Source organism: Chiloscyllium punctatum, chromosome 33, assembly GCF_047496795.1.
Source record: "Chiloscyllium punctatum isolate Juve2018m chromosome 33, sChiPun1.3, whole genome shotgun sequence".
In the NCBI taxonomy this organism is placed as follows: Eukaryota; Metazoa; Chordata; class Chondrichthyes; order Orectolobiformes; family Hemiscylliidae; genus Chiloscyllium; species Chiloscyllium punctatum.
Window position 1 is genome coordinate 19856713 of NC_092771.1, and position 144179 is coordinate 20000891.

General features: G+C 45.1%; 2 protein-coding genes and 1 long non-coding RNA gene across 7 annotated transcripts; 2 read left to right on the forward strand and 1 right to left on the reverse strand.

Moving 5' to 3' along the window:
• The first annotated feature begins 2733 nt into the window (after positions 1-2733).
• commd4 (COMM domain containing 4) lies at positions 2734-20870 on the forward strand. The gene is made up of 8 exons (XM_072553092.1): positions 2734-2804; positions 6331-6402; positions 8429-8494; positions 12795-12834; positions 14527-14646; positions 17043-17123; positions 17638-17814; positions 18695-20870. The coding sequence occupies exons 1-8, from the start codon at positions 2802-2804 to the stop codon at positions 18733-18735; spliced, it is 600 nt and encodes a 199-aa protein (XP_072409193.1). The 5' UTR covers positions 2734-2801; the 3' UTR covers positions 18736-20870.
• Positions 20871-25499: 4629 nt separating this feature from the next.
• Positions 25500-65437, forward strand: neil1 (nei-like DNA glycosylase 1). 4 transcript variants are annotated; one of them, XM_072553093.1, is made up of 10 exons: positions 25500-25566; positions 30175-30660; positions 34344-34463; positions 35512-35575; positions 42126-42231; positions 42800-42924; positions 48689-48716; positions 56329-56405; positions 63961-64165; positions 65034-65437. In XM_072553093.1, exons 1-10 carry the CDS (start codon positions 25520-25522, stop codon positions 65129-65131), a joined length of 1356 nt encoding a protein of 451 aa, XP_072409194.1. In that variant the 5' UTR covers positions 25500-25519; the 3' UTR covers positions 65132-65437. The 4 variants fall into 4 exon arrangements, with proteins under 4 accessions (XP_072409194.1, XP_072409195.1, XP_072409197.1 ...); XM_072553094.1 differs by having other exon boundaries at positions 65037-65437; XM_072553095.1 differs by having other exon boundaries at positions 25544-25642.
• On the reverse strand, positions 41872-58233 carry LOC140458470 (uncharacterized). 2 transcript variants are annotated; one of them, XR_011953498.1, is made up of 3 exons: positions 58170-58233; positions 57977-58080; positions 41872-42144 (listed from the first exon to the last, which is right to left on the reverse strand). It is a non-coding gene; the product is annotated as an uncharacterized lncRNA (long non-coding RNA). The 2 variants fall into 2 exon arrangements; XR_011953497.1 differs by lacking the exon at positions 41872-42144 and adding an exon at positions 51901-52921.
• Positions 65438-144179: the final 78742 nt, after the last annotated feature.

The window sequence follows — 144179 nt, forward strand, 5'->3', positions numbered from 1 at the left end:
AAGTACTTTAATGTGTATTGTGATTGTGATAAGTGCTTTATAAATGCAAATAGTTGTTCAAATTAGGTTGTCATGTGCACTCAAGTTACAAAAGAACAGGAGTTCCGTGAAAACTACATAAAGTCACCAACACACGGTGCCATCCTAGATGCAAAGTGCCTAGGTACAAAAAGTAGAGAAAATTTAAAAAAAGAGTTCCACTACATTACAGACATACATGGTGTAAGTTAGGACACTAAGAAATGAAGCTAAAAAGATTGACATTACAGTCTTTCTAATAAGGGCTTCCACATGGTCTGACCAGGCTACACTGGTTCCCCAACCAGTAGCCATCTTCACTGCCTTCCTAATGCTTGCTCTGATGTCTTACTTGACTATCCATGGCCTGATGGTTGTGTTGCTGGGCTAGTGACCCCAAAGCCCAGGCTAAACCTTGGGGACCTGGGTTCAAATCCCACCATGGGCAGCTGATGGAATTTGAATGTGATTGTTTGGAACTGAAAGCTAGCCTCAGTCATGGTTCCATGACAAAAATTGTCATTTAAAAAAAATCTGTCTGATTCACTGGTGCCCTTTAGCAGAGAGTATCTGAATTGTATGTTACTCCAGTCCCATAGCAATGCAGTTGACTCTTAATTACTCTCTGAAATGGCCCCATCAAGCTATTCAGCAATTCGAGATTGAGCAACAAATGCTGCCTTTGCCAGTGATGCCCACATCCCATAGAAGGATAAAGAAAATTGTTGAGGTGGGAAACCTCACGATGTTTAATAAGGCAACTCACCCCCACTATCTTAAGGGAACTGAGGATGGGCAATAAATGCTGACCCAACCAGCAACACCCAGTTTGTAGATTCAGATTAGTTGGTGCAGACTTGACGGGCCGAATAGCCTGATCTGTGTTATATGAGTGTAAGGTTCAATGAAAGTAAACAGACCATTGGACATAGTAGCAGACATTAGGCCATTCGGCCCATTTAGTCTGCTCCGCCATTCGATCATGGATGATAGGAATTCTTGCACAATCTGGGGTCAGGATATGGGACAGGAGTGGTCTTTACATCAGAAAGTTGAATTTGCAATCTGTGGTGGTCCTTTTCACATCGGAAACTCCCTCCCCTGCTTATAGCAGGAGGACAAGCTTGGGACACGCACAAACACACACACACACGTGACACTGCATTGTCAGATCGTGTGCCGGCAGACTCACTAAATAAATTCAAAAACAGAAACAGAAATTGCTGGAAAAGCTCATGTCTTTTAAAATCTCTCTCCTCTCACCTTAAAAATGAGAAGAGGTGGAAGTGCTGGTGTTGGACTGGGATGGACTTGATGAAGGAGCAGTACCCTGAAAGCTTGTGATTTCAAATAAACCCAACTGGACTATAGGCTGGTGTCGCGTGACTTCTGGCCTTAAAAATGTGCCCCCTCATCTTGAAATCTCCCACCCTAGGGAAAAGGTTCATAACATCAGAACTAGGAGCAGGAGTGGGTCATCTGTCCCATCAAGCCTGCTCCGCCATTCAATATGATCATGGTTGATCTTTTTGTGACCTCAACTCCACTTACCCATCCTCTCACCGTATTTCTTAATTCCTTTATTGTTAAAAAAAACTCTTAAGCTTTAAAAACGCTTACTGAAGTAGCGTCATTGGGCAAGGGTTTCCATAGAATTACAACCCTGCCTTCTCAGTTCAATCCTAACAGTTAAAAATATCACACAACACCAGGTTATAGTCCAACAGGTTTATTTGGAAGCACTAGCTTTTGAAGTTCTGCTCCTTCTTCAGGTGGTTGTGCACAGAACGGGGTGTGGGGAGTGAGGGTGGGGAATGGGGATTGAGGGTGGGGAGTGGGGAGTGAGGGGGGAAATGGGGAGTAAGAGGGGAGCAGGCAGTGGAGAGTAAGGGGAGAATGGGCAGTGGGAGGGAACATGGAGTGAGGGGGGAACAGAGAGTGAGGGGGGGAACGGGAAGTGAGGGGGGAATGGGGAGTGGGGGGATGAGTGGAGAGGGCAAGGGGGAATGGGGAGTAAGGGAGGAACGGGCAGTGGAGAGTGGGGGTAGGGGGTAGGGGGTAGGGGGTGGGGAATGAGGAGTGAGGTGAGAATGGGCAGTGGGAGGGAACATGAAGTGAGGGCGGAACAGGGTGTGAGGGGGAAACGGGAAGTGGGGGGGGAATGGGGAGTGGGGGGGTGAGGAGTGGGGAGAGGGAGGGGGAATGGGGAGTAAGGGAGGAACGGGCAGTGGAGAGTGGGGATGGGGAATGAGGAGTGAGGGGGGGAACAGGGAGTGAGGTGATGGGGAGCAGCACTCCGAAAGCTAGTGTGCTTCCAATTAAACCCGTTGGACTATAACCTGGTGTTGTGTGATTTTTTTTTAAACATTGTCCACCCCAGTCCATCACCTCCACATCCACATCATCCCTGACAAGGCGACCCTTCCTCAGAGCTGAACAAAATCAGCTCTTTTATTGTGTTTCTGACTGCCAGGTCTTTGGAGGGGGAGGAAGGGGGCGTCTATTTTGTTCGGTGGGTGCTGCTGTTGTGGGTGAACCTTGACATTCGAGTGGTGGGTTTTTAAAAACATTTTTTTTAAAAATGTAGTTTTTTGTGCTGCCAGGAGGAGCAGATTGAAACACCAGGGAAAGCTCCTGGTCGGCCAGTGGGGTGGGTGTGTGAGTGGGAGTGGGAGAGAGGGCCTTTCCCAGGGAAAGCCGCTGGTCGGCCCACAGCCTGTGCTCAGCTGATTGAGACAGAAGGTGCCCCGAGGGTGGGGAAGGGAGTGCGGCCTGGAGTCACCATGGTGAGTGTGACCCAGCTCAGGGCAGACACAGAGGGGAGGGGGAGGAAGGAGGGAGCCTGACCCCCTTAGACCCACTCGCTGCTAAAGGCCGCTCAGCCCATCTGAGGGATAGCAGGGAGGGGTGGGGCTGGGCTTCTTACCCCCCCCCCTCCTCCTCCCCCCCAAATAACAACCAGAGTGAGTACAGTACAGGGACAGGCCCTTCGGCCCACTCAGCCCCCTTCTCTAAACTAGCAACCCTTTACAAGGGAGGGAGGGGCTATAGCTGGGCTGGGATAGACTGGTTGGATTGATGGCCCGAAGGGCTGAATGGCCCACCCCCTGCCCCCTTTTCTCCATTTGCCCCCGCGCTGTCCCATCTGTTTCACACCCCCCCACTCTGACCAGCTGCTCCTTGAACGTTGCTCCCCACCTTTCTTTCTCTGTTTCCCCCTTACCCCATCCTCCCTTCACCCCCTCATTCCTCTCCCCCTCCCCCTCACCATCTCCTCCCCTCTCCCCCCGAGTGTGTGTGTGCGTGCGCGCGCACCTGGATCTGTGTGTGTCTGCGTGTGCCCAGGTTTTGTGTTTCGGGCACTGTGTGTGTGCGTGTGTGCGCCTGGGTATGTGTGTTGGCACTGTGTGTGCGTGCGCGCGCCTGGCACTGTGTGTGTGTGTGTGTGTGCACGTGCTTGCGTGAGCCCAGGTTTGTGTGTTGGGCACTGTGTGTGTGCGCGTGCGCACCTGGGTTTGTGTGTCAGGCACTGTGTGTGCGCGCGCGCGAGCACCTGGGTTTGTGTGTCGGCACTATGTGTGCGCGCGTGCACCTGGGTTTGTGTGTCGGCACTGTGTGTGCGCGCGCATGCACCTGGGTTTGTGTGTCGGCACTGTGTGCGCGCGCATGCACCTGGGTTTGTGTGTCAGTACTGTGTGTGCGCGCACACCTGGGTTTGTGTGTCAGCACTGTGTGTGCGCGCGCGCGCGCACCTGGGTTTGTGTGTCAGGCACTGTGTGTGCGCGTGTGCACCTGGGTTTGTGCGTCAGGCACTGTGTGTGCGCGTGTGCACCTGGGTTTGTGTGTCAGGCACTGTGTGTGCGCGTATGCACCTGGGTTTGTGTGTCAGGTACAGTGTGCACGCACACGCGCATGTGCCCAGGTTTGTATTTTGGGCAGTGTGTGTGTGTCGGGCACTGTGTGTGTGTGTGCGCGCGCGCACCTGGGTTTGTGTGTCAGGCACTGTGTGTGCGCGCGCGCACCTGGGTTTGTGTGTCGGGCACTGTGTGTGTTCGCACGTGCCCAGGTTTGTATGTCGGGCATTGTGTGCATCTGCACACACCCGGGTTTATGTGTCGGGCACTGTTTGTGTGTGTGTGCGCCCGTGCGCGCCGGGCTTCGTATGTCGGGCAGGTGTGTGTCTGGTGGGCTGTGTACCTTAGTTTTGTTATAAATAAATGGTCATCTGCCCTTGAGTTTGAATGTTCACGGTGATCATGTTTTGTCTGTGTATATAGATTGTTTTTGTGTTGAAAGTGCTGTACAGTCATCTAGAATCTAGCTTTTATGGCACTAAAATGTATGCATTTTGTCAGTTTTCCTGTTAACAGAAGTCAGTTTTGTTTTTCATCAGCTAAGTTGTCATTTTGTGCAACTTTGAAAAATTATGGTAGGTGGGACGTCTGAAATGCAAATGTGCTATTGCAGCTTATTTTAAAGAAATATTGCCTCTGTTGTTTAGTTTTTTTTGTGTGGCTAATTTAGTTCCTAACAGGACATGCACCAAAATATTTAGAATAAAGTTCTGGGCAGGTTCAATGACTTCAGTTTGTCTGACAGACAATTTTGGGTGTTGTCATGATATGTGATCTAGTAGTAATTTTCAAAATGGAATTGGATGTACACCAAAGGTGGAAATTGCTGGGAAAACCAGAGCAGAGCAGAATGTGACTCAATGGATAATCGCTTTAGATAGGTTGAATGGCCTTCTGTGCTTGTAGATATTTTTAATGCACCTCTCCAAGCATGTTATGATAAACCTCCTGAAGTAGGTGGGAGCTGTGCCAGGGGCCTTCTGACCTTGAGGTAGGGACACTACCACTATACTAGAAGATCTGCTCCTCCTATACTCTTATGGCTGTGAGCTCCCTAGCTCTTCTGTAATGTCTTTCACTTACTTCAACTCCCATTGCTGCATTTGCGGTTACTTTAGTGGACCCTTAATACATGATCGATAACAATGCATTTTCGGAACCACAGTTAAAAACTTTAGAGCACAGACCCCTGTAACATGCTTAAATTATTCCTTACACTTTGAGCCTTGGGTTACACAATCAGTAGTGTGCAGACACAATAACCATTAGATTCTCTTTTTTTTACCCCCTGCCTCTGGCTTTGTATTTTCAGTCTGTTCTCAATTCCATTCAGCCTTTCTGAATTATTCCAGCTTCCCAAACTGTCGAGATTCCTGCAAAATGTTATTCCTTATGCCTAACCCCATCAATGTAAACAGTTCCGTAAATGCCAACAGTAAAGCCTCAACTTACCAACAACAGAAACATTTATGAAGTAGGGTACCTAAAATTCACAATATCAGGAACAATATACACAAATCCATTTATCTGATCGGGCTAGATGAAGTAACACAATCAACAACTTTCTGATCCAGCTCCCCCTTAAGTACATTTACATTATTGACTATGAGATTTCGAGTGTCCATCTAAATAGTTCCTAAATGTCTTAAGAGTTTCCATCTGTACCACCCTTTTAGACATAGAGTTCCAGATACTGACCCTCTCACTATAGAAGAAATCCTAAAATCCCCTCCTCACTGTAGAACTGGGCTCCTGGATATTAAACCCTCAAGTTTACAAAATTGAGGGGCATGGATAGGGTAAATAGGCAAAGCCTTTTCCCTGGGATTGGGGAGTCCAGAAGTAGAGGGCATAGGGTGAGAGGGGAAAGATATAAAAGAGACCTATGGGGCAACTTTTTCACGTAGAGGGTGGTATGTGTATGGAATGAGCTGCCAGAGGAAGTGTTGGAGGCTGGTACAATTACAACATTTAAGAGCCATTTGGACGGGTATATGAACAGGAAGCGTATGCAGGGATATGGGCTGGGTGCTGGCAGGTGGGACTAGATTGGATTGGGATAACTGGTCGGCATGGACGGGTTGGACCGAAGGGTCTGTTTCCATGCTGTCCATCTCTATGACTCTACTAAAGGAAGTGTTTCTCTTTGTCTATCCTGTCCATGCCCCTCAGAACTTGTACACCTCAATCAGGTTTCCCCGAGCCTTCTCTGCTGTAAGGAAACAATAGGTCACCCCTCATCCTTCCAGAGAAGATAGGCCTCAGCCTCTCCATTCCTGACAGTCAGACGCTATAATGTATTTTTCTGTTGTTTTCTTGCTGCCTATTCAAAATATCTTCAAATTGTTCAAGTGATCTATTGCAAAGTAAATGTTTGCATTTAAGTTTGGTGTTTTGTCATCTGACATGTGTATGATGTAGACAGAGAGAGACACTAACGTCATCTTTTATTTTGCAGAGGTTCCGTTTCTGTGGTGACCTGGACTGTCCTGACTGGGTTCTGGCAGAGATCAGCACCTTGGCAAAACTAGTTGAGTGTCAAACCTTACCCATGTCCGAATGCTGTTATGCTTCAGGCACTGTCCCATCAATTGCACGAGGGGAATAGTCTTTACTGTGGCTACTTACAGCTAATGCCAACATTTTGCGGAGTTCTTCCCATCAGATTGATACACCAAGTAGTTGACCATTGACAGAGCCATACTGCACAGAAACAGACTCTTCAATTCAACCAGTCCGTGCTGACCATGATCCCAAACTAAACTAGTCCCACCTGCCTGCTCCTGGCCCATATCCCTCCAAACCTTTCCTATTCATGTACTTATCCAAATGTTTTTTAAACATTGTAATTGTATCCACATCTACCGTTTCCTCAGGAAGTTCACACATGAACCACCCCCTGTGTAAAAAAAATTTGCCCCTCATGTCTTTTTAAAATCTGTCTCGTCTCACCTTAAAAATGTGCCCCTGAGTCTTGAAATCTCCCACCTGAGGGAAAGACAACCACCATTAACTCTAACTGTACACCTCACAGTTTTATAAACTTCTATCAGGTCGCCTGTCAAACTCCAGTGAAAAAATGTTCCGGCCTTTTATTATAACTCAAACCCTCCATTCCTGTCAACACCCTGATAAATCTCTTCTGAGCCCTCTCCAGCTTAATAATGTCCTTCCATCTTCTATGATGTTTTGTTGCAGATGATCAGTTTCAAAGTAGTTTGTTTCCATGTGGTAATGTTTGGAGCAGGGCTACTATTTGGGAAGGTGACCTTCCTGATTTCACTGCGGGATGGCTCCAACATGAAAATTTGTGCAGATTCCTTAATCAGAAGAAAGATTTTCTCTGACTTTCAGCTTATCATTTTAAACGTATCAATTAGATCATTCCTCAGCTTTCTAAACTTAAGCCGATGCAATCTCAATTTGTACAGCCCCTCCTTGTCATTCTACCCTTTAGACCTGGTGCCAGTCCCAGAACTGAGAACATTATGTCTCTGTCTTTGAGCAAGGTCTCTGTATAACTGACGCTTCACTTGCTCCCCTTTGTTTCCCAAATCTTATTCAAGCTGAAAAGTGACACATGAATTAAAATACTAAAATCACACATACTCTAACTGTGCAGATGCACACTTTGGTAAATGATAATATTGACAAATTCATACTTGGAAATGGGGAGGTGGTAATAGTAATGTCACTGGACTAATAATCTAGACTGGATTAGTGGTGCTGGAAGAGCACAGCAGTTCAGGCAGCATCCAACGAGCAGCAAAATCAACGTTTCGGGCAAAAGCCCTTCCCGAAACGTTGATTTCGCTGCTCGTTGGATGCTGCCTGAACTGCTGTGCTCTTCCAGCACCACTAATCCAGTATTTGATTTTCAGCATCTGCAGTCATTGTTTTTACCTTAATAATCCAGACTCCCAGGCTAATGTTCTGAGGCTGTGGGTTCACCTCGCACCCTGACAGATGGTGAAATTTGAATTCAATTTAAAAAAAGGAATTAAAAGCAAAAGCCTAATGGCAATTACTGTTAAAATCCAAAAAAGAACTGCAGATGCTGTAAATCAGAAGCAAAAACAGAAGTTGCTGGAACTCAGAACAGAAGGGTCACTGGATCTGAAATGTTAACTCTGATTTCTCTGCACAGACGCTGCCAGACTTGCTGAGCTTTTCCAGCAACTTCTGTTTTTGTTTCTTGCATCTACTGTTGATTGTTATTTTATGAAAAACCCATCTGGTTTACTAATGTCCTTCAGGGAAGGAAGCTGCCATCCTTACCTGGTCTGGCCTACATGTGACTCCAGACCCACAGCAATGTGGTTGACTTTCAACTGCCCTTTGGGCAATTAGGGATGGGCAATAAATGCTGGCCTAGCCCGCGACACCATCGCATGCATGAGTTTTAAAAGAAATGTCACAACCTCACTTATTTCAGTCTGTCATTTCTGCATCCAGCAATTTCTTACTCATGGGAGAATGCATAATCAAGCATGATTTAAGAGTTACCTTTTTGCTTGTACACCTCTTCTTAAAAAAGTCTTTGATTTCTCTTCTAGTCTTCAGTGAAAGTGAAATTGCTCTGTGTCCAGGTACTGAAAGACCTGCTGGGAGATGGAATTGATGTAAGTTTAAAAAGCATTATAATAGATTTGCTATGGTCTTATAAGGACCGCATTAATATCAGCACAGCCGGTCAGGCAGCTTCCCAGAAGCAGGAGAGTCGACGTTTCGAGCATAAGCCCTTCATCAGGAATTCTCTTCATCACCCAGCGTCTGCAGTCCTCACTTTCTCCTCATCTGTATCACACAGGAGAATACGTTTATGGGTTTTTTATGCTATGATTTTAAACACCTTTTTTCTCCCCCTTCTCACCATCTCCCACTTTAGTGGTTACAAAGGGACAGAGAGTTTGTCTTGCAAGGAGAGGTTGAGCAGGTTGGGTTTATACACATTGGCGTTCAGAAAACATGAGAGGTGACCTTTTGAGACATAAGATTCCAAGGGACCTTGACAGGACAGACTCTTGAGTTTTCCTTTATTGAAAAATCTAGGGCATAGTTTCAGAATAAGGTATCTCTGATTTAAGACACAAATGAGGATTTTAAAAAAAAAATCTCTGAGGATTGTGAGGGTTTGGAATTCTTTCTCCAGACAGTGGTGCAATGAATAAATTCAGGCCTGAATTAAACAGATTTTTGATTGACAAGGGAGTTAAGGGTTACGGAAAGTAGGAAGGAAGGTCACATCAGATCAGCTACAATCTTATTCCATGGTGAAGCAAGCTTGAGGGGCCTATGGTAGTCATGATTTGGAGATGGCGGTGTTGGACTGGGGTGTGCAAAGTTAAAAATCACACAACACCAGGTTGTAGTCTGACAGGTTTAATTGGAAGCACTAGGTTGTGCCACCTAATGAAGGAGCGGTGCTCCGAAAGCTAATGCTTCCAAATAAACCTATTGGACTATAACCTGATGTGTGATTTTTGACTTTGAAGGGCTTAGTTCTTCTCCTGTTTGTTTTTATGTAAAACCTGCCATAGGTCAACATAGCCTCCTAACCTTTCACAGCCTCTACTATTCGAGTTTCACCCAACTCCGAGTGTATTTCGCTGAGGAACTCTCGGCAAACAGGAGGAAGCAGGGGACATTTGCCAGGTTTTGTCTCACCCTGGAGGAGACCACTTGCTGTGAATCTCCAGGTTAGCAAAGGAAACGTGGAGGATGTCTGATCAGAAAGTGTAACAGCAATAGGTAAAGCGACTGCTCAAGCTCAGTACTGTCGGCTCAGCTATAACGTGGTAATTCCGTTCTCGTGCAACCCCCGTGTTATAAGAAAATTGCGTAATAGCAGCTCCATTTGAACTAATGGGGCTGGCATCACATTATACCCAATACTTTAAAAGTTTGTGCTGTAAAAATAGTGTGCCCAATTCATCAATTGTGTGACAGTGAGTTTGCATTAACAAAACACGTGTTATAGCAGATATAGCGTTCAAGACAGACACCGATCGAAAACCGGACATTAAAGGATATGGGAATACCGTGGGAAAATGGCGTTGAGGTGGATCGGCCATAATATGGAATGCCATATGGCCCCTGCTCCTATATTCATAATAACAATTCAGTGCTTTGTAATCACTTTCCTGCCGATTGTAAATTCTTTTAAATAACCGTTCAGACATACACCTTGGGAGCAGATGGAGCTTGAACCTGGGCATTCTGGCCCACGGGTGGGGACGTTACCACTGTACCACAAGAGCGCTTCAGTAGTAAGTTCAGCCAATGGTTCACCACTGGACTGCCATTGTAAAGGCAGGAATGTACATGATGTGCAACAAAATACGTAGGTGAACGAGTGGAGAGTGCCATGCTCCTGGGAGTGGTCATTCACAACAATTGGACTCTTCATGTGGACCCACTGGTCACAAAGGCCCAACAATGTCTCTTCTAACTCAGGCAGCTGAGGAAATTTGGCATGATGGGGAATACCTTTGCCAACTTTTATAGGTGGACCATCGAGAGCATTCTGTCTGGATGTATCACTTCCTGGCATAGGAGAATGTGAGGTCTGCAGATGCTGGAGATCAGAGTCGAGAGTTTGTTGCTGGAAACGCACACCAGATCAGGCAGCATCCGAGGAGCAGGTGAGTTGACATTTCACCCTTCGGCCCGAAACGTTGATTTTCCTGCTCCTCGGATGCTGCCTGACCTGGTGTGCATTTCCAGCAATACAGAATCGACTTACTACCTGGTATGGCAACTGTACCATTCAAGATCGGAGACGGTTACAGAGATTGGTGAACTCAGCCCAGACAATCACAAAGGCCAACCTCCCATCTATAGAATCCATCTACTAGGCCCGTTGTCAAGGAAAGGCCGCCAGCATTCTCAAAGATCCATCCCACCCTGGCAATGCTTTTCTACAACCTCTACCATCGGGGAGAAGGTACAGAAGCCTGAACACACGCACCAGCCGGTTTTGTAACAGTTTCTACTCTACTGTTGTTAGAATACTGAATGCGCTCACAAACTCTTACCATTTGCCTGTACAGATGTGCAGGTCAGGTGAATTGGCCACGCTAAATTGCCTGTAGTGTTAGGTAAGGGGTAAATGTAGGGGTATGGGTGGGTTGCGCTTCGGCGGGGCGGTGTGCACTTGTTGGGCCGAAGGGCCTGCTTCCACACTGTAAGTAATCTAATCTAATCTACAGTGTACCTGTGTTTTTGTTTTTGTCGCTGTTTACCTATTATTTACTTATCTATACTATTTAACTCTGATCTGCTTGTATTGCTCACAAGACAAAGCTTTTCACTGTGCCTCGGTACATGTGACAATAAATTCAATTCAATACAAGTTTTGCAAGCTTGGGCCTTGACTCAGATCTTGTACATGTTCCTGTAAGCGAGAAAGGATCAAGGCAAAAGATGGAAAATTATAGGCCAATCAGCTTAACCTCGGTTGTTGGTAAAATTCTAGAATCCATCATTAAGGATGAGGTTTCTAAATTCTTGGAAGAGCAGAGTCTGATTAGAACAAGTCAACATGGATTTAGTAAAGGGAGGTCATGCCTGACAAACCTGTTGGAATTTTTTGAAGAGGTAACAAGTAGGTTAGACCAGGGGAACCCAGTGGATGTGGTCTATCTGGACTTTCAAAAGGCCTTTGATAAGGTGCCACACGGGAGACTGCTGAGCAAGGTGAGGGCCCATGGTGTTCGAGGTGAGCTGCTGGGATGGATTGAGGATTGGCTATCTAACAGAAGGCAGAGAGTTGGGATAAAAGGTTCTTTTTCAGAATGGCAGCCGGTGACGAGCGGTGTCCCGCAGGGTTCAGTGCTGGGGCCACAGCTGTTCGCATTATATATTAATGATTTGGATGAGGGAACCGGGGGCATTCTAGCGAAGTTTGCCGATGATACAAAGTTAGGTAGACAGGCAGGTAGTACTGAGGAAGTGGGGAGGCTACAGAAGGATCTAGACAGGTTGGGAGAGTGGTCCAGGAAATGGCTGATGGAATTTAACGTGAGCAAGTGCGAGGTCTTGCACTTTGGCAAAAAGAATATAGGAATGGACTACTTTCTAAATGGTGAGAAACTTAATAAAGCCAAAGCACAAAGGGATCTGGGAGTGCTAGTCGAGGATTCTCTAAAGGTAAACATGCAGGTTGAGTCTGTGATTAAGAAAGCGAATGCAATGTTGTCTCTTATCTCAAGAGGGTTGGAATATAAAAGCAGAGATGTACTACTAAGACTTTATAAAGCTCTGGTTAGGCCCCATTTGGAGTACTGTGTCCAGTTTTGGTCCCCACACCTCAGGAAGGACATACTGGCACTGGAACGTGTCCAGCGGAGATTCACACGGATGATCCCTGGAATGACAGGTCTAGCATATGAGGAACGGCTGAGGATACTGGGATTGTATTCGTTGGAGTTTAGAAGATTAAGGGGAGATCTAATAGAGACGTACAAAATAATACATGGCTTTGAAAAGGTGGATGCTAGAAAATTGTTTCTGTTAGGCGAGGAGACTAGGACCCGTGGACACAGCCTTAGAATTAGAGGGGGTCATTTCAGAACGGAAATGCGGAGACATTTCTTCAGCCAGAGAGTGGTGGGCCTGTGGAATTCATTGCCACGGAGTGCAGTGGAAGCCGGGACGCTAAATGTCTTCAAGGCCGAGATTGATAGGTTCTTGTTGTCTAGAGGAATTAAGGGCTACGGGGAGAATGCTGGCAAGTGGAGCTGAAATGCGCATCAGCCATGATTGAATGGCGGAGTGGACTCGATGGGCCGAATGGCCTTACTTCCACTCCTATGTCTTATGGTCTTATGGTCTTAAATATTTTGTGAATTTATTTTGCATTAACAATAAATCCCACATTGTATTAACAATCATGTGTTATCTGTTGTCTCTCCCCTTTAGTATGAGAAAGTTGCAAAGCTCACTTCAGATGCTAAGTTTGGTAAGTCTGTGTAAATTTCTGTGCATATTGTCCACTCCAATTTTGCAATGCTTAAAAATGTGCTTTGAAAATATGCTGCACTTGCAAACATAATGCTGCATCACATTATATTGTTAAACAGTAAATGCATTAGGTGAAAAAATGTTACTCAATGTCTGGTTGATGTGACAATGCAAAAGGAAAAGGAGAGTTACACAAAAATGTAACATTGTGCATGATCTGAAGGCAGTTTACAGCAATGAAGTAGTTTTGAACGGTAGTCACTGTTGTAAAGCATGAAACACTGCAAACGCCCCCAAAACAAAGAGTGATAATGATTAGATAAGTTCTTTTTGTGATTGTAAGTAAGGAATAAATATTGGCTAGAACATTGGGGATATAACTCTCCTATTTTTTGAATTGGTGCCAGTTACATTAAAAATAAATGTTCTTAATTCATTCATGAGATTGAGGGCATTGCTGGCTATGTCTGCATTTACTGCCCATTGCTAACTGCCCCCCAGAGGGTGGTAAGAGTCAACCACATTACTGTGGGTCTGGAGTCCCATGTAGGCCAGATCAGGTAAGGATAGTGGATTCCTTCCCTGAATGATATTAGTGAACCAGATGGATTCCTTCCTGATAGTTGACAGTGGATTTACAGTCGTCATTAGACTCTTAATTCCAGATTTTCATTGAATACAAATTCAATGTTGCTGGATTCACACCCAGGTCCCCAGAATGTTACCTGGGTCTCTGAATTAACAGTCCAGCAATAATGCCACTAGGCTAATGCCCCCCCCCACCATGAATATTTCTATCCTCCCAGACAGACAAAAGGGGTGTCCGTCTTATGCCTCATCTGAAAGATGGCACTTCTGACAATGCATCAAACCTTCAATGCTACTGTACAACGTCACCCTTGATATTTGCGCTCAACCCTGAAGTGGAATTTGAACCTGGAATCCTGACAGTCCAAGTGCAATTGGGCTGCCAGCTGACTTAGTGACAAACTCTAAATTGTCAGCAGAGTCTAACAGGCCCACACCTAGCCCATCCAACTGTCACATGCATCATTGATTTAACGAACCAATATGTGCATTGAATCGTGGATTTTTGCAGCCCAGTCCGCCCATTGATTCCATGCTAGCTTTTTGACTTCCCCTTTCTCTCTTTAAACATTTCAGACATTTTATCATTGATTCACTTGCTGATCATCCAATCTCTGCACCAGTAATGAGATTTGCAATTAGCACGTGCGTAAAGAAACTGTCACAAACACCAGGTTATAGTCCAACATTTAAAATTAGTGATATCACCTGACAAAGGAGCAGTTTTCTGATTTTAAATAAACCTATTGGACTATAACCTGGTTTTGTGTGATTCTGACTTTGCCCACCCCAGTCCAGCACTGACATCTCCACAGCATAAAGGAACTGATGTACTTGGCTAGAGAAAAGCTGATGCATATCTCCACGTTAATGTGGGAGAGTCTGTATTGAATGAGGATATCGCAAGTGTTGCTTTCTGTTGAGTTTTAAAAACTCCATTTCATAAGTCTCCAATTTTCCTTTCACAATGTGAATTCGCAAAGTCATTTTTATCCCCCGGATTTTCTGTTGCAGAATGAGTACCTATGTAAAGCTGCACACAAGACAGTCAACATTCCTGGAACTAAAGATCAAAGGCTTATTTTTGTATTTCTAATTCCAGAAACCAGTGATATAAAGGCAACCATTGCAGTGCTGAACTTTGTTCTGTCAAGTGCTGCCAAATATGGTGTTGATGGTGAATCGCTATCAAGTGAATTACAACAACTTGGTCTGCCAAAAGGTATTGTTGGTCTACCTGAAGCAATAATAACAATGTTTTGTCATTGTTTAAAACCTGACTTAGCAATTGCCGACAAAAAAATCCTAGAGGAAGTTCATGGTAACCCTCTTGTGAAGAGTGATTATAACGCAGAATGTACTGATCAAGGTGAATAATGCAGGTGCCAATAACAAGGAAGCTCAATAAACGCATGAGGAAGAGAAAAGATGGAGTGAAATAAACAAGGGATGGGTGAAGGCTTGTGTGTTGCCTGGATGAGTTTGGCTGAATAGCCTGTCTCTATGTGTGTTTAATTCATGTAACACCACATATGTACACTTCTCAACTTACAGGATTGATTAGCTGAATTGTCTGGATGGCTGGTTTGAGATGAAGAGTGACATCAATAGCGTGGTTTCAATTCCCACAGCTGCTGAGGTTACCATGAAGTGCTCTCCTCCTCTTCTCTCCTTTCCTGAGGACATAGTGACCCTCAGGTTAAACCACCACCTATCATCCTCTCTAGGGCTATAGTGGCTTTACCTTTGATACTTCACATCTCTTGTCCAAAATGAACTATCACTTGGTGATAAAGCTGCCCTTTTGTTTGTAGAATCCCTAGTCAGTGGAAGCAGGCCATTTGGCCTGTCGAGTCCACACCCACCCACCAAAGAGCTCCCACCCAGACCCACGCCATCCCCCTTATTCTGCATGTCCCATGGCCAATCGAATTAACCTGTGCATCTTTGCATTGTGGGAAAAAAATTGTGCAAACACTGGGAGAATGTGAAAACTCCACACAGACGGTCACCTGAGGTGAAATTGAACCCAGCTCCTTGGTACTGTGAGGCAGCAGTATTAACACTGAGCCACCTTGCTGCCCTAAATGGACCCTAATCATTCCAAGAAATTACTTTGGACCGCTGCTTACTTTTTCCGTCAAGGTGTGCAACTTGTGCTCCTTGAGCTTTCAGTCTGACCAAAGCAATTTTTATAATTGAAAGGTAAAAGTCAAGTCACCATAGACCAGACTGCTGTTTGGAGAGAGACGACTGGTGGTGGTTTAATCTGAGGGTCAGCACGCCTCGGGAAGGAGAGGTTGAGAAGTAGAGTCCTTCATGGTAACTACAGCCGGTGTTTTATCTCGCACGACTATCTTTCTAATTGTTTTGTCTTTAGTGTTGCTGTATGGACTTGTTCTGTTATTTTCACCTTTTTCTTGTTGTACGTTTCCCTACATGTCTTTTTGCCTCCATTATTTGTATAAAAGACAAGGTTTTTTATGTAGGTCTATTGCGTAACACTGATGTTACTTGATTTGATTTAACGTTATTTGATAATTGTACGATTATTTAACCTTATATTGATTATGTCCTTTGATTCTCCCACTTCCAAGTCTTTTTTTGAATGCCTCTAGAACAGTCAGTAAGTTGCCTTTGTCTATACTATACAAATCCATTGTAAGGTGTATTAGAGGCATCAGACAACTTTAATCCAAAGCACGGAGCCATTAGAGAGGAGAACCAAAAGATTGTTGCCTTTTAAAGGGAAACTTCAAGCAGAAGAGGGAGGTGTGGAGAGATAGAGAGGGTATGAAATACAGCTCTTGGAGTTAAACTGTTAAAGGTGTTTTTACCAGCGATGGGACTGAGGAATGACATGGTGGATCCATAGTTAGCGTTGCTGCCTCTCAGCACCAGGGACCTGGGTTCGATTCCAACCTCGGGTGACTGTCCGTGTGGCGTTTGCAAGTTCTCCCCGTCTCTGTGTGTTTCCTCCAGCTGCTCCATTTCAACCCACAGTCCAAAGATGTGCACATTAAGTGCATGGGCAATTGCCCATAGTGTCCAGGGATGTGTAGGCTAGGTGGGTTAGCCATGGGAAATGAAGGGTTACAGGGTTAGGATGGTGGGTCTGGGTGGGATGCTCCTTGGAGGGGCTGAATGGCCTGGATCCACACTGTAGGGCTTCTTTTGATTGAGGGAGAGTAGGTGATGAACAGGAAGACTACAGTCAGAAAAGCCAAGAGTGTAATTGTAAAACTGGAGGAGATTATAGTATTAAAGTGCAGGGATGAGGCCCTTGAAGAGATTTGCACACGAAGTTAAAAACATGAAATATTATAACCTGTCTTTCCATTTGCAAGCTGACCTGTTAATAACTTCCAACTATTTTTTTCTTTCCACTTCACAGCAATGATCAGCCATTAGTTAACAGCAGTTTCAAACCTGGCCTTGCAAAAATGTTTTTTTTTGTGATAAGGTTTTCATGAACGTAATATGTTTTGATTTTTTTTCTTGCCTGTGCACTTTGAAAAGAATGTTCTCAATGTGAAAATTACACCATCCTCTCTAAATAACCTTTGATATTGATTCTTAACTTACCTCCTTAACTGCATCTCATGCTTAACCTTTCAGAACACACCTCTGCACTCTGTAAATCTTATGAAGACAAACAGACTGCCCTTCAGGACAGATTAAAGGAGAGTAGCCTCAGATGTAAGTAGCATCATCCTTTTTTGAGGTTTAATGATAACTTATAGGGACTCACTCCAGTTTAATGCAATGTGAATAAGGTGTTGCCAAACACAACAAAACTTGAGGGAGTGTGTAGAGCACCAAAGTGGCTCAGTGGTTAGCACTGCTGCCTTACAGGGATCCGGGTTCAATTCCACCCTCTGGCATCTGTCTGTTGTAGGGTTTGCACATTTCCCCCCATGTCTGTGTGGGTTTCCTCCGAGTGCTCTGGTTTCTTCCCACAGTCCTAAGATGTGCAGGTTAGGTGGATTGACCATGCTAAATTGCCCACAGTATCCAGGGATGTATAGGTTTGGTGGGTTAGCCTTGGGAAATGCAAGGTTACAGAGATAGGCTGCTGTTTGGGGAGGGGGAGGTCAGTGTGGACTTGATGGGCCGAAAGGCCTGCTTCCACACTATAGGGTTTCAATGATTTTAATTTTCCTTCCCTGTTTTAAACTGTGTGACCCTGACTAGCCTTGTGCTCTGTGTATAGTGAACAAACTAGACTCGGTGTCATGGAGAGTGGACTACACGCTGAGTTCCAGTGAGCTGAAGGAAGTAAATGAACCTGTCGTTCAGCTGAAGATTAATGTTCGGAATGTAGACACGGGCGCTGTGGAGCCCACAGTCATTTCCGTTTCAGCAAACAAGTTTCGAGTCTTACTCACTGGTAGGCCAAGCCTAAGACACATTGTTGGTGGAGGGGGTGGAGTGTGATTTACAAATGTAACTAAACCCATTTTCAAGTTGTGTAAAATCTTTACTTGCTTTGACTGATTACACAGTGTCTCACAAATGCATCCGCTTTGCATCTCTACTCTGACAAATGTGTTGCTGGAAAAGCGCAGCAGGTCAGGCAGCATCCAAGGAGCAGGAGAATCGACGTTTTCTTCAGGAATGAAGAAGGGCTGATGCCCGAAACGTCGATTCTCCTGCTCCTTGGATGCTGCCTGACCTGCTGCGCTTTTCCAGCAACACATTTTTCAGCTCTGATCTCCAGCAGCTGCAGTCCTCGCTTTCTCCTCGTTGATCTTCTACTCTGCACAATACCAATCAAATGGTCAGATATTTAATGTCTGCCTTTAACGTTCTAATTCTCTCTTTTCTCAAATCCCTCCAATGGCCTCCCTCCCTCCCTCACTATCTCTGTAACCTGCGGGTACACTTTTTTTTTGAGATTAGGTCCCACCAAAACCGTCGTCTTGTGCATCCACAGACTAGTTGAACCGAAGGGCTGTATCTATGTTCTATAGAGCTATGATTTCCTTTGGCACACAGCTGGCTGTATGCCTTGAGCCACCGGGTTCCTAAGCTCTGAAATTACTCCCACGATTGTCCTTGCCTTTCCGTCTCTCTCATCTCCAACATGATTCTCCTTAAAACCTACCTCTTCCAACAAGCTTTAGGTCAGCTATGTTTAGGCTTCGATGTCAATCTCTGATTACATCTTGTGGGGTAGCTTAGAATCTGTGATAGGCAATATATAAATGCACGTTGTTAGTAGATTTGATTATGGCTGATGGTTTCTTTTGTTCTTCTTTCCTGCTCAGAACTCAAACAAGCACAAGTACTGATGAATTCTTTGAATTAAACAATGTTATACATTGATCAACTTCTGTAGTAGCTTTGGGCTTGCTGGATTTACAGGAAACTGGAGAGACAGAGGTGGATAAGCTGATATATTTAAACAAAATGAACAATGACTCTTGTTTGCGCTCTGTTGAGAAGGTTCGTCAGGTTGTGGATCACGTGGTTTTTAAACGTTTGATTTAGTAATTCCTGCAAACATCGCCAGAAAGGTGGTTGTGTTCGGAGCCTGAATTCAAGTCTTGATGAAGCACTTTCTAGAGAATGAGTCTGTTTGTAATGGTTTAGCTTCTTCAGCACGACAATATCTTGAGACTATCAATGACACAAACTGAACTATCACTGAGAAACATCAATGAGAAATTAATGGCTGTTCACAGCCAATTGAGTCGCTTTGTTGGGCCGCATTCGTTGGATGATCTGACTGAGGTTTGTGTGAGATTGACCAATTAAGGTGCAGTGGATTGAAACATTTTCGCCTCCATTTTCTGTGGATCTTGACTCAAACCCAACTAAAACAACACCGGTGAACGTCTCCTCTCAGCAAGATTGCTGGGGATATTAAGTTGCACATCTTCACACAGCTGGTAGATTCTGTTTATTTATGATGTTGAGAATTGAACAGTTCTGATTTGTGTCTTATCAGGCTGCAGGCCCTGGTACAGGCAATGGAAAAGTCAGTTCATTTCATGAACGTGTGGGGAAATGGAACAGTGGAAGTGGCCTCTTTGTCCGCTGACGAGTATTATTCTTGAGATTTTGAAACTAATCAAGAGCACCGATCATTTTCGTGATGCCAGATTCTTCTCTTTGTAGTTAATAAAAGGTGGAGGTTTGTGTACGTGTCTCTGTCCACTAAGTCCATTTTGACATTCACGTGAAGCTGGATCTAACTGGATCATAAAACCAGGTCACTTCAGTCACAAATCACTTTGGGACATGCAGATACTTGGACAAATGAGGGACCGGATCTGACCTCCAGTTGAAGCGTTTGAGAAAGAAATAAGACCAAGCAAACTGAAGAAAACAGTAAACTTGAAGCCGGTGTACTCTCGAAGGATCAAGGTGTTTGATTCTGGCTGTTTGACATTATGCCTCTGGTTTGTGAATTAGCTTGGAAGTAGATTCCAAGTCCCATGCTTCTGTCTAACCATTGTGGTAACTCGGAGTAAGTTAGCCCAGGGGACAAAAAAACAAGCATAAACTGTGGGAAGAACCATATTTAGAAAAGCTAGTGACTGTTTCCATTTGTCGCGACACATTAGCTGACCACGTTGATTTTCCGAAGCAGCTAAGGCTGGTCAAGACAGTGTGTAAATTGCTCTCTACCCTTTTCCCATATTGTATGGCTGAGTCTAACGAGTTTGCAGGAGTGTTGAAACATCACCCACTTATGGAAGAAATCGCTGCACCAGCTGATGATAACAGAACATCCCAGTTCTCACTCCCACATTGATGAGCAGAAAGATTCATCCGAATTATTTGAGGAGGATTCTCTCCAAAGTAAAATCAGATCCAGCTGGCGTCACAGAGTTGGGTTTGGAAGAATGTTGCGTCTTCTTCACGACAGAGCATCGGTTTTCCAGTACTCTTGGTGTTTCTCTTTGCTGACTTCGACTTTATGACACCAGAGGGCAGAGTCTACATTTTACATCGCAAATAAATAAAGAAAAAGCATCATTTTCCACCACACTTGGAGATCAGCTTGGAATCAGTGGGGCAACCACGTCAAATCTTGAAAGGCAGTCTGATGCAGGGACAATCAGAAGGAGAGACTTGCCAGTGAATTTCAGGGAAAATGTACCTGATAACTTGGAGAATTGTTGCATTGAGTTTTCTGTACCTCCAAGATATTGTGCTGTTTATAACCTTAACTTAGCTCTCAACATCAGAAATGATAATGAGCGTGTCCATTCCACCCACAACATATAGGTGTTGTGAGTCATTGTTTACATGTATATGCCTAATAAAGTTACAAAAGAAACATTTGGGGGATAAATAGTTAAATTTGAAAGTATATGATTTAATTTCAGTTTGTAATATTATATTCTGCTTCCTGAAGAAACCCATGTGACAATATAGCAAAATGACATTGTACCTTTACTTAAATCAGGGACAATAAACAATTCATTATTGAGACTGGTTTGTGTTGCTGTCCAGTTTATGTAACGAGTGTATATACCTTTCATCACAGTCGCAGACCTTTCCAAACACTCATTTTCTCATTGGTTTCTATATGATGTAGAGATTTGTTTTGGGTTGAAGCACTGAGATTAAAGTTTCTTTCAGGTTTTGACATGCAATCTGGGGCCTGAAATAAGTACTGTCCAGCTTAACTAATTGCATAATGTAAACTTAAAAATTGTGAAGATAAAATCTAAAGTTTATCTGAACTGAAGTGTACCTTCGTTCATAATTTTGTGGGTTAATGGCCGAAGGCAAACAGTCATTCGATATGGAAACGGTGGAAGTATTTGTACCTAATTTTCACATAAAAGGAGGTCCCTCAAGCCTGCTTCATTATTTACAGAGGAGCCTCGATTATCCAGCATTCGTTTATCCGAATTTCAGATTATCCGGCAAGATAGCAAGGTCCCGATGCTTGGCTAAACTGTTATCGGACATTTGATTATCCAAACAAAATAGTCCCCGCCCATATCGTTCAGATAATCAAGGCTCCTCTGTAATTAGATCCTGGTTGATCTTAATCTCAAACTGCATTGTCTTACCCTATCTCCTCATCGGTCAGTACTTTTAGTGTCCGCAAATCTAATCATAGAATCCCAACGGTGTGGGTGTAGAGGGGGCAGTCAGTCAGTCACTATGACTCCCTCCACAGCCTGTTGCCTGGACCTGCCTTCTTATTTTGCCAAACTGAGGACATTTTGGATCCCTTGTTTATATCTATTGTTATCTGTGTCTGTGTCTGTGCAGTGACTCAGTAAAGACTTTATTCAATATTTCCACCAGCAGGAAAGCATCCATCTGGCCAGTGAACCAGTAACAAGCAGAAGTCAGAGATAATACTTCTGTCTCTTTTGGGACGTGGTGCTAGACTGCTTCTCCTGCCCCCAAAGGCATCATCAGGTTTGATGCAGCTGCAACATGAGGAACCATAATCTGAAATAACAATGATCACTTTGCTTGCAAATTGGCTGCTGCATCTTCTACATTGCAATAGTGTATTCACGTGGTGATTAATCTTCAATCTTATCCTTTGCAACCCCAATCACTGTTTAAACAGCAACCCCTTTTCTCCACATCCCTAGATAACCTTGCCTAAGCTAAAATACTTTTATTGTGATCACTCCAATTGACAAATTGTCCACCAAGGGAGTGAGAATTCCAGATTCCTTATTTACTAATATGCTACCCTTCTATATTTGTAAAAATACACAAGTTCACGTCTTCCTATATTACACTCACTCACTATAGGTAAGGGAGGCAACGGCCTAGTGCTAATCTTGCAGGTCAGCTAATCTAGATAATGTTCCATGGACCCTGGGTTCAACTCTCACCATGGCTGATTGTGGAATTTGGATTTAATTAAAACAAATCTGATGATCACTATGAATCCATCACTGGTTATCAGAAAAACCCATCTGGTTCACTAATGTTCTTTAGAGAAGGAAACTGCTGTCCTTACCTGGTCTGGCCTACATGTGACTTGAGACCCACAGCGATGTGATTGACTCTTAACTGCAGGCTGGGGCAATTAGGGATGGACATTAAATGCTGTCTTAGCCAGTGAGTAAAGAAAATAAAAGTTTGCCCACACAGTAAACTTTTGTTCCCATCAATTCAAAATAATCACACATTTAGGCTTAAAATTCTGGGGTGTCATGGACTGTCTTTCTGGGGCTTCCTCTGCTCCAACCCTAATCTCACCATCAAACCAGTGGACAAGGGGGTGCTGTGGTAGTTTGGCGCACCAACCTCAACACCGCTGAAGCCAGGCACCAACTCACCGACAACTCCTCCTACTGCCCCCTCGACCACAACCACGGCCTCACCTCCATCACCAAACCATCATCTCCCAGACCATCCACAACCTCCTCACCTCAGGCAATCTCCCATCCACAGCCTCCAGCATCATCGTCCGTGAACCTCAAACCGCCCGATTCTATTTCCTACCCGAGATTCATAAACCTGACTTCCCCAGTCGACCCATTGTCTCAGCCTACTCCTGTCCCATTGAACTCATCTCTGCCCAAGCATCATTCCTGATGGAGGGCTTATGCCCGAAACATTGATTCTCTTGCTCCTCGGATGCTGCCTGACCTGAGCTTTTCCAGCAACACACTCTCGACTCTGATCTCCAGCATCTGCAGTCCTCACTTTCTCCTGTCTGTCTTGTTGGCTGGTGAACTTTTTCATTGTTGCTCAGCACCTAAATACAGTATAGCAATAAATGGGCCAATCTGGATATAGATATTTTCTAACCAACTTGTTCATAAATGTTATTAAACCTGGGCCTCTTAGTTCAGAGGTAGAGACACTACCACTGTGCCATAAGAAGTTCTCTGTCTGGACATATGTACCCATTACAATAAGCTATTTAAGAATAACACAATAATGTCATGAGGGAGCCTTGTGACACAGTTCCCATGGCCCTGGGTTTGACCCCTATCCTCATTCTGGCTGGGTAAGTAAGGTAAGCTCATAAACTAACCAAAAGGTTAAGCGTTACTGTTAACATGCCCCTTACCACCGCACCCAACCCCCCAGCATTAAGAGCTGGAGAGATTCCTGGTCAGCTGTGTTCATATTACAGATCCAGACTAACACATGTATAAAAGAACACATATTGCCATTGCAACTCAACAGTGCATGGTATGGTCTAAGGGTTCTTGTGGAGCAGTGGTAGTGTCCCTATCTTTGAGCTATGTGGCCTGGATTCAAGTCCTTGCTCCAGCTGTCATAGAGCTATACAGTATGGAAACAGACCCTTTGGTCCAACATGTACATGCTGACCAGATATCCTAAATGAATCTCATCCCATTTGACTACATTTGGCCCATATCCCTCTAAACCTTTCCTATTCATATACCCATCCAGATGCCGTTTAAATGTAGTCATCGTACCAGCCTCCACCACTTCCTCTGGTAATTCATTCCATACACACACTACACTCTGCATGAAAAGGTTGCCCCTTAAGTCCTTTTTAAGTCTTTCCCCTCTCACCTTAAACCTATGCCCTCTAACTTTGGACTCCCTTACCCTGCGGAAAAGATCTTGCCTATTCACCCGATCTGTGCCACTCATGATTTTATGAATCTCTATAACGTGACGTCTCAGCCTCAACACTCCAGGGAAAATAGTCCCAGTCTACTCAACTTCTCCCTCTAGCTCAAACCCTCCAACCCTAGCACCATCATTGTAAATCTTTTCTGAACCCTTTCAAATTTCACAACATCCTTCCTAAAGCAGGGAGACCAGAATTGCACACCATTTTCCACAAATGGCCGAACCAATGTCCTGCACAGCTGCAACATGACCTCCCAACTCCTATACTCAATGTACTGACCAATAAAGGCAAGTGTACCAAATGCCACATTCACTATAAAAACTGAGGACGCTGTAAATCAGAAACAAGAACAGAAATTGCTGGAGAAGCTCAGCAGGTCTAGCAGCATCTGTGGAGAGAAATCAGAGTTAATGTTTTGGGTCCAGTGACCTTTCCTCAGAACTGCCTTCACTATACTGTCTACCTGAGAGGTGTGTAATAACATCTCTGAATGAGTTGATTAGAAAAATATTTTTCTTTTACTTATTTGAACAAAAACGTAGATATTGGAAGGGCATTGTGAAACTTGAAAGGGTTCAGGAAAGATTTAGAAAGATGTTGCCAGGGTTGGAGGATTTGATCTCTCGGGAGAGGGTGGATAGGCTGGGACTGTTTTCCCAGAAGTGTCAGAGGTTGAGGGGTGACCTTATAGAGGTTTATTAAATCATGAGGGACATGGATAGGATAAATCGACAAAGTCTTTTCCATTGGGTGGGAGGGTCCAGAACTAGAGGGCATAGGTTTAAGGTGAAAGGTGAAAATGTTTAAATGGATCTAATGGGTACGCAGAGTTTGATGTGTGTATGCAATAAGCTGCCAGAGGCTGGTACAATTGCAACATTTAAAAGGCATTAGGATGGGTATGTGAATAGGCAGGGTTTAGAGGGATTTGGCAGAGGTGGGTACTGCAGATGCTGGAGATTAGAGTCAAGGTTAGAGTGGTGCTGGAAAAGCGTAGCAGGTCAGGCAGCATCCGAGGAGCAGGAAAATCGACGTTTCAGGCATCAGGATTCCTGATGAAGGGCTTTTGCCCGAAACGTTGATTTTCCTGCTTCTCGGATGCTGCCTGACCTGCTGTGCTTTTCCAGCACCATTCTAATCTTGATTTAGAGAGAAATGGGCCAAGTGCTGGGAAATGGGATTAGGTTAGGATATCTGGTCGGCATGGACAAGTTGGACCGAAGGGTCTGTTTCTGTGCTGTACATCTCTATGACTCTATGTACCTTGTTAAAAATCACACAACTCCAGGTTATCGTCCAACAGGTTAATTTGAAACCACAAGCTTCCGGAGCGCTGCCCCTTTGTCAGACTTCACCAGATAAAGGAGCAGCGTTTTGAAAGCTAGTGCTCCCAAACAAACCTGTTGAACTATAACCTGGTGTTGTGTGATTTTTAACTTTGCCCACCCCAGTCCAACACAGACTCCTCCAAATCTATGTACCTTGCCCCTTTAAGACTGACGTCAGTGCAGTGTGGGGACTACAGGACCCAAGTTACTTCATGAGAGGAAGTGAAATACGCCGTGAACAGGGAAGGAATTGTCTGGGGTTTGTGCATCTTAAATCCTTCGCATTGCAAACTCTGCATTGAATGCAATTGTGTCAGTTTGCTTCCCCCTTCTCGGTGCGTGCGTTGTTCCTTCCGTTCATGCTTAGGAATTTTGCAACCCCATCTGAGTGAGCACTCCGCATTCAGGAGCTGGCGAAATACTGGGGGGTTTTCCAAGTGCAGAGGAAACTCCGGAATGCCTGTCCTTCAGGCGTTAGTTCTCAACCCAACTCAACCCTTGTCGTGTAGACATTGTATCCGGCCCGCTTCCAGATGGAGTGCATCCTGCGTTGAGCTGTTTTGTATCAATGAGATTGATACAAAAACCCATTTGTGAATGAACTCGGCAGACTGCAGTCTGTCTGTGTTTCTGGATTAGTGGTGCTGGAAGAGCACAGCAGTTCAGGCAGCATCCAAGGGGCAGCGAAATCGACGTTTCGGGCAAAAGCCCTTCATCAGGAATAAAGGCAGTGAGCCTGAAGCATGGAGAGATAAGCTAGAGGAGGGTGGGGGTGGGGAGAAAGTAGCATAGAGTACAATGGGTGAGTGGGGGAGGAGATGAAGGTGATAGGTCAGGGAGGAGAGGGTGGAGTGGATAGGTGGAAAAGGAGATAGGCAGGTAGGACAAGTCAAGGAGACAGTAACTGAGCTGGAAGTTTGGAACTAGGGTGAGGTGGGGGAAGGGGAAATGAGGAAACTGTTGAAGTCCACATTGATGCCCTGGGGTTGAAGTGTTCCGAGGCGGAAGATGAGGCGTTCTTCCTCCAGGCGTCTGGTGGTGAGGGAGCGGCGGTGAAGGAGGCCCAGGACCTCCACGTCCTCGGCAGAGTGGGAGGGGGAGTTGAAATGTTGGGCCATGGGGCGGTTTGGTTGATTGGTGCGGGTGTCCCGGAGATGTTCCCTAAAGCGCTCTGCTAGGAGGCGCCCAGTCTCCCCAACGTAGAGGAGACCGCATCGGGAGCAACGGATACAATAAATGATATTAGTGGATGTGCAAGTAAAACTTTGGATGTGGAAGGCTCCTTTAGGGCCTTGGATAGAGGTGAGGGAGGAGGTGTGGGTGCAGGTTTTACAGTTCCTGCGGTGGCAGGGGAAAGTGCCAGGATTGGAGGGTGGGTTGTAGGGGGGCGTGGACCTGACCAGGTAGTCGCGGAGGGAACGGTCTTTGCAGAAGGCGGAAAGGGGCGGGAAGGGAAATATATCCCTGGTGGTGGGGTCTGTTTGGAGGTGGAGGAAATGTCGGCGGATGATTTGGTTTATGTGAAGGTTGGTAGGGTGGAAGGTGAGCACCAGGGGCGTTCTGTGCTTGTTACGGTTGGAGGGGTGGGGTCTGAGGGCTGAGGTGCGGGATGTGAACAAGATGCGTTGGAGGGCATCTTCAACCACGTGGGAAGGGAAATTGCGGTCTCTAAAGAAGGAGGCCATCTGGTGTGTTCTGTGGTGGAAGTGGTCCTCCTTCCAGAAGTCACACAGATTATAGTCCAACAGGTTTATTTGAAATCACAAACTTTCAGAGTGCTCCTCCTTCGTCACACTTCACCTGATGAAGCAGCAGCACTCCTAAAGCTTGCAGTTTCAAATAAAGCTGTTGGACTATAACTTGACGTCTTGTGACTTCTGGCCATGTTAGTTGAGATAATTAAACAAATGGGCATGATTCATCTCAAAGCATTGTTCGAAGAATAGCGCTTTTGCCTAAGTTAGTATTGGTCTCACGTTCGTAAAGGAAAGACACTCTGTCGATCTACTGTTTTTCTCTGAACAGGTGTAATCTGGTCATTTGTCATGTTGCTGGTTGTAGGATCTTGCTGTTTGCAAATGTGTTGCCATACTCCCATCATTCCAACATCAGTGACTGTACTTTATTAGCTGTAGAACATTTTTGGGCCATCCAGAAGTCATGAATGGTGCTATATAAATGCAAGTGTTTGTTTATTGATGTTTATAGAGTCATAGTGCGGTACAGCATGGAAACAGACCCTTCATTCCAACTCATCCATACTGACCAGGTATCCTAAACTGACCAAATCCCACTTGCCAGCACTTGGACCATATCCCTTCGGTTCGACTTGCTCATGCCGACCAGATATCCTGAATTAATCGAATCCCATTTGCCCACATTTGGCCCATATCCCTCTAAACCCTTCCTATTCATGTACGCATCCAAATGCCTTTTAAATGTTGTAATTGTACCAGCCTCTACCACTTCCTCTGGCAGCTCATTCCATACACGTACCACCCTCTCCTTGAAAACGTTGGCCCTTGGGTCCCTTTTTAAAATATTCCTCTCTCACCTTAAACCTATGCCCTCTAATTTTGGACTCCATACACTGGGAAAAAGACCTTGCCTATTCACCCTATCTATGCCCCTTATGATTTTATAAACCTCTATTCAGTCACCTCTCAATCTTGGGCGCTCCAGGGGAAACATTCGCAACCTATTTGGCCTCTCCCTATAGCTCAAACGTTCCAACCTCAGCAACATCCTTGTAAATCTTTTCTGTGCCCTTTCAAGTTTCACATCTTTTCTATAACAGGGAGACCAGAACGCAGTATTCCAAAAGTGGCCTAACCAATGTCCTGCACAGCAGCAACCCAACTTTCACACTCCATGCACTGACCAATAAAGGCAAGCATACCAAACACCTTCACTAATAAACATAAGGTCTGGCAGCAAGAGAAATCTGAGTGAATGTTTTGAGTCCAGTGACCCTTCCTCAGAACCTTCACTCCCCTGTCTATCTGTGACTCCATTTTCAAGGAACTGTGTAGCTGCATTCTTAAACGTGAAACTTTGGGGGTAATCGACCTCATTTTAAAAAGGATGTAGCTGTGAGTTAAACATTAAACTAAAGCAAAGAACTGCAGATGCTGGAAGAATGAAACAAATATGTAACTTCTCGAGAAACCCAGCAGATCTGGCTGCATCTGGGGAGAGAAAGCAGAGTTACAGCTTTGAGTCCAGTGACTGGTCAGAATTTCTATTGAATGTGAAATGCTGCCTGATCTTTACATTTTGATCACGGAAACACCTTTTCAAAGAATCGATGGAGTCAGCTCCACAATCTCGGAGGATTGGTAACTGTTTGGGTTTCCTGACGTTGAGTGGCAGTACGTTCCCCAACTGTTTCTTTTGACCCCATGAACTGCGAGGTGCTGGGGTAGGGAAAGGGGACCTGTGAGAACACCGTGGGGATCGATGGTCCTGTGTAGTTGCGGTTGGTGCGGGTAACAGTTGTTGTAACTCAGGGGTGGTTTAGAGGACACGGTCACAAATTTACAGCTTGTGGACCCACTAGCAGGCCTCAACATTCGCCCCTCCCCCCCCCCCCCCCCCCACCAATCACTTTTGAGTGGGGCCTATGGCCTTTGCAGTTGCTTTGTTATATTGTGACAGTAGGTAGACCATGTTTTATGTGTCCTGACTAAATAGTCACAAAAGGATGCCAAATATATGGGCAGTATTTGAAATGCAGCAAACTTTGTTTTAACCTGCGCTTTTAATAAACGGGCAGAGATTATGTACTATATCTCAAATACTGTGATGATGTCTGAGTATTTATATTGTAAATAAAATATAACACTAATACGTATAGAGATTTTAAAATGACACAAGGTGCAAGTGTTTTACACAGCGGGTGCTTCGCGTGTGGAATGAACTTCATGTTCTGGGAAGGATATTATTAAGCTGGAGAGGGTTCAGAAGAGATTTACCAGGACATTGCCGGGAATGTCAGGTTTGAGTTATGAGGAGAGGCTGGATAGGCTGGGACCTCTTTCACTGGAGCATGGGAGCTTTATAAGATGCTGAGGGCTGTAGATAAGGTGAATTGCAGATGTATTTTCCCTAAGGTGGGGGATTTCAAGACTACAAGGTGTTTTTTTTTTAGGTGAGAGGGGCTATTTTCCCTGGAGCATTGGAGAGTAAGGGGTGACCTTATAGAGGTTTATAAAATCATGAGGGGTATGGATAGGATAAATAGACAAAGTCTCTTCCCTGGGGTGGGGGAGTCGAGAACTAGAGGACATAGGTTTAGGGAGAGGGGGGAAAGATATAAAAGAGACCTAAAAGGCAACTTTTTCATGCACAGGGTGGTGTTTGTATGGAATGAGCTGCCAGAGGAAGTGGTGGAGGTTAGTACAATTATAACATTTAAAAGGCATCTGGATGGGTATATGAATAGGAAGGGTTTGGAGGGATATGGGCCGGGTGCTGGCAGGAGGGACTAGATTGGGTTGGGATATCTGGTTGGCATGGACAGGTTGGACCGAAGGGTCTGTTTCCATGCTGTACATCTCTATGACTCTATGAGGACATGAGGGGCAACCTTTTCGCACAGAGTGGTTTGTGTGTGGAATGAACTTCCAGAGGAAGTGGTTGATGCGGGTACTGTTACAACGTTTAAAAGACATTTGGATAAACACATGAATAAGAAATGTTTGGAGGGATATGGGTCAAGCGCGGGTAAGTGAGGCTAGTTTAGTTTGGAATTATGGTTGGCATGGACTGCTTGGACCAAAGGGCCTGTATCCGTGCTGTATGACTCTAATTCTTCTCAACCTGCCTGCATCTGGCCTGATCATTTGTGTTTTCATTGTCGTTCTAGATCGTCTTCTAAAATGCCTGAAGGACCCGAACTCCACCTGGCTGCCAGGTTTGTTAACCAGGTCTGCTGCAGCACTGTGTTCTCAGGGCAAGTAGAAAAGTCTACGGTGAGCAAAAACTGTGACGTGCCTTTCAGCTGTGACGCCTACCTGATCTCCGCCGTGTCGAGAGGGAAGGAGGTCAAGCTGACCCTTACCCCCATCAAAGAGGAGGATGGGAAAGAGGGTGTCACATCAGATGGGATGGAAGGCAATGATGGGCTGTTGGCGCCGATGGACATTGTCTTCCGCTTTGGCATGTCTGGGTCCTTCAAGCTGACGACTGAGGAGGACATCCCCAAACACGCCCACCTCAAGTTCTTCACCAAACGGAAGCCTAGGCAGGTTCTGTGCTTTGTTGACCCCAGAAGGTTTGGCAGTTGGGAAGTCAATGGGACCTGGCAGCCGGACAGGGGACCGTGCGTGATGCTTGAATACGAGAGGTTCAGGTACCAAACAAAAAAGTGCTCCCCCTCCCTCCCTTTGTTTCCCTCATCTATTTTTGTCATTTTTTTTTCCGGGAGAGCTGACAGAGGAGAGGGTGATCTTGTCCATCTTGGTCCATCCTAACCGAACAGCCATACTGACCTGAGCTGGAGTGACACTCTGGCACTGATCGTATCTGTGGCTGAGGTAGAACAGACGCTTGTCTCTCTAGGGATGTGGAGAGTGGGGATGAATAAGGAGTCAACAGCTAAAATCAGCATGCATGGACATTTTGGTTGGCATGGACCAGTTTGGGCTGAAGGGCCTGTTTCCTTGCTGTAGGATTCTATCATATTGGATAGTGGAATCGCCTCGATGGGCCAAATGGCCTCATCCCACTCCTGTTTCTTACGTTCTCAACCTCTCCACCTCAGTTGAGGTCAGTCTGCTTTGAGGGCGAATGCTTCGCTATTTTGATTTGGACAGCATCTCCTGCTGTGCAGACTGTGTTCAACGAAAGCCAAATGGTTGGATTAGTCTGAGTGCGGCACAGAGGAGGCCATTCAGCCCATTGTCTAGGCTGCCTCTCTGTAACTCTGCTCGTCCCACTTTACGGCCTTTTCCCTGTAACTCTGCGAGTCTTTTCAGATAATTGCCCAGTTTCGTTTTGAAAGTGTGATTGAGCCAGCCCCCACTGCACTGTGAGGCAGTGCATGCCAGGCCCTAACCACATGCTGTGTAAAAAAAAGGTTTCCACTCCTGTCACTTCTGATTCTTCCGTCAATCACCTTCATTCATTTTGTTCTAGTTCTTGACCTCCAGCTAATGCTTTTTCCCAATCTCCACGGTCTGGACCTCTCATGATTACGGGAGCCTTTATTAAATCCCCTCTTAGTCTTCTAAAAGCAGCACAGTGCCAGGTCTTGTCAAGCTAACCACCTCGCTGAACTCTCTCAACCCTGGAACTCAATGGAGAAGGAGACAATGCAAAACACTGGCCTGAGGCAATCTGTAAGAGACAAGACATCCATACATTGCAAACACGATTTGCAGGTGATGGTGTTGGACTGGGAGGTACAAAGTTAAAAATCACACAACACCAGCACTCTGAAAGCTTGTGCTTCCAAATAAACCTGTTGGACTCTAACCTGGTGTTGTGTGACTTTTAACTTTGCAGACAGGCTGTTTGTACACAGCTTAGAAACTTCAGGATAATAGTCTGTGGGAGGGGGTCACAGGTTTTTGCCAGAGGCACGGGGAAGCCAATGAGACCCACCCACACTTCTGTTCTAAGGGACTGACTGATTTCCTTTCATTAGGAGCTGAATACTCATATTTAAATTACTTAAGCCAGTGCTTTAAGTGAAAGACATAGCCAACGTCATTAACTATATTCTCGCTGATATTCTGTTTCATATTGCCTGGCCCTCAGAGAAGTCATAGTCATAGTCATAGAGATGTACAGCATGGAAACAGACCCTTTGGTCTAACGCGTCCATGCCAACCAGATAAACCCAATCTAGTCCCACCTGCCAGGATCCTGCCCATATCCCTCCAAATGTCTCTTAAATGTTGTAATTGTACCAGCCTCCACCACATCCTCTGGCAGCTCATTCCATACACGTACCACCCTCTGTGTGAAAAGGTTGCCCCTTAGGTCTCTTTTATATCTTTCCCCTCTCACCCTAAACCTATGCCCTCTAGTTCGGGACTCCCTGACCCCAGGGAAGAGACTTTGTCTATTTGTCCTATCCAGGCCCCTCATAATTTTGTAAACCTCTATAAGCTCACCCCTCAGCCTCCAATGCTCCAGGGAAAACAGCCCCAGCCTATTCAGCCTCTCCCTGTAGCTCAGATCCTCCAACCCTGGCAGCATCCTTGTAAATCTTTTCTGAACCCTTTCAAGTTTCACAACATCTTTCCGATAGGAAGGAGACCAGAATTGCACGCAATATTCCAACAGTGACCTAACCAATGTCCTGTACAGCCGCAACATGACCTCCCAACTCAGCACAGGAAGTGATCCTTCAGCCCATCGGATATGTGCTGGTCAAAAAGAAGCACATAACTATTATGGTCCCATTTTCCAGCACTTGGCCCACAGCCCTTTACACTTTGGCATTGCAACAGTACATCTAAATGTTTTTTCAGTGTGCTGAGAGTTTCTGCCTCTCCCAACCTGACAGGCAGCGAATTCCAGATTCCCCACCACCCTTTGGTGAAAGTGTTTTGCTCCAATCCTCACTAAACCTCCTGTTCCCTAATTAAAAGATGATAATGTAGTTGGGTGTGCAATAGAATGACTACCTAGCATGCAGTTTAGATTAGAGTGGTGCTGGAAAAGCACAGCAGGTCAGGCAGCATCCAGGGATGTTGGCTGACCTGCTGTGCTTCTCCAGGACCACTCTAATCTAAACTCTGGTTTCCAGCATCTGCGGTCCTCACTTTTGCCTACTTAGCATGCAGTGTCAACCAGAGCTCAGCTCGTTGCTGTTATGCCTCTGTGTCTGAATGTTGTGACTCCAAACTGTTTCTGTTATAAATGTGAACACAAAAGCATAACAGCCTACAGCGCGGTGCTCAGGGAGTGTTGCACTGTTGGGAGTGCTGTCTTTTGAATGAGACATGAAACCAAAGTAGTCGTGCAGATACTATGGTCCTACTTTGAAGGCGAGCAAAGGAGCTCTCTCTGCCGTAAACCAAATTGTTGGATCATTCACTGGTTGTGGGAGTGTCATGTGCTCCATTGGCTGCTCTGCTTCCTGCATCACAATAGTGACTACAATTTCAACTATACTTTTATTGCCCGTACATTGCTTTGGGATAGACTGTGGTTGTGAAAAGTCCAATAGAAATGCAAACCTTTCTTGGTCAATTCCTCTCTCTCCCTTCTTTATTAGAGAGTTTACTCTTTACTGGCTCATATAGGTTCTTTTCTGTTTCAGTCTGATTGCCCTTTAGCAACACAATATATTAGAGAAGTGTGGTCATTACTGATGTACGTCATTGGCATGTGGTCATTACAGACATGTGGTTATTACTAATGTATATTACTGACGTGTGGTCATTGCTGATATACATCACTGACGTGTGGTCATTACTGACGGTGGTCATTACTAACGTGCGGTTATTACTGATGTACATCACTGACGTGTGGTCATTACTAACGTGCAGTTATTACTGATGTACATTACAGACGTATGGTCATTATTGGCATACCGTCATAACTATCACATGGTCATCACTGGAGTGTGGTCATTATTAGTATATGTTTATTATTGGCATATGGTCATTACTGACAAAACAGTCATTAGTTGTATGATCGTTACTGTTCTATGGTCGTTATTGACGTATGTTAGAGACATATGGTCATTATTGGTGTATAGTCATTACTGATGCATGGAACATCACTGACGTGTGGTCACTATGGATTTATGGTCATCCCTGACATATGGTCAATAGTGACACACGGACGTTATTGATGCTGCCCATTAATGGCACATGGCCATTACTGATATATAGTCATTATTGAAGTATGGCCTGAATAACCCCGTTGGCAACTTTCAGTCACTGTTCTCCGTTGTTATTTGTTGCTAAATTTTTTCTTTATTGTTTCCATTGTGTTTTATTTTTCTCTCGCAATCCATTTTTTTTTCTGCAGCATGAGTTTAATATCTATGTTTGCTTCTCCTGCCATCTATCCCAGATCAAATGTGCTGACAAACCTATCAGAAAGAGCCTTTGACAAGCCAATCTGTGAGGTGCTGTTGAATCAGAAATACTTCAGTGGTATTGGCAATTACCTGCGAGCAGAGATTCTCTTCAGGTGAGGTCGGGGAAGGCTTCTTCATCGGCGGGGGGGGGGAGGGGGGGGGGGGGGGGGGGAAATGGGCTAGGCCTGTAGGTCCCTCCTATAGTCACTGGACAAACATAATCAGGGCCCCACCTCCTACACTGGGAGCAGGGTTAAAGTTCGACTGGCAAGTCCTTGGGCAGTGTTTGTTCGAGGCTTGAGGTTGGGGTTGCTGATTTCCACCATTCAGGATTCAGTTTTCATATCCTGCATCTGTTGGAGGGTCATAGAATCATAGGGTACAGCCCAGAAACAGACCCTTCGGTCCAACTCGTCCATGCCGACCAGATATCCTAAACTGATCTAGTCCCATTTGCCAGCACTTGGCCCATGTCGGTTTGAACTCTTCCTATTCATATACCAATCCAGATGCCTTTTAACTGTTGTGATTGTACCACCCTCCACCATTTCTTCTGGCAGCTCATTCCATACACGCACCTCCCTCTGTGTGAAAATGTTGCCCCTTAGGCCCCTTTTAAATCTTTCCCCTCTCATCTTAAACCTATGCCCCCTAGTTTTGGTTTCCCTACCCTGGGGAAAAGTCCTTCTCTATTCACCTTATCCACAATTTTATAAACTGCTATAAGGTCATTCCTCAGCCTCCGACGCTCCAGGGAAAACAGCCCCAGCCTGTTCAGCCTCTCCCTTTCGCTCAAACCTTCCAACCCCGGCAACATCCTTGTAAAGCTTTTCTGCACCCTTTCAGGTTTCGAGGGTGATTGTGTTTTATTTTCGATTGGAAATATGTTTGCGGAGTTGTTACTCCTTTAGTTTGGATCTGTGCAAGTTGAGCACAAACATCATCAGTTACCTCTGCCCTTGCAGTGCCGACAGGTCTCGGTGTGGTCACCTGATGCAGGAATGGTGTGGAGAGGTGAACACTGGGATGTTGCCAGTATTTCTCATACTCGGAGGAGTTGGCTGTAATCGGGGAGACTAGCTTCAGAGCAAGTTGGTTCTGTGACTTGGAACTGACCAGAAAATGCCCGATTGATTCACCTCTCTTTGTCGCTCGCTTTAGGTCAAAAGTCCCCCCTTTTGAAAAAGCCAGGACTGTGCTGGAACCTTTGCTACACAAAGAAACGGTTAGTTTTCTGAGGAAGGGTCACCGGACCCGAAACGTTAACTCTGATTTCTCTCCACAGATGCTGCCAGACCTGCTGAGCTTTTCCAGCAACTTCTGCTTTTGTTTCTGGTTTACAGCATCCACAGTTCTTTCAGTTTAATTTGCTTAGTTTTCCTCCTTCTGTTTGGGGGTTAAAAAAAATACTCTAGGAGAAAGTGAGGACTGCAGATGCTGGAGAACAGAGCTGAAAATGTGTTGCTGGAAAAGTGCAGCAGGTCAGGCAGCATCCAAGGAGCAGGAGAATCGATGTTTCGGGTATGAGTCCTTCTTCCTGAAGAAGGGCTCATGCCCGAAACGTTGATTCTCCTGCTCCTTGGATGCTGCCTGACCTGCTGCGCTTTTCCAGCAACACATTTTCAGCGGTTAAAAAAATACACCTGCTTCGGGTGTGTCCAAGGTGACCAAGCTCTGGGTCTGGAGTCACATGTAGGCCAGACGCTGTAAGGATGGCAGATTTCCTTCTCTCAAGGCCACTGGTGAATCAGATGGGATTTTACAACATTCAGGGAGAAGTTGTCATGGTCACACTTACTGAGACTGACTTTATACTACATACTTTATCATTGAAGTTAAATTGTGCCAGCTCTCATTGGGGTGGGGGGTGGTTGGGGATGGAGAGTTGAACCCATGTCCTCAAAGCATTAGCCAGAACCTCTGGACTCTAAGTCAAGCAACATTACTGCAATGTCAGTGTTTCCTCAGAGAGGTAATTCCAGCAATTTGACCCAGCATTCATGAAGAAATGGTGGGTGATTTAAATCCATGTCCTGATTCATTTTTTTTTAAGTTTAAAAAAATGTTATGGTGGCTCAGTGGTTAGCGACTGTGCACAGTCCGCACAGACATCCTCCCCGTGTCTGCATGGGTTTCTCCCACATCCCAAAGATGTGCAGGTCAGGTGGATTAGAGACATAGAGGACTAAAGCATGGAAAAAGACGGTCCAATTTGCCAATGCTGCCCAGTTTTCATAACCAAACTTGTTCCATTTGCCTGCGTTTGGTCCAAGCCCATCCGTGTACCTGTCCAAATGTTTTTTAAGTGATGAAATCATACTCACCCCCCACACCTACCTCTGTCAGCTTGTTCCAGACACTCACCACCCCTATGTGAAAATATTGTCCCTTCACCTTATCTCTCCCCTCTCACCTTAAACCTATGCCCTCTAGTTTTAGACTCTCCTACCATGGAGAAAAGCTGTTGGATATCTACCTTATCTGAGGCCTCTCATGATTTTACACCCCTCAGTCTCTTACACTCCAGTGAAAAAAGCCCCAGCCTGTCTTTGCAACACAGCCATGCTAAAGTGTCCATAGTGTCCAGGGATATGCAGACTAGGTGGGTTAGCCATGGGAAATGCAGGGTTACATGGATAGAGTAGGAGGATGACTCTGGGTAGGATGCCCTTTGAAGGGTTGGTGCAGACACAGTGGGCCGAACGGCCTTTTTCTAGGGATTCTATTCCAAGACTTGGCAGGGAATCCGGCTGCTGCGGTATTTCCATTAGAGTGCTGTTGGAGTGCTGATTAAAGTGCTGTATGTCCAGTCTCTGTTGCCACAAACAAACAAAAAGCAACTACAGGGTGAAACTAGACTGAGAAGCAAGGATCGAGTAAAGCACACACTCAGCAAGCCATCGTCCGGCATTTCATAATACAGACAGTCTCCGAGTAGGGGACGGGTTTTGTTCAGGAGTCCAGTCAGAAGTCAATTTGTATGCATGTCAGAGTACAAAGCAGGACAATATAAAGCAACTGTGCAGGAAATGTTCATATGTTGGACCTGTATGGGATCCCGTTTGTAAGTATCAATGATCGTAAGTCAGACTTTCATAAATTGGGGACTATCTGCAAATTAAATTTATACAAAGCACGTTTCTACAGTCAGCAACTTAGAGTCATACAGCACAGAAACACACTCTTCAGTCCAACTAGTCCATAATGAACATAATCCTAAACTGAACTAGTCCCACCTGCCTGCTCCTGTTCCATATTCCTCCAAACCTTTCCGATTCACACACTTATCCAAATGTCTTTGTAACTGTACTTGCACCCATCACTTTCTCTGGCGGCTCATTCCACACACGCTCCATTGTCTGTGTAAAAACGTTGCGCTCATGTTTTTTTAAAATCTTCCTCCTCTCACCTTAAAAATACGCCACCAATCCCCCACCTGAGAGAAAAGACACCTGCCATTCATCTTATCTATACTCCCTCGTGATTTTGTGAACTTCTGTAAGGCCAATATTTACTTCTCTGTCAACGAGAGTGGGTGGAGCATTCATTTCAGTAGAATATGAGATATTCAAATTGATCTCCCTGGGAGGTTCTGAAGATAAAGTATAATTCTGATATCTAGACAGCTTGGTGGATGTAATCTTATGGGATTTTTGTTTGGTTTTAATCTAACTCAAACCAGTTTCTAGTGGACCAGTAAAAGTGAGTGACCACTTTTTAACAGATCAGTTCATGTTAGGTTAGAGTCATAAAAAGGAATTTGACTTTGTTGTGAAATCACCTGCACCAAGTGGATTGCAAAAAAATAAAATGTAAAGGCACTTCATGATGTTTCTATTGTGGGGAAACTGAGTGTCGAGGAAATTGCTTAGTCCGAGACTTTTGAGTCTTGTTTCAAGAAGTTTTATATTTTGTGAATTCACGGAGAGGCAGAGACAGTCTCCACTGTCTAACAGCACTCGCTCGAGCTGAATAGTTAGGCTATACTTATACAATGATAGAAACAACATTGCTTACATTCCACAGTTTACAATAATTCAAGATAAAGATAAGCAGCTATCGCCTTGTTGCTCAAGGACAGAAAAGCTAATGAGCTCAGGAAGCAGCCCCACTAATGAGCCTATGATAGACTCCCCATATTTTGTCAAATTATAATTACACAAACTCAGTCTTTATCTCCAGCAGTATTTTTCTACTAAAGTGAGAGGGTGAGAGCCAAGATAGCTTTTACCTTTGTCAAGTATCCCATCATGCAGCAGTATGTCAATTTCTTACTACTTCACAGAGCATGGTTTTAACAAGAACAGATCGCTCAGCAGCAAAGCCAGTGTGTCCAAGTGTTAATGCTGGATCTTGCTATTTAGTCTCAGTGGCAGTTCGTTTATATTATAATCCTCCAACCCTGGCAACATCCTTGTAAATCTTTTCTGAACCCTTTCAAGTTTCACAACATCTTTCCGATAGGAAGGAGACCAGAATTGCACGCAATATTCCAACAGTGGCCTAACCAATGTACTGTACAGCCACAACATGACCTCCCAACTCCTGTACTCAATACTCTGACCAATGAAGGAAAGCATACCAAACGCCTTCTTCACTATCCTATCTACCTGTGACTCCACTTTCAAGGAGCTATGAACCTGCACTCCAAGGTCTCTTTGTTCAGCAACACTCCCTAGAACCTTACCATTAAGTGTATAAGTCCTGCTAAGATTTGCTTTCCTAAAATGCAGCACCTCACATTTATCTGAATTAAACTCCATCTGCCATTTCTCAGCCCATTGGCCCATCTGCTCCAGACCCTGTTGTAATCTGAGGTAACCCTCTTCGCTGTCCACTGCATCTCCAATTTTGGTGTCATCTGCAAACTTACTAACTGTACCTCTTATGCTCACATCCAAATCATTTATGTAAATGACAAAAAGTAGAGTGCCCAGCACTGATCCTTGTGGCACTCCACTGGTCACAGGCCTCCAGTCTGAAAAACAACCCTCCAACAAAACCCTCTGTCTTCTACCTTTGAGCCAGTTCTGTATTCAAATGGCTAGTTCTCCCTGTATTCCATGAGATCTAACCTTGCTAATCAGTCTCCCATGGGGAACCTTGTCAAATGCCTTACTGAAGTCCATATAGGTCACATCTACTGCTCTGCCCTCATCAATCTTCTTTGTTACTTCTTCAAAAAACTCAATCAAGTTTGTGAGACATGATTTCCCATGTTGCCATGTTGACTATCCCAAGTCAGTCCTTGCCTTTCCAAATGCATGTACATCCTGTCCCTCAGGATTCCCTCGAACAACTTGCCCACCACCGAGATCAGGCTCACTGGTCTATAGTTCCCTGGCTTGTCTTTACCACCCTTCTTAAACAGTGGCACCACGTTTGCCAACCTCCAGTCTTCCAGCATCTCACCTGTGACTATCGATGATACAAATATCTCAGCAGGAGGCCCAGCAATCACTTCTCTAGCTTCGCACAGAGTTCTCGGGTACACCTGATCAGGTCCTGGGGATTTATTCACCTTTAACCGTTTCAAGTCATCCAGCACTTCCTCCTCTGTAATCTGAACATTTTGCAAGCTGTCACCATCTATTTCCCTACAGTCTATATCTTCCATATCCTTTTCCACAGTAAATACTGATGCAAAATATTCATTTAGTATCTCCCCCATTTTCTGTGGCTCCACACAAAGGCCGTCTTGCAGATCTTTGAGGGGCCCTATTCTCTCCCTAGTTACCTTTTTGTCCTTAATGTATTTGTAAAAACCCTTTGGATTCTCCTTAATTCTATTTGCCAAAGCTATCTCATGTCCCCGTTTTGCCCTCCTGATTTCCCTCTTAAGTATACTCCTACTTTCTTTATACTCTTCTAAGGATTCACTCGATCTATCCTGACTGTACCTGACATATGCTTCCTTCTTTTTCTTAATCAAACCCTCAATTTCTTTAGTCATCCAGCATTTCCTATACCTACCAGCCTTCCCTTTAATCCTGACAGGAATATACTTTCTCTGGATTCTTGTTATCTCATTTCTGAAGGCTTCCCATTTTCCAGCCGTCCCTTTACCTGCGAACATCTGCCTCCAATCAGCTTTCGAAAGTTCTTGCTAATACCGTCAAAATTGGCCTTTTTCCAATTTAGAACTTCAACTTTTAGATCTGGTCTACTCTTTTCCATCACTATTTTAAAACAAATAGAATTATGGTCGCTGGCCCCAAATGCTCCCCCACTGACACCTCAGTCACCTGCCCTGTCTTATTTCCCAAGAGTAGGTCAAGTTTTGCACCTTCTCTAGTAGGTACATCCACATACTGAATCAGAAATTGTCTTGTACACATTTAAGAAATTCCTCTGCATCTAAACCTTTAACACTATGGCAGTCCCAGTCGATGTTTGGAAAGTTAAAATCCCCTACCATAACTACCCTATTATTCTTACAGATAGCTGAGATCTCCTTACAAGTTTGTTTCTCAATTTCCCTCTGACTATTAGGGTGTCTATAATACAATCCCAATAAGGTGATCATCCCTTTCTTATGTCTCAGTTCCACCCAAATAACTTCCCTGGATGTATTTCCAGGAATATCCAGCAAGCTGTAATGCTATCCCTTATCAAAAATGCCACTCCCCCTTCTCTCTTGCCTTCCTTTCTATCCTTCCTGTAGCATTTGTATCCTGGAACTTTCAGCTGCCAGTCCTGCCCATCCCTGAGCCATGTTTCTGTAATTGCTATGATATCCCAGTCCCATGTTCCTAACCATGCCCGGAGTTCCTCTGCCTTCCCTGTTAGGCCCGTTGCATTGTTGTGAGATTTTAAACTTCATCATTAGACTCATAACTCCAGATTTTTATTGAATGCAAATTCTGTCATGGCGGGATTCAAAATCAGGTCCCCAGAACATTACCTGGGTCTCTGGATAAACAGTTGAGCAATATTACCTCTCGGCCATTGCTTGCCCAAGCCAGCCTGGGCCATATGTAACTCCAGCCTCTCAGAAATGTAGGTAACTCCTAACTGCCTCTGGAATGCCCTTACAAGCTAATTGGTTCAATTCTAGAGAACATCTCAACACCTTGTTTAATTTGGGGCGGGAAATAAACGCTGGCTTCAGGAGTGATTCCAAGAAAAACGTTTCTGGTGGTGAAAAATAGTGTAGCTGCAATGTCCCCTTCCTCCCTGTATTTTGGGAATAATACATGGATAATCGAAAAGATTTCAGTGATGCTCTGTAATCCAGGAACTGTGATCGATATGTCTCATGCAGAGGATGCTCTGCACTAATTTGTAGTCAATCTCTCTCTCTCTCTCTCTCTCTCTCTCTCTCTCTCTCTCTGTCTCGAATCTTTCTGAACTGTCCAACCCGGCATCTCTATGAGGCGGCACTCTTTTAGTACTGCGTTGGAACATCTGCCTTTTGCTTGTGCCGACAGTTCTAGAGTGGGGTTCGATCCCTGCAGCACGTAATTGACAGTTGCCAAACGGGCTAATCTTACACATTGTGCAGGATAAGTTAGTGCTCGCGTTACAACCTGCCCCGTTCAGAATCTGTGTCTTCAAGAGCCGCTTATGAGAGCGGGCTAAAGGAGCCAATAAGTCCGAGGGTACATGAATTACATCTGTGCAACATGCCGCCCGAGAAAACCGTTCAAAATAAAATGGCAATGCAAATGGAGATAGTCTTTCTCAACTAAGTAATTCTGTTGTAAGTTGGTGGATTGCTTACCTTTGGAGCTTTCATGGCTGGTGCAGCTCTTAACGTCTCACCCATCTTTCAGTCTCAGGCGAATGAGGTATCTTTGAGTAAGAAGATAAAGATAAAGATGGAGAATCCTGATCTTCTGGAACTTTGTCACATGCTTCCGATGGAGGTTGTTAATTTGGGTGAGTTGCTTCCAGGTTTACATTCCAATATGTAAAACGTGAACTCCGCTGTCTCATCGGCACAAATCAGGAGTAAGCCATTCAGCTCCTGGGCTGTAGCCAACAAATCGATCAGATTCCAGCTGATCTGACTATAGCTTCCACTCTCCTGGGTTACGATGCGGGGTAAACCCCTTTGCTAATTTAAACCCGATACAGTACACATCTACACCTTCATAACACCTGTCTCGTCCCAATCTGCTTTAACTCCCCTATCAGGCATGAATCTCGCTCACTCAGTCATAGCGCCTCCCTGTGGCTGTGTGGGAAAGAGGACCAAGCAGCTGCAAGGTCCTCACTTCCAACTTTAATTGGGGGGAGGCTGGGGTGGGGGAAGAGAGGGTCTCCTTCTGGTTAGACCGTGTCTCATCAATTGACTCTCTCCGACAAAGGTGAACTGGCTGTCAGTGTCCGAGGTGTCTTCTGACCACCATTTTTGGTCTTTGAAAGAGGACGAGGATCTTCTTAATAAGGCAAGTAAGAAACAGCAGTCAACCCTCATTTTAATCCTCACTCTTCCCAACTGCAGGTGGCAAGGGTTATGATCCCGAGCATGTGGGTGAATCCTCTGCCTTTGAAGGCTGGCTCCGTTGCTACAATGTCGATGGAATGCAGTCGCTACGTGACAGTAATGGAAGAACCATTTGGTTCCAGGTAATCAGAGCAGCTTTACAGTGGTTTGATCTGATTTAATATTGTCACATGTACCAAGACACAGTGAAAAGTATTGTTCTACGGCTTTCCAGACAAATTATACCTTACATGAGTCCATCAGGGTAATAGAACAGAATGCAGAATATAGTGTTACAGCTACAGAGAAGATGCTAGAAAAAAGATCAAGTCTAATGTATGAGAGATCCATTTTAAGTCTGATAACAGCAGGGAATAGCTGCTCTTAAATCTGTTGATGTCTGTTTCCAAACTCCCTTATGAAAGAAGGTGGAAGACAGTTTAACTGGAGTGGGAGAGGTCTTTGATGATGTTGGCTACCTTCCTGAGGCAGTGGGAAGTGTAGATGGGGTCAATGGATGGAAGGTTGGTTTGCGTGATGGACTGGGATGTGTTCACAATTCTCTGTCGTTTCTTCTGGTCTTGTGAAGAGCAGTTGCCAAACCAAGCTGTGATGCATCCAGATAGGATGCTTTTTATGGTGCATCTATGAAAATTGGTCAGAGTCATTGTGGACATGCTGAATTTCCTTAGCCTCCTGAGGAAGTAGAGGCATTGGTGTGCATTCTTGACTGCGGCATTGACATGGATGGACCAGGACAGATTGTTGATGGTGCTTACTACCAGGAACTTGAAGCTTTCAACCACCAGTTTAATAAAGTGCTTTTATATAGCGCCTGCCACAATCTCAGGATGTTCCATAGAGGCATAGAGTCATACAGCATGGAAACAGACCCTTTGGTCCAACCAGTGCATGCTGAACATAATCCCAAACTAGTCCCATCTGCCTGCTCCTGGTCCATATCCCTCCAAACCTTTCCACTTCATGAACTTATCTAAATGTCTTTTAAATGTTGTAACTGTACCCACATCCAACACTTCCTCAGCAAGTTCATTTTACACTTGAACCAGCATCTGTGTTAAAAAAAAAGCCTCACATGTCTTTGTTAAATCTCTCTCCTCTCACCTTAAAAATGTACCCCCAAGCCTTGGAATTCCCCATGTTAGGGAAAAGACAACTACTATCAAATTCCTAGATGGGGCATGGGCATCACTGACTGGGCCAGTTTTTATTGCCCATGCCCAGTGCCCTTTTGAGGGTGGGCGGTGAGTTGGCTTCTGCAGCTGCTGTGCTGTAGGTAGGCCCACAATGAGTCCCACAATGAGGGAAGGAGTTCCAGGATTTTGACCCAGTGACAGTGAAGGGAAGCGGGATATTTCAAAGTCAGGGAGTTAACGTTTTGAGTCCAGCGACCCTTCATCAGAACTATTTCCAAGTCAGGCCTGTGAGTGGCTTGGAGGGGAACTTGCAATTGGTGGTGTTCCCGTGTATCTGCTGCCCTTGTCCTTCTAGATGGAAGATTTCAAAGATATCGAAGGTATAACAGTTTTTATACAGGTGCAAAGAGATTCAAGAGCAGCTTCTTCACTGCTGTTATCAAACCTTTGAGTGGATCTCTTTAACGTTAATGTAGATCTCTCTCTGCAACTTCTCAGCAGCTGTAACATGGTGTCTTGCACTCTGTACCTTTACCCTGAAGCACTTGTTTAGTACAATCTGCCTGTAAAGCATGTAAGACAACATTCTTCACCATACCTCGGTGACTGTAGTAAATCAAGTCAAAATGATCTTGGGTTTGGAAGGTGCTGTCTGAGGGATCTTTGGTGAATTTCTGCAGTTCATCTTGTAGATAGTGCACACATTGGTGATGGAGGGGGTGGATGTGATGCAAATCAAGCAGCAACTACTAGCATAGCAAGCAATTAAATACTTCTTTGAGGTGTAATCACTTGAATAATCTCGGAAACACAGCAGCCAGTTTGTGCACAGCAAGATCCAACAAACAGCGTGGTGACAACTGGGTGGACCTCCTGCTATGGAGCTGAGCGAAGGATGATTGTGACCTTGGCACTGGGCGATTTAACCTCAATTGCCTTCAAAATATCATCCTATGGCCTTTCTTAAAAAAACTCATCTGAAAGCAGTTGGCTTGGTCTCGGTTTAATGTGGGCTTCTGAAAGATGGCACCTCCAACAGTGCAGTGCTCCCTCGGCACTGCACCCGGCCTCTGTCACGGACCAACATTCCTGGACAAGGTCTCGGAGACATGACCCGCAGGCTGGGAGTGCCAACCACTGAGCGACAGAAGTAGCTCCCCCTTCAGGTGGGTGCCCACTTGGTGGAGAGGCATCAGAACCAGAGAGAGCTACTAGATCCAGTCATCTTGTGTGGCCCAGATACCTCTGTACCGAAGAAGTCAGTCACACGAGGGCCAAGACATGACTCGCTCTTTCTAATTTGATTAGAAGACAAAGGGTGGCCATTCAAGCCATCATGTCTGTAGTGGTCCTCTGCAAGAGCAGTGCATTTAGCCCCATTTGCCCACACCTTTGCTGTGGCCATGCAATTAGTTTCCTTATCCAGTTAATTCTCATGCGGGAGTGATTATAGAAGCTACTTCCACTGTGTAAACTCAGTGTTTGTGTTGCAGTTGTTGTGGTTGTGGGTGGTGCGGTGGGTCAGTGCTGCCTCACAGTGCCAGGATTGATTCCAGCCTCTGTGTGGCGTTTGCACATTCTCCCCGTGTCTGCGTGGGTTTCCTCCAGATGCTCCAGTTTCCTCCCACAGTCCAAGGATGTACAGGTTAGGGTGGATTGGCCATGCTGATTTGCCCCATAGTGTAGGTTAGGTGGGAATGTGTAGGTTACATGGGATAGGGTAGGGTGTGACTGGGATATTCTTCAGCGGGTTGGAGTGGATGCGACGGGCCGAATTATCTGCTTCCACATTGTAAGTACTCTACTGGCTACGTTTTTAAAAAAATTAAATGTTCTTCCTCATGTCACCTTTTGCTAATCACTTTAACGCTTCTGCCATTGGAGACAATTCCATCACCTGTGTTGTGTTCAGACCCCCTTCTCTTGGTTTGACATAGACACTAACGATGTTGCTTGAGAGGTATATTGGCTGTTCAGGGAGCCTGCTCAGTATTGTCTTCATAGGGAATGAACTGGGCCACTTGGAAAGATGGACATCCAATAGGATAAGGGACAGAGGCAAACGAGTGGGATGAGTCGCTAATAGGGGAGATGGTGGTAATATCACTGAACTGGTAAACCAGAGACAGAAGTGAATACTCTGGAGGCAGGGATTCAAATCCCACTACAGCAGCTGGCGGAAATTGCTTTCAATTAATTGGGGTAACTATTACCCCACAGCAGAGTTTTGACAAGCCCTATGTTAGTATCTGTCAGAAGTCAGGGGCTTTTGAGATGCAGTCATAGCGTCCATATCTCTGGGCTGGTAGACCTGGGTTCAGATTCCACTTGCTCCCAAGGTGTGCAGCTACATAATCATAAAGGTACACAGGACAGAAACAGGCCCTTCGGCCCAACTTGTCAATGCTGACCAAGCTTCCTAAACTGAACTAATCCCATTTGCCTGTGTTTGGTCCATATCCCTCTAAACCTTTCCTATCCATGTACCTGTCCAAATGTCTTTTAAATGTTGTAATTATACTCTCCTCTCTCACTTCCTCTGGCAGTGTGTTTCATACATGCTCCACTCTCTGCGTGAAAAAGTTGCCCCTCAGGTCAGTTTGAAATCTCAAAGTTTGTGAGAAGATTTGTAGCTCGGGTGCTCGTTGTTGTGGTTCTGTTCGCCGAGCTGGGAATTTGTGTTGTAAACGTTTCGTCCCCTGTCTAGGTGACATCCTCAGTGCTTGGGAGCCTCCTGTGAAGCACTTCTGTGATCTTTCCTCCGCCATTTGTAGTGGTTTGAATCTGCCGCTTCCGGTTGTCAGTTTCAGCTGTCCGCTGCGGTGGTCGGTATATTGGGTCCAGCTCGATGTGCTTATTGATTGAATCTGGGGATAAATGCCATGCCTCTAGGCACTTGGCGAACAGAACCACAACAATTTTAAATCTTTCCCCTCCCACTTTAAACCTATGCCCCCTAGTTTTGGACTCCCTTACCCTCGGGAAAAGACCATCCACTTATCCATGACCGTCGATTGTATAACGTTACCCTGCAACTTCCTACATGGTAGGATAAAAAATTCCCAGCCGCTCCTTATAACTCAAATCCTCCATTCTCGGTAACACCCTTGTGAATCTTTTTTTGCACTCTTTCCAATTTAATAACGTTTTAAAAAAATCATGCAACACCAGGGATATAGTCCAACAGTTTATTTGGAAGCATCAGCTATAGTTGAACTATAACCGTGGTGTTTAAAAATGTGTTGCTGGAAAAGTGCAGCAGGTCAGGCCGCATCAAAGGAACAGGAGAATCGACGTTTCAGGCATAAGCCCTTCTTCAGGAATATGCCCGAATCGTCGATTTTCCTGCTCCTTTGATGCTGCCTGACCTGCTGCAATTTTCCAGCAACACGTTTAAGCTCTGATCTCCAGCATCTGCAGTCCTCACTTTCTCCTATAACCATGGTGTTGTGTGATTTTTTAACTTTGTACACCCCAGTCCAACACTGACACCTCCAAATCAGTTTAATAACATACTTCTTCAAGCAGGGCAATCCAAGATGTATGCAGTACTCCAAATGTGCCCTTACCAATGTCTTGTACGGCTGTAATGTGACATCCTGACTCCTATACTCAGTGCCCTTACTGATGAAGGCAAGCGTGCTAAATACCTTCTTCACCACCTTGTTTACCTGTGATGCCACTTTCAAGGAACTATGTACCTGCATCTCTGGGTCTCTCTGTTGGATAACACTCCCCAGGGCCCTACCATTAACTGTATAAGTCCTGCTCGGGTTTGTCTTACCAAAATGCGACAACTCGCATTTATCTGTATTAAACTCCATCTGCCGTTACTCAGCCCGCTAGCCCAGTTGACCACATTCCTATTGTACTTCTTTACTGACCACCGTACCACCAATTTTGGTGTCATCCGCAAACTTACTATGCCTCCTATATTTCTCATCCAAAATTATTTATATAAATGAGAGACAACAGTGAACCCAGCACCAATTTTTACAGCACACTACTGTCTCTGAACATAGACGGTGAATAGAAAATATCTCGAAGGTGAGCAGAAATTGCCGATAAGATCAATCTGCTAGTGTGTGGGACTGTAGGAATGCCCATTCTATATTGACCATTAAACATAGGCTTCCAGTTGATATTAGTAGAGAATCCAGTCATGGATTTTTCAACCAATACATTGAGCTGAAAGAGCTTGCTTGCTCACTTGATTTTGAGTTCAATTAATTAATCTGAAGTTCAAAGCTAGATTTCAGTTTCAAGATCATCATAACTATCATCAAATGTTGTAAAACCCATCTGGTTCAGTGATGCCCAGTAGCAAGGGAAATCTGCCATTCTTACCTGGTCTGGCCTACATACGACTTCAGATCTGCAGCAACGTGGGTAACTCTTAACTGAAGTGGCTGAACAAACCATCCCTTCAGGATCATGAGGCTTGGCCGTGGATGGTAACCTTGCCAGAGACACCTTAAGACGGAGGTAGCTAGATTACCAAGGGGATCAAGGGTCACGGGGAGAAAGCGGGAGAATGAGGTCAAGAAACTCCTCAGCCATGATTGAATGCCGGAGCAGACTCGATGGGCTGAATGGCCTAATTTCTGCACGTATACCTTGTGGTCTTATGATACCCCATCCGGTGAAAGAATCTGAACTAAATGACTCGTGTGGAGTAGTAGGGATTTGATGGGCTGAATAACCTGTCAGTATTTTAACAAACTTCAACATCTTTGTCTATTGATTTTAGGGAAACCCAGGACCTATGGCACCGAAAGGTGAGTATGACATTTTTTGGAGGGTTCATCTCAGTTTTAGACCCTTTTATTTAAAGAAAAATGTTAATGATTCATGTCATCTGAACTGGACTTTGCTGCTATTGCTGTTGTTACCCTTTGCTTGTTGTATTGTCTAAGCATCTGCTCTCTGACCTGGCCATCCAGTGTCACTGCTCTCATACAGGGTCTGACTGCCAGGGTCTTGCTTGCCTGGTTTACTGAGGGCATTTGTAGGTTTCGCTTTAAGTCATTCAAAATCCTGTGAGTCGATGGGGAAGTAAAGAGGTCAAAAAGCTGACTTTGTTTCTGCGAGGCCTTGAAGGTTAAGGTGAGATTTGATGGAGACATCATAGAGATATACAGCACAGAAATGTTCTAACTCGTCCATGCCGATCAGATACCCGAAATTAATCTATTCCAATTTGCCAGCACTTGGCCCATTTCCTTCTAAATCCCTCCTATTCATACACCCATTCAGATGCCTTTTAAATGTTATAGTTGTGCCAGCCTCTACCACTTCCTCTGGCAGCTCATTCCATACCTGTATCCCCCTCTGCGTGAAAAAGTTGCCCCTTAGGTCCCTTTTAAATCTTTCCCCTCTCACTTCAAATCTATGCCCTCTAGTTTGGGACTCCCTTATCCCAAGGAAAAGACCTTGTCTATTTACTCTATCCATGCCCCTCATGATTGTATAAACCTTTATGAGGTCACCCCACAGCCTCTAGTGCTCCAGGGAAAACAGCCCCAGCCTATTCAGCTTCTCTCTGTAGCTCAAATCCTCCAACCATGGCAACATCGTTGTAAGTCTTTTGTGAGCCCTTTCAGGTTTAACGACATCCTTCCTGTAGCAAGTTAAAAATCACACTACACCAGGTTATAGTCCAACAGGTTTAATTGGAAGTGATAGTCTTGGAGCGCTGCTGTGGTGATGTGGCCTTGGGTTACTCTCCATCCTTCGTTGCTATGGCAGCCATATTTTTGGCAGCCATGGTTTCAGCTGCCTGAGCCCTAGTCACTACAGTTCCTTCCACCTTCGTTTAACAATTAGTGCTTCCACCAGGTCACGTGTCCTTCCAAAACTATATTTTGTTTGGTAACGCTCCTGTGAAGCATAACACCAGAAGAAATAGGGACAGGAGTTGGCCATTCAGTCCCTCAAGCCTGATCCACCATTCAATAGGGGCATGGCTGATGGGACATCTCACATCTTGCCCTTCCCTTCTAACCCTAAATCCCAGACTGATCAAGAATTTACCTAAGCCTTAAACATACAGAAGGGCTCTGCCCTCAAGGCTGTCCATTGGTAAGGATTTCCAAAGACTCTCAAACCTCTGAGAGAAGAAATTTCTTCATATCTCAGTTTTAAATTGGCACCCCTTTATTCTGAGACCTTGTCCTTTGGTCCTAGACTCTCCCATTAGGAGAAACATCCTCTCAGTATTGACCATGCCAAGCCCCTTAAGAATCTTATATGTTTCAATGAGATCACATCTTATCCTTCTAAACCCCAGTGAGCAGAGTTCCAAGGAGACATTTCATTAAGACATTCCCACCATCCTAGTGTATCTTCTCTGAACTGCTTCCAACAAAATGATATATTTTCTCAAATAAGGGGACCAAAACTGCTGACAGTACCCCAGATGTGGTCTCATCAGCACCTTGTGCAGTTGCAGTCAGACTTCCCTACTCTGTACTCCAACCCCTTTGAAATAAGGGCCAGCATTCCATTTACCTTCCTTGATTACCTGCTGCACTGTGTGTGTTATCTCTGTGATTCATGCAGTTTAGGATTTCTCGATATGCAATACAGGTGTAACATTGGGGAAACGTAGACTGGGTGACCGCCTCGCAGACCGCCAATGTTCTGCCCTCAAAAAAGATCCTGACCTTCCAGCTGCTTACCACGTTAACACCCCATCCTGTTCCTTGGCCATCATCCCTGCCTCAGGCTTGCTGCAGTGCTCCAGCGAACTCAGCGTAAGCTGGAAGAACAGCACTTCATTTTCCACTTTGGAGACCCTGCAGCCTTCAGGTTTCAATATCGAGTTCAACAGCCTTAGGGCTTGAACTCTCCCATGTTCTTATCCCAACCCCACACACCAGGCCTTGTTACCACACAGTCTGCCATTACACACAACCCGCTGTTAGCCACTAACTGTCTCCATTAGCAGCTATTTACCCTCCCAGACAGATCCATTCCTTTTTCTGTAGAACTGTTCTTCTCCCTCTTTGGGCTCTATCTCAACCATCATTTACTCCTTACCCTCTCCTCTCCACCTTACCGTTTGCATATAAACCGACATTTTCCTACCTTCCGTCATTTCTGAGGAAGGGTCACTCAACCCGAAACGTTAACTCTGATTTCTCTTCGCAGATGAGCTTTTCCAGCAATTTCTGTTTCTGTATCAGATTTCGAGCGTCCACAGTTCTTTCACTTTTTACATATTTGTAAGTTATCATTGTTCTCAATTCAGAAGTACTCATTAAGACAAAAAAAGTAACTTGATGGAAGCAGGTAAAAGGAAGAGCTGCTTCCTTAGTCCCTATGAAAGTGATAGTTGTGTCTCAATAGATGGTGTTCTTGCCTCTTTACCCTCTCCACCCTCTCACCTTCTGCTCCATCGATGTAGATAGGGCCTTCTTTCTTTCTGAAGTCAATGATCAGTAATTTCGTTTTGCCAACATTGAGCGAGAGGAAATTTTTCTCTAGGTGAGGGGAGTCCAAAACTAGAGGGCATAATTTTAAGGTGAGAGGAGAAAGATTTAAAAGGGACCTGAGGGGTAATGTTCTCACACAGTGGTTTGTGTGTGGAATGAGCTGCCAGAGGAAGTGGTAGATACAGGTACAGTTTACAATATTTAAAAGACATTTGGGTAAGTATACGAATAGGAAAGGTTTGAAGGGATGTGGGACAAATGCAGACAATTGGGACGAGTTTAGTTTGGGAAACTTGGCATGGACGAGTTGGTCTATTGCTGTGCTGTGTGTGACTCTAAGACTTTTTAAACTGCTGTGCTGTCTTCTCTCTCTGGCCAGGATGTAAGGGATACAGCATGTGACAATAAACTTGTGCATTCACCACTGTATTATCATCTTCATAGTTATAAATGAATCTGGAATGAAGAATCGAATGATGACCATGAAACTATTGCTGATTGTTGGAAAAAGCTCCATCTGGTTCAGTAATGTCATTCAGGGAAGGAAGCTGCCATCCTTAACTGGTCTGGCCTACATGTAACTCCAGACCCACAGCAAGGTTGACTCTTAACTTGTGGTTAGCACTGCAGCCTCAAAGCGCCAGGGCCCTGGGTTCGATTCCAGCCTCGGGCGACTGTCTGTGTGGAGTTTGCACATTCTCCCCGTGTTTGTGTGGGTTTCCTCCCACAGTCCAAAGGTGTGCAGGTCAGGTGAATTGGCCATGCTAAATTGCCCGTAGTGTTAGGCGCATTAGTCAGAGGGAGATGTAGGGTAGGGGAATGGGTCTAGGTGGGTTACTCTTAGGACGGTCAGTGTGGACTTGTTGGGCCAAAGGGCCTGTTTCCACACTGTAGGGAATCTAATCTAATCCTAACTGCGCTCAGGACAATTAGGGGATGGGCAATAAATGTTAGTCTTGCTAGCAATGCCCACATGCCATGAACAAATAAAAAATATAATGTTTTGAGATGATGGCGTAATGTCATTGGCCCAGTAATTCATGAGTGGGCATGAACTTAAATCCCACCACCACACGATGGGTGTTTAACTCCAGCGAACAAAATCTGGAATTGAAAGGCAATCTCTGGTTACAGTGTCCATTAAACGGTAAATCATAAATACCCTCTAGGGAGGTAAATTCCATATATTCTTGAATAGTAGTTGATCTCATGTAAAATTCGAGCCCCTATTTTTGGCCAAATAGCCTGGGATTTCCCATATATCTCGTGTAAAAGTCCGACCCTAGTTCTTCACAGATAACACATCGACGTTTATGAGTCAGTGTGCCGGCCATCACATCCCGCTCCACATTTCCTGTCTGCCGGTTGTTCCACTGTTCTCCCAGTCTTCCAGTCCGATGGCTGTTGTGTTCTGCTCTGGGTTTTCAGAATTACCCTAATTGCGATCAGTTGGGCTTCTGCTAATGCTATGGTATGAATTATGATGGGTGTGAATTTCAGCCCCTCAAAACTAGTTTCCATGTAATAGTCGACCCCATACATTTAACCTTAAAAAGCAGAGAAAAAAAATCAACTATTTCTTGAGTATTTACGGTATGCTGCCCCTAGCACATTGCATCGTGGGTAAGTCTTAAGCGCCCTCTGAAACGGCCGAACAAGCTGCTCAGTTCAAGAGCAATTAGGGATAGATAACACACACTGGCTTTGCTAATACTATTCACGTGCATCCCCCTCAAATACCTAAAATAAGGACTCCACTTTGGATTCCCTGAATGACATTGTTCTGCAGTGAACTTCTCACTGACTCCAGTTCAATTGTTCAGCAGCATTCTCTGAAGACGAAACCTCAAAATAAATTTTAAAATTGCAGCCTTTTATTTGTAGTGTTGCACTAGCCTTGAATAAAAAGTTTTTTGCCTTCTCCAGAGCTCAACCTAAGCAAGACCTCCTCTTTTGACTTGACCCATTGTAACATTTGGGACTTGACGCTGTGTTCAGGCATTTTAATGTGGAGGTGTTGGTGTTGGACTGTTGAAGTCTCGCAACACCAGGTTATAGTTCAACGGGTTTATTTAAAATCACAAGGTTTCAGGTTTCCTGATTTCCCCACCTCCCCCTAAACCTTATCCCAGATCCAACCCTCCAACTCGGCACTGCCCTCATCATCTGTCCTACCTGTCCATCTTCCTTCCCACCTATCCAGTCCACCCTCTGGTTCAACCTATCACAATTACCCCCACCTCCATCTGCCCATCGTATTCTCAGCTACCCTCCACTCCACCCCACCCTCCTATTTATCTCTCCACTTGCCCCACATTTCTGAAGAAGGGCTTATGCCCGAAGTGTCGACTCTCCTGCTCCTCGGATGCTGCCTGACCTGCTGTGCTTTTCCAGTACCATAAGTTTCGACTCTGACTCTCCAGCACCTGCAGTCCTCACTTTCTCCTATAACTTGGTGTCGTGTGACGTCAGACTTTGTCAATAGTTTTACACCTTAACCCCCCGCCCCTTTAGTTTACTGTTTCATTTTCTTGTTCTCTCACTTAAATTCAGAACAGCTTTTAACTATTTCATCCCTCCTGCCAGCTGCCCTATTGCAGACCCTCCCCTTTGTTCATGTTCTGAGGGCAACTCAGTGGCTCAATTGTTAGCACTGCTGCTTCATAGCATCAGGGACCTGGGTTCGATTCCAGCCTTGGGCGACTGTCTGTGGGGAGTTTGCGCATTCCCCCCGTGTTTGCGTGCGTTTCCTCTGGGTGTTCTAGTTTCCGCCCACAGTTCAAACATGCGCAGGTTAGGTGAATTGGCCATGCTTAATTTGCTCGTAGTGTTCAGGGATGTGTAAGTTAGGTGCATTAGTCAGGGGTAAATGTAGAGTAATAGGGTAGGGGGAAATGGGTTTGGGTGGGATACTCTTTGGACATATTGGGCTTTTTGGGCTGAAGGTGTGGACTTGTTGGGCTGAAGGGCCTGTTTCCACACTGTAGGGATTCTAGGATTCCAACAGTCTGCGTTTTGTGTCATAATCTTGCCCGGATCGTGACAGAAGGTCTCTCCCTCTCGCTCTCTGTCTCGTTCTCTCTCCCGCTCCATTGCACGTGCTCTCTCTCTCTCACATGCTGTCTCTCGCCCCCCCTCTCCACCTCACTCGCTCGCTCGCTGTCCTCGGAGGCAGGCTGACCTTTCTCCTGCGTGTTCCACTTTCATACGAGCAAAATACTGTGGGTGCTGGGAATCTTGAAACGCAGGCAGAGAATGCTGGAGAAACTCAGCTGGTCTGACGTCATTGGTGGAGAGAGAAGGAAAGTCAGCATTTCAGGGCTTTCATTGGAATTAATGTAGGAGTATCATGAGGGACGACTTGATTATCCACTAACTTCTCTTCGTGAGAAGGTTCACTCGGTCAATCCCAGGTCTAGAGGGATTCTGTTCAGAGGAGAGGTCAAATAGGTTGGGCCTTAACTCATTGGAGCTTAGAAGAAGGAGAGGTGACCTTATTGGAAGATTCTTAGGCGTTTTGACAGAGGTAGATGTGGAGAGACTAGAGTCTTAGAGATGTACAGCACAAAAACAGACCCTTCAGTCCAACTTGTCCGTGCTGACCAGATATCCTGAATGAATCTCATCCTGTTTGCCTATATTTAGCCCATATCCCTCTAAACCCTTGCTATTCATATACCCATCCAGATGTCTTTTAAATGCTGTAATTGTACCAGCCTCCACCACTTCCTCTGGCAGCTCATTCCATACACTTACCACCCTCTGCGTGAAAAAGTTGCCTCTTAAGTCCCCTCTCACCCTAAACCAATTCCCTCTAGTTCTGGATTCCCCCACCCCAGGGAAAAGACTATTTACCCTACCCATGCCCCTCATGATTTTATAAACCTCTATAAGCTCATCCCTCCGCCTCCAACGCTCCGGGGAAAACAGCCCCAGCCTATTCAGCCTTTCTGAAGAGCTCAAACCCTCCAAACCCCTCTCCCCCTGCCTTTGGGAGAGTCTGGCACAAGAGCGTGTAAGCTCAGAATGACGGGTTGCACCATTCAGGCGGAGATGGGGAGGAATTTCTCAGTGTAGTGACTGTGAGGAATTCCATGTCGCAGAGGACTGTCGAGGCTGGGTCATCAGTATATTCAAGGCTGCGTTAGATTTCTAATCAGTCAGGGGAAATCGAGGGTTTGGGGGAAAGGGCAGGAAAGTGGAGATGAGAATTATCAGATCAGTCGCGATCTCTTTGAATAGTGGAGGAGACTTGATCGTAGAATCCCCTACAGTGTGGGAGCAGGCCATTCGGTCCATCGAGTCCACACCGACCTTCTGAAGAGCATCCCACCCACAACCCACCCCCTACCCCTGTAACCCTGCGTTTCCTATGGCTAACCCACCTAACCTGCACATCTCTGTGACAATTAACCATGGCTAATCCACCATAACCTGCACACCTTTGGACTGGGGGAGGAAACCCATGCAGACATGGGAAGAATGTGCAAACTCCGCACAGACAGTCGCCCGAGGGTGGAGTCGAACCAGTGTCACTGGCGCAGTGAGGCAGCAGTGCTAACCATTGAGCCACGGTGCAGCCCAATTGATGTGGGCTGAGTGGCCTCCCTCTGCTCCAGCTTGGTGTGAGCATCAGTGCAGTGGGTGACTGTGTAAGGCAAGTATCTTGGGAGGAAGTGAGGACTGCAGATGCTGGAGAATCAGAGTGGAAAAGCTTGGTGCTGGAAAAGCGCAGCGGGTCAGGCAGCATCCGAGGAGCAGGAAGGGCTCCTCCCTGAAACGTCGGCTCTCCTGCTCCTTGGATGCTGCCTGACCTGCTGTGCCTTTTCCAGTGCCAGCCTTTGTCAAGGTAAGTATTTTATCAAAGATTGTGGGGCTCTGCAGTTTTTAATTTTTTGCCATTGCAGTTCTTTTCTCTTGAAACCAAATCATCCCCAATCACTGTCTCTTGAAGGATCCAAGACTCCCAAGCCCAAATCCCGGGGCAGAAAGACAACGGATGGAGATGGGAAGAAGACATCCATATCTGAGGTGAGGTTCCCTCAGCGACCAGAGAACGACGGGCTGAGCCCAGCCGTGTGAATGTGCTGAGTGTTTGCACAAAAGTTACTGAATAATCGGTGAGAGGTTAGAGGAGAGGCTGAATAGGCTGGGGCTGTTTTCCCTGGAGCCTTAGAGGCCGAGAGGTGACCTTATAGCAGTTTATAGAATCACGAGGGGCCTGGGTGAAAGGGTCTGAGGAAGGGTCACTGCACCTGAAACGTGCTTTCTCTCCAGGGATGCTGCTGACCTGCTGAGTTTTTCCAGCAATTTCTGGTTTTGTTTCTCGTTTGTTTGTTGTACCTTGCTGTGCATTCCCAGAATTTCCCCCTTTTTTGCTGTTCGTCGTGTGTCCGAGGTTTGCGCTACCCTTTTGGCATTTGCAGTTTAAAGAGGAACTGGTTTACTGATCAGTCCACATCTGGCCCTGATTTACCTCCAGATGCCCTATAATTGTGTCTGTGGTGGTGCATTTGCCTGTGACCCAGAGGTTTGTGCATCCGAGCCCCAGTAAAAAGCACTCAATCTAGACTAAACATTCCTTTGTAATACTGGGGGAGTGCAGCATTGCCAGAGATACTGTCCATGCCGTTAGATGTTAAACTTGCTATCCCCTCAGGTGGATGTTAAAGACCCCCATATGGTGCTGGTCTGGATTAAAAACAGAACTTTCCTGTTTCATATTTATCCCCCCGACCCAGCCCTGGTCATCTTTGTCATTATTCTCTGTGGGAACTTGCTTTTTGCAAAGCAAATGTTGCATTTTCCACATTACAACCATCGCCATACATTTAGAAAGGAATTAATTGTTTGGAAGGCATTCGGGATGTGGGAAGTCCACATGAAAGTGAAAAGTCACACCACACCAGGTTATAATCCAACAGGTTTATTTGGAATAACTAGCTTTCGGAGTGCTGCCCCTTCATCAGGTTGTTGTCAGAGCTCCGAAAGCTAGTACTTCCAAATAAACCTATTGGATATAACCTGGCGTTGTGTGATTTTTTTTTTAACTTTGTCCACCCCAGTCCAACACCAGCATCTCCAAATCAGAAATGAAAGTTTTTTTTTAAAAAGGTCGTTAAAGTTGGGCATCGGAATTAAGGATTGACTTTGGGATTTTAGGGAAATGAAACTTGTTGGCGAGGTTCTGAGATTGAACTGGTTTTCAGAGTCAAACTCTACTTCCCACTTTTGTGGAAAAGTCAAGATTTTAAAAACCTGTTTGTTTTAAACGTGGTGTCACGGGTTAGGGCTCTTTGAATGTTGAGTGTGTCAGATGCCCTCTGGTGGCAGGGAGGCTTTGTGAATTTAAACACTTTTATACCTAATTATTAGAGGGAATCACGTATTGTAAAACAGAACCCATTGTTTGTTCAATGTTCTGAACCATGTGGTGGTGCAATGAAATCTAGCAGGGTGTGGGCCATGATATCTAGATTGGAGTTTCTAAAAGAAATTCTTCTTTAGCTGCACGTTTGAGTGAGGTGTCAACAAGTTTAAGTTACTGTGATACTACGCAAAGTTCGAACAATATTTTCTTTTTAAGAAAAGGAAAAACTCACCAGTGTTTACAATCCCGGTCAGCAATTTCTCCCTCTCTGCATCTCGAGATACACAAGGCAGCTGAACCACATCCTTGCAGTCTGTTTTCCAGAGCTAATTTTCCCTGGAATGGGTCACAAATTGAGAGTGAGATGGAACACACTTCACCTTTCTGAATGAATTGAATTGAAATAGCTAAATTGTCATGAGTACCATGAAAGGTTTTCAAGTTACCACTGTCAGCTCTATCCCAAGTTCAAAATCTAGGGATGGAATCTGGCTGCAAGGCAGAAAAATAAGGAAAACTAAGTTTAAAAAGTTAAACATTACAGTCCTTCTTACTAAAAAGTAGAAAAACAAAGAAACTCAGTGAACAGTTCAACACCACACAGTAGCTCAGTGGTTAGCACTGCTGCCTCACAGTGCCAGGGACCTGGATGCGATTCCACCCTCGGGTGACTGTGTGGATTTTGCACATTCTCCCTGTTTCTGTGTGGGTTTCCCCCAGGTGCTCTGGTTTCTTCCCACAGTCCAAAGATGTGCAGGTTTGGTGGATTGGCCATGCTAAATTGCCCTATCGTATCGTGTCCAGGGATGTGTAGATTAGGTACATCAGTCAGGAGAAATGTAAAGTGATAGGGTAAGGAAATGGGTCTGGGGGGGGTTACCCTTCAGAGGGTCAGTGTGGACTTGATAGGCCAAATGACCTGTTTCCACACTTTAGGGATTCCATGATTCAACCACAGTCCCTAAGCGCTTGGCCACGCTGGGCTCTACTTCCCCTATTCTGGGCTTAAACTCACTCCCAACCCAGCAGCAGCTACCTGCTTTGTCGTTTGACTGGGAAATAGGTGCCAATTCCATTTGAATTCCAGCCAATCCAGGGGGACTGGCTGACATATCTCGGAGGACTGTCGAGTTGGGGGGTGGAGGGGGAAGAGCGGAGATCATAGAAAACGTGGAGCAAAGCCATGGTGGGCATAAGGGTGAGACTGTCTTTAAATTCGTTCAGAGGCTGAGGATGTCACCAGCATTTATTGCCCATCCCTAATTGCCCAGAGGGCAGTTAAGAGTCAACCACATTGCTGTAGTTCTGGAATCACATGTAGGCCAGACCAGGTAAGGATGGCAGTTTCCTTCCCGAAAGGACATTAGTGACCCAGATGGGTTTTTCCCAACAACCGATTCCCGGTCACCATTTGACTCTTATTCCCAGATTTTACTGGGTTCAAATTCCACCATGTGCCGTGACGGGATTCGAACCCAGGTTCGCCAGAATGTTACCTGGGGCTCTAGGTCAACAGCTGAGCGATAATGCCACTTGGCCATTGCCTCCCATGAAAATTTTAAAATGGTGCAGCTCCAAGCTTGAGAAGCTTGGCACCATCCAGGCGAAAGCAGCCGTTTCATTGGCCCCTTGAACATCCTCTCCCTCCGCCACTAATGTTCAGTGCGTGCCATCTACGAGATGCCCTGCAGCAGCTCCCTAAGCCTCATTCGACAACCCCTTCCAAACCTACAGTCTCCACCACCAAGAAAGACAAGGACATCAGATGCAAATGGACCACTGCCAACTGCAGGTTCTACTCTAAGTCACACACTGTGCTGACATGGAAATATTTCGCTGTTCCTCAGTGTCACTAGATCAGAATCCTGGAATTTCTTCCCTAACAGCACTTTGGGTGGACCTACAGCACATGGACTGCAGCGGTTCGAGTAAATACCTCACCATGGCGGTAACAGAGTAACTGCTACTGGGATGTGGTCACAAAAGGAGGTTGCCAAGAATCCTTCTTTCTCCTGTTTTAAATAAACCAAATATCTAATTTCAGGCATGTTAGGATTGACAGTCTCCTAAGGGTCTCCGTCACAGAAAATCAAAATTTGGAAGGGAATATAGAGGAACCTCAATTATCCAGCATTCGATCATCCGAATGTTGGATTATCCAGCAAGACCGCAAGGTCCCGATGTATGGTTAACCTGTGCTATCCGGCATTCGATTATCCAGAATTCGATTAACCGAAACAAATACTTCCCCGCCAGTGTCCTTCAGATAATCGAGGTTCCTCTGTAAGTCAATTTATATTAAAATATCATGGTGAGGATTGACCCAGTTCACGCCCCCGCCCCCCCACCCCCAATGGTTCCCACTGATGGTGGGTGGTCCGAAGCCTTAAATTAATCTTTCACCAAAGACTTTAGCTTTCACAAGCCCCAGTCCAAAGCAAATGTAGCTGTCTAGGAAACTGTCCCACTCTTACTACCTGCCATGGCCATATGTCGGAAGGATTTACAGCTTAAAAATCAACTCATTTAGCTCCATTATGAAAGCAGTTTCTTCAGCTTTTAAGTACTGGAGAGTCATAGAGTCATGCATCATAGAAACAGACCCTTCAGTCCAACCGGTCCATGCCGACATTAATACCAAATCAAACTAGTCCCAACTGCCTGCACTTGTCCCATATCCCTCCAAACATTTCTTATTGATGTACTTTTCCAAATGTTGTTTAAATGTTGTAATTGTCCCTGTACCTGCCACTACTTCTGGCAGTTCATTCCACACATGAACCACTCTTTGTGTAAAACAAAAATGCCCCTCGTGTCTTTTTTTAAATCTCTCTCCTCTTGCCTTGAAAATGTGCCCCCCGATCTTGAAACCCCCCACCCTAGGGAAAAGACATTAACCCTGTCTATCCCCCTCATGCTTTTATAAATCTCTATATGGTCACCTCTCAACCTCCGATGCTCCGGTGAAAACGTTCCAACCTTTCTTTGTAACTCCAACCTTCCATACCCAGCAACATCCTGGTAAATTTGCCTGAACCCTCTCCAGCTTAATAATATCCTTCCTATAACTGGGAGACCAGAAGAGGCCTCACCAATGTCCTGTACAACGTCAACATGACTTCCCAATTCAAACTCAGCTCTTCTGGAATAGAGACATTGACACTACCCCCTGCACTTTGGTGACTGAGACATGATGGCTTTGCAACCTCTCCAACAATGGGGCTTTACTGTTTTGCTACTATTACCCATGTTAGAAAATATTTAATTGGTTTGCTCCTTGCCATTTCAATTACAACCATACAAAAAATAAGGCCAGCTGCCTCTTCAAGTCTGCTTTGCCATTCAATAAAATCGTGGCTCATCTGATTGTAATCCTAGCTCTACATTCCTGTAGACCCCCAATAATCTTTCAACCCCTCCGTCGTCAGGAATCTATCTACCTCTGCCTTAAAAACATTGCAAAGATTCTTCCTCCGCTTCCCTTTTGAGGAAGGGAATTTCAAAATGGAGGCTACGGCCTAGTGCTATTATTGCTACACTATTAATCCAGAATCTCAGGTAATGTCCTGGGTTTAAATCCTGCCGTGATAGAATTAAAACATAGTTTTTAAAAATCTGGAATTACGAACCTAATGGTGATCATGAAAGTATTATCAATTGTCAGGGAAAATCCATCTAGTTCACTAATGTCCTTTAGGGAAGGAAGCTGCCAACTTTACCTAGTCTGGCCTATGTGTGACCCCAGACCCACAGCAATGTGGTTGATTTTTATCTGCCTTCTGGGCAATTAGGGATGGGCAATAAATGACGGTCTGGCCAGGCATACCCTCATCCTGTGAATAAAAAGAAGCTTTGCAACCCTCAGAGAAACAATTCCCTCATCTCTCTCTTAAATGGGCGACCCCTTACTTTTAACTCCTAGTCAACATAGAATCACCATAGAACCCCTACAGCGTTGAAACCGGCCATTCGGCCCAACAAGTCCACACCGACCCGCTGAAGAGTATCCCCACCCAGACCCATTCCCTTACCCTATTATTCTACATTTCCCCTGACTAATGCACCTAACCTACACATGCCTGGACACCATGGGCAAATTAGCATGGCCAATTCACCTGACCTGCACATCTTTGGACTGTGGGAGGGAACCCGAGCACCCGGAGGAAACCCACGCAGACACTGGGAGAACGTGCAAACTCCACACAGACAATCACCTGAGGCTGTTCTAGATCCCACTAACAATTGTAACACAAGATTTAAAAAGATGGCTTCTGTCTTCCCAACTCCCCACAGCCCTTGGTTCTGAAAATGGTTAGGGCGACTTTGTACAAGATGTATGAAAAAGTGCTTTTTCTTTTAAAACAAAAGCAAATCAAAACCTGAATGGTGTTGATATTTGAGTGATTGACTCTTGCTTGAAAGTTTATGCAGTATTCCAGTTTCTCAATCCTGGCCTGTCTGCTCGGGGGGATCCTGTATGTGTGGGGAATGAGTGACTCCATCTTTTACTTGTGGTTTCTGCTTTGGATGCTACAAATACTGCTCATATTGCTAATGGCTCTCAGATATGCTGCAGGTGGAGCCAGGTTCATTAACAAAACATGTTTGTAAATATGTTTTAGCCCCCCAAAATAGTCTCAGTGGCTAGTGAAAGTTTATTTAACTCTCTTTTGTGCTGTTGAAAATTTAATGCAGTCTTCTTAACACATTTTTAAAATGCGTTCCTGGGCCACAGCTATCATTTGCAAGGCTGGTGTTTGTTGCCTGGTTCCTTAGCATAATTAACACGGTTGGAATTATGGGATAGGGCAGTGTGGATTGGAATCAACTAGGTAAAAACAAGGACTGCAGATGCCGGAAACCAGAGTCTAGATTAGAGTGGTGCTGGAAAAGCGCAGCAGGTCAGGCAGCATCCGAGGAGCAGGAAAATCGACGTTTCGGGCAAAAGCCTTTTTCCAGCACCACTCTAACCTAGGCAGTGTGGATTGGAAACAGAGTCTAGTGTTTCATGGTTGCTTTTCCAAGGGCAGAGAGTCACCCTAACGTTATTGTACAGCACAGAAACAGACCCTTCACTCCAACTCATCCATGCCGACCAGATATCCTAAATTAATCTAGCCCCATTTGCCAGCACTTGGCCCGTAGTCCTCTTAAAGCCCTTCCTATTCATATACTCATCCAGATGCCTTTTAAATGTTGTAATTGTACCAGCCTCCACCACTTTCTGTTTCCATTCACGTACCACCCCCTGCGTGAAAAGATTGCCCCTTAGGTCCCTTTTAAATCTTTCCCCTCTCACCTTAAATCTATGTCCTCTAGTTTTGGACTCCCTTCCCTTGAAAAAAGACTGTGGGTTATTTTTAAAAATCTCTACCTATACCCCTCATGATTTTATAAACCTCTATAAGGTCACCCCTCAGCCTCTGAGGTTCCAGAGAAAATAGCCTCAGCCTATTCAGCCTCTCCCTGTAGCCCTCCAACCCTGGCAGCAACCTTGTGAACACTTGCTGCACATGTTCGACTTTAACAACATCGTTTCTGTAGCGGGGAGACCAGAATTGAATGCAGTATTCCAAACAATGTTTTTGTAGTGATATTTGTATCAGCACTGGTCTTTTGGAGCACCATAATATCCTGGACCTGAACTTGAATATACAACGTATAGATATTATGAGTCATGGAGTCATACTGCAGGGAAACAGACCCTTCGGTCCAACCTGTCCATGGCAAATTTCCCAAACTAAACTAGTCCCATTTGCCTCCCATATCTCCGTAAACCTTTCCTATTCACATACCTGTCCAAACGTCTCTTAAACGTTGGAACTGTACTCACATCAAATTTGCAGATGACACAAAACACACATTTAATGAAAAATGAGGAGCTCTTAACAATCTTTCGAAGGACATTGACAAACTGGGGAACTGGGCTCCAAACTAAAACATAACAATCTGAAACAAATGCAGAAAAGTGCTGGAGAAACTCAGCAGGTCTGGCAGCGTCTGTGGAGAGAGAAATAGAGTTAATATTTCGAGTCCAGCGGCGAAATTCCAAACAGGTCACTGGATTTGAAACGTTAACTCGGTTTCTCTCTCCACAGATGCTGCCAGACCCTGCTGAGTTTCTCCAGCAATTCCTGATCCAGTTCAGATTTCCGGCAACTGCGGCATTTTTTGTTTCGGTTCACCGTTCAGCGCCGTTTATGTTTCGTCACCTAGGATTCCGAATCGAGCAAAGGGAGGGTGAAATCGGAGCAGCGGAGAACCTGCAGAGTCCCCGCGGATCCTTCCCGGAAGAGGGGCCGGAGTCGCAAGGCGGATAGAGGGCAGACTGCCGAGACAGTACAGGCTGGGGAGGGAACCAGGAAAACAGCCGCTCGACGTGGGAAGAGTTCGGAAGCCAAATCCCCAGAGGCTCCGGCAGGTAACGAGGCAAACTGTCAGCTGTCCGACAGAAAAGCAGGCTGGGAAATTCCGGAAGAATAGCCAGGAACAGTGGGCGACTAGCTTCTCCGGGAAATCTCTCAAATGCAAGAGATTAAACTCAAACTTTTTTGAGTGCCTAGGCCAGCCTTTATTGCTGATCCCTAGAGGGACCTGGGTTTGATTTCAGCCTCGGGCAACTGTGGTGCTCCTGTTTCTTCCCACAGTCCAAAGATGTACAGGTCAGGTGAATTGGCTGTGCTAAATTGCCCATAGTGTTCAGGGATGTGTAGGTTAGGTGAGTTAGTCAGGGATAAATGTAGACTAATAGGGTAGAGGAAGGGTCTGAGTGGGATAGTTTTTGGAGGGTCGGTGTGGACTTTTTGGGCCAAATGGCCAGCTTGCTGTAAGAATTCTATAAATCCACTATCAATTGTCAGGAAAAACCCATCTGGGTCACTAATGCCTTTTAGGGAAGGAATCTGCCATCCTTACCTGGTCTGGCCTTACATGTGACTCCAGTCCCACAGCAATATGGTTGACTCTTAATAAATGCTGGCCTAGCCAGCAATGTCCTCATCCCATAAAAGAATGAATTTTAAAATATCCCTTTAAGGCAGTTGATGATGGTATTTAAATTTAATTAATAAAACCTGGAATGGTGAGTACTAGGGAGCATAGATCTGTTAGGGTGAAGGGCTGGTTCGAAGACTGTGGTGCTGGAAAAGCACAGCAGGTCAGGCAGCATCCGAGGAGCAAGGGAGGCGATGTTTCGGGCATAAGCCCTTCATCAGGAATGGCTGTTTCCATGGTGTAGCCCTCTATGACTCTGTTGTGCGAATTCATTGTTCTCCCTCTCTCTCTGTCAGCAGAATCTGAAAACCTAAACAAACGACCAAGGAAAACTAGGACCAAATCGAGAAAGCAGGCCTCAGGCTCTCTTGTAAAATCGGAATCTTTGGATTAGAGTGGTTTTATTAAGCCACAGATATATATAAGATTGAATAAGGATGTGCAGAGAAAGCAGATCATATCAGCAAGCAGTGCAGAAGTTAATTTGCACCGTTGTATCTGTGGGGATATGTTCCCCAGGAGATGACAATTCCTGATATTTCTGGTTTCCAGGCAACCTGTCCTACCATTCACTGCTCCCTGCACCCTCTTTGGAATACATCGAGTGAACCTTGTTAAACAATAAGTGATTTTTAAAAAAATTCATTTCTATTTTTTAAATGAAGGTCTAGTTTTATTTTTAACTGGAATAAATTCTCATCCGTGTTTTAATGAAAAAGTGTGGTCATGTTTCTAACGTGAATATGCAAAACATTTGTTACTGACCACTTCAGGAGTTTGTCAGAACTTAGCCACATCTGAGAAAAGCGAAGATGGTTTATTGTAAGGGGAACAGAATATAAAATGCAGAAGGATTACTACAGAAGTAGAGAAAAAGAAATAGGAGCAAGAGTAGTCCATTTGGCCCCTCAAGGCTGCCCTATGATTCTATAGGATCGTTGCTGGCCTGCCCTGGGCCTGAACTCTCTTATACCACCATCACGGTGGCTCAGTGGTTAGCACTGTTGCCTCGCAGCGCCAGGAATCCAGGTTCAATTCCAGCCTCGGGTGACTATCTGTGTGGAGTTTGCACATTCTCCCCGTGTCTGTGTGGGTTTCCTCCGGGTGCTCCGGTTTCCTCCCACAGTCCAAAGATGTGGGTGGCCATGCTAAATTGCCCATAGTGTTCAGGGATGTGTACTTAGGTGCATTAGTCTGGGGAAAATGCAGAGAATGGGTCTGGGTGGGTTACTCTTCAGAGGGTCGGTGTGGACTTGTTGGGCCGAAGGGCCAGTTTCCACACTGTAGGGAATCTATATCTCCCCGATATTTCCAAAATCTGTCTAGCTCCTTTAAAATTCTTTCGGTGATGTAGTTGCTAAAACTCATTGGGAAGAAAATTCCAGATAATCACTGAGAGAATAAATTCCTTCGCAGCTCGGTTATAAGACATGGGAGTAGGCCATTCAGCCCATCGAGTCTGATCCACCAATCAATAAGGTCATGGCTGAACTGATCACCTTTAACTCCACTTTCCTGCCTTTTTGCTGTAGCTCTTAATGATGACAAACCTGTCTGTCTCAGTGGTGGATATACTTAGTTAGCCTCCCTCAACAGCCCTCTGCAGCAAAGAATTCCACAGATTCATGAATTTCTGCGTGAAGAAATTCCTCCTCATTCTGTATTAAATGGGTCACTCCTTACTCAGATTATTCCCTGTGGACCAAGGAGGAGCCACAAGGAGAAATAATCTCTCCACATCTACGCTAAGAGTCCTGTCTGTTTCAATAAGTTCACTTCTCATTCCAAACTCCAATGAGTACAAGACCGACCTACTCGAGCTTTCTTCATAAGACAGTCCTTCCTTACCTGGTGTCAGTCCAGTGGACTTTGTGTTCTGCCTTCAATGCCAGTATATATCCTCCCTTAGATAATGAGCCCAAAAACTGTTCACAGTAATCCAGCTGTGATTTAACTAGTTGAAAAGGGTGGCACTGGAAAAGCACAGCAGGTCAGGCAGCATCCGAGGAGCAGGAGAGTCATTGAAGGACTTTTTGCCCGAAACATTGTCCTGTTCCTCGGATCTTACTGTGCTTTTCCAGGACCATACTCTTGACTCTAATCTGCAGTGCTTACTTTCGCCCACTCTCCTTGAATACCCCATTCCCTTTGAAATGAAGGCCTTGCCTATTACCCTAATTTTCAATCCAAGGACCCCGGTGAGACCAGACAGAGGATGTTGTTTGCAATTTTAGTCTCCTTATTTGTGAAAGGATATAATTGTAGAATGTTCACTCAACTCATTCCTGAGCTGAAGGACTTTTGAGCAAAGGTTGAATAGGTTAGGCCGAGATTCTTTGCAGCTCAGTCACTCTTACTGCAACATTAAGGATCTTGAGGGATTTTTACAGGGTGGGTGCTGACAGGAGGTTTGCTTGTTGGGATATCTAGAATCATGGCGGGGGTTAAAGACAATAGATTTGTAAGGCAGTGATGAGGATAACTTAGCAATCCAGTTAGCACTAGTCAGACCACAGTTGGATTATTGTGAACAGTTTTGGGCCCCTTTTTGAAGGAGGGATATATTGGCATTGAAGGCAGACCAGAGGAAGTTCATAGGACTGATACCAGGTTTGGAGGGACTGTCTTACAAGGAGAAAGTGGCAAATTGTGGTGGGGGCAGGCAGGAAAGTGGAGCTCAGGATGGGAGGGGGGGGGTGGTAGAGGACATCAGACTCCATTAACTGAGGTCCAGGCTGAAATAACTCCTCAGAGGCTAGAAACCTGCTGCTGACTCTCCCTTTATTTACACACAAACAGTCATAGAGTCATTGAGATGTACAGCACGGAAACAGACCCTTCGGTGCAACTCGTCCATGCAGATCAGGTATCCTAAATTAATCTGGTCCCATTTGCCAGCATTCCGCCCATATCCCTCCAAACCCTTCCTATTCCTATACCCATCCAGATGCTTTTTAAATGTTGTGATTGTACCAGCCTCCACCACTTCCTCTGGCAGCTCATTCCATACACGCACCACCCTCTGTGAAAAAGCTGTCCCTTAGGTCCCTTTTAAATCTTTCCTCTCTCATCCTAAACCTACGCCCTCTAGTTTTGGACTCCCCCACTCCGCGGAATAGATCTTCTCTATTTATCCTGTCCGTGCCCCTCGTGATTTTGTAAACCTCTGTAAGGTCACCCCAAAGCCTCAAACTCTCCGGGGAAACAGCCCCAGCCTATTCGGCCTCTCCCTATAGCTCAAATCCTCTAACGCTGGCAACATTCTTGCAAATCCTTTCTGACCCTTTTCAAGTTTAACAACATCTTTTCTACAACTTAGAGACCAGAACTGCACACAATATCCCAATAGTGGCATAACCAATGTCCTGTACAACTGCAACATGACCTCCCTACTTCTCTACTCAATACACTGACCAATAAAGGCAAGGATACCAAACACCATCTTCACTATCCTATCTACCTGCAAATCCACTTTCAAGGAACTATGAATCTGCACTCCAAGGTCTCTTTGTTCAGCAACACTCCGCAGGATCTTACCATTAAGTGTGTAAGTCCTGCTAAGACTTGCCTTTTCAAAATACAGACCCCCATATTTGTCTGAATTAAACTCCACCTGTCACTCGGCCCATTGGCCCATCTGATCAAGGTCCCTTTGTTTTCTGAGGTAAGCTTCTTTGCTATCCACTAAACCTCATCTGCAAACTCACTAATTATACATCCTATGTCAAAGTAGAGGACCCAGCACCAATCGTTGTGGCACTCCACTGGTCACAGGCCTCCAGTCTGAAAAGTAACCCTCCACCACTTTAGTATTACTATAGTCTGAGTCAGCTCCATGATTCAACCAAACCCCTGACACTCCTTTATTTTTTATCATTTTGTTTTAAAATCCCCGATACTGCCATTTCACAGCGGTAGTGCTTATATTTTCCCTGTGTTGTGTGTGTGTGTGTGTGTGTGTGTGTCTGTGTGTAGTGGCTCAGTACAAAGACACCATTGTGCAAATGTTTTATTCCAAACATTTCCACCACCAGGAAAACACCAAATGGCCAGTGAGCCAGTAACAAGGAAAGCCCAGTAAGGACAGTGCTTACATGAGGAATGTGAAAGGGGAAGGGTTGGGATTAAATCAGAATAGAATTGGAGGGGAAATTCCTATTTATCTGTCCGCTAGGGCTCCCTGACTGGACCAGATTAACAGCCCCAATCAGGGAACTCATATTTTCTTCGGTCAATCTGGCTGACCACATTACAATGGAGGAGGCAGTGGAGTAGTGGTACTGTCATTGGACTAATCCAGACAGCCAGTTATGTTTTCTGAGGATACAGGTTCAAATCGGAGTCTAATGATGATCGTGACTCCAAAGTTGATAGTTGGACAAGCTCATTGGTTCACTAATATCTTTTAGCTGTCCTTTTTTCTTTCCTTTATTTATGCACGGAATGTGAGCATCACTAGAGACTCAGCATTTATTATCCATCCCTAATTGCCCAGAGGGCAGTTGATAGTCAACCCCATTGCTGTGAGTCTGGAGTCACATGTAGGCCAGACCAGGTAAGGATGGCAGTTTCCTTCCCTAAAAGGCATTCGTGAACCAAATGGGTTTTTTACAACAAATGACAATGTATTCATGTTTATCGTTAGATTCTTAATTCTGGTTATTTATTAAATTCAAATTCCACCATCTGTCATGAAAGGATTTGAACTCCCCAGAATGTTACCTGGGTCTCTGGATTAACAGTTCAGCAATTATACCACCACCTCCCCTTCTCTGGCCTACATGTGACTCCAGACCCACAGCAATGTGGTTGACTCTTAACTGCCTTCTGGGGCAATTAGGGATGGACAATAAATGCTGGCCTAGTGAGTAATGCCTTCGTCCCACGAATGAATGAAAACAAATCCCTGCCCAGGCCTCTTGGGGGCCTGCAGTGTCTGGGCTGAGGCTAGGGATCCTGTACCTGTGTCAGTGGCCCAGACCAGGAGCTCGCACTGGGTTTCTCTCCCTGGTCCTGGTTGGATTCACAATCCGATTAGCCCCGATCTGTACTGAATGCACAGAGCAGGCTCAAAGGACCTGGAGTCAGAGTTGTGCCCTTCAGCCTCTGTTTTTTCTCTCATCTGTTGACTTGAATGAACTACAAGTGTGTATCCATAGCCAATGGCCCCTCTCGGCTCAGCTGTACTGGAGGTAGATGTTGTAGGAACAATGGGGAGCATCACTTTGAGTGAGGACAGTGCAGTGTTTCAGGGGTCAGTGACACAACCATCATCTCACACAAAGTGGAAACATCAGATTCTCTTTTCCAGATGCCGATGTTGGGGAATGATTGGAGGTCCCTGGACTGAGGTTGATCCATGTTGATAACAGGATGAGGCTAATAGGGTGGAAGCCATGCTTAGAGTGCATTGTGGAATATCAGGTACCTTATTTAGTGCACCTTAAACTCAGAATGGTTTGGATCAGCCTCATCATATTTTATGACACATTGGTGGGCAAAGTGAGACGTGAACCCAGACCTTCTGGCCCAGAGGTAGGAACACTATTACACGAGCCCGATGCTGGAAGGATATATTGGTCTCAATGTGAATGCCACCAGGGCCAATAGGGTTAAATGATGGCAACAGATCACATGAACTAGATTGGGAATCCCTTGCATTCAAGGTTTGAGGACGAGCCAATTGAGCTGACAACGATAATTCAGAGATTTGAGAATAGGTTGGGAGGAACTACATGACCTGGCAAAGGACTTCAGAACAAGGGCACACACTCCCAACTGCGCTCTTACATGCATGTGCAAGTGTGATCACACACATGCACACGCACACTCTCACTCACTTATTCACACTCTCAGCACACTCTCACGTATGCTCTCTCACACTTTCTCTCACATACGTTCTGTCTCTCCCACACACACACACTCTCTCTCTCTCTCTCTCACTAACTCACACAACAAACTACCATTCCTCGGTGTTGCGGTAGAGTGAACAGCCAATGGGAACTTCAAACCAGCGTCTACAGGAAAACAACACATATGGAATGACCGTGAAGATTAATTGAAAGTGGCCGTTACAACTCCTGGAGATGAAACAGCTCTTTATTTCTCTTGAGGTGTCTGTGGGCATGACTCAGTTACCAGGTTGAACCCTTCAAAGTTCCCAGCAGGTGGGTACCGCACAGAGCCTTTTCAAATGCTAATGCTTGTTATGTTTCCACAGACACTGCCGTTCCAAGCATTGGCTGCAGGAGATAGATAACAGAGCAGGTTCCACTAATGACCCAGTAGTTCCGGAGTGGAACAGTACGGTTTGCACGGTGCAGGGAGTCCTCCCTCTGTGTCCCAGCTTTCCGTGAGAAGCCTCACACAATGAAAGGTCACCCAACTGGAGTCAGACGCCCCCTGGTGTTTTATAGAAGTGCTTGCTTGTGCCTCTCCCAGCCTCACCCTGTGCACTTTGTAATTAATGAAGCATTGTCAAGGTTGCAAGGATTCCACAGACAGCACGGTGCTGTTCATTAGGAACCAAGGAAACAAGAGCAAGTGGAGGACATTTGGTCCATCCCTGCACCGCCATTTAGCAGATCTTCTATCTTGATGCCGTTTCTCCCACACCATCCCCATGTCACATGGTGTGTTAATAATCAGAAATCATATCAGTCTCCAGCTTGATCATATTTGATGGCAGAGTTACTGCAGTCATCTAGGGTAAAGTATTCCACAGATTCAGCATCTTCCCAATTACATGATACACATGTACGCGCATGCACACACATGTACTCACGCGCGTGTGCACACACACACACACACACAGGCACACACACACACACACACACAAACACACACGATGGCCTACTGGTATTATTGCTGGAATGTTAATCCCGAGACCCAGGTAATGTTCTGGGGTCCTGAGTTGGAATCCCACCATAGCAGATCATGGGAATTCGAATGCAATGAAAATGCGGAATTCAAAGTCTAATGAATCCATCTGTGTCCTCTATGGAAGGAAACCACTTCCATGTGACTCAGACGCACAGTAATGTGGTTGATTCTTAACTGTCGTCTGGGATGGGCAATAAATGCTGAACTAGCCAATGATGCTCACATTCTGTGAATGAATAAAAAAACGCTACATACATAAAGGTACACAGACACACATATACGCTCACACACACTCAAACTCACATGCATGCACACACACACACACACAAATGCTCGCACACACAAAGAAAGACACACATTCGCACACACGTACACACGCCCGCTCACACTCACACACATTCACATACACACACTTATACACATACACACGCACAATGGCACACATTCATACACACATGCTCTCACACATACACATTCACACAAATGCTCACATGCACATTCACCAACACACACACACAAAGACACAGGTTTTCTCCAGTTCTAGCATTGATTGGTGTAAGAACTCACCTGGTTCACCAAAGTCCTCAGGGAAGGAAACCTGCTATCCTTACAACAACTCCAGATGCTGGAAATCAGAAACAAAACCAACAGTTGCTGGAAAAGCTCAGCAGGACTAGTAGCATCTGTGGAGAGAAAGTAGAACGAACATTTCAGATCCAGTGACCCTCAGAACTGAATATGTTCATGACTGATGTCTTAGTTTAGTATACAGGGGGGGAATTTGTGTTATAATGTGCTGCATTGTAATTTCGGAAGCAAAGAATGGGAACGGGAGGCTTGGAAATACATGATGGTGTGGTCAGCGAATGTCTGTGCTGGTGCATTGATCATAACCGTGTAGCTGAGAAGAAGAAGAGTTGGCACTCAGGAGTGTGAGGACGTGGTTCGGTCCCCACTGCTGCTGCCTGTTAACCTGCTCCCAAAGTGGAAGGACAAACACAAACAAATCTGCCCCTTCCATTTGTTTGTACACGATTCAATGACTGCACATTAAATCTAAGAGCAATTCAGTATCTTAACCCCCATTCACTACTGTCCAACCCCACCCCAACTCCCTCACCCCGTGATTTTGAGGGAAATCATGCCTCGAATAGAGTTGCCTATAGAGTCATAGAGATGGACAGCACAGAAACAGACCCTTTGATCCAACTCGTCCACACCGACCAGATATCCCAACCCAATCTACCTGCCAGCACTCGGCCCATATCCTTCCAAACCCTTCCTATTCATATACCCATCCAAATGCCTCTTAAATGTTGCAATTGTACCAGCCTCCACCACTTCCTCTGGCAGCTCATTCCATACACGTACCACCCTCTGTGTGAAAAAGTTACCCCTTAGGTCTCTTTTATATCTTTCCCCTCTCACCTAAACCTATGCCTCTGGACTCCCCCACTCCAGGGAAAAGACTTTGTCTATTTATCCTATACAGGCCCCTCATGATATTATAAACCTCTATAGAGTCACCAATCAGCCTCCGACGCTCCAGAGAAAACAGCCCCAGCCTGTTCAGCCTCTCCCTATAGCTCAAACCCCCCAACCCTGGCAACATCCTTGTAAATCCTTTCTGAACCCTTTCAAGTTTCACAACATCCTTCCGATAAGAAGGAGACCAGAATTGCACACAATATTCCAAAAGTGGTCTAACCAATGTCCTGTACAGCCGCACCATGACCTCTCAAATCCTGTACTCAATACTCTGACCAATTTCAAGAGCGAGGGGATGAAACGGGAATGATGAGCTTAACGCTAATCCTGCATGTTGTATCATACTCTGATTCATCCGAGAGAATATGTGGGGAGGGGGAAGGAGGGAGGGTTGGCTATCTGGTATTCATAGGAAAGATTGAAAGTGTAGATCCAGAGAGATGGGACCAAACAAGACCCAATTCCTTCCTGCTTACACTAAATAATTGATCTGAGACTCTGGCTAACACTATGCAGCTAGATGCTTTGAACGATGGAATGCCATTAGGCTGTGTCGGACAGGTTCAGTATTTATAGGTTTGAATGGAATAATGGACCCAATGGATGCTAAGACCGGGGTTAAAGCAGCGACAATTGTGAAGTAGGTTGTCCCCAGTCCAAGTTTCCATCAAGATGAGTTGAATGTGTTCCAGAGGGCCTCAGGTCGCCTGGATTGGCTTCTCAATTGACTTCATGGGAAAGTGGATGGGAATATATCTGGCTGGTGACTAGTTGGGATGAGCCTAGTCAGTGTCAAGATTAGAGCGGTGCTGGAAAAGCACGGCAGGTCAGGCAGAATCGGAGGAGCAGGAAAATTGACGTTCGGTCAAAAGTCCTTCATCAGGAATGGGCTTAGTCAGTGGTCCATTGGAGGCCCCGACCTTTCATGGTTAGCTCATGCAGAACCTGCAGTAGAAGGATTGCCCTCCCAGTTCTACCTCAACGCTACAGGCCCCTGACAGCTACATTAGCCTTTCGCCTCAAATCCCCTCATGGTACAGAGTGTCTGTCACAGTGTGAACAATATGACCCATTAATGGTAGCGGCACCCAATTTACACTTCTATTTGTTCACTCACGGGAGGTGGGTGACATTGGCTCGACCACAATTCATTGAATGAACCAGGTAGTGATGATGTGCCTTCTTAAACTGCATCATTCCATTTGCTGTGGGGACACCCACAGTGCTAATAAAGAGGGAGTTGCAGGATTTTGACCCAGTGACACTGAAGGAATGGTAATATATTTCCAAGTGGCTTGGAGGGGAACTTGCAGGCGGGGGGGGGGGGTGGTGTTCCCATGTGTTTGCTGCTGTTACCTTTTCAGGTAGTAGACGTCATGGATTTGGAAGGTGTGAACTTGCTGCGGAGCATCTTGTCGATGGTACACATAGCAGCCACTGTGCCTCAATCCTCCCACTTATCTCTCAGCCTGCTTGGGCCACCCCCTCATTTCTGATGAAGAGCTTATGCTCAAAACCTCGACTCTCCTGCTTCCTCGGATGCTGCCTGACTGGCTGTGCTTTTCCAGCACCACACCTTTCGACTCAATGATGGAGCTGCTGAGTCATAGAGGATGGAGTTGAGGGAAAGGCTGGTGCAGCTGGCAGGGGGCCTGTAGTATTGAGGTAGAACTGGGAGGGCTACGCCTTCTACTGCAGGCTCTGCATGAGCGAATTATGAATAGTTGGGGCCTCCAATGGACCACAGATTAGGCTGCACCCACAAAAGGGAGAGCTCAGGCCAGCCACACCATATTTCCAGCAGACATCTCCAATAGGTGTGGGGGCCTACTCTCCATTAGAAATGGTAAGCGAAGACACATAGAGTCATAGAGCTGTAGAGCACGGAAACAGACCCTTTGGTCCAATTGGTCCATGCCGACCAGATATCCTAACCCAATCTAGTCCCATTTGCCAGCATTTAGCCCATTTCCCTCCAAGCCCTTCCTATTCTATACCCATCCAAACGCCTTTTAAATGCTGTAATTGTACCAGCCTCCACCACTTCCTCTGGCAGCTCATTCCATACACGCACTATCTATCCTCTGTGTGAAAAAGTTGCCCCTTAGGTCCCTTTTAAACTTTTCACCTCTCACCCTAAACCTATGCCCCTCTAGTTTTGGACTCCCCCACCCCAGGGAAAAGACCTTGTCTATTCACCCTATCCATGCCCCTCATGATTTTAATAAGGTCACCCCTCAGACTCCGACACTCCAGGGAAAACAACCCCAGCCTATTCACCCTCTCCCGAGAGATCAAACCCTCCAACCCTGGCAAAGTCTTTGTAAATCTTTTTTGAACCCTTTCAAGTTTCAAAACATCCTTCTGATAGGATGGAAACCAGAATTGCACACAATATTCCAAAATGTGGCCTAACCACTGTCCTGCACAGTTGCAACATGACCTCCCACTTCTTATACTCAGTGCTTTGACCAATAAAGGAAAGCATACCAAACACCCTTTTCACTATCCTATCTACCTGCGACTCTACTTTCATGGCTATGAACCTGCACTCCAAGGTGACTTTGATCAGCAACACTCTCCAGGACCTTACCATTAAGCATATAAGTCCTGCCCTCATCTGCATTTCCAAAATCTAAATAAACTCCATCTGCCATTCCTCAGCCTATTAGCCCATCTGATCACTATCCTGTACTCTGAGGTAAACAGTCCATTACATCTCCAATTTTTGTGTCATCTGCAGACTCACATCCACATCCAAATCATGTACATAAATGTCGAAAAGCAGTGGACCCAGCACCAATTTTTGTGGCACACCTCTAGTGTTTCCTTTACAAATATGGCGGCACTACTAATGCAGGGGCCCATCAAGGCAATGCATTACATCCCAACATTGGCCTTCATTGTCCACCTGAAGAGGAATACAATGAGGATAAGTTTCTCTGTAGATACTCCGTCATGCTGCAAGATACTCAATCTAAGTAGGACATGTTGTAGGTCATTCTAATGTTTCTTTGAGCTGTGTACCAGATGATAGGTCTCTTCTTTCATGAAGGGGACATGACTGGTGGTGGGAAAGGTCGAGTAGGAGGGTCCTTAATAGTAACCTTAGCCGGTGTGAGAAATGCAAGCCAGAACCCCAAGCTAAATAACTCCTAATGCATTAAATAGATTTTAACTCTACAGTGAGACTTTAGCAACTAGTTGTTAAAATGATGAAGATATTCACACACAGGTGTCCATTCGGCCCACAGTGTGCATTCTGACTGTCTGTAGGTGGAGACCAGCTAGTCTTACCATGGCCCTGTAACACTGCAAAGCATCTCCTTTCTGGTGTTTGTCTCATCTAGTTTGAGCGATAATCGTGCGTACATGACTGCACAGTCTTTTTGTGGAACATTCTTATCCCATCTCAGCACATCATATTGATGAGGCCTGTTCTGGAGTACTGTGTCCAGTTCTGGTCGCCCTGTTATATGAAGAATATTATTTGAACTGGAGAAGATTTAGAAGAGATTCACCAGGGTGTTGCTGGGTATGGTGGGTTTGAGTTATAAGGAGAAGTTGGATTGGCTGGGACTTTCACTGGCGAGTAGGAGGGGTGACCTTATAAAGTCTGGATTAGTGGTGCTGGAAGAGCCCTTCATAAAGGGCTTTTGCCCGAAACGTCGATTTTGAAGCTACTTGGATGCTGCCTGAACTGCTGTGCTCTTCCAGCACCACTAATCCAGAATCTGGTTTCCAGCATCTGCCGTCATTGTTTTTACCCCGACTTTATAAAGTCGTAGAGTCATAGAAATGTACAGCATGGAAACAGACCCTTCCATGCCGACCAGATATCCCAACCCAATCTAATCCCACCTGCCAGCCAACCCAATCCTAACCTAATCTAGTCCCACCTGCCAGTAACCCTCATATCTCTCCAACCCCTTCCAATTCATATACTCATCCAGATGCCTTTTAAATGTTGCACTTGTACCAGCCTCCACCACTTCCTCTGGCAGCTCATTCCATGCATTTAGCACCCTCTGTGAGAAAAGGTTGCCCCTTAGGTCTCTTTTATATCTTTCCCCGTCACCCTAAACCTATGCCCTCTAGTTCTGGACTCCCCCACCCCAGGGAAAATCTATTTATCCTATCCATGCCCCTCATGATTTTGCCCCTCAGCCTCCGACACTCCAGGGAAAACAGCCCCAACCTGTTCAGCCTCTCCCTATGGCTCAAATCCTATAGTGGTTTATAAAATCATGAGGAGCATAGATATGGGGTTCAGGATTTCAGGATCTTAAGGTAAGAAGAGAGAGATTTGAAAATGACATGAGGGGCAATTCAATTTTACACAGAGAGTGGTAGGTATGTGGAATGAACTTCCAGAGGATGCCAATACAGTTACAAGGTTTAAAAGACATTTGGACAAGTACATGAATAAGAAATGTTTGGAGGGATATGGGCCAGGAGCAGGTAGGTGGGACTAGTTTAGTTTTGGGATTATGGTCAGCATGGACTGGTTGGGCTGAAGGGTCTGTATGACTCTATGACTATATGTCTTTAGAATGGCCATGATGCATTTTGGCACAATGAGAACTTTTCTTGAACTGAACTTTGGAGTCCAGGTGATTTTAACTTTATCCTGAATTTTAGAGTTAGCTCTGCAAACACGAGTTGGGAGAAAGTGCCGGAACTTCAGACTGGCAATCAGCAGCGCCCTCTGCTGAACAGTTTGTGGCCTCACAGCCCGACCTTGGGGCTTGGTACTACATCACCCTCCAAGGTGGACTTTGGGACAGGCAGCAGCGAAAAGTGGCCGAGCAGAGACTGATAGCTAAGTTCGGTACCCCTAGGGAGGGCCTCAACCGAGACCTTGGGTTCATGTCACATTACAGGTGATCACCATTGCATTACACACACACAGACACACACACACACACTCTCTCTCTCACACACACACACACAGGCACTCCTATACACACATACACATGGACACACATATACACAGACGCGCACACAGACACCCACACACATCCTTACAGACACATGCACTCACACACTCATACATGCACCCCCTCACAGACTTAAGACACTCTGCACTCACTACACACACATACACTTTCTCACACTCATACTTTTTCTCACACTCACAATCCCCACCCAGACAGACATACACACACACACACACAGACAGACAAAGACCCACATGCACACATATATTTTATGGGGTGAATTTGTACTTGCAGGATTACATTATACTTTGCTCAAAAACTGCATACATTCATGTAGAACTCTGAGCTCAAAAACTGCATGAATTCATGTGAAACTCAGTGATCTCACTTTTTAGATTAGAATCAATCTAAACATCATGGCATAGACAGAGAACACAGGGGGCTAACACCTTCAACATATTGTCTAGCTATCACCATTGTTATGATTTGGCGACGCCGGTGTTGGACTGGGGTGTACAAAGTTAAAAATCACACAACACCAGGTTATAGTCCAACAGGTTTAATTGGAAGCACACTAGCTTTCAGAGCGATGTTCCTTCATCAGGTGGTTGTGGAGGGCTCCACTATCACCTGACGAAGGAGCGTCGCTCTGAAAGCTAGTGTGCTTCCAATTAAACCTGTTGGACTATAACCTGGTGTGGTGTGATTTTTAACTTTGTCCACTGCAGGACTGAGAGAGGACTGCAGGGTCAAATGGGGGCATCCTTTGCATGAAATGTTAAACTGAGGAGCTCAGCTGATCTCGAAGGAGGACGAGAACTTTTTCCTAGGTGCTGGCCCACTCTCCTTCCAAACTGGCCTTTGCTGTTTCTGGGACCCTGCAGCGTACAAGATAGCTGTTAGACTTATCCATAAAACAACAGCAAAGATTCAAATATCTGAGGTGCACAACAAAGCATGGAGGAAACAGAAATGTAGTTTTGCCACCTCTTATTCATGTGATCTTTCTATTCTTCCCACCTCTGTTTACCTGTATCCCCTTTGTCACAGAGTCTTACAGCATGGAAACAGACCCTTCGGTCCAACCAGTCCATGCCGACCATAATCCCAAACTAAACTAGTCCCATCTGCCTGCTCCTGGTCCATATCCCTCCAGACATTTCTTATTCATGAACTTATCCAAATGTCATTTCAATGTTGTAACTGTATCCACATCCACCACTTCCTCTGGAAGTTCATTCCACACAAACCACTCTCTGCATCAAGAAAATTACCCCTCATGTCATTTTCAAATCTCTCTCCTCTTACCTTAAAAATATGCCCCCTAGTCTTGAAATCTCCAACCCTACAGAAAAGATACCTTATCTATGCCCCTCATGATTATATAAATCTCTATAAGATCACCCCTCCTATGCTCCAGTGAAAGAAATCTGGCAGGAGGCTGGAAGAACACAACAAGCCGGGCAGCAGCAGGTGGTGGAGAAGTCGAGGTTTCGGGTGTACCCAGCCTGTTCAGCCTCTCCTTATCACTCAAACCTGCATCCATCACTTCCTCTGGAAGTTTATTCCACACACAAACCACTCTCTGTGTAAAAAGGTTGCCCCTTGTATCTTTTGTAAATCTTTCTCCTCTCACCTTGAAAATGTGTCCCATGACTGTCGTTTTTATTTCGATATGGGAAGTGGGCATGGCCACCAAGGTAGGTGCCCATTTCTGGTTGCCCTGGAAACGATTGTGTCTCTAGGCCACTTCAGTGGGAATTTAAGTAGTGCTATAGGTCAGGAGTCACATGTAGGCTGGACTAGGAAAGGGGTGATGACTTCCTTTCCAAAATAATATTACTGTCAATGTGAAATGGTCACCATTAGGTAAGCTTTTAATTCCAGGTATTAGATTACTTACAGTGTGGAAACAGGCCCTTCGGCCCAACACCGACCCTCCGAAGAGCAGCCCACCCAGACCCATTCCCCTACACCTAACACTATGGGCAATTTAGCATGGCCAATTCGCCTAACCTGCACATTTTTGGACAGTGGGAGGAAACCCACGCAGACACAGGGAGAATGTGCAAACTCCACACAGACAGTTGCCTGAGGCGGGAATTGAACCCAGGTCCCTGGTGCTGTGAGGCAGCAGTGCTAACCACTGTGCCACCATGCCGCCCATAAATTATTGTTGAGCTAAAATTTCCCCATTTTTCCCATGGTGCCCTGAGAACATGAGCCTGGCTCTCTGGACGAGCAGTCTCATTGTCCATGTGCCACGTGGCATTTCAATGGCATTAAAACATTAAACCCGGCAATAGAAGCAAAATGCTCTGGAGGCTGGAGGTTTGAAATAATAAACTGGAAATGCTGAAGGAAGTCAGCAGGTATACGAGAACTGGGGAGGTGAGGAGAGGGGGGGTGGGAGAGAGAGAGAGAGAGAGAGAGTTAACATTTTGAGTCCAAGGTGACTCTTCCCAAATGACTATTCCTGCAGCCCTCCCATGGCACATTGCTTTGTTGTTTATCTGTCAAGATAGAACCCCCCCTTCGATAAATAACAGCAGAAGTCAGATTGCCTAAAGCCTTTACATTGGCCAGCAGCCCCTGAAACTGAAATAACTCCACCAAGGCCAGTATCCCGTCACCAAGTTATCCTTTAGTCACGCATCAGGACTCCAACTTGCAGAACACTTCAGAAAGCATCTCTGGGACCCACGCACTGATCGACCCTACCGCCCTGTGGCCGAACACTTCAACTCCCCTTTCCGCTCCACCAAGGACATGCAAGTCCTGGGCCTCCTCCACCGCCACATTCTAACCACCTGGAGGGAGGAAGAATGCCTCATCTTCCGCCTTGAGACCTTCCAACCACACGGGATCAATATCGATTTCACCTGTTTCCTCATCTCCCCTCCCTCTACTTTATCCCAGATCCAACCCTCCAACTGCCCTCTTGAACTGTCCTACCTGTCCATCATCCTTCCCACCTATCCGCTCCACCCTCTGCTCTGACCTATCACCATCACCCCCCACCTTCATCTGCCTATCACATTCTCAGCTACTTTCACCCCAGCCCCACCCCCTCCCATTTATCTCTTAGCCCCCTTGGACCGTCCCCCACATATCTGATGAAAAGCTTATGTTCAAAACATCGATTCTCCTGCTCCTCGGATGCTGCCTGACCTGCTGTGCTTTTCCAGCACCACACTGTTTGACTCTGAGCTCCAGCATCTGCAATCCTCACCTTCTCCTTTATTCACACGTGCGTTATACATGACACCGACCTAGCCAGCTCTCAGAGTGAGCAGAACCTCTGACTCTGTTTATATCTGTCAACCAGGACTCCCTGATTGGACCAGGTCAACAGCCCCAATCAGGGAACTCATATTCTATGAAGTCCACCTTGCTAGCACCATTATAATCGCGACAGAAATTATTCAGTAAGCCCTATAATATTGTACGGTACGTCAGGATAGAGTCTGTCAGTTCAACATGGTGGGGAGGTATGAGTTACAGTGTCATGCAAAAGAGAAGAGGCCCTTTGGCCCATCAGCTCTATACCAACCTATCTACGTTAATCCCACTTTCCAGCACTCGGCCCATTGCCTTGAATGTTATGATATTTCTACGGCTCATCCACCTACCTTTTCAAGGTTGTGAGGTTTCCCTCCCCAAACATGCTCCCAGACAGTACATCCCAGATTACCACCGAATGCTGGATGAAAACGTTTTTCCTCAAGTCCCCTGTAAAAATCCTTCCCTTCACCTTAAAATGAGGCCCCCTCATTATTGACCCTTCAGTTACTGGCAACAGCTGCTTTCTATCCACGCTGTCCATGCCCCCCACCACCTCCCCCCCCACCCCCCACCCCCACCCCACCACCCAGCCTTCTCTGATTTACGGAAAATGACCCAGGTCTATCCAGCCTCCCTTCAAAGCGAATTTGGTTTGATTTGATTTTGAAAACTGCCAGCTGATTTTGTGAGTATCTACACTTTAATGTGCAGTGACTAATCTCATCAGTGTGTGTGGAGAGGCAACGTTAATCACGGAGCCTGCTTTTCGTGAACCCAGTTGCATTTCCACCTTATTGTTCCCTGGTATGGAAAATTCATTCATAAATATGAGAGCTATGTGTGATTATCAGCGGAGTATTGCAGCTGAAGTATGTGTTGCTAATGAAAGAAGTTAGCCTTTTCTCCTACACTGTAATCTTGCAGTAATGCCTGTCATTTCAATTGTGGTGCTTTGCTTCAGCATATGAGACGATCTTATGAGCCTCCATAGACAACACTAGTTAATTGAAAAGAAAGATTTGTGTTTACTAAAAGAGTTTATACAAGCAGCAAACACTGGAACTCATGCCTCACAGAAATCAGAAGCTTTGGGATAGAGGTATTCAAGAGTAAAGAAAGATTTAACGGATGCAGGCGAACCTGAACTAGGGGGAACGTAAAGGTGAAATAATGGTGATCATTCCAACAGGAAATTCAATAGACAATAGACAATAGACAATAGATGCAGGAGTAGGCCATTCTGCCCTTCGAGCCTGCACCGCCATTCAATATGATCATGGCTGATCATTCCTAATTAGTATCCTGTTCCAGCCTTATCTCCATACCCCTTGACTCCACTATCTTTAAGAGCTCTATCCAATTCTTTCTTAAAAGAATCCAGAGACTGGGCCTCCACTGCCCTCAGAGCATTCCACACAGCCACCACTCTCTGTGTGAAGTAGTTTCTCCTCATCTCTGTCCTAAATGGTCTACCCCGTATTTTTAAGTTGTGTAGCAAATTGTTCATCCTCATGTAGCTGCCTCAGGAGGAATGTCTTTGCCCAGACTATGTGAGAAGGTGGAACTTGCTAGCCCAAGGTGACTTTGGGTCAACCTGGGTGCTCCTGGGGTCCTGGAAGCAGCTCTGTCTCTGAACCAGGGTTTCCTGGGTTTGAGGGCCACTTCAGGCCTTGATGGCCCAGGGAAGGTACATTGAGAATGTGGCCAAGCAGCTCTGATTATCAACCTGCAAATCTTTTCCCCACACCCCAATGGCAGGCAGAGCTTTCCTCTGCATCGAAAGCTGCCTCGGAGTGTTTGATCGGCACAGGATCAAGTGTGCTTTTACTCTATCTAATAGGGGGTGTTTGATGGACACAGGGTCAAGGGAGATTCAGTTTCTGATTAAAAGAGTCATGGGAGTTTTACTCTTTATCTAACCCAAGCTGTCCATGTACTGGGAGTATTTGATACTGACAGTGTTTTTTCCACTTTCTTTTTCTTTTACTCTCCGTCTAACCCTGTGCTGTCCCTGTCCAGGGAGTATTTGATGGGGGACAGTGTAGAGGCAGCTTTACTCTGTATCTAACCCCGTGCTGTCCCTGTCCTGGGAGTGTTTGATGGGGGACGGTGTAGAGGCAGCTTTACTCTGTATCTAACCCCGTGCTGTCCCTGTCCTGGGAGTGTTTGATGGGGGACGGTGTAGAGGCAGCTTTACTCTGTATCTAACCCCGTGCTGTCCCTGTCCTGGGAGTGTTTGATGGGGGACGGTGTAGAGGCAGCTTTACTCTGTATCTAACCCTGTGCTGTCCCTGTTCTGGGAGTGTTTGATGGGGGACAGTGTAGAGGCAGCTTTACTCTGTATCTAACCCTGTGCTGTCCCTGTTCTGGGAGTGTTTGATGGGGGACAGTGTAGAGGCAGCTTTACTCTGTATCTAACCCTGTGCTGTCCCTGTCCTGGGAGTGTTTGATGGGGGACAGTGTAGAGGCAGCTTTACTCTGTATCTAACCCCGTGCTGTCCCTGTCCTGGGAGTGTTTGATGGGGGACGGTGTAGAGGCAGCTTTACTCTGTATCTAACCCCGTGCTGTCCCTGTTCTGGGAGTGTTTGATAGGGACAGTGTAGAGGCAGCTTTACTCTGTATCTAACCCCGTGCTGTCCCTGTTCTGGGAGTGTTTGATAGGGACAGTGTAGAGGCAGTTTTACTCTGTATCTAACCCCGTGCTATCTCTGTCCAGGGACTGTTTGATGGGGGACAGTGTAGAGGGAACTTTACTCTGTATCTATCCCTGTGCTGTCCCTGTCCTGGGAGTGTTTGATAGGGGACAGTGTAGAGGCAGCTTTATTCTGTATCTAACCCTGTGCTGTCCCTGTCCCTGGGAGTGTTTGATGGGCACAGTGTAGAGGCAGCTTTACTCTGTATCTATCCCGGTACTGTCCCTGTCCCTGGGAGTGTTTGATGGGCACAGTGTAGAGGAAGATTTACTCTCTATCTAACCCCGTGCTGTCCCTGTCCCTGGGAGTGTTTGATGGGGACAGTGTAGAGGAAGAATTACTCTGTATCTAACCCTGTGCTGTCCTTGACCTGGGAGTGTTTGCTGGGGACAGTGTATAGGAAGATTTGTTCTGTATCTAACCCCGTGCTGTGCCTGTCCTGGGAGTGTTTGATGGGGAATATTGTAGAGACAGCTTTACTTTCAGCTTAAAAGAGAATTGGCCAGTTGGCCCGAATGGCCTGCTTCTATGTTGTGAATACTTTGTAACAGGTCCTCCTGATTGCACAGTGGCTGGGATGCTTTACAACCAGGGAAATAGTTTTTCATCTGCATCTAAGCTTTATTGCTCCAATCCTGGGAGTGTTAAATGGGGATAGTGTCAAAAGAAGTTTGCTCTGAATCTAACCCGTGCTGTCCCAGTCCTGGGAGTGTTTCATGGGAACAGTGTAGAGGAAGCTTTACTTTCATTTGAAAGAGTACAGCAGGGAGAGATGGCTGGTCAGCTCAGATTACTTACAGTGTGGAAACAGGCCCTTTGGCCCAACAAATCCACACCGACCCTCCATAGAGTCACCCACCCACATTCTTCCGGGCTCTAGGCTATGCCAGAACGTTGCATAGGAACATGGATTCTTTGGGATGGTGGTGTGTGAGGAAACCCACACAGACACGGGAAGAATGTGCAAACTCCACACAGTCACCTGAGGCTGGAATTGAACCCTGGACCCTGGTGCTGAGAGGCAGCAGTACTAACCACTGAGCCACAGTGCCACCCAATTATCGCCACGATATGTTTCCTGATATTACTAGTGAATACAATTCCAAAGTATTTCATTGTCTGGAATGGATGTTGGGATCTTTTGAAGTCATAAGCGTTGCTATATAAATGAAAAGTCCTTGCTGAATTAATTATGGACGCTACTCACTTTAATTTGCAGTCTCTTCATGAAAATTGACGAATAACATTTTGATTCCTTGGTGTCTTAACTCCCTTCTCTGTGAAATAAGTAGCTTCCACACAGCATTGAAGATTAAGAGCCATGTCGCATCTAATTTGGCGTCGGTTCATTTGTCTGTCTGTCCTTTCATTCTCATCTCCAAAGTTGGAGGTTGATGGGATCTAAAGGAAAGCCTTGGCAAAACTTGAAAGGGTTCAGAAAAGCTTTACAAGGATGTTGCCAGGGTTGGAGGGTTTGAGCTACAGGGAGAGGCTGAATGGGCTGGGGCTGTTTTTCCTGGCGGCTGAGGGGTGACCTTATAGAGGTTTATCAAATCACGAGGGGCATAGAAACAGTAAATGGATAAGATCTTTTCCCTAGGCTAGGGGAGTCCAGAACTAGAGGTCATAGGTTTCGGGTGAGAGGAGAAAGTAGGCGGCACGGTGGCACAGTGGTTAGCACTGCTGCCTCACAGCGCCAGAGACCCGGGTTCAATTCCCGCCTCAGGCGACTGACTGTGTGGAGTTTGCACGTTCTCCCCGTGTCTGCGTGGGTTTGCTCCGGTTTCCTCCCACAGTCCAAAGATGTGCAGGTCAGGTGAATTGGCCATGCTAAATCGCCCATAGTGTTAGGTAAGGGGTAGATGTAGGGGTATGGGTGGGTTGCGCTTCGGCGGGGCGGTGTGGACTTGTTGGGCCGAAGGGCCTGTTTCCACACTGTAATGTAATCTAATATAAAAGGGACCCGAGGGGCAACTTTTTCACGCAGAGTGTTGCCCGTGTGTGGAATGAGCTGCCAGAGGAAGTGATGGAAGCTGGTACAATGACAGCATTTAACAGGCATCTGGATGGGTCTATGAACAGGAAGGGTTTAGAAGGATATTGTCCAGATGCTGGCAAACGGGACTAGATTAATTTAAGGTATCTGGCCAGCATGGAAGAGTTGGACTGAAGGGTCCGTTTCTGTATTGTACAGCTCTGTGACTCTATGACACTGTTTGCCACGCAGCAGATTGAGTGAACCTACTATGAGTGAAAAAGCTATCAGAGTAATCCTCTTCTCTCTCCATTCTCTCGAAGCCCGGCTCATCTTTCTACTTAAATGTCCATCCAGTTCCCTTTCCAAATGTTACGATTGCTCCCACTTCCTTGCCTTTTGTTTGGTCTTCTGTCTGTGCCTTTTTAAAAAAGCCTTTCTTTCATCCCTCCCTCGATTGTAGTTTACAAGTTCAGGGGAAGGTTAAGCCTATTTCCAAATAGACAGAAATGCAGTAAATCCATCGGGTCAGCAAAATCCCAAATTGCCAATTCACTACAAAAAAAAGTACCAACATCCATTGGCACAATCTGCACATCCACAATATTTGTAACTCATTTTTAACAACCTCTGCACTCATGGATTCACCATTTGGGGGATTTCTCAGAAACTTTAACCTCATGGATACTGAGGAATGACTGTACGCAATAAGGTTCCATGATCTCCATAAGCAGCAGAATATGAAATATTCACCTGGCTAGCAGAGTCCACTGAGGGCATATGGATTGGAGGTAAGAGGAAATGTATTCAATTTATTCACCAGAGGGTGGTGTTGATCTGTAACTCATTGCAGGAAGCACAGTGTCTCAGTGGTTAGCACTGCTGCCTCACAGTACCATGGACCCAGATTTGATTCCATCCTTGGGCAACTGTCTGTGTGGTATTTACACATTCTCCCTGTGTGGGTGTGCTCTGGTTTCCTCCCACAGTCCAAAGATGTGCGGGTTAGGTGGATTGACCATGCTAAATTACCCATAATGTTCAGGGATGAGTAGGTTAGGTGATTTAGCCATGTGAAATTATAGGGTTACTGGGGTAGTCTAGGTAGGTGGGATGCTCTTTGGATGGTCGGTGTGGACTCAATGGGCTGAATGGCCTGCTTCCATACTGTAGGGATTCTCACTCTATTCTATGATTGAGTATGTGCGTATGTACTTGAAACACTGTAATCTCTGTGAAAAGTGGGATTGGGCTATGCGGACAAGATGGACTGAGTGGCCCTGTTCCATGCTGTAAGCTTCCGCAGTGCTGTACAATGGACAGTGGATTAAACTCAGTCCACCAAACATCTCGTAACTGCAGTAAATATAATCCATTAACCTTGCCCATTCTAGTGATTGTGACAAGGACAGCCAGTTGGACCCTCATAGGATAAGCATTCCCTCACTAAGGTTGTTAATCTGGTCCAATCAGGGAGCCCTGGCTGACATAAAAAGGCTTTACAAGTTAAAAATCACACAACACCAGGTTATAGTCCAACAGGTTTATTTGGAAGCACTAGTTTTTGGAGCACTCCTCCTTCATCAGGTGGCTGAGCTAGTGCTTCCAAATAAACCTGTTGGACTATAACCTGGTGTTGTGTGATTTTTAACTTTGTACACCCCATTCCAACACCGGTATCTCCAAATCATAAAAAGAGTTGTCTGAGGCAATACTATAGTCAATGGTGTTATGGCTGCACAGACCAATTTTGGAAAACTGTATTCAATTCTGGTCTCCCTGCTGCAGGAAAAAATGTTGTTAAGCTTGAAAGGGATCAGAAAAGATTTACAAGGACCTTGCCAGGACTGGAGGGAGAGCTATAGGGAGAGGCTGGGGTTGTTTTCCCTGGAGCACCGGAGATTGAGGGGTCACTGAATAGAGGTTTATAAAATCATGAGGGGCATGGATAGGTGAGTACAACTTCTTTTCCTCAGGGTAGTGGAGTTCAAGACTAGAAGGCATAGGTTTAAGGCGAGAGGGGAAAGATTTAAAAGGGACTCGAGGGGCAACTTCTTCAGGCAGAGGGTGGTGCGTGTGTGGAATGAGCTGCCAGAGGAGGTGGTGGAGGCTGGTACAATTACAACATTTAAGAGGCATCTGGATGGGTATATGAATAGGAAGGGTTTAGAGGGATATGGGCCAAATGCGGGCAAATGGGCCTAGATTAAGTTAGGATATCTGCTTGACATGGACGAGTTGAACTGAAGGGGCTGTTTCCGAGCTGTACAACTCTTGACTCTGAGTGGTGTAAATAGAGGGTGATTTGGTAACAAAATACCAGCCTCTGTGGGGTTATTTCATCCATATTTCAAATCAGGATGCCTTACTGCTGTTGTACTGGCTCTTGGTGAGACCACACCTGGAGTGTTGTGTGCAGTTTTGGCCACCCTGTTGTAGAAAGGACATACTTGCCATAGAGAGAGAGCAATGAGGGTTCACAGCACCCCCACCAGCTGCCCTGGGAAGCCCCGTTTACATGGAAATAGCGCCCTCTTTTGACTGCTACCTCACACTCACTCTATCTCCCCTCCCCCCAAGGCTCTATTGTTGTTACCATTCTCTGCAACATCTTCTCACACTCACTCTCAATTTACTCGCAAACGACTAACCCCTGCATGCCTTACATGCTGCTACCTCACTCTCTGAAAACCTCACCACCTTTCACCCTTCTTTACCAGCCATGCCAGCCACCTTCACCCATGCACCCTTTCTCTCATCCCAGCCAATGACGATGGGGTACAAAGCGCCAGGTGGGTGGAGGGCCGCCAGACATTAGGCTCCTCACCCCCTACAAGGAAGACAACTCGATCCCGTCCAGGAGAAGATTGGGATCGTTGCTGCGGGATGCTGGGATGTCTGTGTCCCGCCAATTGAGGCGATCCCACACTCCATTCCACTGCGACTCTCCCAGTCAGTGTCATTCCCTGGATCCAGTGGCATATAAGATAATCAGAGGGTTAGATAGGGTGGACAGGGAGAGCCTTTTTCCAAATATGGGGACGGCAAACACGAGGGGACACAACTTTAAAGTGAGGGGGGATAGGTATAAGACAGATGTCAGAGGTAGTTTCTTTACTCAGAGAGTAGTAAGGGTATGGCATGCTTTGCCTGCATCGGTAGTAGATTCGCCAAGTTTAAGTGCATTTAAGTCGTCATTGGGCAGGCAAATGGACATACATGGAATAGTGTAGGTGGGATGGGCTTCAGATTAGTATGACAGGGTGGCGCAACATCGAGAACCGAAGGGCCTGTACTGCGCTGTAACATTCTATGTTCTATGTTCTCCCACCTGTGGCTTACAGGTACCAACACCGACCAACTCTGCAGAGAAACACCAGTCTCCTCCAGAGGCAAACCCCTCAACCTCTGAGGACCAAGGCTTGAGAAAGAGCATCAGCAAGGTCTCCTCCTGCACCCTGACCAGTCTAGACTAGTACCTGGGGGGGTGAGGGAGTGGCATTAACATTCCAATATTGAGGAGTATATTCCGTTGTGCAGCTCACTGTGACAGCACAGCAGCACTGAGAAATAAACGGGCTCAGGTCCTCACTGCAAACTCCACAGGAGAGGTTAATGTTCCAAAGGATGGCAGGGGAGTTCTTCCTTGTGTTTTGGCCAATAGCCATTCCTCAACAAATAACATTGACGTGGAAAGAAAGAAAATAAGTAGGCCATTCAATCATAGAGTCGTTTATAAACCCTTTGGTCCAACCTGACCAGATATCTGAAAGTAAACAAGTCCCATTTGCCTGCACTTGGCCCATATCCCTCGAAACTCTTCCTATTCATATACCCAATCCAGATGCCTTTTAAATGCTGTAATTGTATCAGCCTCCACCACTTCCTCTGGGAGCTCATTCCATTTACCCTCTGCGTAAAAAAGTTGCCCCTTAGCTCCCTTTTAAATCTTTCCCCTTTCACCTTAAACCTACGCCCTCTAGTTTTGGACTCCACTACCAGGGAAAAGACCTTGTCTATTTACCCTATCCATGCCCCTCATGATTTTATAAACCTCTATTCGGTCACCCCTTAGCCTCTGAGATTCCAGGGAAAATAACCCCAGCCTATTCAGCCTCTCCCTGTAGCTCAAACCCTCCAACTCTGGCAACGTCCTTGCAAACTGATTCTTCATCTGTCAATTTTGACAACATTCTTCCTCTAGGAGGGAGACCAGAATAGAATGCAGTATTATTAAGGTGGGCCTAGCCAATGTCCTGTACAGCTGCAACATGACCACCCAACTGCCATAGTCTACTTCGCCATTCACTGTGATCATGGCTAATCATGCAACCCAGAATCGTGTTCTCACTTTCTCCCCATTACCCTTTGAACCCATTTAGCCCAAGAACTATATCTAACTCCTTCTTGAAAACTTTAAATGTTTTGACCTCAACCACTTTCAGTGGCAGAGAATTCCACAGGCTCCCCACTCTCTGGGTGAAGACATTCCTCCTCATCTCAGCAAGTACAGTAGCACCTGGATAAGAGCACTGAAAATTATTAACAGTGGGATCTGAAGAAGGGGCACTGGACCCGAAACGTTAACCTTGCTTTCTCTCCACAGATGCTGCCAGACCTGCTGCATTTTTCCAGCAACTTGTTTCTGATCCGCATTGCTTTTTGGTATTCTGAAAATGATGATTTGCTCATTATCCTGTTTACCGTGCACAAGTTGATTGTCATGTTTCCTGTGTTTTATAAAAATTTATTCATTCTCAGGATAGGGTGTCACTGGCTAGGCCAGCATTTATTGCCCATCCCTCATTGCCCAAGAGTCAACTGCAGATATTTCGTGAATTCATTTCAGAAGTGTAATGAATTCAGAAGTTTATAAAATCATGAAGTGTATGGATAGGATAAATAGACAAAGTCTTTTCGACAAGGTGGGGGAGTCCAGAAGTAGAGGGCATAAGTTTAAGGTGGAAGAGGAAAGATTTAAAAGGAAGCTAAGGGGCAACTTTTTCACTCAGACAGTGGTACGTGTATGGAATGAGCTGCCAGAGGAAGTGGTGCAAGCTGATACAATTACAGCATTTAAAAAGCATCTGGATGGGTATATGAATAGGAAGAGTTTAGAGGGATGTGGGCCAAGTGCTGGCAAATGGGACTAAATTAGATTAGGATATCAGATCAGCACAGATAAATTGGACTGAAGGGTCTGTTTCTGTGCTGTGCATCCCTATGACTCTATAAATTCCACCATATGGCATGGCAGGATTTAAACCCGAGTCCCCAGAACATTACCTGGGGTTTCTGGATGAACAGTCCAGTGATAAAATCACTGGGCCATCACCTCTCCAGGGCCCATTGCCTCCAAAACAGAAACTGCATTGGAAATGAATCTCACTGACTGTAAAGCACCTGGAACCTCCTCAGGTTACATAAGATGCAAGGAAAGCAGGAGAACGGCACTCGTTCTGAAAGCTGGAGCTGACACGCTGGGCCGAATGGACTCCTGTGCTGTCGAAATTCTGTGATAGCAATTTGTGACATCCACTCATGATTGGAGTAAGTGGACAATTTGTTCAGTCTATAAATAGATGACATTTTGCAGATGGAGTCATGCATCTCTTAAACAATGAACTTTAAAGGTCTGGATGTGGAATCACTTTGAAATGACCGTAATGGAGCAAAATATTTACTCATGACATTTAGTGCTAAATTTTCCCTTAATTTTCTGCTAAGTGCTGGCACGCCCAGTCAGAGTGCAGTAGAAAGGACATTGTGTTATAATGACACTCTATCTGAATGTTTTAAATTGCAGTTTGAGTAAGCTGATCCCAAACTAAGTTGTCTGCTTAATGAAAACCACATTTTTTTAAAGTCAAGGAGTATTCACTTATAATTCCAAGTAGAGACCCTCACATACTTACATGCACACACACAGAGACACACAGACACAGACACATACAGACAGACACACACACACAGACAGGCACACACACACAGACACAGACACACACACACACAGATACACACAGACACATACACACACAGACAGGCACACACACACAGATACACACAGACACAGACACACACACAGACACACACAGACACAGACACACACACACAGATACACACACAGACACACAGACACAGACACACACACCCACACAGACACACATACAGACACATACACACACCCACACACATACACACACAGACACACACACACAAACACACAGACACACATCCACACACAGACACACACCCGCACACACAGACACACACACAGACACACACCCACACACACAGACACAGACAGACACACACACACACGCACTCTCAGAGCCGGGTCTGTCTTCTTTTGAAGTGAAAGCCATCAATCACCGTCAGGAGTCTTTGATGCTAAATGTCAAAGTTCACAGGGACCTCCGACGCAGTTTGAAAATGTCAGATAAAAGGATGCGGCTGCTGGGTTCTGTCTGCGTGGGGTGAAAGTTCACGGTGATGTTTCCTGTCACTTGAGTGTCAAAAGTAGAAATGCATCTCAGCGCTGCAGAGAGAAAGAGTTTGGCTGACAGAGACCAAAAAAAAACGCTTCATCTCTGGATCAAAGGTCAACTTTCAATTCTGTTTTAAGGAGAGCTTGTTGGGAGGCTCAACACTTCTGAAATGTGGAAGGAAGCTTTGATTTGGTTATAATTTCTATCTTCGGGATTTTTTTGCGAAGGTGAATTTGTTCAAAATTGCAGGGAAACATTTAGCCCTGGCTGAACAGTGTCGGATTCAAAGCAGGTGAGCTTTAACTAATCAGGTGTGTGCAAAATGCAAATAATTTTGGTCTGACATCTATTTGAGAGCTAGCTCAAAGACCTTCTATTAAACATTGAGAAAGGTTGACTACAACAGTATTCCCAATTGAAGTGAATCAGAAATCACCAAAAGAAATCAGAAAGATGGAAAGTTCTGGCAAAACTCAGCAGGCCTGGCAGCATCTGTGGAGAGAAAGCACAGTTGAAATTTCGGGTCCAGTCACCCTTCTTCAGAACCGTTCTGAAGATGCTGCCAGACCTGCTGAGCTTTTCCAGCAATTTCCGTTTTCATTCCCTCCAGACGGTTTAAGTTGGGAGGGGTGTCGTCCACAGAGTTTGTACCAACGGAGGCTAATTCAGGTGACACCATGATCCCAACCTTCAAACCCTTTCCCAAGATTTAAAAACTGAGGAGCGCATGACTGTAGATGGGGGGGTGGGGGGGGGGGGGGGGGGGGGGGTTGCTCTATATCAGGATTGACGTTTCACTTCCTCAAAACTGCATTCCAAATCCCTTGAGAAAATGGCCAATGTTCCATTAGTTGCTGAAATTGTATTTTTTTCTGTGAGCGCACTGGCTTTGAGTACATGAACACTCAAATCCCTTTGCAACTTCACAGCTACTAGTCTCTCACCAATAAGAAATCTTTCGTAAATCTAAAATAGATGAAATCACACTTTTTCAAATGGAACTCTGCTACACTCACTGGGTCTCTCCACTCATTTTGTAACTTGGTGCTCCCAGCTGCCCAAGTTTTTATGCTTCCCAGCTTAGTGCAGCCTGAAAATGTTCTTTCTTCAAAGTCGTTCATGTATATTATGAAAACCTGATGCCCTGCACCAATCATAGAATAAGATCCCTGTAGTATGGAAACAGGCCCTTCAGCCCAAGCCCACACCAACCCTCTAATGAGAAACCCACCCAGACCCATTCCCCTTACTCTATATTTACCCCTGACTAATGCACCTAACTACACATGCCTGAACACTATGAGAAATTTAACATGACCAATTCACCTGACCTACACATCTTTGCATTGTGGGAGGAAACCGGAGCACCCGGAGAAAACCCACACTGACACTGGGAGGATGTGCAAACTCCACACAGACAGTCACCTGAGGCTGGAATCAAGCCCAGGTCCCTGGCGCTGTGAGGCAGCAGTGCTAATCACTGAGCCACCGTGCCACCCATAGTCTTCAGACTATGATCATCTCACCAATCAAAATGTGTCCCCTTTAACAGGGCGCTTGTCTCTGATTTCCCAAGCAAATTCCAACCAGAACTTTGGAATAATCTCCAATTCTATTTGCCCTTTTTTTAGAATCACTACAGTATAGAAACAGGCCCTTCGGCCCAATAAGTCCATACCAACCCTCCAAAGAGTCTCCCACCCAAACCCATTACTCATTACTCTATATTTACCCCTGACTAATGCCCCGAACCTACACATCCCTGAACACTATGGGCAATTTAGCATGGCCAATTCACCTAACCTGCCATTTTCCAAATGTTTTGGCATGATACCTGAATCTAGATAACTCTGGAACATTAGTTTTTTAAAAAAAATTTATTGATTTTTCTCCAAAAAATGACAGCAGGACAAGGTGCAATCACAAGGGATAAACAACTGTAAACAAACTCCCAAACACCCTCCCCATGGCATATCCACCCCCAAAAATACAAAGAAGAATATGATAAACAACCCCAATAAATATAGACATATAGGGGTGGCACAGTGGTTAGCACTGTTGTCTCACAGTGCCAGGGAGCCGGGTTCAATTCCTGCCATGGGCAACTGTCTGTGTGGAGTTTACACATTCTCCCTGTATCTGCGTGGGTTTCCTCTGGGTGCTCCGGTTTCCTCCCACAGTCCAAAAATGTGCAGGTCAGGTGAATTGGCCACGCTAACTTGCCCATAGTGTTAGATGCATTTGTCACGGGTAAATGTAGGGGAATGAACCTGGGTGAGTTGCTCTTCGCAGGGTCAGTGTGGACTTGTTGGGCCGAAGGGTCTGTTTCCACACTGTAGGGAATCTAATATATTAAGGACAAAGCCATAGTAAATTAGACCAGCTGTAAGATAGCTATATTAGCAAAAGGACAAGAAATCACCACAACAGAAGCTACCTCAGTCTAGAGTAGTTAAAAAGACAACACCCTTAACATATGAAGGGTGATAATAGTTCAGTGATAATACCATTAGGCCATCACTTTCCCCAGGTGTCCATTCCATCTGAATGAAAGCGAATCTTTTAATTCGTTCAAGAACTTTATTTATATCCATTCAATCCTAACTTGAATGCTATCTTCAGATGGGATACTTTGCCAATGTCCTGTATAGTTACAGGTTGCAGGTGCTAAAAGATTGCCTGGTACTGTTACAAAGAAAAATAGGTGAACTTATCTCACTACTCTCCTGGTCAATATTAATCTCTCTTCCAATATCGAAAAGCGATTATCCAGTAATATTGCAATTTGTGGGAGCTCTCAGTACACAAATCGGAAGCTGTGGTTCCAAAATCACAACAGAGACCACCCTTCCAAAAAAGATGAGGTCATTGTCTGTTGATATATTGGGAGACCCCGAAGTGCAAGGTCTATCGATGCAAGGTCTACTTTTGTTTGTCAGTGATTTACAGGTGAGGATATAGAAGGGATAGTTAGTGAGGTTGTGGATGATACCAAGATTGATGTGAAGGAGCCGGTATTGGACTGGGGTGGACAAAGTTAAAAATCACCAGGTTATAGTCGAACAGGTTTAATTGAAAGAACTAGCTTTCTGAGCACCACTCCTTCATCAGGTAGTTGTGCCTGATGAAGGAGCAGCGCTCCGAAAGCTAGTGCTTCCAATTAAACCTGTTGGACTATAACCTGGTGTTATGTGATTTTTAACTTGATACCAAGATTGGTGGTATAATGGACAGTGAAGAAGGCTACCTAAGATTACAAAGAGATTTTGATCAATAGGATCAATGGACTGAAGAGTGGCAGATGGAGTTTAATTTGGATAATTGCGAGGTATTACATTTTGGTAAAACAAACAAGGGCGGGACTTATATAATTAAAAGTATGATTTTGAGAAGTGTTGTAGAACAGAGATCTACAGGTTCAAGTCTACAATTCTTTGAAGTTTGCATCACACATAGACAGGATGGTTAAGAAGGCGTTTAGAACACTTGCCTTCACTGCTCAGACCTTTGAGTGTAGGAGTTGGGACATCATGTTGAGGTTATACTGGACATTGATGAGGTTTCTTCTGGAATAATGTGTCCAGTTCTGGTCGTCCTGTTGTAGGAAGGATATTATTAAGGTGAAGAGGTTTCAGAAGAGATCTACCAGGATGTTGCTGGGAATTTAGGGTTTGAGTTTTAAGTAGAGGCTGGATAGCCTGGGACGTTTTTCACTGGCGTGTAGGAGAGGTGACCTTATTGAGATTTATAAAATTGTGAGGGGTATAGATAACTTGAATGGCAGCTTTCTTTTCCCTAGGGTGGGAGAGTTCAAGACTAGGGGTGTATCTTTAAAATAAAAGGAAGAAGACATAAAAAAGATATGAGGGGAATTTTATTTGCATAGAGGGCAGTTTGTGTGTGGAATGAATTTATAGTGGAGCGGTTAGAGTATTAGAGTCATAGAGTACAGCACGGAAACAGACCCTTCGTCCAATTCGTCCATGCCAACCAAATATGCTGAATTAATCTAATCCCATTTGCCAGCATTTTGCCCACATCCCTTTAAACCCTTCCTATTCATATACCCATCCAGATGCCTTTTAACTTTTGTAATTGTACCAGCCTCCACCACATCCTCTGGCAGATCATTCCATACACGTACCATCGTCTGTGTGAAAAAGGTACCCCTTAGGTTCCTTTTAAATCATTCCCTCTCACTCTAAACCTATGGCCTCTAGTTTTGGACTCCCCCACCCTGGGAAAAAGGCCTTGGCTATTCACTCTATTTACTGAGGAAGTTGTGGGTACAAGTACAGTTACAACATTTAAAAGACATTTAGATAGTACGTGAATAAGAAAGGTTTGGGGGGATATGGGCCAAGTGCAGGTAGGTAGGATCATTTTATTTTGGGATTATGTTCGGCATGGACTGGTTGGACCGAAGGGTCTGTTCCTGTGCTATATGACTGTATGACTGTATGTTTCTGTGCTGTATGACTATGACACTATGCCTTGAGTAACAGAAATGTCTCATTTAAAATGTAAAAACAAAGTTTGAGAGCAGTTTCAGCTTTGTCTCCAGTTCACAGCAATCACCTTCAGAGGTTCCTGAAAGACTCCTAAACCTACTGAGCTATTCAGTAACTCCAAGAAACCTGCTTGTTTAAGTCGACACAATAACTCAGAAACACCGAAAATCTCCAAGGACTCAAGCACAGACTACTCTTTGATAATAAGACACAGTCATTAATCATCTGATGTCAGTTGCCTGTCTAAGATCAGACATTGAGAACATGCTGACACTTGGCAGACACACTGAACTGCTGCTACAAGCACAAAACAGACCCCCAACCAAATAAAATCCCAATAGGAAATTAAAACCATATATTTTATCGTTTTAAGAATACAAGAGTGGTTTCAACTAATCCAATCTTGTCGCTTCAGGTGATACTTGTAAGTCATTTGGAATGATAAACTTCTCGAAGCTAAGTCATCACCCACACATCTATTGGTCTCTGCCATTTATCAGTCTTTAAGGCCTTCCATCCTTAATGCCTTGAACTAGTTTGTGTACAGTGACATCATATCTGAACGCCACAGAGCACAATACTTTGAAAGTAAAAACATGAAAATTTGGTCAATTTTGTGAAGCTGCTGCAAAATCTGCTCTCCCTTGGTTAATCATGTTTGCCTGTATATAGCTCTTTTGATTGTAAAAGCTTCTAAGGCACTTTTCAAAAATGTTAGCACTCAAAATTCCTCACAATCCATCCCCAACTCTGCATCTCAATTCCAGAAGCTTAAATCAGTTCCTTAGCAATCCTTCTTTCATCACCTGAGTGGAACACCTTGGTCTGCTTTATAGAGTCATAGGGCCGTACAGCACGGAAACAGACCCTTCAGTCCAACTCATCCATGCCGTCCAGGTTTCCTAAGCTAAACTAGTCACATTTACCTGTGTTTAGCTCATATCCCTCTAAATCTTTCCTGTCCATGTGCGCTGGGATAAAGAGAGGACTGCAAATGCTAGGCATCAGAGTCAAAAAGTGTGGTGCTGGAAAAGCACAGCCGGCCAGGCAGCATCTGAGGAGCGGGAGAGTTGACGTTTTGAGCATGACATTCCCGATGAAGAGCTTATGCTCAAAACGTCGACTCTCCTGCTCCTCGGATGCTGCCTGGCCTGCTCTGCCTTTCCAGTGCCACACGTTTTGACTCTATCCATGTACCCTGTCCAAATGTCTTTAAAAACGTTGTCTAACCCTGTCTTAATGTTGTCCTTCTTGAATAAGTATCACTTTAATCTTCAAGGAGAACCCCAGCTTCTCCGACCTAACCCTGTCGCCGTGGAAGGAAACCCACACAGACATGGGGAGAATGTGCAAACTCCACTTTCCTGATGTATCATCTGATAATATGTTGCCACCAAGCCCTATAGCATTGATACAGCCATATGTTGAAGCTAAAGTTAAAAGTTGAACTACAAGATAATGCATGGCTTAGAAAGGGTGGACACTGGGAATTTGTTTCCACTAGGAGGGGATACTAGGATCCGTGGACACAGCCTTCGATTTAGAAGGGGTCAATTTAGAATGGAAATGAGGAGGTATTTCTTCAGCCAGAGAGAGTGGTGGACCTGTGGAATTCATTGCCATGGAGTGCAGTGGAGGCCGGGATGTTAAATATCTTCAAGGGAGAGATTGACAAATTCTTGATCTCGCAAGGAATTAAGGGCTACGGGGAGAGTGCGGGTAAGTGGCGTTGAAATGCCCCATCAGCCATGGTTGAATGGAGGAGTGGACTTGATGGGACGAATGTACTTACCTCCATTCCTATGTCTTATGGACTTAAACAGATTGGGAAGAATACTAATAGGCTTGGGTGAACCAAGACAGAGAGTTTCTTGTGGACCATTAACATTCTGTGCCATTGTGGGTGATGTTGTTAAGGCAATATCGTACAGTCCAATAGTTCAAGATGGTGGTCACCCCCCATGTTCGTCAGCGTAATGAGGGGTAGACAATAAAACTGGCCCAGCCAGCAACACCTACATCCTGCACGTGAATTTGAAAAGTAAATCTGGGTCTTCCATCACTGACTGAGGCAAACAAAAATAATGAGCATATCCAGCTGGAAGAAAAGCAGCTGTTACTCGATGGGTGGAGAGTCACGACAGGAATCTACTAGATATCCCCAGAAGCATCTCATCTCCTCAGAGAGCAAAAGAGCCTGATGGGAGGGGTGGGGAGATAAGGTGATGGACACCAGGTCAAGTGGTCACATGGAGCTGCAGAGTTTCAGTAGCTACCACATCAGCTGGATCTATATTCCAAAGGCTCATTACTGTCTAGAAAAGGACCCACTGTCCATTCAGTGGGCAGTGTTTCTTAATTTTGGATGGTTTGAGGGCAAACCTCAACTGCACTCCCCCTCAACCCCTATCTATCAGACTGTAATGATTCTCCCGTCCACACCCAATATGACAATTTCATTGTTTTATAAATGTCTATCAGTTCAAAACTCAGTCTATATATTGCTAAGGTAAACAGTGAGTACTCCCATTTTAAAGATCAGAAACATCTCCCTGTTTCAAATTAACTTGCTTTCAAATGCATCGTCTCTTGATTCTGGCACTGAGCTGGTGCCTAATAGTTACAAATCATTTCCACGGAAGATGTTTCCAAAGGGCGCAGTAAATATGAAGCATTTTAAGTCATTTGCTTCTTCCCTGCTATTATTAGACTCCAGAAGGGACCTAGAATAAACAACAAAGAAAATTACAGTACAAGGACAGGCCCATTGGCCCTCCAAGCCTGCGCCAATCCAGATCCTCTATCTAAACCTGCCACCTATTTTCGAAGGATCTATATGCCTTTGCTCCCTGCCCACTCATGTATCTGTCTAACTACATCTTAAATGATGCTATCGTTCCCAACTCTACTACCTCCGCTGGCAACGTGTTCCAGGCAACCACCACCCTCTGCTTCATGAACCTTCCACACATATCTCCCTTAAACTTTTCCCCTCTCCCTTTGAACTCGTGACCCCCAGTAATTGAGTCCTCCACTCTGGAAATAGCTTCTTGTTGTCCTGCCTGTCTATTCCTCACATGATTTTGTAGGCCTCAATCAGGTCCTCCCCCTCAACTGCCTTCTTTCCAATGAAAATAATCCTAATCTACTCAACCTCTCCTCATAGCTAGCACCTTCCTTACCAGGCACCCTCTCCAAAGCATCCACATCCTTTTGGTAATTTGGTGACCAGAACTGTATGCACTATTCCAAATGTGGCTGAACCAAAGTCCTATACAACTGTAGCATGACCTGTCAACTCTTGTACTCAATACCCCGTCCAATGAAGGAAAGCATGCTGTATGCCATCTTGACCACACTACTGACCTGCATTGCCACCTTCAGGGAACAATGGACCTGAACACTCAGATCTCTCTGTACGTCAATTTTCCCCAGGACTTTTCCATTTACTATATAGTTCACTCTGGAGTTGCATCTTCCAAAATGCATCACCTTGCACTCGGCCAGATTGAACCCCAAGTGCCATTTCTCTGCCCAACTCTCCAATCTATCTATATTCTGCTGCATTCTCCGACAGTCCCCTTCACTATCTGCTACTCTACCAATCTTAGTGTCATCTGCAAACTTGCTAATCAGGCAACCTACACCTCTCAAATTTTAAATCTAATGTTGAGATCACTCTCTGTGCACCTTCTCTGCAAGTGTAACATTCCATTCCTCACTCTGTTCTATTACCCCATGAGTTTTGTATGGTATGATCTGCCTGGACTGCACACAATACAAATCATTTCACTGTATCTAAGTACATGTGACAATAATAAATCAAATTTCAGGTTGCTTGAAAATGCCTTTTTTATCCTATTTCTCTGTATTTTATTAGTTATCCAATCCTCTAACCACGCTAATATATTGCTCCCAACACCACAGCCCCTTATAATATTAAGTAACCTTATGTTTGTGTTTATTCATTCATGGGGTGAGGGCACCACTGCCCAGGTCAGCATTTATTGCCCATCTCTAATTGCCCCAGAGGGCAGTTAAGAGTCAAACACATTGCTGTGGGTCTGGGGTCACATGTAGGCCAGACCAGGTAAGGACATTAATGAACCAGATGGACTTTTCCAACAATGGATTCATTAGACTCTTCAATCCAGATATTTATTGAATTCCACTAGAGGATTCGAACATGTGTCCCGAGAACATTACCTGAGTTAACTGCTTAGTAATAATGCCACTAGGCCATCACCTCCCCCAATAGTGCAGCTGCCATTTCGAAATCCAAATATACTTCATCGACTGGTTCTCTTGTATCTATTCTACTTGATCCCTCTTCATGGGATTCCAAAATATTTACTGGAGAACAGTGGTGGCTGGGTCATGGAATATGTCTGAGGCTGAGTTAGACAGATTTCTGATTTCCAAGAGAAACAGAAGTTTCAGTCAGGCGACAGTTAGATCACCAATGATCTCATGGAAGGGTGGAGTCAGCTTGATGGTGAAAATAACTACTCCTGCTTGTATTTCTTAAAACTTAAGCTTAAAAAACATCATGCAAATGACGAGAAAGCAGCACAGATGAGAGCCATTTTCAAAAGCAGGAAGGACAGTTGCTGTTCTTTATAAGAATCTATCCACTCAGCTTACTTGATTTGTTTTCCAATCCTTAAACTGCCTTTGTACTGGGCTCAGTCTATTTATCTTCATTAATTTGCATTTCATCTGTAAACAATAGCTTGGAGACATAACTTGCTCGTTCACTTCAAAAGAGTGCCACACATGACTATTTACCATCAATCTGTTTAATCATTACTAATTGGGGTAAATCTCATATTCATAAAGCATTTCACATAGTTAATTGATTCATTTTTATTCTGATGTGCCAAACTACATTCAAGCCTCCAAATAAAGATGGATTTACATCAATGCCACCAAATTACTGCTCCCATTCCCGATTATTTGTAACCACCTCTGGCTTTGTGACATCTCTGCTACAAGTCTAAATGCCTCCCCCCACCCCCGCCGACCCACCTCCACCCCCACGCACCCCCCCCAAACCCCCACCCCCCGCTGTAATTGCTCTAACATTAGCAGCCAATGCCTTCAGCTAAAGTTGTGGAATTTCCTCTCTGCATCTCCTGCTTTTCTGAGGCTCCTAAAAAAGTGTACCCTTCCCCTCTGACCTAGATTTACATGTGCTCAGTGTCAGATTACTGATGTTTGTTGTGTTTTGTCTCGCCTGATGCTTTTAAAGGCGCTATATGAATGCGGTTTGCTGGTGTTCAGGAATCCCCTGGTGCTTCTCGGTCTCCTGCTTCCTGACAGCAAATGATTGATTCGCGCATTATTGAGGCTAAAGCTGAATTTGTCCGCAATGAATGGCTGTTGGCTATGAGACTGGATTGTTGACACTAATCTGATGAGATTAAACAGACAATCGTGGGTCTCTTCAACTCTCCTGTCGAACAATCTTGTGAAAAGTGGAAACTTAATTTTGCATCCAGTTCACCCCCAAATCTTATACCAATTTTTTTACAAAGTGCCCATTGAGCATGAGCTTAATTTAAGCAAGTGTTTTTGATGTTGGAGCTCTGGGATCATCAATCAGATCTGATCCTGGTGTTTTAACAGTGTCCCACCTTCCTTCCTGTGAGGGATCCACTCACTTGTAAAGGTGAATATTGGCTAAGATGGGAAAGGAAGCAGGAAGAGCGGGAACTGCCAACCAATCTTCCAAACCTGCCTTCCCTCAAGTTAGGTTAGAGAGAAAAAAAAACTGCAGCTGTTGGACACCAAAGTCGACAGGCTGGGAGAACACAGCAAGGCAGGCAGCGTCAGGAGGGACAGGCAGGAGGCTGGGGGATCACAGCAAGGCAGGCAGCATCAGGAGGGACAGGCAGGAGGCTGGGAGAACACAGCAAGGCAGGCAGCGTCAGGAGGGACAGGCAGGAGGCTGGGGGAACACAGCAAGGCAGGCAGCGTCAGGAGGGACAGGCAGGAGGCTGGGAGAACACAGCAAGGCAGGCAGCGTCAGGAGGGACAGGCAGGAGGCTGGGGGAACACAGCAAGGCAGGCAGCGTCAGGAGGGACAGGCAGGAGGCTGGGAGAACACAGCAAGGCAGGCAGCGTCAGGAGGGACAGGTAGGAGGCTGGGAGAACACAGCAAGGCAGGCAGCGTCAGGAGGGACAGGCAGGAGGCTGGGGGAACACAGCAAGGCAGGCAGCGTCAGGAGGGACAGGCAGGAGGCTGGGAGAACACAGCCAGCCAGGCAGCGTCAGGAGGTGGAGAAGTCAGCGTTTCAGCTATAATTCTTCTTCAGTCGACTGAAAGAAAGCTGCCTGGTTTGCTGCGTTCTTCCCCCCTCCTGCTTGTTTACTTCCCTCAAATTAGCACAATTATTAGCGATTGGTCTTGTGGGCGGCACGGTGGCACAGTGGTTAGCACTGCTGCCTCACAGCGCCAGAGATCTGGGGTTCAATTTTTGCCTCAGGCAACTGTCTGTGTGGAGTTTGCACATTCTCCCCGTGTCTGTGTGGGTTTCCTCCGGGTGCTCCAGTTTCCTCCCACAGTCCAAAAATGTGCAGGTCAGGTGAATTGGCCAAGCTAAATTGCCCATAGTGTTAGGTAGAGGGGTAAATGTAGGGGTATGGGTGGGTTGCTCTTCGGAGGGTTGGTGTGGACTTGTTGGGCTGAAGGGCCTGTTTCCACACTGTAAGTAATCTAATCTAAAAGTAATAGTTTGATTTGATTTGACTTATTATTGTTGAAAAGTGAAAAGTTTTGTTTTGTGTGCAGTACAGGCAGATCATACTATACAAAGTGGGTCAGGGTAATAGAACAAAGCAAGGAATACGATGTTATGGCTGCAGAGAAGATGCTCAAAAAACAAGATCAACATTAGATTTGAAATTTGACAGGTCCATTCAGAAGTCTAACAACAGCAGGGAAGAAGCTGTCCTTGAATCTGTTAGTATGTGTGTTTAAACTTTTGTATCTTCTGCTGGACAGAAGAGAATGGAAGAGGTTATCATTGTTGAGTTAGAAATGGTATTGACACTTTTAATTGCAAAAAGAAATGTTTTTATTGCTTCAACTTCTGCAGCATTTCAGTTTGGCCCCAGTGGGAGAAATGTGAATGTATCTCCTGCACAAAAGCCTGGGAGTCCCACCAGGTTTATGGACAACTGCCTTTTAACATCTTCTCCTGCATTCAGTGTTTAGTGATTAAAAGCCAGAAGGGAAATCCAACGGAAATGTGCTTTGTTAAAAATCACACAACACCAGGTTATAGTCCAACCGGTTTAATTGGAGGCACTAGCTTTCGGAGCGACGCTCCTGCATCAGGTGATTGTGGAGTTTTAGGATCCTCCACCAGCACCTGCTGAAGGAGCAGCGTTCCAAAAGCCAATGCTTCCAATTAAACCTGTTGGACTATAACCTGGTGTTGTGTGATTTTTAACATCGTACACCCCAGTCCAACAGCGGCATCTCCAAGTCATAAATGTGCTTTGATTGCAAATTTAACTGGAGTTAACATTAGAGAGAAGCAAAGTACAGGGAATGAGAGTGGAGTGTGTATTTTCGTTCAGATGTAATGTGAAGCCTCAACTACACAGTGTCTTAATATGAGCATTGGGAAATCTAAGCACTAAGCAACAACAAAAGAACTTCAGTCTACCTTGCCACACAATGAGGTGCAAATGCTGTCTTGACCTGTTCTTGACACACAGTGCAGATACTAATGACTTTGGCGATGAAAGCTCCTGAGGGAGCTCTTCTGAATATCACAGCCTGAATATAAAGCGATAAGGTTGGGGTTAGGCTCCCTGAAGCTTGGCAACGTTGCATAGTAACCACCAACACTTTCTTCATAGTCCCGGACGTCAGCTGGTATGCCCAGCCTCTCCTTAATCCATAGCGATAAGGGAATGTTTGTTTAGCTGGTGAAATGCATCGCCCACTCTAGTTGGCATGTCCCTGATGGCGTGCTGATTTCCAACTCAGATGTTGATAAGCTAAGAGCGGTTACATTCAAAACAAAATTTGAAGAAATTCTTCAAGTTAGCAGACATGGAATTGCACATCCCCCATTTGGATTACTGCATACAGTTCTGGCCGCCCTGTTATAGGAAGGATATTATTAAACTGGTGAGGGTGCAAAAAGGATTCACGAGGGTGTTACTGGGTCTGGAAGGTTTGAGTTATAATGAGAAGCTGAATGGGCTTCTATCCAACATCCTGGTGGCACAGTGGTTAGCACTGCAACCTCACAGCACCAGGGACCTGGGTTCAATTCCAGCCTCAGGCAACTGTCTGTATGGAGTTTGCACATTCTCCCCGTGTCTGCGTGGGTTTCCTCCGGGTGCTTCAGTTTATTCCTACAGTCCAAAAATGTGCAGGTCAGGTTAATTGGCTATGCTAAATTGCCCGTAGTGTTAGGTGCATTAGTCAGAGGGTAATGGGTTTGGGTGGCTTACTCTTCGGAGGGTCAGTGTAGAGTTGTTGGGCCAAAGGGCCTGTGTCCACACTGCAGGGAATCTAATCTAATCTCACCAGCCTCTCCTTATAACTCAAACCTTCCAGACCAGTAACATTCTTGTAAATCTTTTTTGCACCCTCTCTTAATTTAATAATATCTATAGAGGTGTGTAAAATGATCAGGGGCATGGGTAGGGTAAATAGACAATGATTTTTCCCTGGGGAGGGGGAGTCCAGAACTAGAGGGCATAGGTTTAGGGTGAGGGGGAAAGACTTAAAAGGGACCTGAGGGGCAACTTTTTCACACTGAGGGTGGAGCAAGTAGAGAATGAGCTGCCAGAGCAAATGGTAGAGGTGGGCACAATTATAACATTTAATTGGGTAGATATGTGGTTTAGAGGGATATGGGCCAAACGCAGGTAAACGGGACTAGTTTAGGTCAGGAAACCTGGTCAGTATGGATGAGTTGGGCCGAAGGGTCTGTTTCGGTGCTGTAAGACTCGGTTTGAATTCTCAGTTTCCAAAGACACAAAGTTCTGGAATTCCCTCGCTGACTCTCTCTGTCTTGCTACCTGTTGCTGTTTCTATAAGACGCTGCCCAGACACTGATGGCAAAATACTGCAGATGCTGCAGATCTGAAACGCAAACAGAAAGTGCTGGAGAAATTCAGCAGGTCGAGCAACAATCATGGGGTGGGGAGAAAGAGATTAAATGTTTCAAGTCTAAAGTTGAAACTCTAAAATCCAGACCAAACAATTGGCCATTTGCCACAATATTTCTGTAGTACTGCTGCTAATGATTGTGGTGGTCACGTCACTGGACTAGCCGTTACAGCTCTCCAGGCTAATGTCATGGGGGACATGGGTTCAAGCCCCACTCTGGCAGATGGTGAAATTTTTAAAACCTGGACTTAAAATGAAATCTATTAGTGGTTGTGACTTCCCTTAGGAGTGAGGTGGTGATGATCACTCTGGACCTTTGTTGACTTATAGAGGACTTTGTTGTGGGAGTAGATGAAGCTTATCATTGAAGTTGGTTCCACTCATTAATGGCACGAGGAAGAGTTGGCCATCGATTATGGGAAAGGCACAACATATTCTGATTAGGGTTGCTGGTTAGCTTGGTTGGCTGGACAGCTGGTTTGCAATGCAGAATAATACCAACTGCATGGGTTCAATTCTTGCACTGACTGAGGTTACCACAAAGGACTCTCCTTCTCAATCTCTCTCCTCGCCTGAGGCATAGGGGCCACTCAGGTTAAATCGCCACCAGTTATCTCTGTCTAATGAAAAAGCAGCCCTATGGTCTGCTAAGACTTTGATGAATTGACCCTTACCTTGAGGCACAGTGGTAGTGTCCCTACCTCTGAGCCAGGATGCTCATGTTCAAGTCCCACTTGCTCCAGAGGTGTGCAGTAATTTCTCCAAATAGGTGGATTAGATAGAATATATAAACATAAATCAGAGTCTGTCCTTCAACATATATGGGAGGTGGGATATTTAGCTTGTCACAGAATCCCTGCAGTGTGAAAGCAGGCCATTCAGTCCATCAAGTGCGCACTGACCCTCTGAACAGCATCCTAGCCAGACCACCCCATCCCTGCATTTCCCACAGCCAATCCACCTAACGTGCACATCTTCAGACTGTGGGAGGAAACCTACACATAACATGGGCAGGATATGCAAACTCCACACACACACACACACACACACACACACACACACCGCACTGGGTCCCTGGTGCGGTGAGGCAGCAGTGTTAACCACTGAGCCACCGTGCCACTCTTTCATTGTGGATTGATATGAGTTTTGTTTTGGCAACATTCAAGGACAGGCCAAGTCGTTGAAGAGATTAAGGGTGACTCTCAAGACTGGTACTAACAACAAAACTGCAGTCATCCATGTGCTGTGAATCGAAGAACCCATTCTGGCTGCCTGTTTCCATGCTGTATGACTCTATGTTGCATTGATCACATGATCTTGGTGGGTAAGTGCTTGGATCTTGGCCAAGGACTCGACCACGATTGGCGGGAGGGGGGGTTTCTTGCCACTTCAGCCTTCCACCTGCACGATGGGTGAGATGGGCACTCTCCCTTCAGTGGTATCACCATGGACATCAATTCAGTTTTGGCACAGAAATGATTGAGGTATTTCTCAAGCTCGCAGACACCAAGGCAGTTGGAGTTTGGAGGTGAATAGCCTGCGTGAGGTATGGGATAGTGGAGACTTCCTCAGCAGGAGGATATTACTTGCAATGGTTTATCCCACCATTGTCTATTCAGCTTGGGACAACTTGGGGCATTCAAGTCCCCTTCAGAAGATTCTTTCATTTCTTGTGATAGCAACTAGGACTCCATCGAGGTTAGGGTAGGAGCTGTCATTAGCACCTTCAACTGTGGGGAGTTCTGGTGGTGAATCGAAGATCCCATTCTGGATTCCTGTTTCTGTTATGGATGACTCTACGTTACATTGTCCACATGATCTTGGTGGATCGGGTGCTTGGATCTTGGCCAAAGGCTCGACCACGATTGGTGGAGATTTCTTGCCACTTCAGCCTTTCACCTGCACGATGGGTGAGACGGGCACTCTCCCTTCGGTGGTCTGCAATTACGATCTTTGATGGATATGGATGGTATCTCAGACCTTGCCTGCAGAGATGGCCCAACCAATAGTGTCCGCCCCATGCCCCTTGATGGCGGCATTCGAAGGATTGTCAGTGCCCACCAACCCCTCTTCCCTGTCAAAGTGGGAACACACAAAAAGAAATGAACAGCTTCTAACCTTAACTCAAATTTCAAATCTAAGGTTGATCTTGCTTTTTGTGTACTTTGTTTACAGCTGTAACTGTGTATTTCTTGCTTAGTTCACTCACCCTTTGATCTTTGTATGCTTGTATGCCGGTACTGCATGCAAAACAACACTTTTCACTGTACCTAGGTACATGTGACAATAATAAAGCAAATGAAATCAGCTTCAACCAATTAGAGGAATGCATAAACATGATGAAACACTGAGCGTTCTCGGATGGTAATGCTAGAAATTGATCCATTTAGGAAATTCTCACCATTATCCTAAGACTCAGACTCAAACTATTATGTTTTCTGCAGTACAACAGCAACCATAGTTTAGAATGAATTTATAAAGCAAAAGGTCCCAAACAGAATGTCAGAAGTCACACATCACCAGGTTAGAGTTCAAAGGTTTATCTGAAATCACAAGCTTTCAGAGCGCTGCCCCTTGGTCAGGTGAAGTGACAAAGAGATAGCACTTTGAAAGCTTGCTATTTAATGTTAAAAATCACAACACCAGGTTATAGTCCAACAGCTATTGGACTATAACCTGGTGTTGTGTGATTTTTAACTTTGTACACCCCAGTCCAACACTGGCATCTCCAAATCATGGTTATTTAATGTAAACCTGTTGGACTATAACCTGGTGTCATGTGACTTCTGACCTTGACTACCCCAGTCCAACACCGGCACCTGCATATTCAACAGAACGTGACACTGAGGGAATGCTTTGATTAGATTAAATTCCCTACAGTGCGGAAACAGGCCCTTCGGCCCAACCAGTCCATGCTGACCCTCTGAAGAGTAACCCACCTAGACTCATTTCCCTCTGACTAATGCACCTGACACTATGCATTTAGCATGACCAATTCACCTGACCTGCACATCTTTGGGGCGTGGGAGGAAACCCACGCAGACACTGGGGGAATGTGCCAGGGACCGGGGTTCAATTCCTAACAAGTCGCCTGAGGCTGGAATCAAACCTGGGACCTTGGCGCTGTGAGGCAGCAGTGCTAACCACTGAGCCACCCTGCCCCTCCCGTAAATGAGGGAATAGATAGTGGATCTGTTTGCTCTCTCGGGTGGTTGTATTACAAAGGTGCACAGGGTGAGTTCTCTCTGCTGCCTTCACCATAATGTATCCCTCGATCAGCAGAATATCTGCTCAAGTTGCTATTTGTGGGAGCGCACTGCACGTAAATTGGCAGCCTCGCTTCCTATATTACAACAGCGACTATGCTCAGAATGCAGTTCTTTGGTTGCTCAGGATGTCATGAGGTGGCGAATGCATGTTTCTTCCAAAAGGGCTTCAAGAAACGCTAGCGTGGAGAGGAATTCGCCTCAAGGTGGCTCCACTCCTGCAGGCTTCAGTAACAAGACGCTGTCTTTTTCCCTTCCGCCAACACACATCACATTGATGTGGATTGGTTTTGTGCAAACAGCAAACATAGTGCACTTAATGCACACATGGGATATAGAATAAAACACATACATAAATAATAGCAACAAAATTAGAAGTGTTCCTAATTCCAGAAGACAGCTGGCTCATACTTGGGCCACTTGACCGTGATGGAACCTGACAGTTTGTGCAAAGTAACCTCACATATTTCATCAGGCATCTTAATTAGACAGCCCTGGTTGGAGAGGGAGGCTAGGAGTCACTGCACTGTATTTCAGCTCCACTGAGCAGGAATGTTTGTGAGTTGGAGAGGACACTCTGCACCAGCCCAGCTCTCCATTAAAGTTGGGCGGTCATGCAATAAACATCGGAATCTTTAAATAATAATCAACCCCGAAAGCACTTAATGATTAATTTTTGCTCAAATCAGCTGCGTGTGCATTTTCTGCCCTCACCAGCCCCACTCCCCCGACGCTAGTGGTTCTTAAAGGTTTCACAAAAATGTCCCAAATGGACTATACCCAGTTCCTTTTAAAAGTCAGTTTCTGGCAAGATCTATTTTTCAAACTCCTGACTCCTCATTAAGGATTATCTGTCAAGTAAGGCAGTTGTTTGGAGTTAGGTTTTATTCAGAATTGTTTTTGTGTTTAGGTTCAACATCAGACCTTAATAGAACATGTTAAATTGACAATCCTCACAGGTGGGATTAGAACATAGAACATAGAACAATACAGCACAGAACAGGCCCTTCGGCCCACGATGTTGTGCCGAACATTTGTCCTAGCTTAAGCACCCATCCATTTACCTATCCAATTGCCGCTTAAAGGTCGCCAATGATTCTGACTCTGCCACTCCCACAGGCGGCGCATTCCATGCCCCCACCACTTTCTGGGTTAAGGACCTACCCCTGACATCCCCCTATACCTTCCACCCTTCACCTTAAATTTATGTCCCCTTGTAACACTCTGTTGTACCCAGGGAAAAAGTCTCTGACTGTCTACTCTATCTATTCCTCTGATCATCTTATAAACCTCTATCAAGTCACCCCTCATCCTTCGCCGTTCCAATGAGAAAAGGCCTAGCACTCTCAACCTATCCTCATACGACCTACTCTCCATTCCAGGCAACATCCTGGTAAATCCTCTCTGCACCCTCTCCAAAGCTTCCACATCTTTCCTAAAGTGAGGCGACCAGAACTGCACACAGTACTCCAAATGTGGCCTAACCAAGGTCCTGTACAGCTGCAACATCACTTCACGACTCTTGAATTCAATCCCTCTGCTAATGAATGCTAATACACCATAGGCCTTCTTACAAGCTCTATCCACCTGAGTGGCAAGTTTCAAAGATCTATGAACATAGACCCCAAGATCCCTCTGCTCCTCCACCTTACTAAGAATCCTACCGTTAACCCTGTATTCCACATTCTTATTTGTCCTTCCAAAATGGACAACCTCACACTTGACAGGGTTGAACTCCATCTGCCACTCCTCAGCCCAGCTCTGCATCATATCTAAGTCTCTTTGCAGCCGACAACAGCCCTCCTCACTATCCACAACTCCATCAATCTTCGTATCGTCTACAAATTTACTGACCCACCCTTTGACTCCCTCTTCCAAGTCATTAATAAAAATTACAAACAGCAGAGGACCCAGAACTGATCCCTGCGGAACTCCACTTGTAACTGGGCTCCAGGCTGAATATTTACCATCTTTTGTTCATGCTAAAAGTGTAGTTTAAAATATTTTAAATATATACCTTCAATAAGTATATTACCTGTGTCTACAAGTCTTGTTCACTTTTATCATTATCTATGCACCCAGACTCATTTGAATTAAGAACCATAGAACATAACACAGGAACATACAACACAGGAACAGGCCCTTCGGTCCACCTTGTTGTGCTGAACATGATGCCAACTTAAACTAATCCCTTCTGCCAGCCCTCAATTCCTTGCTTAATCATGTTCTGATCTAAAAGTCCCTTGAATGTCCCTATCATATCTGCCTTCACCACCACCCCTGGCAGTGTGTTCCAGACTCCCACCACACTCTGGGTAAAAAACTTGCCCCTCACATCCCCTTTGAACTTTCCCCCTCTGACTTTAAATGCATGCCCTCTAGTATTAGACATATCAAGTCTGGGAAAAAGATTCTGACTGTCAACCCTATCTATGCATCTCATAATTTTATCAACCTCTATCAAGTCTCCCCTCAGCTTCTGCTGCTCCAGAGAAAACACCCTGAGTTTTTCTAGCCTCTCCTTTAGCTCATACCCTCTAATCCAGGCAGCACCCTGGTCAACCTCTTGTGTACCCTCTGCAAAGCCTCCACACCCTTCCTGTCATGTGGTGACCAGAATTGAATGCAATACTCTAAGTCTGGCCTAACTAAAGTCTTTAAAGCTGCAACATGATATCCTGACTCTTGTACCCAATTCTCCGATCAATAAAAGTAAGCATGCCATATGCCTTCTTTACCATCCTATTTACTTGCGTGACCACTTTCAGGGAATAATGGACTTGAACCCCAAGATCCCTCTGTACATCAATGCTGTTCAAGGTCCTGCTATTAACTGCGTACTTTTCCTTAACGTTTGATTTCCCAAAGTGCAGCACCTCAAACTTACCCGGATTAAACTCAAGTTGTATAAACCTGTAGTTATACACTTTCCCCTAATGGAGGCTCTGCACTTTACACAGTTTCCCATTATACAAGTGGACTGGAGAACACTCAGTGAGATATGCAATAAAAGGACAGAACACAGGATTTTAAAGAATGAACAAAATTCTGTGCCACTTGTGTCCATAGCTTCAAACTTCTCAGCTTATGAAGTTTATAATTCACTTTGGACCTCTTTGTGTAATGCCATGGGTGATGTTGCATGGAGGACACATTCTGAAGGAGTTCATATTCATGATGCCTTAAGCTCTACCCAATCTGGTCATGCCAATCTGATGACATCCAAACAGATGACAACTAGATTGGTAATTTTGTGGACAGTGAAGAAGGATACCTAAGATTTGAAAGAGATCTTGATCAATCAGATCAATGGGCTGAAGAGTGGCAGGTGGAGTTTAATTTGGATAAATGTGAGGTATTGCATTTTGGTAAAACAAACAAAGGCAAGATCATACAATTAAAAGTAGGACCTTGGGTAGTGCTGTAGAACAGGAAGACTGAGGGGTTCAGTACATATTCTTTGAAATGTACATCACAGACAGATTGGGTGGTTGAGATGGCGTTTAGTATGCTTGCCTTCATGGCTCCGATCTTTGAATACAGGGAATTGGAACGTTATGCTGAGATTGTACAGGATGTTTGTGAGGTTTCTTATAGAGTCATAGAGTCATAGAGATGTAAATCATGGAAACAGACCCTTCGGTCCAACCCGTCTATGCCGACCAGATATCCCAACCCAATCTAGTCCCACCTGCCAGTACCCGGCCCATATCCCTCCAAACCCTTTGTTTTCATATACCCATCCAAATGCCTCTTAAATGTTGCAATTGTACCAGCCTCCACTACTTCCTCTGGCAGCTCATTCCATACACGTTACACACTTTGCGTGAAAACGTTGCCCCTTAGATCACTTTTATATCTTTCCCCTCTAGCCCTAAACCTATGCCCTCTAGTTCTGAACTCCCCAACTTCACAACATCTTTCCGATAGGAAGGAGACCAGAATTGCACGCAATATTCCAACAGTGGCCTAACCAATGTCCTGTACAGCCGCAATATAACCTCCCAACTCCTGTACTCAATACTCTGACCAATAAAGGAAAGCATATAAAGCCCCAGGGAAAAGACTTTGTCTATTTATCCTATCCAAGCCCCTTATAATTTTGTAAACCTCTATAAGGTCACCCCTCAGCCTCCTATGCTCCAGGGAAAACAGCCCCAGCCTGTTCAGCCTCTCCCTGTAGCTCAGATCCTCCAACCCTGGGAACATCCTTGTAAATCTTTTCTGAACCCTTTCAAGTTTCACAACATCTTTCCGATAGGAAGGAGACTAGAATTGCACGCAATATTCCAACAGTGGCCTAACCAATGTCCTGTACAGCCGCAACATGACCACCCAACTCCTGTACTCAATACTCTGACCAATAAAGGAAAGCATACCAAACGCCTTCTTCACTATCCTATCTACCTGTGACTCCACTTTCAAGGAGCTATGAACCTGCACCCCAAGGTCTCTTTGTTCAGCAACACTCCCTAGGACCTTACCATTAAGTGTATAAGTCCTGCTAAGATTTGCTTTCCCAAAATGCAGCACCTCGCATTTATCTGAATTAAACTCCATCTGCCACCCCTCAGCCCATTGGCCCATCTGGTCAAGATCCTGTTGTAATCTGAGGTAACCCTCTTCACTGTCCACTACACCTCCAATTTTGGTGTCATCTGCAAACTTACTAACTGTACCTCTTATGCTCACATCCAAATCATTTATGTAAATGACAAAAAGTAGAGTGTCCAGCACCGATCCTTGTGGCACTCCACTGGTCACAGGCCTCCAGTCTGAAAAACAACCCTCCACCACCACCCTCTGTCTTCTACCTTTGAGCCAGTTCTGTATTCAAATAGCTAGTTCTCCCTGTATTCCATGAGATCTAACCTTGCTAATCAGTCTCCCATGGGGAACGTTGTCGAATGCCTTACTGAAGTCCATACAGATGACATCTACTGCCCTGCCGTCATCAATCATCTTTGTTACTTCTTCAAAAAACTCAATCAAGTTTGTGAGACATGATTTCCCACGCACAAAGCCATGTTGACTATCCCGAATCAGTCCTTGCCTTTCCAAATACATGTACATCCTGTCCCTCAGGATTCCTTCCAACAACTTGCCCACCACCGAGGTCAGGCTCACTGGTCTATAGTTCCCTGGCTTGTCTTTACCACCCTTCTTAAACAGTGGCACCACGTTTGCCAACCTCCAGTCTTCCGGCACCTCACCTGTGACTATCGATGATACAAATATCTCAGCAGGAGGCCCAGTAATCACTTCTCTAGCTTCCCACAGAGTTCTCAGGTACACCTGATCAGGTCCTGGGGATTTATTCACCTTTAACCGTTTCAAGACATCCAGCACTTCCTCCTCTGTAATCTGGACATTTTGCAAGATGTCACCATCTATTTCCCTACAGTCTATATCTGCCATATCCTTTTCCACAGTAAATACTGATGCAAAATATTCATTTAGTATCTCCCCCATTTTCTGTGGCTCCACACAAAGGCCGTCTTGCAGATCTTTGAGGGGCCCTATTCTCTCCCTAGTTACCCTTTTGTCCTCAATATATTTGTAAAAACCCTTTGGATTCTCCTTAATTCTATTTGCCAATGCTATCTCATGTCCCCGTTTTGCCCTCCTGATTTCCCTCTTAAGTACACTCCTACTTTCTTTATACTCTTCTTCTAGAATACTGTGTGCAGTTCTGGTCGCCCTGTTATAGGAAGGATATTATTATGCTGAAGAAGGTTCAGAAGAAGTTTATCACGATGTTGCCGGGAATGGAGGATTTGACATATAATGAGGGGCTGAATAGGCTGGGACTTCTTTCACTATAGCGTCGGAGGTTGACCTTATAGAGATTTACAAAATCATGAGAGGCATAGATAAGTTGAATATCAGGTGTCCTTTCCCTCGAGTGGAGGATTTCAAGGCCAGGGGCCTTGAAGGTGAGAAGAGAAAGACTTAAAAAAGATACGAGTGGCAATTGTTTTGTATAGAGAGTGTGTGGAATGAACTTCCACAGGAAGTGGTGGGCGTGGGGACTGTTCCAATGACATTTAAATAAATACAGGTCATTCTGCTGTAACACATATTTTGTTAAGGCGAATTCACTGTAATGCGGTTGACAAACTGGGGACACTGTTGCTAAAGCGCGAACTTTTAAAGCGTGTATTGATTATAACGCGATTCTGTCCCCATTATCTTAAATGGTGCTGCTATCACACGATTTTCGTATAATGGGGGATAATATGAGAATGGAACTACTGCACTATAGCAGAACCAACTGTACATGAATAGTGATGTTTGGAGGGACATGGGCCAAATACAAGCAGGTGGGGCTAGTTAGTTTGGGATGATGGTTGGCATGGACTGGATGGACCGAATGGTCTGTTTCCGTGCAGACTGACTCTAAAATTCTATTTGGGTGGAGGATCTGCATAAGTACCTGAAAGGAGCAGCTGTTATCCTGCTGAATAACTATCCTTGCAAGTTAATGTAAACTGTATCTATTACTAAACTACTCCTGTTATCTGAGACAAGTGCATCTTCTATCTGAACTCACCAGTGATCTGTTCACCAATGTGATAGTTAGACAGTCCCTAGACTCAGCAAAGATAAAGGAAGATGAGATTAGATTCCCTACAGTGTGGAAAAAGACCATTCAGCCTAACAAGTCTATACTGACCCTCTGAAGAGTAACCCACCCAGACCCATTCCCCTAACAGTATGGGCAATTTAGCATGACCAACGCACCTGACCTGCACATCTTCAGACTGTCGGAGGAAGCCAGAGCGCCCAGACACAGGCAGAATGTGTATACTCCACACAGACAGGTGCCTGAGGCAGGAATTGAACCCCAGTCCCTGGCACTGTGAGGCACAAATGCTAAACACTTGAGCCACCGTGAACCATCTGAAACAACACACTGCAAATAATTTCTTGTTTAATGTGTAATTGAAGCCAATCTGGGCTACAAATTGGGAACACAACCTGTCTCTCACAGGAAATGCTTGGAAGGCCCTGTGGAGAGGGGAACAAAATGCATGTTTTGAGGTTTTCAGAACAGGAGTCAAATCGGACTCGAAATGTTAACTTGCTATCTCTCTCCAACAAAAGTGGCAGACCTGCTGAAGTATTCCAGCACTTTCTGGTTTTATTTCAGTTCTCTGACATTCCCAGTATTTCATTTTACGAACTTTGACAGACTTTATGTGACCTACCAGAAAATCCCAAAGTCTGGGTCCTTACAATCATTCACAACAGAGTTACATAGATTTTTGTTTGACAAGGGGGTTGAGGGTTTTGAAGGTCTGACAGAATAGTGCAGTTGAGACTACAACCGGATCAGCTATCATCTTATTGAATGGTGAAGCAGGGCTGAATGGCCTCCTTCTTTTCCTGTTATTTATAGATGAGGGCGTGCATGGTCTGCTCTCATTTTCTGCAGTGATGCATGTGTCACAAAGCTGGTCCCTTTTCTCAAAGCGACTATGTCCTTGATGGGTTTTTTTTCAGAGGGGTCAGAAAACAGCCCAGGCTCTGAAATGGCTGAATTGGTACAAAGGTGAATGGTTTATTGGGGGCCTTTTTTGTTTACCCCTAAACAGATAGTTAGGGCAAAGGCTTTTCTGTTTTAGAAATAATTTGTCTAATGAAAGGAGAGTGGCCAGTCCCGGCAGCTGAGGTTTTTTTGGTTCAGTTGAAGCAGGGGATGTGTGAAACAAGCTGTTGGACTCCTCTCTCTCTTTGCACACTGTAAGCCTTTGGCTGATTTTACCTTCTGTGCTAAGGGATGTGTGTACTGGGACTGTTGCACGTATTTTCAGAACAGCATCATTAAGTCGGGTTTGGATAGGATAAGTTGTGCAGCATTCTGTTTTCTGTTCTTTGTGTTTCATTCCAAAGTCTTGTAAATAAATTTTGTTTATTGGGGTGGCACGGTGGCTCAGTGGTTAGCACTGCTGCCTCACAGCACCAGGGACCCAGGTTCGATGCCAGCCTTGGGCGACTGTCTGTGTGGAGTTTGCACATTCTCCCCGTGTCTGTGTGGGTTTCCTCCGGGTGCTTCGATTTCCTCCCACAGTCCAAAGATGTGCAGGTCAGGTGAATTGCCAACAGTGCTAAGTGCATTAGTCAGAGGGAAGTGAGATTGGGTGGGTTACTCTTCAGAGGGTTGGATTGGACTGAAGGGCTTGTTTCCGCACTGTAGGGAATCTAATCAAAAAACTTGACAGTCGACCTAGCTAATTTACACCGGGAATATCCAGTATATACCTAGCTAAACAAATAGCAAAGTTACGGTCTGGGCTACAAGCTTAAAGAGGTTTTGAGGGGTCTCGCCTAGTCCATAATACATGAAACAGGGGTTAAGCTGATTAGTGGACTGCCCCGCTGTTTGAGAGTCTGTTGTTGAGATTAGTTCATTTTGAGGCAGCTAGCATCATCGCACGGGCAAAATCATGTCACCTGTCATCACACGGGCAAAATCATGTGACCCGTGTTAAAGTAAATGAGTTAAGACAGAATTGGCCAGAGATTCTCCCATCCTTCTGTCTCCTCCACAGCCCAGTCTGTTGCCTCATCCCAGACCCAACTTTCAGCCCCCAATCCAACCCAACCAGTGACCATGCAACTCTCACCCATTCTTAACTGGGACCCGGTTTTCATTCCGTCTGCTCAGCCCTGGCCAAACAAGACAGGCCCAATATAATCAGGACCAGGATCTTGTGAGGGGCGAGGCGGTGCTCTCATATCTCGCCTAGTCCATAATACATTAGCACATTGTATTTATCTATCCCCACAAACCCACCCCAGCTGCTCAAGGTAAAGGGTTCTCTTCAATTTTGAGAGTAATTCCTTCTATAACAGCCAGCAATCACTCTTTGAGAGTCTACAATAGTGACTTTTCATTCGTGGAGAGTCAAAACAGCATGGTGGCTCAGTTGTTAGCACTGGTGCCTCACAGCACCAGGGACCCAGGTTCAATTCCAAGCACCTTGGGTGACTGTTTGTGTGGAGTTTGCACATTCTCTGTGTGGGCTTCCTTTTGGTGCTCTTGTTTCCTCACGCAGTCCAAAGATGTGCAGGTTAGGTGGATTGGCCATGGGAAATTGCCCCATGGTGTTCAGGCTAGATGGGTCATTCATGGTAAATGCAGCGTTAAAGGGATGGGATGGGTTGGTGTGGACGCGAATGACCTGATTCCTAATTGCCAGAATTCTATATTTATCAGAGATTAACATCATGAGGTGTGTCAGGAAAAGCTTGACAGCTTATTTCCAGTCAGCTCCTACCAGAGAGTGAAGATTAGAGTGGTGCTGGAAAAGCATAGCAGGTCAGGAAGCATCTGAGGAGCAGGAAAATCTTTACGTTTCAGGCAAAAGCCCTTCATCAGGAATAAGACAGGGAGCCTCTGGGGTGGAGAGATAAATGGGAGGGGTGGTGGGGCTGGGGAGAAGGTGGCTAAAAGTGTAATAGGTGGATGGAGGTGGGGATGAAGGTTGGAGAATAGGGTGGAGTGGATAGGTGGGAAGGAAGATTGACAGGTGAGACGGGTCATGAGGATGGTGCTAAGCTGGTTGGAACTGGGGTAAGGTGGGGGGAGGGGAAATGAGGAAACTGGTGAAGTCCACATTGATGCCCTGGGGTTGAAGTGTTCCGAGGCAGAAGATGAGGTGTTCTTCCTCCAGGTGTCAGGTGGTGAGGGAGCAGCGGTGAAGGAGCCCCAGGAACTGCATATCCTCAGCAGAGTGGGAGAGGGAGTGGGTGGGGTTGAATGGTGGAGATGTTCCCTGAAGCGCTCTGCGAGGAGGCATCCAGTCTCCCAAATGTAGAGGGGACTGTATTGGGAGCAACGGATACAATAAATGACATTGGTGGATGTGCAGGTGAAACTCTGATGGATGTGGAAGGCTCCTTTGGGGCCTTGGATGGAGGTGAGGGAGGAGGTGTGGGCACAGGTTTTGCAATTCCTGTGATGGCAGGGGAGGGTGCCAGGATGAGAGGGTGGCTTGTAGGGGGACGTGGACCTGACCAGGTAGTCACAGAGGGAACGGTCTTTGCGGAAAGTGGATAGGGGTGGGGAGGGAAATATATCCCTGGTGGTGGGATCTGTTTGGCGGATGATGTGGTTTATACAGAAGTTGGTATGTTGGAAGGTGAGGACGGCGGGGAGGGGGGGGGCATTCGGTCCTTGTTGCGGTTGGAGGGGTGGGGTTTGAGGGCAGAGATGAGGGACGTGGATGAGATGTGTTGGAGGACAGAGAGTGGCCTAATAGACACAACAGTTTTCAGAGGCAGATACAACTCAAAGCGAAGCATTATTGTATTTGACATTTTTAACACATTATCTCTATCCTCCAGTTGTTTTGTAATAAAGGTCCAATCCATTAAAAAGATTTGTGGACAGCCACTGACTCCACATTGACAGGCAGGCAGGGAGTGCACTTAAAATGCCTCTTATCCCAAAGAATCACAGAATTGGTACTGCACCAAAGGAGTATGTTCAGCCCATCTAGTTCGCACCAGCTCCCTTGAACACCCAGAATCCTTCTGCCCTGTCTCCTTTACAGTACATTCAGTTTTTTCAATGAATGATCTAATTGGCAATTCTTTAAAAACTTGGAACCTTCAGAGAAGACAGATGGCCCTGTTATCAGAAATCTGCTGTGCCCAGTTGATAAATTTACTCTTGCAATGTACTCTGAAATAATTTGCAAAAGACATTGTATTTCCATATAGTTAGTGATGTATTAACTGGTAGAATTCCCACCGAATGTTAGAAATGGGACTTGGCTGATGAACCAATCTAGCAGATGGCCCATGGATGGCTGAAGGACAGTTCTTCAATAACTTGGGTAGCTCTCATGTCTCATGTCTTGGCAACTGGGGATGTGGCTGGCCAGACACAAAAAGGCAACTAGCTCACCTTTCAATCACTCGGGTGCAACTCAGGGTAGAATTAAGAAGGAAATGTGTTTTCCTCTCAGAATGCAGCAATGGGATCAGGGAGAGACGGCAAGGAACCAAACTTACTCTTAAAGTAATATCAGTGACCCTTCCCTTGGATTGAACTAGAGTTTGGCAACAGACTGAGAACGGTTGGTAAGGTAGCAGGAGGGTAGGGCTTCTGACCCCCCGGGCTGGTCCGCTCTGTCCCCTTTTCATTTTGTTTCTTTTCTTCTCTCAGTTTTTTAAAATCTTTGATTTTGTTTTATTGACCTCTTGGTGAAGAGCTCATCATGGCGACCACATCAGTAACAGTAAGTGGGCCTAGAGTGGACTTGAGTAGATCCAGCAGTGTGGACTCGAATAGGTCCAGCAGTGTGGACACGAATAGGTCCAGCAGTGTGGACTCAAGTAGGCTCAGCAACAAGGACTCAAGTAGGCCCTATGATGAGGATTCAAGTAGGACTCGAGTAGACCCAGCAGCGAGGATTTGAGTAGTCCCTGTAGTGAGGATTCGAGTAGGCTTAGTGCCACAGACTTGAGTAGGCCCAACAGCGGGACTCGAGTAGGCCCCATAATGAGGACTTGAGTAGGCCCAGCTGCAAGGATTCGAGTAGGCCCCGTAATGAGGACTCGAGTTGGCCCAACAATGAGGACTCGAGTAGACACCATAATGAGGACTCAAATCAGCTCAGTGGCACAAACTCAAGTAGGCCTAGCAGTGAGGACTCGAGTAAGCCCCATAATGAGGGCTTGAGTTGGCCCAGCAGCGAGGACTCGAGTAGGCCCCATAATGTGGACTTGAGTTGGCTCAGCAGCAAGGACTCAAGTAGACCCCATAATGAAGACTCAAATTGGCTCAGTAGCACCGACTCGAGGAGACCTCGTAGCAAGGGGTCACGTAGGCCCCGTAGTGAGTGCAGCGGTGGCGGTGTGTTTGGGTGCCTGGCAGTGACTGACGCAGATTCATGGAGGCAGGAGGCAAGGTGGGCCCGAAGTGGACTCTCAGTGGCAGCGGAGTCCTGTTTAGGCTGGTGCGGTGCCTGGCTGCATCAGTGGCATCTGGATTGGTGAGGTCCAGCAAGGACTCAGCTGCGAAGGCGTCGGTGGAGGAGAGATGACATCAAAGAGTGGGGGACTTTCATTCCAGCGTTGGCATGGCGAAGGGAACTGGTACCTGGCAACCAGGCCCATGACCCATGGCAGAGCACTTAACCAGATGAACTGTAGAGTTGGACACTTTCTTTATATTGTAATTTTTCTGCCTTTACATTCTATGTTTTGGTTTATTTTTCTGTATTTTAAGATGGTGTCCAAGAGTGGCAACACCATACAACACTCTCGTATTTTGTAGCAAGATACATGTGACAATAAGTAAATAAATCAATGAAACTCAACCCAGTGGGTGGATACCGGATCTAATTTCGATGGGTTGGCATTGTGCCAATATAAGCCAGAATTTATGAATAAAGATTTCTGCACTCGTTGTGTTCAATATGTCTGCACACCCTTCACTGTGTCCGACACCTGCACACACATGACATGGGTGCTGGGGAAAAATAAGCACAACTGCTGTTTGACGGTAGCGTGGGCTTTATTTTTTAAAAAAAACAGAGATCAAATAAATGAACACTGTTGATGTTAGATAGTAGCATGAGGTTCTAAAAAAAATTATAAGCCAGTATTGTGAATGATATCTCTGGCGGATCTTTCTGAACGCAGAAATACTCACTGTTTCTGGATGAGAGGTGAGTGATTTGGATGTTGTACCTCTTCTTCCAAACCTTTTCCTTGGGGCTCTGGGGCATGCCAACCACACCAAGTTTCCCCAATTGTTAATGCCCAAACTCTGGCATGACAGATCCCCGAATTTTAGGGAAACCTTCTCCTTATGTGCCACCTGGAGCACCCCCACTGGGGTGGAAAATGAACCGCATTTTAGGCCAATTTAAGGATCACCACCAGGTTGGTGAAGAAAATATGGACTGGGTTATCTGTCTGGAGTCCTGATGGTGGTAGAAGGGTTTTATCCGGGGTAGTGACAGGAGGGGAGATTCCCACCAATCTCGAGACCCTCTCTGTTTGCCTGGAGTTGAAGGCCAACTTACAGAGGCATCCCTGCTAGGCCTCATCCCCACAGTTCAACCTCTCCCACTCCATCCACCAGCCACTCATAGAGCCATTGGGCTGTATAGCATGGAAACAGACCCTTTGGTCCAACCCATCCATGTGGACAAAATATCCTAACGTCATCTCTTCCCATTTGCCAGCATTTGGCCCATATCCCTCTAAATCCTTCCCGTTCATATACCCATCCAGATACCTTTCAAATGTTGTAATTTTACCAGCCTCCACCTTCCTGTGGCAGCTCACTCCATATACGCACCACCCTCTGCGTGAAAAGGTTCTCCCTTAGGTCCCTTTTAAATCTTTCCCCTCTCATCTTAAACCTACACCCTCTAGTTTTGGATTCCCCCTACCCTGGGGAAAAGACCTTGACTATTCACCCTATCCCATGCCCCCTATGATTTTATGAACCTTCACGACGCTCTAGGGAAATAGCCACAAACCTCACCCATCCCCCACCAACTCCCAGCTTGACAATTCTACCTCACAACCGCAAACATGACCCCACTCCTCAATAACTCGTCCTATCCCCAAGCTCCAACTCTCACCCCCACCCCCCAACCTCCTAACTCACAGTCGCAAAAATGACCCCACACCTCACACCAATTCCCCCCTCCACCCACCCATCCAAAAACTCCCAAATACCACACGGGTCCTACTATTTCACCCAGTCGCCCCACTCACATATCCAAATATCCTCACTTTCCCCACCGCCACCCACCCAACAGTAACCCATTCCACCACTACACTTCCCCCAGCCCCTCCCCTCCCACAGTCATGGCTTGGCTGCAAAAATAATGTTTTAATGTGACATATCGGAGAGTGAGATGGAGAGAGAGCCTCTATTCAACGCTAGGCCTTCACTTATCTTGATAGCCTGCTGCTGCTGGTACTGTTTTCCAGCAGAAAGATGTAAAAACATCTTTAATCAGACAACAATACTGCTGTCAGACCAATCAATCAATCTGGAATTCACACAAGCAGGAATGTTATAGGGTCATAGAGTCCTACAGCATGGAGACAGGCCCTTCGGCGCAAACTGGCCCATATTGACGAAAATACCCATTCACACTAATCCCAATTCCCTGCACTTGGCCCATATCCTTCTAATCCATTCTGATCCATGTTTTTGTCCAAATCTTTTTTAAGTATTGTTAAGTACCACTTCCGCTGGTAGCTCATTCCATATGCGTACCACTCTCTGTGTAAAAAAGCTTCCCCTCAGGTTCCCTTTTATTCTTTCCCCTCTAACCTTAAACTGATGCCCTCTAGTCCTCGATTCCCCAACCCTGAGAAAAAGACTGAGTGCATTTACCCTATCCAGGCCTCTCATGATTTTATACACTCCTATAAGCTTCCCTCTCAGTCTCCTATGCTCTAACATTAAAAGTCTTAGCTTGTCCAATCTCTCCCTGTAACTCAGACTGTTGAGTCCTGGCAACATCCTTGTAAATCTCTTCTGCACTCTTTCCAGTTTAATAACATCCTTCCTGCAAGGTGACCAAAAACTGAACACAACACCTAAAGTGTGACCTCACCAACGTCCTGTTCAACTGCACCATAACTTCCCAACTTCTATGCTCAATACCCTGACTGATGAAGGCCAGTGTGCCAAAACCCTTCTTCACTGCCCTGTCTACCTGGGACTCCACTTTCAGAGAACCGTGCAGCTGAACTCTAAGGTCCCTCTGTTCCACTACACTCCTTAAGGCCCTACCATTCAACATGAAACTTCTGCCTTGATTTGACTTTCCAAAACGCACGACTTCACAATTATCTATATTAAGCCCCATTTGCCATTTCTCGGCCCACTTCCCCAACTGAACAAGGTCCTGCTGTAATTTTTGATAACCTTCCTCACTGTTCATGATACCGTCTATTTTAGTGTCATCAGCAAACTTACTAATCATGCCATGCGCATTCTCATCCAAATCATTGATTATAGATAACAAACAGCAATGGGCCCAACACCGACCCTGAGGCATTCCACTAGTCACAGTCCGACAAGCATCCTTCCACTATTACCCTCTGCTTCATACCATCAAGCCAATGGTGTATCTAATTTGTCAGCTTTCCCTGGATTCCTTCCTTCAACCAAAATGCCCATCCACACTAAGCCCATTCCCTGCACTTGGCCTACATTCTCCTAACCCTTTCCTATTCATGTATTGGATCTAACCGTCCAGACCAGCCTACCATGTGGAACCTTATCAAAGGCCTTACTGAAATCCATACAGACTATGTGTCCCGCCCTGCCCTCATCAACCTTCCTGGTCACTTCATCAAAGAACTCTAACAAATTTGTGAGGCATGATCTCCCACTCACAAAGCCATGCTGACTGCTCCTAATCAAACCCTGTCTTTCCACATGCATGTATATCTTATTTCTCAGAATCTTCTCAAGTTGTGGTATTAGTGCTCATATTTCTGAGCCGGGAGGCCTAGGTTCAGGTCCACCTGCTCCAGAGGTGTTGCAATAACATCCCTGAACAGGTTGATTGGACAATACCTACAGTGACCCAGATAATTAGGATTCAAGCTCTGCTCAATCTTGGATATGTGCCATAACCTATACAAACAGCTTTGACTAAAAAAATCATTTCTGTAGTCTGCATTTGAGACTGACAGCGGGGTTCAAAACACTTCGAGGGGAACACCTTGCCCCATTGTTTTCTGTTTAATTTCATCTATCACATCGCAAATATGTTGTGATTTACAAAATATCAGCTGTTGGGAACCTCACAGTGGAATGTCTCCTTAGATTACAATGAGCTACACAAATGATACTTTGCAGTGGATGCTTGTCTATCGGGTTTCATAGAAATGTATTTACATCTAATTTAGCCAGTGGAAAGATTAATTAGGGAATGTGATTTCCTCCTGGTCTATTTCCTATTGTCAGGTCTCTCGGGTTACATTCCCTGGATGGTGGCAGGAGTCTGGTGTAGACAGCTGTCCGCATCGCTGTGGAGGTTCCCAAATGGGGATGTTTTAGGTATTTCGCCTGCCTCTCATTCGTTGTTCCAGTTGGACCTGGGCCTTCATGATGAGGAACTAAGTTTATCAATTCCCTCTGACAGCACCTTGCAAACCCTTAATCCTCTGTGCATTCCTTCCTCGATAAATTGGTTAAATATGAGTTTGTTTTCAACTTTGCCTGATTACCTTTCCTAAGTGGAGAAAGTGAGGACTGCAGATGCTGGAGATCAGAGCTGAAAATGTGTTGCTGGAAAAGCGCAGCAGGTCAGGCAGCATTCAAGGAACAGGAGAATCAATGTTTCGGGCAAAAGCCTGAAGAAGGGCTTATGCCCGAAATGTCGATTCTCCTGTTCCTTGGATGCTGCCTGACCTGCTGCGCTTTTCCAGCAACACATTTTCAGCTACCTTTCCTAAGTGCCATGTTCTAACCTCTTTAATAATAGCTTTCAACATCTTTCCTCCGAGAGATGTTAAGCTAACCGGCAGCTCATTTCCTGCTTTATGTCTCGCTCGGTTTTTGATGCAGAGGTGCTGGTGCTGGTCTAGGGTGGACAAAGTCAGAAGTCACACGACACCAGGTTATAGTCCAACAGGTTCAATTATCAGTGCACTGCCCTGAGAGTTTGTGATTTCAAATGTGCCTGTTGGACTTGGATGTAGGTTTACTTGCTGATCTGGAAGGTTCACTTTCAGATGTTTCGTCACAATACTAGGAAATATCTTCAGTGAGTCTCCGGATGAGGTTCACTGAAGATGTTACCTAGTATGGTGATGAAATGTCTGAAAATGAACCTTCCAGCTCAGCGAGCAAACCTACATCCAGAACCTCAACCTGAGCTACAAATCTTCTCAAAACCTGTTGGACTATAGCCTGGTGTTGTGCGACTTCTGACTTTCTCCCTCTCTTTTTGGATAAAAACAATACAGTTGCAATCTTCCTACTTAATATAATCTTCTCCAATTCTGTGAAACTGTGGAAAGTTAAAATCAATGCATCAACCATCTCACTGCCAAATTTGTATAAGACCATAAGATGAAGTTCATCAGGACCCAGGAACCTGTTTGCCTGAAGTTCCAATAATTAGTTCAATGTCACCTCCTTGGTCATTAAAATGTTCTTGAGTTCCTCCCTCCCTTCCATTTTCTGATTTGCAGATATTTCTGAATGCTACTTGTACACTGAATTGTGAAAAGCAATGCAAAATATCTGTTTAATCCAACGGGCAACTCCTTATTATCCATTATTAATTCCACAGTCCCCTTTCTATATCATCAACTCTCACATTTTTGAAAATCTATAGACATTCTTACTGTCTGTTTATTTTTTTCTAGCTAGCTTTCTCTTGTACTCTAATTTTCCCATCCTCATTTATCTTCTAGTCAGTTTTTATATTTTGTTCAACCTCCTGACCATCCACCCATCTCTGTGAAATTATATTTCAGTTTGATGCTGTCCTTAACTTATTTGGTAACATCCATCTACCAGGCCTGTTGTCAAGGAAAGGCCGTCAGCATTCTTAAAGATCCATCCCACCCTGGCAATGTTTTTCTACAACCTCTTCCATTGGGGAGAAGGTGCAGAGGCCTGAACACATGCACCAGCCGGTTTTGAAACAGTTTCTACCCGACTGTTGTTAGAATACTGAATGGACTCACAAACTCTTAACATTCGCCTGCACCTGTGTTTTTGTTTTTGCCGCTGTTTACCTATTATTTACTATCTCTGCTACTTAACCATGTTATCTGCCCATTTTGCTCGCAAGACAAAGCTTTTCACTGTGCCTCGGTAGACGTGACAGTAAATTCAATTCAGTTCTATTCAATGCTGGGTCCTCTTCAATCTTTTGTTTCTTCTTTTCACATCTATTCTATGCATTCTGAACCACTGCTTTAAATGTATGCCCCTGCACTTACACAGGAACATATAGGATCAGGAATAGGCAAAAGTGAGGACTGCAGATGCTGGAAACTAGAGTTTAGGTCAGAGCAGTGCTGGAAAAGCACAGCAGGTCAGGTAGCATCCGAGGAGCAGGAAAATCGATGTTTCGGGCATAAGGCCTTCATCAGGAATCCTGATTTTCCTGCTCCTTGGATGCTACCTGACCTGCTGTGCTTTTCCAGCACCGCTCTGATCTAAACTCTAGGATCAGGAATCGCCCATTTAATCCTGCCCTGAAATTCTCAATCATCTCTTCCATGCTACTTATTCTACTGACCAACCTCTCAACTTAATTTACCAGCTCACTTTAGTTGGGTCTGCCCCCAAAATAGCCCTTATTTAAATTTAAAGTACTCGTCTTAAATCCATTCCTTTCTCACTCAAGCTGAGTGTAAATTTCAATTGTATAATGATTTTTGCAACATCGGAGTGTCTTCACTGTGAAGTTCATTAATTAATCCTCTCTCGTTGTCTGCTGTCTAATCAGCTGTAGAGTGTGCTACTCTAAGAAACTATCCTAATAAATTCTATAAACTTGTCAGGGTTGTATTTTCCTACTGTGAAATTTCCCTTCTATATTTAGATTAAAATTACCCATAACAATCACTGCACCTTTTCGAAAAGCTCTCACTACTCCCTCCTTCCTGCCCCATCCTACCACATGGTTACTGTTAGGGTGCCTGGACACCTCTCCCAAAAATTAATTCTTGCCTTTAACACTTCTCATCTTTACCCAAACCACTTCTACATCCCAATTTCCTGAATTCAGGTCATCCTTCTCTGTTGTGGTAATACCATCATGAATCTGCCCTATCAAGTCCATTGTTAATCCTCTAGCAAGGATGCTGTTAAATTTGAGAGGGTTCAGAAAAGATTTACAAGGACATTTCCAGGACTAGACAGATTGAGCTGTAGGGAGAGGCTGAATAGTCTGGGGCTTTTTTCCCTGGAGCGTCGGAGGCTGAGGGGAGACATTATAGAGGTTTATAAAATCATGAAGGGCATGGAGAGGGTAAATAGACAAGGTCTTTTTTCCTGGGGTGGGGTAGACCAAAACTAGAGGGCATAGGTTTAGGCTGAGAGGGGAAAGATATAAAAAGGACCTGAGGGGTAACGTTTTCATACAAGAGGGTGGTACCTGTATGGTATGAGCTGCCAGAGGACGTGGTGGAGACTGGTAGAATTGCAACATTTAAGCGGCATCGGGTTGGGTATATGAATAGGAAGGGTTTGGAAGGAAATGGGCCAAGTGTTGGCAAAGGGACTAGGTCAGATTAGAAGGTCTGGTTGATGCCAATGGGTTGGTGCGAAGGGTCTATTTCCGTGCTATATAACTCTATAACTCTATCTAATTAACTGAATCATCCCTCCACCTTTTACTAGTTTCTCATCCTTCTTAAACGTCCTGCACTCATCAACATTCAAGCCTCAATCTATGTCATCCTGCAGCCCTACCTTTTTATGCCTTGTATTGCTCACATATCATACTATTGACTTCTATTTGCATTATCAGTTCATCTATTTTGTTCTGAATTTCAATTACATTAAGGTACAGAACCTGAAGTTTTGTCCTCCAACCTTATCTATTGACTTACTCTTAGATTTGTACTTTTATCCTTTCATGTTGCAGTCCGTTTATCATTTCCCATATTAATACCATTTTTTTTGCCTTGAATCTACTCTTTAATTTACCCATAGATTCCCAAATTTGATCCCTTGCACCAACTATTCAGTTGAAAAATGGACACACACCTTTACATTTTGCTGCGGTGTCATAATATAATATTCTTGGCCTCACTGGTCTGCGAAAGGATATTCACAGAATCTGCTGAGGTGATGACAACATTAAATCATAAGGAGAGGCTGGATAGACTGGGACTTTTTTTCCCTGGGGTGTAGGAGGAGTGACCTTATAGAGATTTATAAAATCACGAGGGCCATAGATAAGGTGAATAGCCAGGGTCTTTTCCTCAGGGTGGAACAGCCCAAAGCTAGGTTTAAGGTGAGAGGGGAAAGATATGAAAAAGGGACCTGAGGGGCAACTTTTTGTGTGTGTGCGTATGGAACGAGCTGCCAGAGGAGTTAGTGGAGGCTGGAACAATTGCAACATTTAAAAGACATTTGGACAGATACATGGATAGGAAGGGTTTAGAGGGATACGGCCCAAATGCAGGAAGATGGGACTGATTCAGATTAGGACACCTGGTCAGTATGAATAAGTTGGGCCAGAAGGCCTGTAACTGTGCTCTATTAGTATGAGAAACAACTTAGTGTTTGCTTCATCTTGCCATGAGGCTGTGAGAGACAAGCAAGATCCTGAGACATTGAATGAGGGCCTGTAATGATGTGTGCAGTGTCTCATTAACACATCACACAGTCAGACATAACCCCTCATGCTGCACATAGCAGTTACATTACCAGACTATTACTTCAATACGTCTGGACCATTAATTGGGAGAAAGAATGTTCAAATCTCAACGTGGGGGAATATAAATTCACTCATTTAAATAAAGCTGGAAGTAACAAGTAAACATTTGTAATGATGACCATAAAACTACCATATTGTCAGAAATACAAAATAAAAATATTACAGATAGAACCCCTACATTGTGGATACAGGCAATTCTGCCCAACAAGTCCATTTCGATCCTCTGAAGAGTAACCTACCCAGACCTATTCCCCTACCCTATTACTCTACATTTCCCCTGACTAATACGCCTCACCTACACAACCCTGAACACTATGGGCAATTTAGATTAGATTACTTACAGTGTGGAAACAGACCCTTCGGCCCAACAAGTCCACACCGACCTGCCGAAGCGTAACCCACCCATTCCCCTACATTTACCCCTTTTACCTAACACTATGGGCAATTTAGCATGGCCAATTCACCTGGCGTGCACATCTTTGGACTGTGGGAGGAAACCGGTGCACCCGGAGGAAACCCACGCAGACACGGGGAGAACGTGCAAACTCCACACAGCCTGAGTTGGGAATTGAACCCAGCTCTCTGGCGCTGTGAGGCAGCAGTGCTAACCACTGTGCCACTGTGCCGCCCACTGTGCCACCCACTAGGTACAGAACAATGTTTCATGTCTACCATGAGACTCCTAGAGAACATCATCATGTGACCTTACATCACAGTGATGATGTAGGCTACTTTATTGACACATTTAAAGTAGCCCTTTACACTATAACAAAGAACTGTGGAAGGAAAATGGATTTAGGTGTGCATTATATAAATCATTGCAGAATGGAATTGCATGCAAATGATGACAAGGACTGCCAATCTGAAATAAAATAATTTGAAGAGTAATGGATGATCTCACAGAAACTTATAAAATTCAAACAGGAGTAGACAGGGTAAATGCAGGAAGGATATTCCTGATGGTCTGAGGAGTCCAGAATCAGGGGTCACAATCTAAGAATTCGGCATTTACGACTGAGATGAGGAGAAATGTCTTTTTCCAGAGAGCAATGAGCCCGTGGAGATTTCTGTCACAGAAAGTTGTTGAGGCCAAAACATTGAATGGGGCGGCATAGTGTCTCCCAGCACTAGGGACCCAGGTTTGACTCCCCCCTTGGGCGACTGTCTGTGTGGAGTTTGCACCTTCTCCCCGTGTCTGCGTGGGTTTCCTCCAGGTGCTCCAGTTTTCTCCCACGGTCCAAAGCTGTGCAGGTCAGGTGGGTTGGCCGTGGGAAATGCACGGTTACAGGGATAGGGTAGTGGGATGTGTCTGGGAGGGATGAAGTTCAGAGGATCGTTGTGGACCTGACGGGCTGAATGGCCTGCTTCCACACTGTAAGGATTCTATGGTTTGATTCTATGATTTTCAAGAAGGAGTTAGATCTAGTTCTTAGGGTTAGAAGGATCAATGGTCAGGGGGAGAAAGCAGGAACAGGGGACTGAGTTGGATGGTCAACCTTGATCACACTGAATGGCAGAGCAGACTCGAAGGGCTGAATGGCCTACTCCTGCTCCTATTTTCTATGGTGTGTTGTAAAAACATAAAACATGCAAGTCTGGCATCATCTGTGGAGGGAGAAACTGAGTTAAGTTTTTTAAGTGTTAAATTTTGGCTGCCTACCAGGATGTGTTGTTTGACACAGTCCACCAGTCATTGTAATGTATATCATACATATGTGGCATCATATGGGCTGCACAGTGGCTTAGTGGTCAGCACTGCTGCCTCACAGTGCCAGGGTCCTGGGTTTGATTCCAGCCTCGGGTGATTGTGTGGAGTTTGCACATTGTCCCCGTGTCCGTAAGGGTTTCCTCCCACAATCCAAAGATATGCAGGCCAGGCTAATTGGCCATCCTATATTGCCCATAGTGTTAGGTGTATTAGTCAGGGGTAAAGATAGGATAGTGGAATGGGTTGGTGTAGACTTTTTGGGCTGAAGGGCCTGTTTCCATACAGAAAGGGTATCTAATCTAATCATACAGCACAGAACCTCATATATCACATTAGTTATTTGTGTGTTAGTCAAAATATTTGATTTTGACAGCAGAATCCTGTTACTGAGAGGATCCAAGATGGCTGCGATCGAGAAAGATCACGTTACAGAGTTCTCGCCACATCACAAGTGGGACCAAGTCCTAACCCACCCTACCCAGATCACCTCAATATCCTGGAAAGGTCATGGAGTCCCAGGAAACTGTTAAAGAACAACTTACCTCAGTTTTTGCCACCCAGGGATGCCGAAGAAGGGAGGAGGTACATCCAAGGCTGGGCCTGTGGCCTAACCCGCAGGATCCGTGCTCAATTTCCTACCAGGTCCTGATAATGGAGCTCGTGAAATCTCATGAGATGTTGAGTCAGCAGATAGAGGGGAAGCTGGTCCTGATCTCTATCATGCTGCAGAAGCATGAACAGCAGCTGGGAGACCTCGAGAACAGGACAGATGCGGTAGAACACAGAGTCACAGTGGTGGACGCTGAAAATGGTTCCTCCAAGGATAGGATCCAGGCCCTGGAGACACAGGTCCATAACTTGCTTGACCAGATTGATGACCTCAAGAACAGGGGCAGGAGAAAAAATATTCAGATCATCAGTCTGCCAAATGGTAAACGACCAGTGGAATTTATTGAGGACTGGTTGCTGAAATTCCTTAACTTGGAGGCTGGAATGAGAAGCTTGAAGATTGAGAGGGCTTACCAGGTCACACGTGGAGATCAGATCTGGACCAACATCCTTGTCCTATCTTGGTGTGGTTTCATCACCACAGAGAATCCTGTTATTGGAGAAAACCATCCATGATATTACTTCCTTTTTTTATAACAGGTAGAATACTGATCATGCACAGCCACTATGTACTTTCATTGATCATAGAATCTCCACAGTATGGAAGCAGGCCATTCAGCCCATTAGGTCCACAGCAACCCTTCAAAGACCCACCTCATCACTGGATTTCCCCACTGCCAGCCTACCCATCCCTGGACACTTTAGCATGGCCAACCCACCAAAGCTGTATATCTTTGGAATGTGAGAGGAAACTCACATAGGCACTGCGAGAACGTACAAGCTCCACACAAACCGTGGCCTGAGGCTGGGATCGAACCCAGGTCTCTGGTGCTGTGAGGCAGCAGTACTAACCACTGAGCCACCATGCTGCCCATAATGTTATGTCCACCATCCAATGTGATTTGGCTACTGGAAAGCTGTTATTGAATCATCTGGACTGTGCTAATATACAGTGAAGACCAAATTAAGATTATAAACTGGACTCACGTTGCAATTAATCTGCGTATGCCAGAAGCTATATCGATTAATGCACAGGAATTCACATTGTACACTTTTAAGTGGGGAAAACAAGGGGTCATAGAGACTGCCATTTCTATTTATTTTCTATTCAATTTCCACCACCAGGAAGAAAGGGAAGACCCAAGTGGCCAGTGAGAAGCAGTGCCCTTCCATCAAAGGGCAATTCCATCAAAAAAGGACTGCCCATTTCTATCGTGTTTACATGGCAACACTCTGACCAATCAAAGTCTACCTGAGAAATAAATCAACAATTAATGATTTTTGCTGCATTTTCACGCCAACAACAATCCAACCAATTAGCACCCCCTTCTCAATCTATATAAATGCACATAAGTTGCTGAATCAATGTTTAAGTTCTGTAACAGGGACTTTTGAGAAGACTTGTAGCTCAGATTGAGGTTCCGGATTTCTGTACTACCTCGCAATGATTTTCAAATTGTATGGTTGCGGCATTGAACCCCAGTGAAACAATCTCAAACTGCTGTCGTGAAACAATTCTGCAGAGACTGTTATTTCCGTGGATCATAATCCTTTCACTTAGCTTGGAGATATGTTTATTTAAAAATGTTGTAGAGCCAATAACAATCTCAAAGACAAAAACAGAAGTTGTTGAAAAAGTTCAGCAGCATCTGTGAAGAGAAACCAGAGTTAATGTTTCGAGTCTGGCAACCCTTTTTCAGAACTCAGTCTCTTTCCCCATGGTGGAATAATTCTGGTGGTATGTATTTAATTTGCGTGAAAAATAATTGACTTATCTTTTAATTTCCATTGGTCCTCCTGTAATGACACTGCAGCAAACTGGGGCTCCTGGCATCAGCAGGCAACTTAAATGGCTTCACATCACTTGTTGCTCTGACATGTCTTTGTCCATTCATATTTCTCATCTTTCCTTCTCAAATTTGACAGAGGAGCCATCTCAGTGATGAAAATTGGGACAAATTTCATAAAATCCACACATCCCAATCAACCACAAAAATGTGACTTGAGAAAATGGAAGAGAGCCTTCACTTTGGCTTCTCTAGCTGATAGGCTTCTTTGGTCTTGCATCACAGTGTGGCCGAAATAACTTATTTTTGTTTTGTCAAATTCACTTTTAGCCAAGTTAATGCCACAAATTTACGCAAATTAGTTTTATTTGTAACTTATGAAATAATTTGGTCAAATGTTATAATTGCACTTCCCAGGTTTGGCTGAACACAACCAAATACAAAATAGCTACACAATCTTTCAAGGACCTTGTTGGTTAATTATTGGAAAGTTGCAGATCTATTTTTTTCATTTCATATGGCATGATTTAATATTGCTAAAGTCTATACAGGGTTACAAAACCTGTTCCCATTTTATAGCTATACCAACCAATGGAACTTGCTGATATCTCCTTAATAAGCTTGGCCAATCCTTTCAATACAATGCTCCAATTGACAAACCAGATATGGATCTGTCTTTGTAGATGCATTGACTTTGCAACAATCCATGTATAATAATTGTAATCCATCTGGATTTGGCTTCATCAAAATAGGCAAGTTCCAACTACTGCATCTCAGTTTAAGAATGTAATTTGCTATCATGCATGTGATCACTTGCACTAATTCTTTTTTAAAGATTAGATTACCTACAGTGTGGAAACAGGCCCTTCAGCCCAACAAATCCACACCGATCCGTCGAAGAGTAACCCACCCACACCCATTTCCCTCTGCCTAATGCACCTAACACTATGGGTAACTTAGCATGGCCAATTCACCTGACCTGCACATCTTTGGACTGTGGGAGGAAACCGGAGTGCCCAGAGGAAACCCATGCAGACACAGGCAGGATGTGCAAACTCCACACAGCTAGTCTCCTGAGGCTGGGATCGAATCTGGTGCTGTGAGGCAACAGTGCTAACCACTGAGCCACCGTGCTGCCCTCTTCTCTAGACTGAGTCTGCAAAGATGTTGGATCATGGATTTCTGGTCCCCTACATTAATATCATTTATGTTAAAGACATTTCATCTGGCCTCTTGTTAAAAGTTTGTTTACAAGTCTGTGATTACTTCAGTAAATCAGCTTGGTGATTTTCTGGGAGAGATCAGAATATTCCATCAAAATCTTCAAGCACCTCTGTATAATCCGTCTGCTGACTGTAGGGAATTTGACAACATATCTTCCAATTTCTGATTCATTTTCAAATCATTCTGATATTTTGATTTCACTCCCTAAATGATATAGATGAGCTGGTCAGATAAACCGAACAGTGGCAAATGGAATTTAATCCTGAAAAATGTGATCAAGGTTGGCTAACTATTTAAGAAAGATAGTCAGCAAAAGCCAGGCGACAATAGGGGTGGCACGGTGGCTCAGTGGTTAGCACTGCTGCCTCACAGCACCAGGGTCCCAGGTTTGATTCCAGCCTCGGATGACTGTCTGTTTGGAGTTTGCACATTCTCCCCATGTTTGCGTGGGTTTGCTCCGGTTTCCTCCCACAGTCCAAAGATGTGCAGGTCAGGTGAATTGGCCATGCTAAATTGCCCATAGTGTTAGGTGCAAAATTTCAGAGGAATGGGTCTGGGTGGGTTACTCTTCACAGGGTCGGTGTGAACTTGTTGGGCCAAAGGACCTGTTTTCACACTGTAGGGAATCTAATCTATCTATAGGCCAGTGAGCCTGACATCGGTGGTGGGCAGGTTTTGGAGGGAATCCTGAGAGATAGGATTTACACGCATTTAGAAAGGCAAGGACTGATTCGGGATAGTCAACATGACTTTGTGAATGGGAAATCATGATTCACAGACTTGATTGAATTTTTTGAAGAAGTAACAAAGAGAATTGATGAGGTCAGAGTGGTGGACATGGTCTATATGGACTTCAGTCAGGCATTCAACAAGGTTCCCCATGGGAGACTGGTTAGCAAGGTTAGATCACATGAAATACAGCCATTTGGATACAGAATTGGCTCGAAGGTAGAAGAGGGTGGTGGTGGAGGGTTGTTTTTCAGACTGGAGGCCTGTGACCAGCAGTGTGCCACAAGGATTGGTGCTGGGTCTACTGCTCCATCAGATGGACCAGTGGGCTGAGGAGTGGAAGATGGAGTTTCATTTGGATAAATGTGAAATGCTACATTTTGGAAAGGCAAATTAGGGCACAACTTATACACTTAATGGTAAGGTCCTAGGAAGTGCTGCTAAACAAAGAGACCTTGGAGTGCATGTTCATTGTTCCTTGTCAGTAGAGTCGCATGTAGATAGGATAGTGAAGAAGGCATTTGGTACGCTTTCCTTGGTCAGAGTATTTAGTACAGGAGTTGGAAGGTCATGTTGTGGCTGTACAGGACATTGGTTAGGTCACTTTTGCAATTCTACCTGCAGTTCTGATCGCCCCCCTATGGGAAGGATGCTGTGAAATTTAAAACGGTTCAGAAAAGATTTACAAAGATGTTGTCAGGGTGGGAGGATTTAAGCTATAGACTTGGGCTGTTTTCCCTGGAGGCTGGGGGCTGACCTTAATGCAGGGCATGGATAGGGTAAATAGATATAGTCTTTTCCCCAGAATGGGGGAGTCCAAAACTGTAGGTATCACCATAAATCCCTCTACTATAGTAAGAGGCCACTTGGCCCAAAAGGTCCACACCGACCCTCTGCAGAAAGTTTCACCTGGACTCACCACCCCCTGCCCTATCCCTGCAATCCCCATATACTACACATTCCTGGACACTATGGGCAATTTCCCATGGCCAATCCATCTAACCTATACACCTTTGGACTGTGGGAGGATACCGGGGCACCTGGTGGAAATCCACACAAACCTAGGCAGAACATGCAAACTCCACACCGACAGTCACCCGAGGCTGGAATCAAACCCAGGTCTCTGGTGCTGTGAGGTAGCAGTGCTAGCCACTGTGGCACAGTGCCACCCTGTTTATGGTGAGAGGGGAAAGATTTAAAAGGGATCTAAGGGATAACCTTTTCACGCTGAAGGTGGCACATGTATGGAATGAGCTGCCAGAGGAAGCGGTGGAGGGTGGTACAATTACAACATTTACAAGGCATCATGATGGATATATGAATAGGAAGGATTTGGAGGAATATGGGTCAAGTGCTGGTAAGTGGGACTGAACTAATTCAGGAGATCTGGTTGGCATGGGTGAGTTGGACTGAAGGTTCTGTTTCCATGCTGTACATCTCTATGATTCTGTTTTGTGATGATTAACAAGGCAAAGGGGCATATATTGAATAGTAGGACCCAAGGACATACAGAGAATCAGAGGAATCTTGGTGTATGTGTCCATAGATCCCTGAAGGCATCAGGACAGGTAAATTGAGGTAGCTAAGAAGGCGTATCATATGCTTGCCTTTATGGATCAAGGCATTGAGTATAAAGGTAAGGTGGTTATGTTGGTGCTGTATATAATGTTAGCTCGACCACAGCTGGAGTACTATGTGCAGCTCTGGTCACAACACATTAGGAAAGATGTGCTTACACCATGAGGATTCAACAGGACGCTGCCTGGGGCTGAAGAGATTCAGCAATGAAGAGAATCAGACACCTCTTACATTCATCACACTTTCAATTTGTCTCTAGTTTTCATTCTCTATTCTTTCCATTTCTCTTTCCTTTCCTTCCTTATTTGCCATTATTCTATTCATCCCTTCTACTTAGAAGTCAAGTTTTTTTTTTCAATTTTCTTATGCTATCTTTAGAATCAAATTCAAGTTCTTCTTCATTTCTAACGGAATTGTAGATAATTCTAGCAGTGGCGCATCAAGTTTCTAAACGTTTAATTCTAAACATTGGATCAGTTTTTTTTTAAAACAGGTGGCAATCCTGAAAATGAAATGAATCAGATTTCTGTCCTTGCCTATCTGACAGTTACAGGCCATTAGATCTCTTCCAGATCTTTGGGATCTTGGCAAACATGTATCTAACTGTGAGCACTCTTGGAACTTGGGACCTGAATCTATTAAGTAAGGCTTTCTGGAAGAAATTGTGGATTGATTTGTACTTCCATATCTGTCCTTTGTCATTGACGTCAAAACCGAACCCAAAACATTTTCAATCGCTGACTCTCGGGGGGGTTATTATGATCTATAAGTCTGGAAATTATCACCTGTTGTTGCTGGATTCTAAATCTGGAATTTCTTCCCGTCTGTGTGTGTACAGTGGGTTCCTGCCAGTGAGACAACGCTTCACCTAAGCCGTACAGAGAACAGTTGGACAAATGCTCACTGCGGCTGTGCATTTCGGGAAGGATGTACTGGCCTCAAAGAGAGTTCTGGGGTGAAAAGCATCCATTTGCATTGGGTAAGATAGTTAGCACTTGAAAGGGTTAGCTGATACCATGTAATTACCTCCACAGTTCAGGACATAAAGGACTGTTCTTCGGAGAAGCTAACTACTGTGTTCAGTTCTAGTTGATTCAGTGTTAAATCAATGTAACTAATGTAACTATGCTATCCTTAGTCTCAAATTCAAGTTCTATTTCATTTCTAATTGAATTGTAGATAGTTCTAGCAGTGGGAACTTGGAGGTAAGTACTTAGTCTTAAGTCAAGCCTAAGGCCAAAGGACTCTCATGGTGATGGAGTGTAAGTAGCTATTGAGTACTATGTAATAAACGTATTCTGTTTACATGATTGAGCTGAAGATTTTGTGTGCGCATCTTTCCCCACTCAGTATCGGCAGCTTAGACTAATACTAGTAAGGAGGATTGATGACAATGAAACTACCCAATGTATCTTAGATGGAACACAACAGATAATGTGCCAGTCAAGCTGATATCTAAAGGTACACCTCTTTGAAGGATAGTTTGCACAAAGTGCTAGGGAGACTCAGCAGGTCTGCCAACATCTGTGAAGAGAAATAAGCATTAATATTTTGAGTCCAGTGACCCTTTTTTAGAACACCACTGGTTACTTGTTTGCAAATAAAAAAAACATTCAGATACAATTGCCAATGAACTACAGTCCATACTACTCATTGGATGGATAAAAATTTCCACCTCCCCTCCACTCCTTTGACGAATTACTGCAAATTCAGCATAATTACAAACTCCAGGATCACAAATACACAGGCAAACCACTTCACCTAATCTACAGAGACCAGTGACCAGAGGAACCATTGCTTTTGATAGCTTCAGGCACAGGAGCAGAAATTTCACCCTGATGATTTTAAGGTACAATCCTCTATTACAAAAGGCCCTTTACACTTGCAAACCTTGCCAAAATATCAAGGCAGGAGTGAGCTTACCTTATCTTTTTCTTACCCGTATCTGCATTTCCAAACCTGCAGTGGAGAACTCTTAGATCTAGTTAAGGCTTTGATGTTTCTCTTGGATTGTCAGACATGGAGAGTGCGCCTTTGATATTTCTGTGTGTCTCCAGGCAACAAAGGATGCTCGTGTGGTGATTAAAAGTTGTCACATTATTGTAGCTTTGTGAGGAGATTTAATAAAGCTGGAAGGAAATGGCTTTGAAATCAGTTTGAAACATAAGAGTAGAGAATGGACCAATTTTTGTGGCATGGGTGTATTTAAACAGCTTTGATGAGGGATGGTTGTGTGGATAAATTAAGCTGAAGACTAGATTGATGATGATATAATTGACTGGTGATATAAGGAGTGACTGGACAATTGCTGATGGTCCTGGAATATTCTGGAAGTGCCATCAACACTCTGATGCTTGAAGTATCCAGTCATTGGTGGCTTGTCGAATGAGTCAGCCAAATGTACTCCCAGGTTTTAGAACTACATGTTATTATTGAAACTAAGTTCCACATGGACTGGTCTCAGTATGTCTTTTCCTCTATCCCTGATGAAGGGCTTTTACCTGAAACGTCGATTTGCCAGCTCCTCGGATGCTGCCTGACCTGCTGTGCTTTTCCAGCACCACTCTGATCTAAACTCAGTATGTCTAGTTCATCAGTTGATGAAATTTATCTCGTGCTTCTTTGATGACACTTTCTAATGCCTATGACCTTTTCCATCCAAAAAGACAGAGGCGCAAGTTCGGGAGGACTGGCACATATAGAGACCTTACCTCCAAGTTCCCTTCCAAATCCTGATTTGGAATGTTTGATCGCCCTGTTATAGGCTGGATATTATTAAGCTGGAGAGGGTTCAGAAGAGATTTACCAGGATGTCGCTGGATATGGAGGGTTTGAGTTATAAAGAAAGGCTGGCTAGGCTGGGATTTTTTTCACTGGAGCGTAGGAAGTTGAGGGGTGCCTTATAGAGGTTTATAAAATCATGAGGGGTATACATTGAGTTAATGATGGCTGTCTTTTCCCAAGGGTGGGGTTTTCAAGACTAGAGGACACATTTTTAAGGTGAGAGAAGACAGATTTAAATAAAGACATGAGGGGTAAATTGTTTACACAGCGGCCTGAGGAAGTGGTGGATGTGGGTACAATTACAACATCTAAAAGACATTTGGATAAGTACATGAATCGGAAAGGTTTGGAGGGATATGGGCCAGGAGCAGGCAGGTGGGACTAGTTTAGTTTGGGATTAAGTTCAGCATGGACTGAAGGGTCTGCTTCTGTGCTGTATGAGTTTATAATTTTTTTTTATTAACTGGTCACCTTGGGACCAGGAGTGTACCAATTGATCAAATATTCCAGTTGATCAAGAGGTCCATATAATTAATGTAAAACCACACACTATGTAATACAAATGTAATGCAGCAGATATACACATCACTGTTATACTTTATTGACAACATAACTTACTTAAGTAATAACAGATAAAACTTACCTCACACAGCCATCTCATTCACACCCTCAACTGACTACTCAGATATGTGATGTGATGAGGATGTTAGGGGATTACAGGGTGACCTGGACAAGTTAGGTGAGTGGGCAGATGCATGGCAGATGCAGTTTAATGTGGATAAATGTCTGGTTATCCACTTTGGTGGCAAGAACAGGAAGGCAGATTACTACCTCAATGGTATCAAATTAGGTAAAGGGGCTGTTCAGAGAGATCTGGGTGTTCTTGTCCACCAGTCAATGAAGGCAAGCATGCAGGTACAGCAGGTCGTGAAGAAGGCTAATAGCATGCTGGCCTTCATAACAAGAGGGATTGAGTATAGAAGCAAAGAGGTGCTTCTGCAGCTGTACAGGGCCCTGGTGAGACCACACCTGGAGTACTGTGTACAGTTCTGGTCTCCAAATTTGAGGAAAGACATTCTGGCTATTGAGGGAGTGCAGCGTAGGTTCACGAGGTCAATTCCTGGAATGGCAGGATTGCCTTACACGGAAAGACTGAAGCGACTGGGCTTGTATACCCTTGAGTTTAGAAGACTGAGAGGGGATCTGATTGAAACGTATAGGATTATGAAAGGACTGGACACTCTGGCAGGAGGGAACATATTTCCGTTGATGGGGGAGTGCCGAACCAGAGGACACAACTTAAAAATACGGGGTAGACAATTTAGGACAGAGATGAGGAGAAACTACTTCACCCAGAGAGTGGTGGCTGTGTGGAATGCTCTGCCCCAGAGGGCAGTGGAGGCCCAGTCTCTGGATTCTTTTAAGAAAGAATTGGATAGAGCTCTTAAAGGTAGTGGAGTCAAGGGGTATGGAGATAAGGCTGGAACAGGATACTGATTAGGAATGATCAGCCATGATCATATTGAATGGCGGTGCAGGCTCGATGGGCAGAATGGCCTACTCCTGCATCTATTGTCTATTGTCTATTGTCTATAACGGAGATTGCAATAATGCAGTAAATTTCTGATATTTCAGGGATATGATTTTGCCAGTTTATAGAGAGTGTCAGTTCATTAATGTGCAGGTTAAAATAAGGTTTGATGCATGTCATCATTCTTTCAATGTCATTGGGTGAAAATTCTGAATGTCGCTTCCTAACAGCATGATGGGTGTCCCTACACCATACATTTTGCAAAGGTTCAAGAAAGCAGCTCATCGCTAGCTTACTCATGTTATCTAGAGGTAAGGCAAAAAATGTTGCTCTTATTAATGGGGATGACGACGTGAAGCTGCTGTATTTGTACGTACACCGTCAAAAAGATTTGCAACGAGTCCAATTTCATTCCAAATCTTACCATCTTCATCACAGAATCCCTGCAGTGTAGAAAGAGGCCATTCGGCCCACAGCGTCAGCATTGACACTTGAGACGTCTGTTCCCTGCAGGCCCACCACTTGTGGAAGTCGCTAAATGCACTTGTAATCCACGGATACCACTTTCCAATGTCACCCAGGCACACAATGAGCTCATAAATGTAAGTCAGAGTGACCCCAGTTGTATGAAGTGGTGACTGTCTCTCTTCCACACCCAGGAGGAGGACACTGAGGATCGTGTTCTCCAACTTGACATTTATTTCATTCACTCATGAGAACTAGACGTGGCTGACTGGGCCAGTATTTATTTGCCGTTTCCTCCCCCCTCTCGCCCCTTACTGAACCCACCAGCCACTTTGGACAAAATGAGGGCCGTGGATGCTGGAGATCACATTCCTGATGAAGAGCTTATGCTCGAAACGTCGACTCTCCTGCTCCTCAGATGCTGCCTGACCGGCTGTGCTTTTCCAGCACCACACCTCCTGCCTCTTTCCTCCTCCAACCTCACTGACTTCAAAACCCGACAGAAAATAGAATTAGTCCATCCGGCCCTTTAAATCTGCTCCACCATTCAATGTGATCAGGGCTGATCAACCAACTCAGCCTCCTGTCCCTGCTTTCCCCCCATGTCCTTTGACCCCCTTTGGCCCTATGGTCCGAATTCAGGAATATTGGACTAAAATGCAACCAAAAGCAATGAGTTGTATTTACAGGAGACCACCATTTAAAGGAGAAAATACTTTCTGCTTTTTTTTGGCAAGTGTTGTGAGACAATGCTACGAATCTTCTCAAACCTCAGCTGTCTCAAACCCACGGTGTTTTCTCATGAGATTAGTGCCTTTAATGGTCTATTCTCTGTAGTAGCTGCATCAAATCAGAGGAATATCACATTTATGAATCGTCATTGACACTGTAAAACATCTCAAACCTTTGCAAGCACTCTGGCGTGACACTGAGCTGCAAGAGGAGGCATTCAGGCAGACAGCTGGAAGCTTGGTGAAATAAATAGGGTCTCAAGAAACATGTTAAAGGAGGACAGAGTGTGCCATAGAGAAGAAAGGTGTGGCGCTGGAAAAGCGCAGCCAGTCAGGCAGTATCCGAGAGCAGGAGCGTCGATGTTTCAGGCATAAGCCCTTTATCAGCAATTCTTGATGAAGAGCTTATGCCCGAAACGTCGACTCTCCTGCTCCTCGGATGCTGCCTCACCGGCTGTGCTTTTCCAGCACCACATTTCTCGTCTCTGATTTCCAGCATCTGCAGTCCTCACTTTCTCCCTGTGGCATAGAGAAGCAAAGGGAAGAAATTGTTAAGTTTAAAAGCTAGACAACTGAAGGCAAACTGAGGGGTGAAAACTGAGCGCACACAAGAAACAGGAATTACAGGAATGTAGAGTGTACATAGGGCTGTCATCAATATTCCCATTAAGCAATGCTGACGACTGTGCTTTGGTGGAGATGGCTTTGAGACATTACACCTGGAATATTAATCCAAAGATCCAGGTAATGTCTGGTTTCAAATCCCAACATGGTGGAATTTGAATTCAATTATAAAATCATGTGGGGCGTGGCTAAGTTGAATAGTCAAGGTCTTTTCCCCAGGGTGGGGAAGTCCAAAACTAGAGGTCCTAGATCTAAGGTGAGAAGGGAAAGATTTAAAAGGGACTTCGGGGTGGGGGGGGCAACTTTTTCATGCAGAAGGTGGTGCATCTACAGAATGAGCTGCCAGAGGAAGTGGTGGAGGCTGGTACAATTACAGCATTTAAAAGACATCTGGATGGGTATATGAATAGGAAGGGTCTAGAGGGATATGGGCCGGGTGCTGGCAAATGGAACTAGATTTATTTAGGATATCGGATCAGCATGGATAAGGTGGACTGAAGGGTCTGTTTTCATGTTGTTCGTCTCTCTGATTCTTATTATTAAATAATTAGATGTCTAATGGTGACCATATAATCATTGCTGATCGTTGTTAA

Coding starts and splice junctions, on each gene's coding strand:
- neil1 (XM_072553093.1), top strand. CDS start 25,520: ATGAGAGGAAGTGAAATACGCCGTGAACAGGGAAGGAATTGTCTGGG. Junction 42,232..42,799: donor GATGGAGGTTGTTAATTTGG/GTGAGTTGCTTC, acceptor TCCCAACTGCAG/GTGGCAAGGGTTATGATCCC. Junction 64,166..65,033: donor ATCCCCAGAGGCTCCGGCAG/GTAACGAGGCAA, acceptor TCTCTCTGTCAG/CAGAATCTGAAAACCTAAAC.
- commd4 (XM_072553092.1), top strand. Junction 8,495..12,794: donor TGCTGGGAGATGGAATTGAT/GTAAGTTTAAAA, acceptor TCTCCCCTTTAG/TATGAGAAAGTTGCAAAGCT. Junction 14,647..17,042: donor ACAACTTGGTCTGCCAAAAG/GTATTGTTGGTC, acceptor TTAACCTTTCAG/AACACACCTCTGCACTCTGT.